This window comes from Bubalus bubalis, chromosome X (genome assembly GCF_019923935.1).
Source record: "Bubalus bubalis isolate 160015118507 breed Murrah chromosome X, NDDB_SH_1, whole genome shotgun sequence".
Classification (NCBI taxonomy): domain Eukaryota; kingdom Metazoa; phylum Chordata; class Mammalia; order Artiodactyla; family Bovidae; genus Bubalus; species Bubalus bubalis.
The window spans coordinates 20,456,055-20,600,233 of NC_059181.1; the positions used below are offsets into that span (position 1 = coordinate 20,456,055).

Genomic DNA, 144,179 nt, shown 5'->3' on the forward strand with positions numbered 1-144,179 from the left:
CTGCATAAAGACTTTTGGGATACCTGTACATGGAAAACTGTGACATCACAGGGTGCTTGAATATAAACTTTTATAATTATACCCAGCTTTGTTTGGCTCAGAGGTTAAATCCTCTGCCTGAAATGCGGGACACATGGGTTCGATCCCTAGGTCCGGAAGATCCCCTGGAGAAGGAAATGGCAACCCACTCCAGTATTCTTGCCTGGAGAATCCCATGGACGGAGGAGCCTGGTGGGCTACAGTTCACAGGGTCGCAAAGAGTTGGACACGACTGAGCGACTTCACTTGTTCAAAATAAATTGAAACATTTTATAACAACACATATACACACATATATGCAAGAAGATGTAAAACTGAATCATAAGGTTTCTTGAAGCTTGGAAGAAATGGTGCTAAATTATTAAAACTTTAGGAAAAGTATGAGAGAGTGAGGCAAATGAGTAGCAGTATCTCTCATACAGGTTTCTTGTATTCACTATATTTTTACTTTGCAAGGGGCTGAGGGGGCATTTTTATTTGGGATACTTATTATTCTTAAGATGGTATTCTCAATATTTCGGATTAGTATTACTATTGCTGCTGATGCTTTTCCAGAGAGCTAAAACAAGTTTAACTTTTAAAGGCTTGGGCATTAGGAGAATGCAAAAAAAAAAAAAAAAAAAACACACAACTCCATAAATATTAGTTTTCCTTCCCATTAGAAATCATCCAGTTGACTGGTTCTCAATCTTGCCTGCAAAGTAGAATGACCTGTTTAAAAAATACGGGGGCTTGGGTCCCATTCTGAGATTCTGATTCAATTGGTCTAAGCTACAGAACAGGCATCAGGAATTTTTAAAGTTCCCTGGTGATCCTAATGTTACAGCCAAGGTTGAGAACCACTGCTCCAGGCCAATATATAATCAAGTACATGTCAACATACAAAAATATGTAAACATGTTTAGAACTTTTTTTTTAAATGCAGCACCAATCTCAAATTTTATAATGGAAAAGGTTGGGAAATGAACCTAAAGCTCAAAAATATGTTGAACAGAATAAGCCAGACACAAAAGAGTACTTATTGTATGATTCTATTTACACAAAGTTTTTACAAAGAAAACGAGGGGTAGGAATGGGCAGAGGACAAGAGGATTAACTGAGAAGCGAGCGAAGAAAATTCCCGAGATGGAAACGTTCTCTATTTTGATTAGGGTACATGGATATATAGTTATCAAAACTCATCGAAACAGTTGAAATCTGTATTGTGTTTTCTCTATGTGTAAATAACGTTTTAATAAAAAGAACGATTGAACATAATTTAAATCTGGATACCTAAGATCGTCTGAGTGGCGGAGACGATTATTATTTCGGATGACCCCAAACTCTAACTAGATTAAAAGGAACTACACACCCCAGACCAGAACCAAAGAGAATGGAGACCAGACAGAATGGAGACCAGACAGCAGGGAGGGCCAAAGACTAAGAAATCGCTAGAGGGCTCGAAGCCGTAAGCTAGCTGATGCTGTGGCGCCTAAGTGTTCCGCGAAAATAAGCCCCCGCCCACTTTTCCGGTGCGAGCTGTGCGGGCCGAGTGTCCCACCAGAAGGATCCGGAAGGAAACGAGGCCACTACGAGAAAGGAACCCGTGGCAGCTTGGTCCCTGCTCAGATGCTGGGGCTGTAGGCGCCGCGCGGTCAGCTGGTTGCAGCTCGCAGGGAGGACGCCGGCGCTCGCCTTCCCTGCGCTGCCCCCGCCGCTGCCATGATTCCTGTATCGCTGGTGGTAGTGGTGGTGGGCGGCTGGACTGCCGTCTACCTGACCGACTTGGTGTTGAAGGTGAGGGCCTCGGGCCTAAGGCCCAAGCCCGTGGTGCTCAGGGTCAGGGCGCGGGATCCGAGGTCTTTTCCCCTGCCCTGTGCCTCCCGGAATGGAAGCCGTGCGGCCGGTGTCCACTTGCGGCCTTCCGCGTGGAGCGCGGTCCGGTGGAGTAAATAAAGTACGGCTGGCTGCGGGAAGGGAGTGGTGACCTGCGCATCAGCCGCAGTCGCATTGCGGGGCTCCTTAGGCCCCGCAGCCTTCGGGTCCTGCCCGGGAGGCGCCGGTAGTGGGCTCGGGAGGGCTCGCCGAACCCCACGACACTGCACCTGAGAGGAAAATAAAATGTCTGCCTGAGAAAGGCATTGTTTGCCCTCGTCTTTAAGGTCGCGACTCTCCAGAGAGTCTGGTATTGGAATGAATTTAAATCAAAGTGATTTAGATCAGTGGTTTCAGACTTTAAAGTGCGTACGATCGTCTGCAGTTCCGGTTAAAAAGCACATTCTGATTCTGCAGATCTAGGCCGGGGGCCTAAGATTCTGCATTTCTAACCCGTTCCTAACTGCTGCCAATGCCGCTAGTTAACTGACCTCACTTAAAAGTAGCGAGGATTTACGTAACTATTAAGTACTCGAATTCTACTTTGTATCTTATACGCTGTTCTTCACGCTAACCTCCCCCCCCCCCCACTTAATACCTGTCCCCCTGCACTGCCACAGACCGTTCGTACGCAGCCCATTCTTAAGTTACTTGGGTAGCGGATATTAACAATTGTCTGACCACAGGCTTCAAGCAGCCTTTTGAAGTTGCATATTGGGGGCGGGGGTATTGTATGCGAGGAATGAAATCATGTAACTTCTCTAATATTTAATGAAAGTTCCAATTATGACTAATTCAAACCTTCATGTTATGAATACTGTTTTAAATAGAATACTGTAGTGTGTGTGTTTTAAGTTTAATGTTAGAATGAAATGATACTTAATGTTACTTTGTTGTATTTAAACTTTCAAAGTGTGTTAGCCACTCAGTTATGTCTGACTTCTGTAGCCCCCCAGGCTCCTCTGTCCATGAAATTCCCCAGGCAAGAATACTGGAGTGAGTAGCCATTCCCTTCTCTAGGGGATCGTCCCCACCCAGAGATCAAACCTGAGTCTCCCGCATTGCAGGTAGATTCTTTACCATCTGAGCCACCAGGGAAACAAAACTTGCGAAGTGAAAAGATAATACAGTAGAATCCTTAGAGCACGGGGCTGGGCTTTGCCACTTCCTAACCATTGTGACCTTGGGCAAAAATTCTCTCTGTTCCTCTATTTCTTCATCTTTAAAATAGGTGTAATAGTTGTAAAGACCTCCTGATATTATAGAGAGGATTATGTTATTCATCCACGTAGAGCCCATTGCCACTCAAGCTGAGATTCAAGGACTGGCAGCATTTGCATCATCTGGGAATTTGTCAGAAATGTAGACTCTTAGGCCTCATTCCTGACCCACAGAATCAGAATCTGCATCCTCGTAAGATCCCCAGGTGCTTCCTCTGCACACACTTGGCATAGTGCTTAGCATGTCATAAGCAGTACATGCCAGTGCTTATTTACACAGTGATTTTGTTATTTGGAAAAAACAAACTCACATGATTTCGTGTTGCATATGTGACAGAAATCCAAAATAAAAGTAATTTTTTCAAACCTTTATAGTCTAGTCCAGTGTATGAGGTGATCAGGATGTCACTTTAAGTTCAGTAACAGCCCTTAACTCCCTAAGAGAGCACTGTTCCTTAGGCAGAAGACCTAACTCTCATTCAAAGTATCTGCCTGGGGAATGGAGAAATCTTGGGTTTTAGGAGCCTGCACCTTTGGTTTCTCTGCTCCCAGCTTGGTCTGCTGTTCTACCCATAGTTTGTCTAGGATTTCCTCAGTAGACACCTGAAAGGGTGTGTCACTCTCCTTTTCCAAGTCCTAGAAAATAAACAGGTTTAAAACTTCACCTGAAGATTGAGAGCAGAGAACATTATGGATCCAAAGGCAAACAGATACCTATATTCACACTCAGATCATATTTATGACTGATAAGACTGAAATATCCTTCTAGAGACAGAGAAATTTCTCAAATGGATGGGCATCTATATGACAAAATACTTATCATACTTACTGTAACAGATAAGAGGTCAGTAGCAGTGTATATAAAGCAGCCTTATATTGTCCAAAATCCTACATTACTCAAGGACTTCAAACTTTCCTAATGATAAAACTGTTTGTTGAGCTGCATATAAGCAGCTGTCTCCCCAACCCCAAAGAATGTTAAGGAGTCACTGAGATTAAGATGACTTTTGATAAATTTTGTATTTTTACATGGTCAAATCCAGGGTAAGTGCTTAGGGTTGTTGCTCAAAAGAGTATAGAAAGCACTGATTCCAAATAACCTGTCCCCTCTGTTGGATCGGCTGGGGGTCTTTTTTAATTATAACACAAGACCTCTTGCTGTGTAACAAGGCTTTTAGCCCTGTGCTGTCCTGTGTGGTAGCCACTAACTACATGTGGCCATCTAGCATTTGAAATGGGGCTAGTCCGAACTGAGATGTGCTCTTAAGTGTAAAGTTGACATTGAATTTCAAAGGCTTAGTGCATAAGTAAGTAAGAAAACAAATAGAATGTGAAATACTTCAATAATTATATTGATTGTATTTTGAATGATAATATCTTGGTTATTTTTAGTTAAAAATACTTTTAAATTAATCTGTTTCTATTTGCCTTTTAAATTTTCTTGGCTACTGGAAAATTTTAAATTACACATGTGACTTGCACTTGTATCTCACATATTTCTTTTGGACAATGCTGTTCTAAGCAAACATTTTTTGCCCATGGGCCGTAGTTTGCCGGACTCTGACCTCAGCAGACCAGCTAGTCCAAGACTTATACTTTAATATCCTGAAAAAATAGATAAATGTAAAGCTTTAAAAGTTATAAACATTTGATTAGTTGCTATCTTGCTTTCCTGTAGAAAACACTGCTTTTTCAAAATTTTCTTAAACATTATAAATTGTTCTTCAAATTGAGTGATGTGAAACTTTTCTTTCTCTCTCAGTCATCTGTATATTTTAAGCATTCTTATGAAGACTGGCTGGAAAACAATGGATTGAGCATCTCCCCTTTTCACATAAGATGGCAGACTGCTGTTTTCAATCGTGCCTTTTATAGTTGGGGACGGCGGAAAGCAAGGATGCTTTACCAGTGGTATTCTTCATTTTCTCTTTTTTGGTTTAGATTAGTAATTGTGATCCTGAGAAGTACGTGTTAAATGAACTGTTTCCATCGTTTTCAGTTTACTGAGTTTTAAAATGTTGACCATGTAAAAACTTTCTGGCTTTATATAAATGTATGGGATTGCATCATCGTGCTTTGCACACATTCACAGTCAAGATTCTCTGTCTTGATCTGGGTGGTGGACACATGGGTGTATGTACATACATAAAAATTCAGTGAGTAGTACGCTTCAGACTTACACATTTTACCATGGAAGTTATACATCAGTGGAAAAGCAAAACGCATGTGGAGCATTTTCCACCAGGAAAACAATCTTAGAAAATTCTCTCCTCCATCATCATACGTAGAAACAAGGGTTGTGGGAGTAGTAGGGCTTCCAAAAGTCTGCAGGCTTTCCTCTGTACTTCGTCTATGATACCCATCCAGAGGAAGGATATTTAAAATATTTATCCTCCTATAAAGCATATGCACAAACCAACGCCAGCCAGATCGCAGCAGCAGGGTCCTGGACTCCCTGGCTATGCTAGGCCTATCCCTTTAATTTAAAATATTTTAAAAATCATAGTTTATAGTGTTTATGGTTAGGGGATTTATAATGCTCTCCGGGACACCCTATAGACTGACAGTTTCTGTAGCTGAAGAATTTTTAGTATGAGAGTAGAGGGCCTTTGTCTAAATTCCTTTTTGTTAAAAATTTAGCTCCAGCTGGAGTAGAGCTAAATATCAATAATGAGGTCATCAAAAAGCAGAAAATGCAAGAGCAAATCAAAGCAGACAAAACAGAAATAATAAAGAGCAGAAATCAGTGAAATAGGAAATATACAGTAGAGAAAATCAACAAAGCCAAAAGCTGATTCTTTGAAAAGATTAGTAAAATTGATAAACCCGTACCATGACTGATCAACAAAAAAAGAAAACGACTAAAAATCAGAATTGGAGGAAGAAATATTACTATAGATTCTGAGACTCATTTATTTATTTTGACTGTTCTACACAACTTGTGGAATTTTATTAATACTTCCTCAAGCAGAGATTGAACCCAGGCCCTTAGCAGTGACAGCATGGAGTGAGACTCATTTTGAAAGATGAAGCTATTGTGAACAGTTCTATACATATAAATTTGACAATTTAAATGAAATTGACAAGTTCCTTGAAAAAACACAGCTTATCAAAAAGTTAGAAAATGTAATAGATTATTCCCAACTATAGAAGAATGACTTGTAATTATTAACAGTAGAAGAAACTGTTCTTAAGTTTTACCACATTACTATTTAAACCCATGACAAAATTCAACTAAAATAAAATCCAAACAGTAGAATCGGTAGATGAAAAAGAATGGATTTCTATAATGTCAAAGAGCTTTCATAACTGTGTGAGAATAAGATAAAAACATGCTATGTAAATGCGAAAAACAATATGAATGGAAACCAACTTTTTATTGGGAACAACATTCAGCCTCTTCAGTTATGTGCCATGCTGTGCCTGCTCAGTCGCATCCCCAACTCTTTGTGACCCCATGGACTGTAGGCCATCAGGCTTCTCTGTCCATGGGGATTCTCCAGACAAGAACACCGGAGTGGGTTGCCATGCCCTTCCCTACGGGATCTTCCTGACCCAGGGACTGACTCCACGTCTCCTGTATGACAGGTGGAATTTTTACCACTGAGCCACCAGGGAAGCCCCCTTCAGTTATGAGAGAATTGTAAATTAGAACTGCTTAAAGAGCCAAGTACCTGTGCTTCAGTCAAGTATCTGAAGTTCAGGTAGGAAAAAGAAGCAAGAGTTATTGACATTTTTAGACATTGTTTTGAAGCTATGAAATGTGGCTGGTTAACATATTTTTTAGTCCGTGGATTGTGAGGGATTGTACATTTATATATTTTTTTTTCCTCTTGACAGGTTCAATTTTGGAATGGTGTTTGGCGTAATTGCCATGTTCAGCTCTTTTTTTCTTCTGGGGAAAACGCTGATACAGACTTTAGGCCAAATGATGGCTGACTCTTCTTATTCCTCCTCCTCCTCCTCTTCCCATTCTTCCTCCTCTTCCTCTTCTTCCTCCTCTTCCTCCTCCTCTTCCTCACTTTACAATGAACAGGTGCTCCAAGTTGTGGTAAGTGCCTTATTACTGCTCTAAGTAGCTTTGTTGAAACATAGATATAATATATTTCTTCTGGATAGCATAATTCCTATCCATAATATAAATGTGAAAATATAGCAAAAGTCTTACAATCTCTCAAATTAGTTGCTTAAACAAAATCATTAGTAAGAATATAGCAAAGAATTGTTGCAATATGTAGTAGTAGGAGGAAGAGTAGGAATAGTAATAATAGAACAAATGAACTGCCAGCAAGACTGTGAACAATTACACAAGTGTTAGATTTAATTCATGTTTTTTTTCCAGTGCAGATTTGTTTTTTTTAATTGAAATATAGTTGCCATACAATACTATATAAGTTATAGGTGTGCAATACAGTGATTCACAATTTTTAAAAGTTGTAATCCATTTATGCTGCTGCTGCTAAGTCGCTTCAGTCATGTCTGACTCTGTGCGACCCCATAGACGGCAGCCCACCAGGCTCCCTCGTCCCTGGGATTCTCCAGGCAAGACCACTGGAGTGGGTTGCCATTTCCTTCTCCATTTATAGTTATTATAAAATATCAACTGTATTCCCTATGTTGTAAATTATATTCTTGTAGCTTATTTTATACCTAGTTAGTAATTCATGTTGTCTTCCTGAAGTGTTGAATAATTGTTACTGTCAAGGAATAAGCATACTGATTTAAAGTCTCTTTAATGTAGAAATAAATTGTGTCTTAATCCTATGCGAAGTGTTCCCCTTTATTCTTCATGGCTTTCAGACTGTAAGCAATAATATCCTTTTAATTAAAGGTAAAAGACCTTTTGAATGATCACTGTGATTTCTTGATGTGAAGAATAATATGCTGAGTTGTACTTCTTTGACTGTAAGCTACTTATTATAATTCCCACTTTAAAGAACATGTGTAGACCTATACCCTATCAATTCATGTTTCCAGAGTTTGAAAGGGTCCTTTACCACCAAATACCTTTTATTTAAAATTTGTTTCATTAACAGTTTCCATTTCCATGAATCATGGATGTTACATTTTTAATGAAGCAGAATGTTAGTGACTTAAAAATTGAAGTATAGTTGATTTACAATTGTGTTAGTTTCAGGTGTACAGCATAGTGATTCAGTATTTTATTCTTATAGCAATCTAGGAATAAGTATTGTTGTTATCCCTGATTCACAGATGAGAAAACCGAGGCACCGGGCTGTTAAGTCACTTGCCTGTGGTCACAGCTAGTAAATGATGGGTCCATCACTCACCCACCACTGACTTTAAGAAAGACCAATAATTTCTCAAGGAACTATAAAGTAACTTTGACTTGTATCTAAGAGATATATGGTGGAAGGTATAAGGTATAGGAGCTAAAATGGGATATAAAAGCAGGGTCTGGTTTATGAAAGGCCATTCTAAGAAGTTTTGATTTTATCTGTATATAACAAGTCTATGCAAAATGGACTGGAGTAAGGTTTCACTGAAGATGAGGAGGCCATTTGAGAGGGCATTTGGAATAATTCATGTCAGAAGTTATAAAGATCTAAACTAAATTAATGATAAGAAGAATGAAGGGCTGGATTGAAGGGATCTTCTGAAGTGGAGTTCACAGACCTCAGTGATTAAGTGAATGTGAGGCTGCAGGGAGAAGGAGGAGTTGAGGATGACTCTCAGGCTACATGATTGGCTATTGTTTGCCAAGGAAGAGGATAGTAGAGAAAGAAGCAAGCTTAGAGGAAATACGATCACTGGCCTGTGACTTCTAGGATTAGAATAGGAAAAGGTTTTTTGGTTTTTTTTTCTTTGGCTTTTTAGTTTTATTTTAGTTTAACGAGTTTTTTTTTGGGGGGGGGGTGTTTGTTTGTTTTAAAAGATATTTATTCAGCATCATAATCAGACTACTACATTTGGCAATCAATAGCATGGGCCAGGCCCCCAGGGATGGAGGAGCCTGATGGGCTGCCGTCTAGGGGTCGCACAGAGTCGGACACGACTGAAGTGACTTAGCAGCAGCAGCAGCAGCAGCATGGGTACAAAAAAACTACGTTAAAACTCTTTGTTGAAATGAAATGCTTTACACTTCCCACAGATTAGAAACTAAAGTAGTTTGTGCAATTAGTCACAAATATCATCCTCGAGGGTTTTTTTGCCCATACACATGAGCATTGTCTAAAACATGTCTTCTTCGAATCAGCAGGGTGCTGCCACCACTGTGCTTGACTAAGTTTACAAATCTGTTGTAACTTGTAGCTTCCTGGTCACTTCTCTGGCTCTCCTCTCCTGCTAAGCTTTGTTTCCTGGCAGTAATTAAAACCTCCCACTGCCATAGCTACTGCTGCTGCCGGAACCACCATAGCCACCTTGGTTTCATGGTTTGGCAAATTATTGGCCTCTACCACCATCGGGGCCAGAACTTCTGCCTCCAAAGTTTTCTCCTTTCGTGGGTCCAAACTTTGAAGATTGATTGCTGTAATTGCCAGAATCATCATAGCTTCTGCCACCTCCAAATTGCTTCCATCATTACCAAATCCATTATAGCCATTCTCACAGCCACCATATCTACCACCACCATGGCTGCCACTGAAGCCACCTCAACCACTGACATTTCCTCCATGACCAAAGTTGACATTCCCACCAAAACCACCTCCATGACTACCACTAAAGTTTCCAGAACCACTTCCACCTCTTTGGATGGGTGAAGCACTAACCATCTCTTGCTTAGATACGGTTTTCTTTATTTCACAGTTGTGGCCATTCACAGTGTGGTATTTCTGAATGACAATCTTGTCTATGGAGTCATGGTCATCAAAGATTACAGAAGGCATTCTTTTTGCCGTTGCCTCAGTCACTTTTTTCCCCACATACTGTTCAAAATAACATGTTAGGCACTGTTTTCATTATCTTCTTTAATGCCACCAACAAAAATCTTTTTCACAGTTAAGTGGGCACCAGGTCTTTGAGAATCTTCTCTTGAGACAGCCCTCTTTGGTTCCACAGCTCTTCCATCTACCTTGTGTGGTCTTACATTCATAATCGAATTCACCTCCTCCACTGTGGTGTATGTGACAAACCCAAAGCCTCTGGAGTGCTTGGTATTTGGATCCCTCCTTACCACACAGTCTGAGTGTACCCCAAAGCTCAGAATGGCTCCTCAGACTCACATTGGTTGTTTCAAAGCTCAGACCTCTGATGAAGAGCTTCCACAGGCTTTCTGGGCTCTTTGATAAACTCCAACTTAGACTTGACTGTAGTGGAGGAGACTTCAGTGATGCTTACATGGCGTCATCCACAGGCACAAAGAAGCTAACAGGCTTTTTAAATTAATTTTTTATTTGATGAATTTTACATATTACAATTTGTACATTTAAGGTATACAGCATGTTACTTTCATACATTTATTTATTGTAATATTGCCATTGGAGCAATATCTATCAGATTATATTATTGTAGTATAGTATTATTGATTTTAGTCTTTATACTGTGCATTAGATCTCTGTGGCTTATTTGCTACTCATTACAACTTTGTACCTTTAAACGCTCATTCTTATCAGCACCCCCTATCTTCTGGTAACCACCATTTTACCCTATTTTTTTTTTTTAACAGATTGGACGTTTTTAGATTCCATATATAAGTGATACCATTTAGTACTTGTTTTTCTCTGACTTATCTCACTTAGCATCATGTGGTCAAGGTCTATCCATGTTGTTGCAAATGGCAGGATAGCTTCCTTTCTCATACGTGAATAATATTCTATTGTGTATGTATATTGCTACATTGTTTTCATCCATTCATCTATTGGTGGTCATTTGGGTCATTTCCATAATCTTTGCTATTGTGATAAACATCAGTTCAGTTCAGTTGCTCGGTTGCGGCCCCATGGACTGCAGCACGCCAGGCCTCCCTGTCCATCAACAACTCCTGGAGTTTACTCAAACTTATGTCCATTGAGTCTGTGATGTCATCCAACCATCTCATCCTCTGTCGTCCCCTTCTCCTCCTGCCTTCAATCTTTCACACCATCAGGGTCTTTTCAAATGAGTCAGTTCTTCACATCAGGTGGCCAAAATGATAAACAAAGTGATAAACATAGATATGCATATACCTCATCAAAATATTTTCATTTCCTTTGGGTGTATACCCAGAAGTAGAATTGATTGATCATATGTTAGATCTATTTTAACTTTTTGAGGAGCCTCCATATTGTTTTCCATAGTGGTTGGACTAATTTATATTTCCACCAACAGTGCGTTAGGGTTCCTTTTTCACCACATCCTTGCCAACACATGTGTTGTCTCTTCTTTTTTGTAAAATTTATTTGGCTGTGCTAGTTCTTACCTGAGGCATGCAGGATCTTAGTTTCTGCTTGCGGGATCTAGTTTCCTGATCAGGCATCAAACCCAGAACCCCTGCACTGGGAGCACCAGGGAAATCCCTCTTCTCTGCTTGATGATAGCCATTCTAACAGGTGTGAGGTGTTATCTCACTGTGGTTTTAATTGGCATGTCCCTGATGATTAGTAATGTTGAACATTTTTTCATGTGTCTTTTGGCCATTTTGAGGTCTTCTTTGGAACTAGTACTTCTGCTCATTTTTAAATCAGATTGTTGAGGAAGGGGTTGTTTGTTTTTAAGTTTTGTTAGTTGTTTATATCTTTTGGATATTAACCCCTTATCCAGTACATGGTTTGCAGAAATATTCTCACATTCTGTAGGCTGCCATTGATTGTTTCTTTCACTATGCAGGAGCTTTTGAGTTTAACGTAATCTCATTTGTTGATTTTTACTTTTATTGTTTGTGCTTTTGGTGTCATGTCCAAAAAAGTCATTACCTGAATGGCAAAGTGATATTTAGAGAAGAAATTATTTCTTTTGTTTTCTTTTCCGCTTATTCATAGAGCTCACAAAATATTGACTCTCTTAGGAGAGCCATGCATTGGAGCCATTAAGAAGTCCACTGCCCTCTGTGTATCTACCTGGCATGTTTTTGTTTAGGTTTGTTATATCTCCTGACTTTGATATGAACACTTGTAGCTCAAAGAACTAACTTTCTGTTTATTCTGTAATTATCTATGGCCTCATTCAATATTAATTCCCAAAAACCTGACACTCTGTGTTATTGAGAGGTCAGTATTCTGGTACATCTAATGCCCTGTGTGATCATGGCTGAGACAGATGGGCAGTCAAGTACCATTGCCAGCAAATAAGACCTACCATCTGTTGATATAGTCACATACTCAAATCCTTACCTTATTTCATTATTAAACCCATTGATGTAAAAAGGAAAAGGAATCAATATCCTATTGGATCAAGCCTACTGATTTATTTGAAATAAAGGTAAGATAACCTGAATAATTTATGATATAGAGGAAATGTATGAGAATCTTAAGTACATCAATTTAGAGAGATATCAGAGATAAAGAAACTATAGGTCTGAATAGACAGATACCTGGCAACATGGGAAAGGAACAGATATGTAGAAAAAGGTACACTGATGTTGGCCTTGGAGTACACAATGAAGCAGGGCAAGGGCTAATAAAGTTTTGCCAAGAGAACGCATTGGTCATAGCAAACACCCTCTTCGAACAACACAAGAGAAGACTCTACACATGGACATCACCAAATGGTCAATACTGAAATCAGATTGATTATATTCTTTGCAGCCAAAGATGGAGAAGCTCTATACAGTCAGAAAAACAAGACCAGGAGCTGACTGTGGCTCAGATCATGAACTCTTTATTGCCAAATTCGGACTTAAATTGAAGAAAGTAGGGAAAACTACTAGACCATTCAGGTATGACCTAAATCAAATCCCTTACGATTATACAGTGGAAGTGACAAACAGATTCAAGGGATTAGATCTGATAGACAGAGTGCCCGAAGAACTATAGATGGAGGTTCATGACATTGCACAGGAGGCAGTGATCAAAACCATCCCCAAGAAAAAGAAATGCAAAAAGGCAAAATGGTTGTCTGAGGAGGCCTTACAAATAGCTGAGAAAAGAAGAGAAGTGAAAGGCAAAGAAAAAAAGGAAAGATATACTCATTTGAATGCAGAATTCCAAAGAATAGCAAAGAGAGATAAGAAAGCCTTCCTCAGTGATCAGTGCAAAGAAATAGAGGAAAACAATAGGATGGGAAAGACTAGTGATCGCTTCAAGAAACTTAGAGATACCAAGAGAACTTTTCATGCAAAAATGGGCACAATCAAGGACAGAAATGGTATAGACCGAACAGAAGCAGAAGATATTAAGAAGAGTTGGCAAGAATACACAGAAGAACTATTCAAAAAAGATCTTCACGACCCAGATAATCACGATAGTGTGATCACTCACCTAGAGCCAGACATTCTGGAATTCAGAGTCAAGTGGACCTTAGGAACCATCACTATGAACAAAGCTAGTGGAGGTGATGGAATTCTAGCTGAGCTATTTCACATCCTAAAAGATGATGCTGTGAAAGTGCTGCACTCAATATGCCAGCAAATTTGGAAAACTCAGCAGTGGCCACAGGACTGGAAAAGGTCAGTTTTCATTCCAATCCCAAAGAAAGGCAATGCCAAAGAATGCTCAAACTACTGCACAATTGCACTCATCTCACACGCTAGCAAAGTAATGCTCAAAATTCTCCAATCCAGGCTTCAACAGTATGTTAACTGAGAACTTCCAGATATTCAAGCTGGATTTAGAAAAGGGAGAGGAACCAGAGGTCAAATTGCCAACATCCGTTTGCTAGATAATAGAAAAAGCAAGAGAGTTCCAGATAAACGTCTACTTCTGCTTCATTGACTATGCCAAAGCCTTTACTGTGTGGATCCCAACAAACTGGAAAATTCTTAAAGAGATGGAAATACAAGACCAACTGACCTGCCTCCTGAGAAATACGTATGCAGGTCAAGAAGCAACAGTTAGAACTAGACATGGAACAACAGACTGGTTCCAAATTGGGAAAGGAATACGTCAGGGCTGTATATTGTCACCCTGCTTATTTAACTTATATGCAGAGTACATCATGAGCCATGCCAAGTTGGATGAAGCACAAGCTGGAATCAAGATTTCCGGGAAAAATATCAATAACCTCAGATATGCAGATGACATCACCCTTATGGCAGAAAGCGAAGAACTAAAGAGCCTCTTGATGAGAGTGAAAAACTGGCTTAAAACTCAACATTCAGAAAACTAAGATCATGGCATCTGGTTCCATCACTTCATGGCAAGTAGATGGGGAAACAATAGAAACAGTGAGAAACTTTCTTTCTTTGGGCTTCAAAATAACTGCAGATGGTGACTGCAGCCATGAAAGTAAAAGACACTTGCTCCTTGGAAGAAAAGTTTTGACCAACCTAGACAGCATACTAAAAAACAGAGACGTCACTTTGCCAACAAAGGTCCGTCTAGTCAAAGCTATAGTTTTTCCAGTGGTCATGTATGGATGTGAGAGTTGGAGTATAAAGAAAGATGAGTGCTGAAGAATGGATGCTTTTGAACTGTGGTGTTGGAGAAGACTCTTGAGAGTCCCTTGGACAGCAAGGAGATCCAACCAGTCCATCCTAAAGGAAATCAGTCCTGAATATTCATTGGAAGGACTCATGCTGAAGCTGAAATTCCAATACTTTGGCCACCTGATGCAAAGAACTGACTCATTTGAAAAGACCCTGATGCTGGGAAAGATTGAAGGTGGGAGGAGAAGGGGACAACAGAGGATGAGATGGTTGGATGGCATCACAGACTCAATGGACATGAGTTTGAGTAAACTCCAGGAGTTGGTGATGAACAGGGAGGCCTGGGGCGCCACAGTCCATGGGGTCGCAAAAACGACTGAGCGACTGAACTGAAGTGATGTTCTTGAAAAGAGTTGCTTAATAGGGTCTGAGTAGAGAGAACTTCAGATAATGAGCATCATAAAAATGTACATATCCTCTGACCATTTACTTCCACCTCTGGGACTCTAGGTTAAGGAAATACTTCCAAATTATAGAAAATGTAGTATTTATCAAGCTTTTTATCCTAACCTTTATGAAGAATTGGAAACAACCACAATACATAATTGAGGATTGCTTAAATTATGGGATTGTCATTCAGGGTAATTTTATGAGTACATTAAAAATGATGACTATGAAAGCTAGTTTCTTAACTAGAGAAAGGACTCTTAGAATCAATGAATTTAGAAAGCAGTCCAAGCAGCATGGTTTGAATCTCTTCTTCAGTTACTAAAAAAGGCTTCAAAGTGAAATCCCTTTGTTATACACAAAAAGAAACTGTAACTGAATTAAAATTAAACCGTGAAATTATAAAAGACCTTGAAAGGAGAAAAATCAGGTTTCTGTTTATAGGAACACAGAATGAGAAAGACATGCATAAAATTAATGGCAAAACCATATATTTGATCACATAAAAATTTTTGTGTATAAAAAACCAAAAGCAAAATAAAAAGACAAAAAACTTGGGACTACATCTGTGGCATGAATCACAGAAAACAGATGACTGATATTTTAAGTGATCTTACAATCAATAAGAAAACACAATACTCTAAGGAGAAAAAAAAATGGACAAGTCAGGAGTAGGCTACTCACAAAAGATCTCCCAGTGGTCAAAAAGTTGGGGAATGGGTGTTCAACTTAATAAGCATCAAAGAAATAGAAATCAAACAATGGAATGCTTTTTATTCCTCTGAAATTGCAGATTTGAATAAAATGAGTTTGCCAAAGGTTATGGAAGGGTCTGCTTTTGGAGAGCAGTTTGATCTGTGTCAAAATTTTTAAAGTATAATTGTTTTTATTACCTCTCTGTTAGGCATGATGTAAACAGTAGACAAGGATTATCTCTTGCAATCCTCAGAATCACCCTTTCAGGTAAATAACATGGTTATTTCCATATTAATGATGTAGAAAATGAGGTGTTGGAGGAATAATCCAAACTTCTTCAAGGTTCCTTATATAGTATAATGGAGCCAGAACATCAGACACACCTGATGTTGTCACCAGAGTGTGAACCAACCATGCTTGCCTAACAGTTTATCCCCTAGATATTTATGTATCTAAGACTGAATATGTTTATCACAGTATTTTGTAAGAGCAGAAACCTTTCAAAACAATTGAAATGCCCAACAGTCTACTCCATGGAATACAATGCAGGTATTAAAAATCATATTGAACCAGAAAATATTCATAGGAAAATGTTTGTAATATATTTGTGAAAGGGGCAGATTTCAAAACCATGTTTATAATAAAAATATAGTTTTTAAAAACGGAGAAGCTCTTTTGCTGATGGAGAAGTCAACAAAAACAAGACCAGGAACTGACTGTGGCTCAGATCATTTTCTCATTCAGCGCCAAAGAATTGATGCTTTTAAACTGTGGTGTTGGAGAAGACTCTTGAGAGTCCCTTGGACAGCAAGATCAAACCAGTCCATCCTAAAGGAAATCAGTCCTGAATATTCATTGGAAGGACTGATGCTGAAGCTGAAACTCCAATACTTTGGCCATCTGATGTGAAGAACTGACTCACTGGAAAAGACCCTGATGCTGGGAAAGATTGAAGGCGGGAAGAGAAGGGGACGACAGAGGATGAGATTGTTGGATGGCATCACCGACTCAGTGGACATGAGTTTGGGTAAACTTTGGGAGTTGGTGACAGACAGGGAAGCCTGGCATGCCATAGTCCATGGGGTCGCAAGGACTCAGACACGACTGAGTGACTGAACTGAACTGACTGATGTTCCATATGGCATTCTTTTTGCATTAAACTTCAATTTTAATATATTTATGTGTCATTTTGATAGTGCTTTTATCACCAATGTACTAGACAAACTGATGAAATAGAAAAAATGAAGGGCATGGTGCTCCTACACCAATAAGGCACTTTTATTATGCTGCCTTTCTGATCTGATTATGCTGCCTTTAATGATCAACTCGCATATAACTTGATAGTAGTAAAATGAAACTGACTGAAGAGGGGGTGGAGACTTCCTGTATCACTCACATAAGTACTTGAAACCTTGCAATAACACTTTGGCGGAAGGACTGGGAATTGTAACAAGAATTCCCACATCGGGCTTCCCGCCCTTAAGAATGAATCAGCTGCTGACTCCTTCACTGTCTCTCTGACTTTCCTGGCACTTTGCCAGGTTTCCTAATTCTTTCCCATGGTAAAGAGTTTGGGAAGCTAATATTTCAATTTTTTAATCTGGTGTTTCCTATTCTCTTTAGATTGATGTGCTTAGTTAAAAAATAAAAAAACGTGTTTTTATTTTTATTGTGATGGAAATGGAGAAGTGGACCATCAGTGTTTATATTACTTTTAGCTTACAGAACATTGGATTTGGAAGTTTAGATGTTAGTACAGAGTGAACATCCAGGTCTCTTGGTGCCCAAATGTGTATTTGTCATTGTTTCTTTGAACAGGTTCCTGGCATTAATTTACCCATCAACCAACTGACCTATTTCTTCGCTGCAGTCCTCATTAGCGGTGTTGTACATGAAATTGGACATGGAATAGCAGCTATTAGGTAATGATATTTCCCTCTTTCTCTCTCTATATATATACGGGATGTAAAAAAAGCATTTCATTTAAAAGGACTTATTACTAAAATCTGGGACTTCCCAGGTGGTGCTAATGGCAAAGAACCCACCTGCCAATGCAGGAGAAATAAGAGACACGGGTTTGATCCCTGGGTTGGGAAGATCCTCTGGAGTAGGAAAAGGCAACCCACGCCAGTATTCTTGCCTGGAGAATTCCATGGACAGAGGAGCCTGACGTACTACAGTCCATGGGATCGCAAAGAGTCGGGCATGACTGAAGCAACTTATCACGCACGCATTACTAAAATCTGCTACATTTGATACTTTTTCTTTCTGTGACTACTGCCCAGTGCATATCCACCATTATTACTTTAAGCTACCTTCTCCTTTGTAGACATTAATATATTGATGAATATGCTTAGTTAATTGTGCATATCTATAATCTGGGTCTTTCTATCCTTTGTCCTTTGCCAGCATGGTTATATCCTCATGGTGCATCACTATTTTCATCCAATCCCAAAACCTAATCTTTATATTCATCATTGGATCAGAATGATAACCACTGCAGTCAAATCCCATCCACCTGCCTTCTTAGTACTTACTTTGGCTCATCATCTGAAATACTTTCCTGCTTCTACTCATGGCCTCTGCTGCCTACAGCAAGAACACTGAAAGCTCTGGGTTTGTTAACAAATATCATAGCCTGTCTAGAAAACCAAGTGGGAAAAGATAAGGGAGGATGAGACCTGGGACTTGCTTCAAGTATCATGCCCTGTTCTTGTCTTGACTCTCCAAGTGTATCATTGTAATTATACCTGAGCATTTTAAAGTCTCCTAAATGTGTGAAATCGTGATAGGGGAGAGAGTGAATCACAACTCCCCTTTATTCCTGATAATGAACACACATACTGATGGGAATGTGTTTCATCCTTTGGGTGTGTGGACCACATAAAAAGTTTTAAAGGAGAAGATTTAATCATTTCTTATTACTTTCCAGTTGCTTATGAAAAGAGTCTGTTGACTCTCATCTTGACAGAGAGTCTTGACCCTCATCTTGACAGAGCATATACTGTTAAACAGCTGTGCCATGTAGTGGTTTAAATGGGCGGCTAGTTTTTTTTCTCTCTTTCATCTTTGCTTCCTCTTCTTTAGCTCTGTAGCTTTTAGGGTTTTACACAGAAAAGCATTGTTATTAACAGTTTAATAATTCATAATATGTTTGTGAAATCGTATGGGTAATTTTTTATAAAATCCCAGTTGCTGAGAAAAAGTGAATTTTACAGTCATCTTAGATATTTAATGCTAGGTGACAGCACAAAATATTTAGATGATGCTTTTTGTCAGAGTAGCTGAGTGGTCTTTTGAGGCTTTTAAATGTAATTCCATTTTTAGAGAATTAATTGATAAAAAAACAGTTATCTTGAGGACAATCTGAGCATTATGTATTTTAAAATGTACTTAACATTAATTCAGCAAGAATACATTTAGATAAAATGCCATCCTTATAATAGCTAAGACAAATATAAATATTTAAATTATTTATTAATACTTGAATTCTATTTTCTACCATCTCCTTCCCTGAAAATAATTCAGAGTAAACCATAAAAATGTTTTTTTTTAGTTTCTCATAGAAATACTATTGCTTTGTATTTGTGACTAATTTTAAGTTATTTGCTCAGCATATTGGTTTCTAAAAATTTTGAAGTTATAAGCTATTTCAGAATGCCCTGTTTTACAAAACATAATTTCACTGATAACTAAATCTGTATGCTATTATAAAATTATGATATACATGTATATCATATATAATTCTTTATCCAGAGAGACTTGAATTTTAAACAAGAATTTGAATTACATTGGGGAGTTTTATGATTACATGCATTATTAATTTGAAAAATGTGATACTAGTAGTAAATTCCTTTTTCTTATGTGATTTCTTAGGGAACAAGTTCGATTTAATGGCTTCGGGATTTTTCTCTTCATTATTTATCCTGGAGCATTTGTTGATCTGTTCACCACTCATTTGCAACTTATATCACCAGTCCAGCAGCTAAGGATATTTTGTGCAGGTAAAAGATTTAAATTTCTTTATATATCTGTGTGTTATTAGTGGTTTTATGGAAAGTACTCACATCACAAATGTGGTTGATAAACTCAGATTATAAGACTTTAAGTTCGAAGTAGTAGAGCAAAATAATTTACATTGCAGTTTTTCCCCCCATTTTTTAACATGAGTTATTTTTAAAAGATTGAAAGTAAAATGAGCAGAACATACCATGAAAATATGGATAAAGCATTGAAGTAGACATGTTCAGTTCAGTTCAGTCGCTCAGTCATGTCCCTGTCCATCACCAACTCCTGGAGTCCACCCAAACCGATGTCCATTGAGTCTGTGATGCCATCCAACCATCTCATCCGAAGCAGACATGGGAGGTCACTAAATAATCATAAGGAATATAATCCATGATGAAAATGTAATCATGCGTCTTACTGAATAAACATCATCAAAACAAAAATAGAAAAAAGTACCAGGAAAAAACACAAATGTAATAAAGGAGGCTTGTCTCTCAACAAATGGCAGTTATGTACAAAAAAGTCTTTATCATTGAAGCTCTGATTACAAAGATAAAAGTCAATAGTTACATCAAACCCTATACCATGACAGTTTATTTTCAAGTGCCCAGGAAACTAATAAAAATTGGCCAGTTAAATTCAAAATCATAATTGCAGTATTTTTTTAAATGGTAATGAAGTAATGTGTAAAGTTTTGCTAAAATGAAAAGTCACTACCTTAGGCAGTTATTATGAAATAAGAAATGAAAGTATATCAGTTAAGCAGTCAACTAAAGAAATGAGAAAAGAACTATGAAATAGGTAAGAACTGATGTAATTAGTATAGATAGATAGATACAGTTGGTCAGTCGTGTCTAACTCTTTGTGATCCCATGGACTGTAGCCTGCCAGGCTCCTCTGTCCGTGGAATTCTCCAGGCAAGAATACTGCATCAGTTCAGTTCAGTCATTCAATTGTGTCCGATTCTTTGCAACCCCGTGGACTGCAGCACACCAGGCTTTCCTGCCCATCACCAACTCCCAGAGCCTGCTCAAATTCATGTCCATCAAGTCAGTGATGCCATCCAACCATCTCATCCTCTGTCGTCCCCTTCTCCTCCTGCCTTCAGTCTTTCCCAGTATCAGGGTCTTTTCCAGTGAGTCAGTCTTCACATGAGGTGGCCAAAGTATTGGAGTTTCAGCTTCAGCATTAGTCCTTCCAATGAATATTCAGGACTGATTTTCTTTAGGATGAACTGGTTTAATCTCCTTGCAATCCAAGGAGCAAGCATCTTTTAATTTCATGGCTGCAGTCACCATCTTCAATGATTTTGGAGCCCAGGAAAATAAAGTCTGTCACTGTTTGAATTGTTTCCCCATCTTTTTGCCATGAAGTGATGGGACCAAGGGATTCTCAAGAGTCTTCTCCAACACCACAGTTCAAAAGCATCAATTCTTCGGCGCTCAACTTTATAGTCCAACTCTCACATCCATACATGACTACTGGAAAAACCATAGCTTTGACCAGACGGACCTTTATCTGCTAAGAATACTGCAGTGGGTAGCCATTCCCTTCTCCTGGGGATCTTCCCAACCCAGGGATCAAACCCCGGTCTCCTGCATTGCAGGCAGATTCTTTACCATCTGAGCCACTAGGGAAGCCCCATAATCAGTATGAAAATACACAAAAAGTGTAATAAATTAGAAAAAAAATTTTAATTCAAGAGTTCTTGGAAGAACAAAAGATTAAGCAATGGAGAAAACATTTATAGACAGAATTAGCAGTCAGATTGGGGAATGACAACTGATACAGAGAAATTTTAAACAATTATAAAAGTGTTCTTTCTTCATCTGCAAAAAATTTTCACAAACCTGGATAATTATTTTTTAAATAGCCTAAATTAACCCCAGCAGAAATAGGAAAAAAATTATAAATAGGATGATTACCACAGAAGAAATTAAGGAAGTTGAAGAATGGTCCTGAAAGTTCAATATGTAGAATTATTTCAAATCTTGAAGAAAAGATTTTTCTTTTCGATTCCAATTTAGCATAAACTTTCCAGATTACATATAGAAGGATACCAAGAATTTTTTTAAAGTTGGTGTACTAACACTGCTGTTTCCTGTAAAGCACACAAAAAAATTCTATAGACAGTTGGTGCATGTAAACAACACAAAGATGGCTTAACATTAGGAAATGTTATATGTGAATGTGGTAAACACTGATTACCCTTAAGGGAAAAATATCACCTCAGCAGATATTGAAATGGGTATTTAATAAAATTCAACATCCATTAATGCTTAAAAAACAAAAATCTTTAGTAAAAGTGGAAATAGTTGGATATTTACTAATGGTATAAAACTTAAAAGCATTTCTATTAAAGCACTGGCCCCTAACCTTTTGGGAACCTGGGACCAGTTTTGTGGAAGACAAAAACCAGGGGTTGAGGGATGGATATGGTTCAAATTGTAATGCAAGTGATGGACCAGTGCTAGTCTATGGCCCAGCACCTTGTATTAAAGGAAAAGACAGGCATTCCCACTATCACTGATATTGTTAAACAGTCTATAAATGTGGGTCGGTGCAATTAAAATTTTTTTTTAGTGCAATTAAATTAAAAAAGCATAAATATTAGAAAAGGATCGGTCTTCTCCTCCCTCCCCCCCCATCCCCGCCATACTCATACAGGTGGTGGGGTAGAAGGGGAGGGACAATTAAAATCAATGAAAATGAAACAAAAAATTGTGCAGAGCCTGCTTGCTATACTCAAAAGAAACACTTGCTTAGCACGCTAAGCAGCGCGGGTACGGCGGCGGGAGAGATGGCGCATGTGCGAGCGTACAACTATATGCACGTACTGGACTGTGGGTACGTACCACTGTGGGGCGCCTCAGCTTAGAAGCGCGTGTATAAGGTGCCCCAAAGCGCATGCGTGCTGCCAACCCAGGAGCACTTGCGCCTCGTTCGCGTAGTGCTCTGCAACCGCGCGCGCTTTCTGGCAAAGCACGGGGTTTTCTCCTTTCGGCGTTTTTTTCCGCGGCCTTTTGGTCACCAATCTGCTGATTAGTAGCCTCTGAAGAGCCCTCAGCCATGGATTCCCACGAGTCATTCTACCTCACAGACGACCTGGAGTTGTATCCAGAGATCGTGGGGCTGCAGCAGGTGCAAGTGGCGCCCATCACTGAGGAGAGCTTCTACGAGGAGACCGTCTGTGAGGAGACCGTCTGTGAGGAGACCGTCTGTGAGGAGGCCGTCTGTGAGGAGGCCGTCTGTGAGGAGGCCGTCTATGAGGAGACCGTCTGTCAGGAGACCGTCTGTGAGGAGACCGTCTGTGAGGAGACCATCGGGACGGAGGCAATCATGGAATACAAGGATGTCACCGGCAATTGGTTCCATGGTGGCCACCACTATCCACCTCTGATTGCGCTGCAGCCTCTTTTTACAAGCAGTCCAGCCCAAGGGGACCGCGACCAAGAAATCGTGGTGCAGACACAGGAAGAGGTCGTGACCTGCTGCCAAACCGAAAGCCTTCAGGCCAGTGACCAGACTGTCATCCCAGGCCTCGACGACAGCTACTTTGAGCAGACCTTGGCTCCTCTGTTAGGCTCCACGTCTTCCTCAGCCTGCAACCACAGCGGGAAGCCCAGCGGCCACGGCCAGAAACCCGACGGTAAGAAGGGTTACCCGGGCGGTGAGGCGACGGTGGGAAGCAGCTCCGAGGGAGGCCCCAAGAAGTGGGAGCAGAAGCCGGTCGAGATCCAAACCCTAGAGGGTCAGTTCTCTGTCGCCATGTGGTCCGCAACCAATAAGAAAGACCCTGAGGCTGGACAGACTGAGAACTCAGTTCCTGATTATTCAGAGTACTTGACGGGTAAAAAACTGCCTCCTGAGGGAATTCCTGGTATTGATCTCTCAGATCCCAAACAACTGGCCGAATTTGCTAAAATGAAACCTAAAAATACTAAAGATGATGTGCCGAGAACAGTAGCTTGCCCTCACGCAGGCTGCTTGAAGATGTTCAGGGATAGAGCTGCTTTGAAAAAACATATGCACACCCATGGTCCCAGAGTTCATGTCTGTGCAGAATGTGGCAAAGCTTTTGTTGAGGGCTCAAAATTGAAGCGTCATCAACTGGTGCATACCGGAGAGAAGCCGTTTCAGTGCACCTTTGAAGGCTGCGGAAAACGCTTTTCCCTAGATTTCAACCTGCGCACCCACGTGCGAATCCATACCGGAGATAAGCCCTACGTGTGCCCTTTCAGTTGCTGTACTAGAAGGTTTTCTCAGTCAACTAACCTGAAATCTCATATCTTAACACATACCAAGAATAAAAAGAGCCAGTAAAAAGAAGGGAAGACTCTTCTCAGCCTCAGAAAGCGTCTTCCAGTTGTGTAATTGAAAATGAATATGCCTCTGTTTCGTAGACTGTTTCTAGAAAAGAATTTTGTGACTGACTCCAATATATCTAAGGGTTAAGTTTTGATAGATTTAGTAAAAATAAAATTAAAAGATTAAAAAAAAAGGACAAAAAAAGAAAAAAAGGAAAAAAAAGTAATTCTTCATATAACATTGTTAAGAAGTTTTGTCTTGTTCTGTAATACCATTTGAAAAATAGGATTTTGTAATGCTTGCTCGTGGATCTCACATCAAAAGACTGTTCTTTAAAAAAAGAAAAGACTGTTCTTTATCCAACTGTGGTAAAAATGGGACTTTTCACATTACTTTAAAATGAAGTTTTGCCTATTGTTTCAATTTTTGAAGTTCTGTATTTTCTAAATGTTCATGTTTATACTTTTTAAGAATATGTTTAGTACTAAAAAAAAAAAGAATATGCTTAGTAGTTCTGTGTATAGTTTTTCTGGAAGTAGGTAACTTTGCTTGCAGGTTTTCTTTAAATGAGTGAACTGCTGCTGCTGCTAAGTCGCTTCAGTCGTGTCTGACTCTGTGCGACCCCATAGACGGCAGCCCATCAGGCTCCGCCATCCCTGGGATTCTCCAGGCAAGAACGCTGGAGTGGGTTGCCATTGCCTTCTCCAGTGCATGAAAGTGAAGAGTGAAAGCGAAGTCGCTCGGTCGTGTCTGACTCTTCGCGACCCCATGGACTGCAGCCTACCAGGCTCCTCCATCCATGGGATTTTCCAGGCAAGAGTACTGGAGTGGGGTGCCATTGCCTTCTCCGAAAAAAACTTATATAGGTTTTGTTTGCTATCTTAATTTTGGTTGTATTCTTTGACATTAATGAATGTTACATAACTGTTTTAACTGCATTGAATTAGTAGTTTTGAATATTAGATAAGTTGTAGTAGTCAGTTTAAACCTGTTTTAGTCTTTTTACTCCCCCCGCTCCCCAAATACTGCCAGGTGCTGTTGTTTAGTCCTTTCTTTGCCTGTTCAGTTAGGGAGTGGTGCTCAGCTGTGGAATACATTGTGTACGTAATGGCTTTTACCATTTGGTATGTAATCCTTTATAATAGACAAAGCAAAAAATAAAAATACCTGTTCTAAAGAAAAAAACTTGTCTTTATAAGTATTGTAGCTAGAAAATAGAGAAAATGGGGAGGGTACTAGTGGCATCTGGTGGGTGGGTAGAGGCCAGGGTTGCTGCTAAACATTTTACAATGCACAGGTCAGTCCCCTACAACAAAGAATTATCTGGCCCAAAGTGCCAGTAGTGCCACTGTTGAGAAACCTTGCTCCAGAGAAAGTAAAAACGGTAACAAAAATTCAGTTGGTGCACTGAAAAGCAAATCATTAATGAACAAGAGGTTGTTTAAACAAAGGAAATAAAGGTACCCACATTGCAACTTAGCCATCACTGGCAAATCTGAAATCTAGCAGGGTGGTCTGGTACCAGCTGCATCCCTGATAAGAGATAGGAGGCTCCCCAGAGGGTCAAAGAATCAGTGCTGCTATGTGCCACTCTGAGTGTTGCTTGGATGAGAAGAGCCAGGGTTGTATGGTGGGGTCATCCTGATAAAGAAGAGGTAGGGTACAACATTTAGGGAGTTCTGTTGTACTGCACCATCGTGAGGAGAAAGCTGAATATAGCCCATGGTAGTGGTGGCAAATCTAATCAGTGGGGATGGATTTTTGTGAAACTGTGGGACTAGCAACAGGGTGTGGGGTGGTGGGAGGGGTGGAATAGCTGTATTCCTAAATTAGTTTCACTAGGGTAAATTCCAGTGGGTCAAAGAATCAGAGGGGTTTTTGTTGTTGTTGTTGTTGTTGTTTTTTTGGTCTTAATTTTGTTTTTTAAGTGATCTATGAAAGCAATACAAGAGAACACAGATCTTCTACAGTCTTGAACTGGGAATAAAGGAGCCATTTTACCACACCAAAATTTAAAATATATGCATAGGCAAAACTATAAACCTAGCCAAACAAACTGGAGGAAATGATCAAAATACCTCATATAGAAGACCAAATTCCTCAATGTATGTATTACAAATAATAATACATATCAATTAGTTTTTTTAAAAATTCAAAAAATGCAAACTGACAATGGATAAAAGTAAGCAATTCTCAAACAACAATATAACCATTTAATAACCATGAAAAATGTACAAACTCATTCATATTTAAAGAAATAGAAATCAAGACAAAGATTTTACTTTTCACCTGGCAGATGACAGTCTAAAATTATGATAGCATCCAGTGTTGTTTAGAGGGTGGGGAAACATGACAATTATAAGAATATAATTCAGACTTGGAGGTTAACTTTAATGCATATATTTTTGACCCAACAATTCCATTTTTGTATAATTGTCCATACCTTCAGAGATGTGATCTTAATCAGATGCATAACATCATGAGCAAAGTTGTTGCAACACTGTGTGAAAAAGTTAAGACAGCCTAAGTGATCATTAGTAGGGAACCTTATTAATAAGTCAATATGTTTTTTAAAAAATAGATTACTCTGTAGTGGATATAAGGAATAGGTTAAATATGAATGTGCAGATAAGGGAAAAGTCAAAAGTACATAAATGAAAAAGCAAAACACAGTTTCAGATAAATAGCTTGATACCATTGGTGTTTTTAAAATATCTCTCTGTGTATAAAACAGAAAGGATTGTTTACCCAATTATGTCTTGGGCTAGAGGAACATCTTGCAGTGTACATGAAACATCTTGAAATGTACATCTTGAAATGTACATGAAACATATTATTAGCTAGAAATCTGGCTGCTGTAATACCTAAAAACAACAGTGACTTAAACACTCATAAAACATTAGAAATGTAAGTAGTTCAATGCTGATAATGGTAATTCCATATATGATCTGGAGGACTGAAGTGCTTTCTGTCTTAGCTTTACGATTTCCCGTGTGCAGCTTCTATGTCGTAGACTCAAGTTTAGCTCCATTATAGCTACATTCCAGCCAGTAAGACAGTTCCCATCACCTCTGCTCGCATCCTTTTGCTGAAGTACCGTCATATGGCCATAGTCCCCTTAGATCTGGGTGATGTCTTTAAGTGACATTTCTATCATTACAGGACACTGGTGCTGTCAGCCTCCTAGGGATGTTTGGAATGTGTGGGGTGGGGGACATTGGTTGGTTGTCTCGGTGACATATATATGATATATATCCTGTATTGTAAGGGGCAAAGACCTGCACACCCAAGAATCACACTGCCCAGAGAGCTGATATTTCCTCCACCCTGCCCCATAAGAAAAACTGTACTAGAGAGCAAGGATTGGTATGGGAGGGGCTGTTACCCGGTGGTATGCTAGTGAATGTTTAGCATATAGCCCAGAGGAAAGGGTGGAAAGTGAAGTCGCTCAGTCGTGTCCGACTCTTTGCAACCCCATGGACTGTATAGCCTGTCAGGCTCCTCCATCCATGGGACTTTCCAGGCAAGAGTACTGGAGTGGATCGCCATTTCCTTTGCCAGGGGATCTTCCCGACCCAGGAATCGAAACAGGGTCTCCCTCATTGCGGGCAGACGCTTTACCGTCTGAGCCACCAGGGAAGCCCCAGAGGGAAGGGTGGAAAGCTCTGATAAACCAGCATTTGCTCACGTCTGTGGTATAAATACTCCCACCATGGCCAATTCGAAGGCACCAAGTGGTGCCTCCTAGTGGAGGAATTGGTTAAAGAGGCCCAGTCAGCTCTGGCAAGCTGGTAGGAGCAGGCTCCAGCACAACCCTCAATTCTCCGCTCTCTATAGAGATGGTGGAGATAGTTTCTAGTCTTGATGTAAAATATATACCCCAGTTCAGCAAGAATGTTTTTTACTGCATCATAACTTTTATTTGATAGCTCTGAAGTTCCTTTCAAAGATCACAAGTATGTTTAAATGAATACATAACATTTTCTGAAAAAAAGCTATGGTAAGTAGAAGATACTCTATTCAGTATATGCACATACACACCCCTTTACATAGGTAATAAATGTATATATATTGAGAGAGAATGTAGACTCTAACAGTGTTAAATCATATTAGCATGTGGTCTTCCTAGTGTTGTATTAACATAGTCATTTTCGATTTCAGTATTTGAAATGAAAGAAGCTTATAACTGAACATGTCTTCTGTACTAACAAATTGATCTATCTGCCTCACAGCTTCTTCTGGTGACTTTCCTAATATATCAGAATGCCTAGGTGTAATGAAATACAACTACCCTGCCCCTGGTTGAACTTACTCTTTTTGTTCCCTCTTTTCAGGTATCTGGCATAATTTCATCCTTGCGCTCCTGGGTATTTTAGCTCTTATTCTCCTTCCTGTAATTCTCTTGCCGTTTTACTACACTGGAGTTGGGGTGCTTATCACTGAAGTTGCTGAGGTAAATGATAAGATTGTCTGGGGTATTCCACCAGATTTTGTGAAGTAACACTTAGCATTTTATGTCAGGAACTTTTCTTCAAATTCCTCTCGTGTACAGAATGTTCAGTTTTTCCTAAAGAAATTACGGTAATCCTTTCAAATGGAAGAAATAATTTTGTGAAATACACTGGCTCTTTTAAAATACTGAAAATTGTTTCTGTTCTGAGTTACAAGAATGATATCAAGATTTTCTACCTGTAATTTGTTGATAAAATGCATCATTTACCTTTACTGTTTGTTTCATAATTGTGCTTTTGAGTCAAATGTCTTTACTCCTAAAAAGTAAGAAAGATGAAACCTAAGCTAGCCAGCCAGAACATTTCATGGGAGTTTTAAGTTATTAATGTCTTCAACTCTGTCTTTCACTCCCTTAGACTACTATGATGGTATCAAGTCATCTCTTCACACTTTGGGAAGAGAAAAATTACCTTTGTGAGCAACTGACTCACATACTGATATACTCACTGTGCTGACAGTATTGTCTGCATATTTGGGACTGTGTTTAGATAAGGTCTTGTCTTATCATTTTCTCCCTTGGTGATATAGGAAAATGAAGGCATTCTGGCAACCGCTTTCACAAAAAATTTTAATTAGCAGCTTGGGAAAAACTGTCATTTTAATCTTAACTGTTGGTGAGTGAGGTTTGTTTGTTTTTTCAGTTGCAAAAAATTCAAAATCTTAGTGAAGTATGAAAAGTATAATTGTTGGGTTTTATTTTGTTATTTTTCTAGGACTATACATCATGGATTCAAAGCTGGATTGTTTTTGCATTATTCAAAACTTTCTACTTAATTCAGTGTCTTTATTATTTGCTCAGATTAATCATAGCTTGTCTTTACGCATTTTCTGATTTGATTCTGCCCTCTTACCAAGGACTCACCTGCAATTGGACCTAGAGGCCTTTTTGTGGGAGACCTTGTCACCCATCTGCAGGATTGTCCTGTTACCAATGTACAAGACTGGAATGAATGTCTGGATACCATCACCTATGAGCCCCAAATTGGTTACTGTATAAGTGCATCAACTTTGCAGCAGTTAAGCTTCCCAGTTAGAGGTATGTATATTTTCTCAGTATGATATAATTTAGGACTGCAAGCAGCAGTCCTTGCCATTCATTAATTCTTAGATTTTGTATAGATTTATTTTGTTCTAACTTCCTTAAAACAAATCAGTAAAGTAATAATAGGCCTAAACGAGTAAACATCCTTCTTGGTAAATTAGATAATAATATGTATGTTTTGTCTATTATATTTTGTTGTTGAACTTCTAACGAATTTCATCTTTGATTTTCAGAACTCTAGGATCTAATTCAGCATTTAGATAACACTTGTGTTTAGTCAGCATTCAAGCTCAAACATAACCAATTAACTAAATTCCAGTAATTAAATACCCTTGTGCTATGTGGATGGTGGCATGTCCAAAGCTATTTGGGATATGGTTTTTTCGTGTGGCAGGTGTCCAGAGAAAATCATCTTGATGTCCAAAAATACTTCCTGAAGTCAGATCTGTTGTTCTGTCTAATAGGCAACAGGGTGAAGCAAGTTTACTTTCAGAAGCTGCCAAATGTATTTTTAGCTCTTCCATCTCTGGAAAATCAGTCTCCCAACTCTTAATACAAAACCCTGGGGATCCAAATCATTGAAAGTGTTGGAAAGCGCAAATTATACTCACATTTTTAAATCAAGAAATGCTTGAATACTTTTACACATCTACTGGGGTTAAGAAATATGATTAATTATTAAAAATAATTTTATTAAAGTGCCATGTGCAAAGTGGCAAAGTAGTAAGAACTGGTTTAAATTTTTTTTCATATGTAATCTTCCATGTATAACCTATTATTTAAGATTAATTTTTATTTGTTTGGCACACTGGGTCTTAGTTGTGGCACACAATATCTTTAGTTGCTGCGTGCAAACTCAGTTGGAACATGTGGGATCTAGTTTCCCCACTAGAGATTGAACTCGGGACCCCTTCATTGGGAGCTTGGACTCTTAGCCACTGAAACACCAAGTCCCTCTAACCCATTTTTAAGAGTTCTTTTTATTGCAAAAACTTTTCACACATAAATAAATGTTAAGAAAGTAGTATGGGGAATTCCCTGGAGGTCCAGTGGTTAGGACTCCATGCTTTCACTGCCGAGGATGTGGGTTCAATCCCTGTTGGGGAAACTAAGATCCTGCATGTCATGCAGTGAGGCCAAAAAGAAAGAGGCAGAGTAATATAAATGAAACCTCATGCATCCTTCTCCCAGCTTCAGCAATTATCAACACTTTGCCAATTTTTTCATCCAGCCTGTCCACCTTTAAAGGAAATATTTGAAAGCACATTCCAGGTATCCTGTGATTTCATTCATAAACCTTAGCATATCTTTAATAGATGATGACCTTTTAGACATGACCACAGTACTATTATCACATCTAACAAAATTAACAATAATTCCTAATATCTAATTGGTATTCAGTCTTCCTTTTTTTTTGTTTGTTTTTTACAATTGGTTTCGGTTGGATGGTATATCTTTTAAGTTATAACAATTCCCTCTGACACTTAAAAAAAAATCATTTGTTAAAGAAACTGAGTCATTTGTTTTGTCAAATTTATCATTAACATGTTCAAGTATCCCCCACATTTCCTATAGGAGGTAGTTAGGTCTAGAGACTTGATTAGACTCAGCATCCATTTTTTTTTAATTTTATTTTATTTTTAAACTTTACATAATTGTATTAGTTTTGCCAAATATCAAAATGAATCCGCCACAGGTATACATGTGTTCCCCATCCTGAACCCTCCTCCCTCCTCCCTCCCCATTCCATCCCTCTGGGTCGTCCCAGTGCACCAGCCCCAAGCATCCAGTATCGTGCATCGAACCTGGACTGGCAACTCGTTTCATACATGATATTTTACATGTTTCAATGCCATTCTCCCAAATCTTCCCACCCTCTCCCTCTCTCACAGAGTCCATAAGACTGTTCTATACATCAGTGTCTCTTTTGCTGTCTCGTACACAGGGTTATTGTTACCATCTTTCTAAATTCCATATATATGCGTTAGTATACTGTATTGGTGTTTTTCTTTCTGGCTTACTTCACTCTGTATAATAGGCTCCAGTTTCATCCACCTCATTAGAACTGATTCAAATGTATTCTTTTTAATGGCTGAGTAATACTCCATTGTGTATATGTACCAGAGCTTTCTTATCCATTCATCTGCTGATGGACATCTAGGTTGCTTCCATGTCCTGGCTATTATAAACAGTGCTGCGATGAACATTGGGGTACACGTGTCTCTTTCCCTTCTGGTTTCCTCAGTGTGTATGCCCAGCAGTGGGATTGCTGGATCATAAGGCAGTTCTATTTCCAGTTTTTTAAGGAATCTCCACACTGTTCTCCATAGTGGCTGTACTATCAGCATCCATTTTTGACAAGGGCAAAAATACCTAGGTAGCACTCAGTACTTCAAATTGCATCTCATGTTTTTCCATGTATTGTATCTTTTCAAATGGGTATGTAATCCACAGTATCTTCTTCTGTAAGAGAAGAATCCATTATTTCATACTTAAGTCCTTTATCATTTTCCTCAAGTTTGTCTAAATTTGGTATAACTAGTATTGAATTACCAAAGCCAAAATGACATTGTTATCAAATAAAATTTCTCTCCAATAGAATCATTTTATTTAGGATATCTGTGTTTCAATGTTTATAGTTAGTCTTTTCCTGGCAGACAGAATGGAAGTGAAATTTTTCTTGAAATACTCCAGAATTCTTTCCTTATTAACTTTTTGAGTATTTCACTATTATGGATCCTATGCCACATTTTGGAGGTATTTACTTAAAAACCCAAAGCAGGTATTACTCTTAACACACTCCCACACTAATAAAAAAAAAAAATCAATCCCCAAATAATAGTTCTTCAGTATATATTTCCTCTCCTTAGAAGTGACTGTATTAGGATACTTGTTGATTTTATATTCTGACTGTATCTGATAAACCTGTACCTTCATTTAATCATTTTTTAATAGCATGCCTATACTTAGCCAGATTGCAGAAATCTTAATGACTGTAAATATAACTTAACTTAAAATAATATGCTAGATTAATTTAAATGACAGGTTTGACCACTGGAGCTATGGACATTTAAGAAAGCTATGGATTGATATTGTTTTACATGTACCTAGGTACATTTGTTACCGTACATTATAATTGAGAGCATAAATATAGCCAAATATGGTAATATAAGATAACCTATAATCCAAAAGTAATTGATACTCAATTTAGAGTAAAATTAGGTATGCACAATTAAAATTTTAAGAATTTATACCACTTCAAAACAGTAAAGCCACTTTGAAAAGATCTGACCCTGAAAGTGCCCATAAGCTGTCCCAGCCAATCATTTCTGGCCTTATTTCATACCCTGACTTTCCTAGGTGTATTATTAGATTTTTAAAGCTATTCCCTAAGATATTAAGCATACTAAATGTTCTCCTTTAAATGTTAACAGGTGGATTTCTGGCAAATTTTTTAAAATGTGGTTAATCTACATGAAATGACCATTCATTTTATGAAATTGTTGGGACCTTCTGTTTTTCTTCTGTCAATCCTTTCCTTTTTTATTTTTAAACATTAACCTGCTAACCTAGGAGTGGCATCAACAGAGCCAAGGCTGGTTTTATTCTATGTCTGCCCTTGGTGCATGGAGTAAGCCTAATGAGCTTGTCCCATACACTCCTTGGAGATTGAATGGCCTTTCCAGGAAGCCCCAGAAAGGACACTGGGTGAGGGCTTGGAGATCTTTGTACCTAGAATAGATCTCTTCTTTCATTCTGAGTCAGAACAGAACAAACTTTTCCCCTATTCATATTCAAAGTGAAAGTGAAGTCGCTCAGTTGTGTCCAACCCTCAGCAACCCCATGGACTCAGCCTACCAGGCTCCTCCATCCATGGGATTTTCCAGGCAATAGTACTGGAGTGGGTTGCCATTTCCTTCTCCAATGCATGAAAGTGAAAAGTGAAAGGGAAGTCGCTCAGTCACGTCCGACCCTCAGCGACCCCATGGACTGCAGCCTTCCAGGCTCTTCTGTCCATGGGATTTTCCAGGCAAGAGTACTGGAGTGGGGCGCCATTGCCTTCTCCGATTCATATTCAAACCTCTGCTTAATTTAGGATTGCCATGTATCCATACGCCATTAGTTCCATTTGAATGGAACTAAAAGTTACAGACAAGAACTAGTTTGGTTCTTTTGGGGGACATATTTTTGGCCTCACTGCATGGCATGTTAGTTCCACAAGCGGGAGTCGTACCCGCACCGTCTACAGTAGAAGCACAGAGTCTTAACCACTGGACCACCAGGGAAGTCCCTTTGGACTATTTTCTAACAAGTAGCTTACATTCTCTTTCTTTAGTTTGAGGGGACACTCTTCATATATGCCTAAAGCTAAGTTCCTTTTTTCTTTTTTGTAAGTGTTGTTTTGAGTAAGAAAGGCTACTAAGTCCAGCATTTGAGCTGCATTTTTAAAAAGCGTGAGATTGAATACTAAAGGCAACTACTACCTAAAATTAATCTATGAGCCCAGACTCCTGCAGCCTCTTTGAATAACCTATATTCCTGTTCAGAGGAGGTGAGGGCATATACGTATAACTGCCTGGCAAAGGGAGTGTTGTCCTGTATTATGCATCTTTAACTGAAGTGAGAAAAGACCATTCCTGACCTGGTTTAAGATAGTGTAAGGAAAACTCTGGAAATCTTTTCCATACAATTTGAGTACCCAGATTGTTTTTATGCCCAAATCTCTCATGTTCAGAGAAAAAGTATATGTTCTCCCATTGTGAGTATCAAGGTAGGGTCAAGGTTTCTTTGCTGTTATCCATTGAAAAGAGAGAGAGAGTATGTGTGTGTGTGTTTATAATTTTTTAAACTGTTTTTTACTAGGTGGTGCTGGTATAAATTCTACTATAAAACTAAGAATAAATAGGTTTGCCTGCCTATATTGGAACTCTAGTTACAGTTAAATATTTATTAAACCAGGGTAAGAAAATTGTTCAGTTCATTTTAGTGATATAGAAAGTAGTGAAGACTGTGAACTATAGACTGGAAAAGTTTCTTCCTTCCAACCTTATTCCAAAATAACCTGTGGTTTAGACCATCCTTTGAAGACTAGACTATATCTACAAGTATCTTAGGGTACATTCAAAATATACAGGTTCTCCCTGTAGTGGAATTGTGAAACTAATCTGGACTTAATTTTCCTAGTTGTTTCCCCATTTGGGGAGATTTAAGGGACAATTCTAATCTCCTAGAGTTAAATTGAAGCCAAGAAAGCTTCTGGGACTTCCCATTGCATTCTCTCTCTCTTTTTTTTTTTTTTTTTTTTTGCTGCATGGCTAATGGAATCTTAGTTCCCCAGTCAGGGATCGAACCTGAGCAGCCCACAACAGAAGCACGGAATCTTAACCACTGGACCACCAAGGAAGTCCCCCCACTGCAGTCTTGAATGTGCCTTCCAATGTAGAATTGAATAAGCCTCTCGTGTTGATGTGTGTGTGCATGCTCAGTGGTGTTTGACTCTTTGCAACCCCATGGAGTATAACCTGCCAGGCTCTTCTGTCCATGGGAGTTCCCAGACAAGAATACTGGAGTGGGTTGCCATTTCCTTCTCCAGGGGATCTTCCCAACCCAGGGATCGAACCCATGTCTCCTGCTTGGCAAGCAGATTCTTTACCACTAAGCCACCTGGGAGGCCCCTCATGTTGATAGCAGTATAGTAATGTGAAAATTACCTTTGGCATCCCTGTCGTATAGGTTAAGAATTGAGTCACTGAAATTAAGTGACTTGTCCTTTAACATGACCCAGTAGAAAAGATTGTAAAATAAAAAATATTTTTAAACATATATATATTTTTAATTAATAAACAGAAATGTCACAGTTTACTTCTCACATGATAACAAACTATTAAACTCTTTAAATGGAAAATTCCGTATTTCAGGAGGTACTTCATCTTGTCAGGGCAGCCACAGCCATTGATTTGTGTTTTGATTGGATTAATCACCATAAGAAGAAGCCTTAACCCAGAGGTCACATATTAGTGATACCGTAGAGGCCAAATCCAGCCTTGGCAAATGTGTATGACTTGACTTCCCTGGCAGTCCAGTGGTTAAGACTCCACACTACCACTTCAGGGGGCATGGGTTCAATCCCTGGTCAGGGAACTAAGATCTTACATGCCTTGAAGCCCAGCCAAAAAAAGAAAGAAGTTTCTCATGAGAGTCCAGACTTTGTATTTCTCTTGAAATAAAATGGATCATCTCTTGACCCTCAGTCCCAAGTGAAGTGGCCTTGCTGCTTACCCTACTTAGAACAGGGTATGTATTCTCTAATTCATCACAGTCCCCACTATTTCCAATTTTTTCCACATACTATCCACTTAATATATTTGATACTTGCTTGGCCCCTTTAAGCTTTTTATTAGACATGCCATATCAACAGTGATATCAAATTATTGACTTTCAATTCTCTATTGCTGACACTCCTCAATGAAAAGCTAAGTATCAAGCATCAGAGGTAAATTTTTAAAAATCATCACTGATATAAAGGCAAGTAGCATAGAACATCATCTATGTATTCAGTGCATATTGAGCTGTCCACCTTACATAAAATACTGAGAAACCTTTCCTTCATAGACCTTACAGTCTAACCGAAGAAATAGACCATGTCCACATTACAGTACAAGGTTAAATATAAAGCATGATGAGAGATATTGGGAGTTGTGAGAGTTGATGGCATTTGGTCTTGACTGAAAAGATGAGGACAGGTTTCATAGCGGCAACTCTTAAGCTGGTCCTCAACAGTGAGTTTAATTTCAAGAGACTGTTATAAATTAATCTTGGCACCACAGATCAGGGAACTGCTAATGATTTGGTTCAGCAAGAGAAGAGTATGAGATAAGGTGATCAAAAAAAAAAGTAGAAATCTTTGTTTTAGGCTATGAAGTTTAGACTTTATTTGGAAGCAATGCAGGGTCTTTGAAAATTTAAATTATTAAATAGAAGAGCTACATTCTCAGAGTTTTACATTGGAAGGTTAATCTGAAGCATTCAGTATCTAGGACAAGTTTATAAATGAAGTAGGTGGTAAAATAGTTGCATTAAAATTCTCTTCAAATGGGTCAAGTGAGAAAGAATTGAAGTCTACCCTTTAGTGGGAATAGATAAAGAGAAGAATAATGAGGTAAATATTGGTGTGACTTGGCAACTGATTAGAGAGCATACTGAGGACTTTTGCCTGGATTGATTTCTTTTTTAATTCTAAACACCTTTTTACCTTAGAGTTTACCATTAGGGCTGATGAGTGATTATAGGCGCGAGTTTGTGCCATTAGATGCTCATAGTTTGCTTTCATATTTTAAATATTACTCATCACCCAGAATTTAAATACCCATTCAGTTATGGTAAGAAAACAAAGCAAAACCACCCGCACAGCCAGCCATTGCAGAGGAGAAATTGGTGCATCTGTTAGTTTACTTCACCTGTGTTTTGCTCTTCGTGTTGGCAACAATTCATGTTTAAGGAGACCCAGTCTAATCAAATAATCTAGAAAAGAAAGATTTAAAAACAAGAAATCTTTGCCTGAAATAAAAAATCCTTATAAAGTCAAATTGCATATCAACAACCATTTTCATGCTAGTACTCCTGAAGACACTCTTGTTAATAGGAAAGCTTTTTGTAGTATTGGAAATCAGGGATAACATTACCCTCTCTTCTTCAGCATATCTGAGTATGGTCATATGTATATAAGAATCTGAGTTTAATTGGTCCTCGTGGTTGTTTAGTTGCTATGTCATTTCTGACTCTTTGTGACCCCATGGACTGTAGGCCACCAGGCTTCTCTGTCCATGGGATTCTCCAGCCAAGAATACTGAAGTGGGTTGCCATTTTCTTCTCCAGGGGATCATCCCAACCCCACGGAATCGAACCCACGTCTCCTGCATTGCAGGCAAATTCTTTACCACTGAGCCACCTGGGGAGCCCTTAATTGGTCCTTGCCACACATCAGTTTTGCTCTACAAGTTTGATGTGCTGAATGCAGGAAACCTTCCAGAATAAATGGATAGGAAAAAAAATTCTGTCCCAGCTGTATGAGTGATTTAACTTCCTTATTCTCCCCTAGATACAGTGAAGCAGTCTACCAAAGAACTTGAAAAAATAAATGATTAATGGGAATAGTTGCCCTTTTTCCATTGCCTTCCAAGAATAACTGGGTTACTAGTATGCAGGCAAATATGTGCACATCTGTGTGGTCACTTTGGACTGCCCCGGTTCTGTGGGGAAAACCTGAAGATAAGCCTGGAAGTGGAATAGATATTTGATACGATAGAGATGTCCTTCAGGATGAGAGTCTCTTAGGCATCCTCTTGCTCACTCTGCTAACACCACAGTGCAGGAGTTCTATAGTGATACTGGATCAACAGCATTAGGTCATCTAAAAGTAGCTCATTAAGTATTTGTGCTTGACCGGCTGGAGTTACTGCAAAACCTACTGAGACCCTGGAACTCCAGCTTTATGAGTGGGTAAGTTTATGTGAAGACAACTAAGCTGTGGTCATTGCTGCTTCTTGATTCAAATTGGATGTATCTCTTTTTGTAATGTAAAATCAAACTCTGCAGCAAGTAGCCAACAATCTGGACTGTCAGTTATACAGTTGTTTCTGAGTTCATATGCATTTTACTTAATTCTTTTTGTCTTGGAAGCAAATGTACTTCTGTGCATTGTGTACTTCTTTTAATAACAGATTTTAATAAACCATTTCTCTTTAAGCGTACAAACGGCTAGACGGTTCGACTGAATGCTGTAACAATCACAGCCTTACAGATGTTTGCTTTTCCTATAGAAATAATTTTAATAAGCGTTTGGTAAGTTGTCCTTGAAACAGTCTTGATTGCCTGATATAATTATATAATCATGTAGAACTAAAATGGAATCCTTGAAAACATTGCCCTTTTGGTTTATACCATTTTATTAAGATCTCTACATTTCACATGTCATATTTCATCTGAGAATCTTTAAAATATTTATAATAATAATATCTTACTTGGCCAGAGTAGAATAATTGAATCTAATTTATAGTAGATATACATGAATGGCATTTCCTTTATTGAACTTCATTCCTAATATGGTTGGTGACATGAAAGATATTGAAAGAATTTAACTTGGTGTTTTGCTTGTTAATGAATCATTTTTAATATTGACTAATTGATGTTCTGTCCCTAGCATACATGTCTACCTGCCCGGAAAGCAGTTGAAGCCACCCAAGTTTGTAGAACCAATAAAGACTGTAAGAAAAGCTCAAGTTCAAGTTTCTGTATAATACCTTCTTTGGAAACTCATACGCGCTTAATAAAAGTGAAACACCCACCTCAAATTGATATGTTATATGTAGGACATCCGCTGCACCTTCACTACACAGGTGGGTTTTATTGTGGTAGACCCTCAGAACATTGCTATGATGGCCTATATTCTCACTGGTAGAGACTCAGTACACACCTTGCATTAATTTCATTTGTTTGATCACTTTTTAAAATCTTGTTAACTTGTTCTTAAGCATTAAATGAAATTTAAGCAGTAGGAAAATAATCTGAATTTATAAAGCAAGATGGAGCTTAACCCCATGTCTACTTATGGAGAAAGACGTATTTTTTCTTCACTACCATTTATGTCCAAGTCACATAGATGACCTCTCAGATATTCTCTGAGTGTTTATTAAATTTCTCCAAGCTCCCAAATCAGTAGCAAGAGTAGCATATGCCAGAGAATGCCAGTAATCATAGTGATAATGATGATAAAGTAATTTGTGAATAACACATGAATTTTATATGAATATAATTTCAGAATCAGACCAGCGTAAATGCTTTAACAGTGACAACATGATTGGATTAAACATATAGCTTGTCCATATGGCTCAAGATCATACAGAAGAACTATGCAAAAAAGATCCTAATGGCCCAGATAACCACGACGCTGTGATCACTCATCTAGAGCCAGACATCCTGGAGTGCAAAGTCAAGTGGCGGTGATGGAATTCCAGCTGAGCTATTTCAAATCCTAAAAGATGATGCTATTAAAGTGCTGCACTCAATACACCAGCAAGTTTGGAAAACTCAGCAGTGGCCAGAGGACTAGAAGAGGTCCGTTTTCATTCCAATCGCAAAGAAAGGTAATGCCAAAGGATGCTCAAACTACATTTGCACTCATCTCACACACTAGCAAAGTAACGCTCAAAATTCTCCAAGCCAGGTTTCAACAGTACATGAACCAAGAACTTCCAGATGTTCAAGCTGGATTTAGAAAAGGCAGAGGAACCAGAGATCAAATTGCCAACATCTGCTGGATCAATGAAAAAGCAAGAGAGTTCCAGAAAAACATCTATTTCTGCTTTATTGACTATGCCAAAGCCTTTGACTGTGTGGATCACAACAAACTGTGGAAAATTCTTCAAGAGATAGTAATACCAGACCACCTTACCTGCCTCCTGAGAAACGTGTATGCAGATCAAGAAGCAACAGTTAGAACCAGGCATGGAAAAACGGACTGGTTCCAACTTGGGAAAGGAGCATGTCAGGGCTGTATATTGTCATCCTTCTATGCAGAGTACATCATATGAAATGCTGGGCTGGATGAAGCACAAGCTGGAATCACGATTGCAGGGAGAAATATCAATAACCTCAGATACACAAGATGATACCACCCTTATGACAGAAAGGGAAGAGGAACTGAAGAGCCTCTTGATGAGAGTGAATGAGGAGAGTGAAATAGCTGGCTTAAAATGCAACATTCCAAAAATGAAGATTATGGCATCCAGTCCCATCACTTCATGGCAAATAGATGGGGAAACAATGGAAGCAGTGACAAGACTTTATTTTGGGGGGCTCCAAAATCACTGCAGATAGTGACTGCAGCCATGAAATTAAAAGACGCTTGCTCCTTGGAAGAAAAGCTATGACAAGCCTAGACAGCATAGCAGAGACATCACTTTGCCAACAAAGATCCGTATAGTCAAGGCTGTGGTTTTTCCAGTAGTTATGTATGCATGTGAGAGTTGGACCATAAAGAAAGCTAAGCGCCAAAGAATTGATTGTTTTGAATAGTGGTGTTGGAGAAGACTCTTGAGAGTCCCTTGGACTGCAAGCGTGGAATACCAGTTGAGCTATTTCAAATCCTGAAAGATGATGCTGTGAAAGTGCTGCACTCAATATGCCAGCAAATTGGGAAAACTCAGTAGTGGCCACAGGACTGGAAAAGGTCAGTTTTCATTCCAGTCCCCAAAAAAGGCAATGCCAAAGAATGCTCAAACTACCGCACAATTGTACTCATTTCACACGCTAGTAAAGTAATGCTCAAAATTCTCCCAGCCAGGCTTCAGCAATACATGAACCATGAACTTCCAGATGTTCAAGCTGGTTTTAGAAAAGGCAGAGGAATCAGAGATCAAATTGCCAACATCCGCTGGATCATCGATAAAGCAAGAGAGTTCCAGAAAAAATCTATTTCTGCTTTATTGACTATGCCAAAGCCTTTGACTGTGTGGATCACAATAAACTGTGGAAAATTCTGAAAGAGATGGGAGTACCAGACCACCTGACCTCCCTCTTGAGAAACCTGTATGCAGGTCAGGAAGCAACAGTTAGAACTGGACATGGAACAACAGACTGGTTCCAGATAGGTAAAGGAGTACATCAAGGCTGTATATTATCACCCTGCTTATTTAACTTGTATGCAGAATACATCATGAGAAACACTGGGCTGGAAGAAGCACAAACTGGAATCAAGATTGCCGGGAGAAATATCAATAACCTCAGATATGCAGATGACACCACCCTTATGGCAGAAAGTGAAGAAGAACTAAAAAGCCTCTTGATGAAAGTGAAAGAGGAGAGTGAAAATGTTGGCTTAAAGCTCAACATTCAGAAAACTAAGATCATGGCATCCGGTCCCATCACTTCATGGCAAAATAGATGGGGAAACAGTGGCTGACTTTATTTTTCTTGGCTCCAAAATCACTGCAGATGGTGACTGCATCCATGAAATTAAAAGACGCTTACTCCTTGGAATTTGGAAAACTCAGCAGTGGCCACAGGACTGGAAAAGGTCAGTTTTCATTCCAAACCCAAAGAAAGGCAATGCCACAGAATGCTCAAACTACTGCACAGTTGCACTCATCTCACACGCTAGATGGTGATTGTAGCCATGAAATTAAAAGACACTTATTCCTTGGAAGGAAAGTTATGACCAACCTAGATAGCATATTAAAAAGCAGAGACATTACTTTGCCAACAAAGGTCCATCTAGTCAAGGCTATGGTTTTTCCGGTGGTCATGTATGAATGTCAGAGTTGGACTGTGAAGAAAGCTGAGCACCAAAGAATTGATGCTTTTGAACTGTGGTGTTGGAGAAGACTCTTGAGAGTCCCTTGGACTGCAAGGAGGTCCAACCAGTCCATCCTAAAGGAGATCAGTCCTGGGTGTTCATTGGAAGGACTGATGCTAAAGCTGAAACTCCAGTACTTTGACCACCTCATGCGAAGAGTTGACTCGTTGGAAAAGACTCTGATGCTGAGAGGGATTGGGGGCAGGAGGAGAAGGGGACGACAGAGGATGAGATGGCTGGATGGCATCCCCGACTCGATGGACATGTGTTTAAGTGAACTCCGGGAATTGGTGATGGACAGGGAGGCCTGGCACCTGAGATTCATGGGGTCACAAAGAGTCGGACACGACTGAGCACCTGAACTGAACTGAACTCCTTGGAAGGAAAGTTATGACCAACCTAGACAGCATATTAAAAAGCAGAGACATTACTTTGCCAACAAAGGTCCATCTAGTCAATGCTATGGTTTTTCCGGCGGTCATGTATGAATGTCAGAGTTGTACTGTGGAGAAAGCTGAGCACCAAAGAACTGATGCTTTTGAACTGTGGTGTTGGAGAAGACTCTTGAGAGTCCCTTGGACTGCAAGGAGATCCAACCAATCCATCTTAAAGGAGATCAGTCCTGGGTATTCATTGGAAGGACTGATGTTGAAGCTGAAACTCCAATACTTTGGCCACCTGATGCAAAGAGCTGACTTATTGGAAAAGACCCTGATGCTGAGAAAGATTGAGGGCAGGAGGAGAAGGGGACAACAGAGGACGAGATGGTTAGATGGCATCACCGACTCAATGGACATGGGTTTGGGTGAACCCAAAGTTCACAGGGAGTTGGTGATGGACAGAGAGGCCTGGCATGCTGTGGTTCATGGGGTTGCAAAGAGTCGGGCACGACTAAGTGACTGATCTGAACTAACTGAACTGGACTGCGAGGAGATCCAACCAGTCCATTCTGAGGGAAATCAGTCCAGAATATTCATTTGAAGGACTGATGCTGATGCTAAAGCTCTAATACTATGGCCACCTGATGCAAAGAAATGACTCATTTGAAAAGACCCTGATGCTGGGAAGGATTGAATGCAGGAGGAGAAGGGGATGACAGAGGATGAGAGGGTTGGGTGGCATCACCAACTTGATGGACATATGAGTTTGAGCAAGCTCTGAGAGTTGGTGATGGACAGGGAAGCCTGGCGTGCTGCAATCCATGGGGTTGCAAAGAGTCGGACATGACTGAGCAACTGAACTGAACAAGATCATATAGTCTAACTTATTTTGTTGTATAAGATTTTATATGTTCCCTTTTTAATAACTTTTACTGAAATATAATTAACATATCATATAATTTACCCTTTTAAAGTATACAGTTCAGTAGTGTTTAATATATTCAGAGTTGTGGAACCATCACCACAGTCTAGTTCCAGTATTTTTTCACCACTCCAAAAAGCCTAATACCCATTAGGAACCTATTCTACTTCTCAACACCCACCTACCCCATCCCTTGGCAACCACTTAATCTACTTTCTGTTTCTGCAAATTTGCCTGTTTCCACACATTTCCTATAAATAGAATATTTTGTGATTGGCTTCTTCCCCTTAGCATAATGTTTTCAAGGTTCATCCATGTTGTAGTTTGTGTTGGTGCATTATTCCTTTTTTATTGTGAAGTAATAGTCCGTATTGAAAAGCAGAGACATTATTTTGCCAACAAAGGTTCGTCTAGTCAAGGCTATGGTTTTTCCAGTGGTCATGTATGGATGTGAGAGTTGGACTGTGAAGAAGGCTGAGCGCCGAAGAATTGATGCTTTTGAACTGTGGTGTTGGAGAAGACTCTTGAGAGTCCCTTGGACTGCAAGTAAACCCAACCAGTCCATTCTGAAGGAGATCAGTCCTGAGTGTTCTTTGGAAGGACTGATGCTAAAGCTGAAACTCCAGTACTTTGGCTATGTCATGTGAAGAGTTGATTGATTTGAAAAGACTCTGATGCTGGGAGGGATTGGGGGCAGGAGGAAAAGGGGACGACAGAGGATGAGATGGATGGATGGCATCACTGACTCAATGGACATGAGTTTGAGTGAACTCCGGGAGTTGGTGGTGGACAGGGAGGCCTGGCGTGCAATTCATGGGGTCGCAAAGAGTCGGACATGACTGAGCGACTGAACTGAACTGAACTGAACTGAATATTCCATTGTATGGATATATTACTTTTTCTGTATTTATTCATCAATTGATGGACATGTGGGTTTTATGTTATTCTTTAAAAGGCTCTCTCATTGCTCTGTAGTCGTATCCTAAGATACAACTTGGGTCATTTCTCTCATTTATTGTTTTGACACTAGGTGTCTCTGGAGTACAGATATTATATACATCCTCAACAAATGTAGAAATAACCCTCTTCAAGGTAATTTTCAAGAAATGTGTGCTATGAGTTCTATTTAATTATAACAGAGTTTTTAAGTGTTTTAACAAAAACAGAGTAATGGAATCCACAAAGTGAAGGAAATCTTAAAAATCCCCTAGTATTAATCCTTGTTTTAGCAATGAAGAAAACACTGAGACCAAAAAAGATTAAGTCACATAATAGTTGGAGTGAACATGATTTTAAGGTTATACCTCTTTGAAAAGATAAGGACTCTTGATATAAATTCTAGTGTAAAGTCATTCTCTGTATTTGGTAGTCATAGTTGGTATATAATCAGTTTTTATTTTAGTCTCATCTCACAATATAAATGTACTTTGAGACATGAATTTCTGTATCCCACTCTTTTTATTAGATGTTCTAGAATTGTTGATTTACTTTTATAGTTGGGCCATCGAGCCTGTTTGCATATGTTTGGGTTGGGCTTTCTCAAATCAGTTTAATAGGCTAGTCCAGTCTATACCCACATAGTAAAATTCATTTTTCTGTTGCTTACCTGTATAAATAATGTTAATTATTTCTTATTTTTCTTTTTTAGTGAGCATCACCAGTTTTATCCCACGTTTCAAGTTTCTAAGCATAGATCTGCCTGTGGTTGTGGAGACATTTGTCAAGTATCCTTTCTGATGTGAAAGATTTTAAAAGTGTGCTATTTGGAACTTGATCAGTTTTACCTTGACTAGACAGCTTGAACAGACCTTACAAGTATCAATCTACTGCTAACACACACAAAAAATGGACTTTAAAGTTGAGAAAGATCAGATTGTACCTAGGAAGGAAGAAGTCAGAAAAGAGAGATTGATTGGGAAGAGAGAAAGGTTAAGGTGTGGAAGAGAAAGAACCTAGAAGACAAACTGAGAGTTGAAGTTTAGAGGTCTAAAACCTTTGAGTATGTTTATAAAGGATGAAGTCTTCAGCTACTAAATGAGGCGATGTGTTCCACCCCTCCTGAGCCTGTTGACTCTGACCAAATGGAGGAATACATAAGGGACATCAAACTGATTCCCACTACTGAAATAGCACTCCACAGAATCTCATGTGTTCTTTAGCATATTATGTTTGCATATAAAGAGATTTTTCATTGGTTATTATATAGAATTTGAATATATTTGAACAGTTTGAAAAGGTTCTTTATTTTTGTCACTTTTAAATCTTTAATTTCTTTCCTTAATGATTTGCAAAAAAACAGAGACAGAAAGTAAATGAGCAAATATTAGTTAACAAATGAGTTACTGTAAAAAGGATACAGTCAAAATTGTACCTTGTAGAATGCAGCTTTATCTCAGAGATATTTACACTATGACCTTACAGATGATAGTAAAATAGAGTTCAAGGGACTAAAATCTTTATAAATCAAGCAATACTTTGTAAGGATTGAAGAGGAATTTTCCCTCATTTCTTATTCTTTCCATATTCCTTTCTCTTGTATCATTAAAGAGAAAGTCTTTCAAGGAATTCGTTACAGACTGCCTTAGTTTACAGGTGGTTGGCTTTCATTTTTTGTCAAGTTTTTCTAACTTTGAAATAATACAAATCATTTGTTTTAAATAGAGATCTAAGAAGCAATAGCATTTACTGGTAGGCAGAGATTTTAAAAAAAAGGAGAGAAGTCCCCTGTAATCTCAAATCCACTCCTCGTAAAATACACACTTCTGACTCCCAGAAATGGCTTTGCATGCAGACCTCAGAGTAGGCTCCTTAACTGATTGCAACCAGGTACCTGATTTCCCTCTCGGGAGCTCTGGCAATTGTTAATGCAGTGCCCTGCTTTGCTTTGGACGGACAGTGGATTTTAAACTCTTTCCTAGATGCTACTCTTACCTCAGTGATTGGAGACAATGATGTCAAAGATCTGATAGGATTTTTCATCTTGCTTGGTGGCAGTATACTTTTGGCTGCCAATGTGGCCCTGGGCCTCTGGATGGTTACAGCACGGTAATATTTGGACTCATCTGATAGAATCTCTGAGTTACAATATATAATACTGAAAACCTTACTTGGTATGAAATAAAAAGTGATTCCTTAAAATTGCATTTTAGCCAACAACTTTAAGTTCTTTATTCAGCATATCCAAACTCTGGGATGGGGGAGAAACAGAAGAAATGAAAGACATACTCCATGATTACATTCTAGTTTTATAGACTGAACCTACAAACTTCAGATGCTTGTGGAACAATTGAAACAAGTGCAAATTCATGTTAAACCATTTTTGTGTGGCTATATACTGTATTGAAATACTGTAAAGGAAAACAGAATTGGGTAGAATTAATTGAGAAAAAACTTCCTGAAAAAGCATCATTAATCCAGATTTGAAGAAGACCAGACTTTGGCCAAGTGGGAAGGTGAGCATTTTCTTGGTCTATATTTCTTGTCTTTAATCTTGTTGGAAAAGTATTTTAAAATTCAGTGATTAAAAAAAAAAATTCAGTGGCTCAGATATTAAAGAATTCGCCTGCAATGCTGGAGACCTGGGTTCAATCCCCAGGTCGGGAAGATCTCTTGGAGAAGGGAAAGGCTACCCACTCCAGTATTCTTGCCTGGGAATTCCCATGGACAGAGGAGCCTGGCGGGATACAGTCCATGGGGTTGCAATGAGTCAGACACGACTGAGCAACTAACACACACGTTGTTTTGTACTCTTGACAACTGAGGTCTGATTACAATTAATAAAATTCTATAAAAGAAACTGCTGACGCAAAAGGGAACATCTTTGTTAAATGATCCCAGTAAATGAACACCTCGGAAGTAGACTCTATAATATGAGACATGTCTTGCCACCCAAGAGTTGCCTCTTTGATAATATTCCCCCATACCCTCATAAAGCAGCAGCAGCCTTGACATTCAGAATGAGCTGTAGGAGGTATTTCCTACCTGCAGCATGTGAGCTTGAAACAGTTAGGGGCAAACCTCAAAACTGAGCCAGCTGGCTCTTGCAGCAGATCACAACACAGATCACAGAACCTTCTGCAGTCCTGGTTACCTTTTTCTACGAGCTTCAAAGGTTGGAACCGCTCCAGAATAGACATTTTCTCTTGTGCTGCTGGGGCTACCTTGGACCTAGCTCCTAGGCCCCTGTCTTCAAGAAGCAATTACTCTAAGCCATGAAGCATACTCTGTCCTCACCAGTGTCTTCCATATTTCTCTGTTGGGGAATTAAATACGTAGTTCTTCCTTTCTGCCTTTCCCCTAAGCTACCTCTGTGGGTCCACAAGAGACTTGGTAGTAGAGTGAGAATGGCTACATGTGAGAACAAATGTGGATTTGCTGGAGCCTGGTGACTGACTCAAGCCCGAAAGAGCCCTGCCTAGTTTGAGATCTTTCAGACTGGTGATGCAGCCCTGGAGGATCTAGGAAGTCAATAGGCCAGTGTGAAGCTATTGGTATTAAAACTATATGAGCATGCTGTTTTTATGATGAAAAATCTGTGCTCTCATATGCTCAAAAACATCAATAGTCATGTATCCAACTTTTTCACTAAGTGAGATATTCATGGGGTTCACCTCTTTCAGATTTATTGCTCTTAGGCAATAAAACTTTTTAATCATTTTTAAAGAAACTTTAGATTGTGTTATAAATCTGCCTGCCTTCTTGAAGAGAAATTGTATATTGAATATAATTTTAATATTTTTAAAATGACCTCTATTACCACTACTTAAAAACTGTACAGATTATTGGTTTATCCTAGGGAAAAAGCATTTGTTCTATTCTCAGGCAGACAGTCTTTCAGGATTAAAGTATATTAGCAGAGTAATGCACAGACCTATTCAGGTAATAAAGCTTGGGGACTACCATGAAATACTTATATTATTGATTTGATTACATGAACTAAGCAGTTTACTAATGAAATTGCTATATACATGCAGATAATTAAAAAAAAAAACAGAAAAAAATTCAATAGATGAAATCTTACCCATAAACTCCTTTCTCTGGATGGAAAAAAAAAACAAGCACATCATTTTCTTATGGCTTTTAAACACCTTGGTCTTCTGCTCCATTGGGTCAGAATTTGGGAACAGTCTATTAGGATATTGAGCAGTTCAGTCCTGTTTTTACAGAAATAGCCTCATTGTGTAAGAAAGGAAATGTTATGTGTTGTCTCTTCAGCCTCATTGTGGGCACTTCTAGAGCAAGGACCATGTCATACTCATCTTTCTGTCCCTGCACAATGCATGAGACATCAAAACTACTTAATAAATGTGGTTGAATGAATGATGTTTAGTGTTATTTATGGATTAGAAAAGCATGTTTCTATTTAAGTAAGCTGTAAAAAGTGTTATTGAATATTCATGTAAATGTATGTTAACATAAAAAAATAGCTTGGAAGATCTTTGTGTCCCTGGTAGATTATCATCTTTATGAATATAGTTCATTTTGGTTTCTATAGAGCCATTTAAAAAATGAATTATTTTAAGGATTTGAAGAAAGTGTTGTGTTGTCACTTGTTCAACAGTAAAACTGTATTTTCAGTGTTCTACTCTGCATTGTCTACATTTTTGAGGGTTGTTTTTAATCACTTAAAACCTGTAAAGAATGTATATATCCTTTTCAGCATCTCTGTTTGAAAAGACATGCAGTGAAACTTGACCTTTTGATAATTGCTCTTACAGGTCATCTGTTCTAATGGTAAATTGTTTAAACAGGGGCTTCATGGGTATGTGGCTCTTAGTCATCAGTTTGTCCTGTGGTATTTATTGAATGTCCACATACTAATGGTACCCAGGTATTTTTTTCTATAAATCTTACAACTGAGTTTAACTTGAAGATACCATAGTTGCTGGCATTCAATGTTTAGCAATAAAAATAAATGTGTATCAGCATTCTATGTTTTAACATCTATGTGTTGTCTTTTTTTTAATTTGTATTCTTTTCTGTCAAAATTGTTCCTTTCACATACAGTACAATCTTAGATGCTTTAAAGTTCTTGATTCTAAACTCAGCCTCAGTTTTCACTTAAGCAATCATATATGAAAGTTGTTGACAGATCACAGAAAGAAGTCTTTTTAACGTGAAATCCCTGTGCTCTCACTACTGTTTTCGAAATGGCTTATTCATGGATGAGGAAAGAAGACTATCATGTTTCATTACTGTCTGACAGAAGTCTTCTCTAAGTTAGGCGATGTTTTTAGGAATTCATGAAAAGAAGTGTTTTAACTATGGTATTTGGTTCTTCTTCACTTTTTGCCCTGGTGCTTCCTACCATGTCCACAGAGACAACCTCCCAGACAAACACACACACACACACACACACACTCTCTCTCTCTCTCTCTCTCTCTCTCTCCCTCTCTCTCTCTCCCCCTCTCCCCCTCTCCCCTCTTCCCTCTCTTCCTCTCATTGTTTGATTGCTGCTGCTGCTAAGTCACTTCAGTCGTGTCTGACTCTGTGCGACCCCAGAGACAGCAGCCCACCAGGCTCCCCTGTCCCTGGGATTCTCCAGGCAAGACCACTGGAGTGGGTTGCCATTTCCTTCTCCAATGCATGAAAGTGAAAAGTGAAAGTGAAGTCGCTCAATTGTGTCATTGTGTCCGACTCCTAGCGACCCCATGGACTGTAGCCTACCAGGCTCCTCCATCCATGGGATTTTCCAGGCAAGAGTACTGGAGTGGGTTGCCATTGCCTTCTCCAATGGTTTGGTTACTAAGGGCCAAAAAATAGCCTGGGGATTTAACCCACTTCCTGATTGGTCAGCCCTCATTTCACTCCTCCTCTTTGCCTCTGATCCCATTAAGCTACAGTGAAGAGCCACAAGACTAGATGATTATCTATCAGCTTTACTGAGATATAATTAAACACTATAAAGTTCAGCTGTTTAAAGCATACAATTCAATGTAGACCAATTTTCTTTTAATAACTCATCAAATAATACTATACATATGCTTTAGTATAATCTAACTTTTTAAGTACTTGAACATGTAATAAAAGACAGGAAGAAAAAAAAAACCTTATTTCACAGCTATGTGAATTCTGGGAATGATTTTCACCATTGGAATAGAGTTGGGTAACAAATTTACTTTTAAGGTAAAGCATGTGGATATGCTTATTGAAACAGTAAACCTTTTAAAATCAGCACATATGCAAGCTACTTTTGCTGTTTAGGCCATACTAATTTGAATAATCCATTGTATATTTTATCAGACCGTGGCAAACGAATTCAATGAGGGGAAGGCCTCTTATTTCAGAATGTAATGCTACAATAGGTTATATTCAGGGTGGAGGTAGAAAAAGTAGCTAAAGGAAGTTACAGTTCTAATTACCAACCAGGTTATATTGTGTAGTTAGATTTCCCATTACAGAAAGAAAAAAAATACCCTCATATCTTAATTTTATTTAGCCAAAGGTCAATGAGTATTCAATAAATGTCCCTTCTTATTATCTGAGTGTTTCTCAGACTTTTGTACTTAAGTGCTCTTTACACTGTAGAGGCGGGAAAACCCTGAAGTATCTAAGAGTATAACCTTGTAATTGGCTCTCCATCCTATAAAATTGAATCTCACTTTATGTTACCTTTTTTTTTTATTTGACTTTGCTGATATGTGTGATCTAGTTCCCCAACCAGGGTTAGAACCTGGGCCCTGCTTTGGGAGCCTGGAGTCTTAGCCACTGGACCACCAGGGAAGTCCCTCAATTTATCTTAACTTCTTGTGAATTTTACATTCCATTAATCAGGCATCAGGAAGCCAGTCCCTCCTCTTAAAGATATGAAACTCTAAACTGTAAAAGAATTAGATGTTAAGGATATTAAGATTTTCTTCATGTCTAAAACACATTGATAGACAGATTCCTGGCAGTCCAGGGGTTAGAACTTGGCACTTTGACTTCCATGGCCTGGGTTCAATCCCTGGATCTGAGAACTAAGACCCTGCAAGCCATGCAGTGCAACTAAAAAAATAAATAAAACACATTGGTAGAAAGTAGTTTATAACAGCTGGTCTGTAAACTAGTGACAGTCTATGTTGGTGTCCTTGGATCCATAGTGAAATAAAGATAATGTGTGTGATTAAAATGTTACCTGCACTTTCACTTTTCACTTTCATGCACAGAAGAAGGAAATGGCAACCCACTCCATTGTTCTTGCCTGGAGAATCCCAGGGATGGGGGAGCCTGGTGGGCTGCCGTCTATGGGGTCGCACAGAGTTGGACACGACTGACGTAACTTAGCAGCAGCAGCAGCAGCAGCTGCCCTTTATCAAAGAGCTCTCCTTTATTTGGGGTATGGAAATACAATAATTTCACTTAGCATTTAATGACTCTCTGTAACTGACACACATTCATTGGCAAGGTGTGAGGCTTTCTTGTTTACCCAAATCTTCACCTCCTCCTGAATTATCTGACTTCCATGTTCTGTCAGATCCCTTGATGCAAAATGGTATTTCCTTTAAATTTGCATTTCTCATATTATTAATAATGTTGCACATCTATATTTGCTTAGCCATTTGGACTTTTCATTCTGCTAATTGCTTATTGTTATCCTTCATTCAGTTTTCCATCGAGCATCCTAAATTTTTCTTACTGATCCATAGGAATTTCTTATACAGTCTACATTATGGACTAAGAGACTACAGCTTGAAAGCCAAATCCTGCTCACCGGCTATTTTTATAAATAAGTTTCTATTGAAACACAACCATATTCTTTCAGTTTTGTATTGTCTATGGCTGCTTTCATGCTATAACAACAGAGTTGAACAGGTGCAATAGAGACCATATGGCCCATAAAACCTAAAATATTTTTTATTTACAGAATAACCCATGTTCTAGATATCAACTCTTGTCCATTTCAGATGTTGCAAATAATTTTTCCTAGTCTATCACCCATCTGTAAATTTTTATTTGTGAGATCCTTTGTTGAACAAGGATTTTTAGTTTGATGTAAAGTCTATTAATTTCTTGATTCATTGTTTGTATTTTGTGAGTCTTACTTACAAAGTTCTGTCCTGTCCCAAAGTCATAGCAATATCCTATACTTTCTTTTCTGTGCTTTAGAGTTGTAACTTTCACAATGTGATCTTTAATTTCTAGAATATATGGTTTGAGGTAGGAAATCCAGGTTTATTTTTCTGTATAAAATGAACTGTCTTTAAAATAAATGTAATAGTATTTTCTTTATAAGATGTTAAATAAAACAGTTTACATAAAGTTCTGCATATGGTGCCTAACATGCTCAAGTTACTGCTATGAATGTAAACTACTTTCAGAATGCAGAAGTATTACATAAATTTGCCCTCATATCTCAGTCCACACTGGCATTAGATCTTGCCTCCTTTTGACCTGTCATTTTTTCCAGTGCCTTCGAGCTAGCTCTGGTTGTCCAGAGTATATCCTCAGGACTTGACCCTTTTAAACATTTCTTCCCCCAATCAAAATGGAGATAATATATTGAAGATGTTAACTAAGGATTTTGTTCACTGAAACTATTTAAAATAACCTGTGTTCATGGGTATATTCATATGATGATAGTAACACGGACATTTAAATCTGGGCTTACCCAAACTGTCTTAACTCAAAAGAAGGCACTGTGATAGACCAATACAAGAGAGAATTCAGGATAGAATAGACTTTGAGGACTAAATCAGATAATATAAAGCTGTACAAAGTTTGGGATATTGCATTTCAAAATAAGCTTTATTTTTTAACAAGTTAATTTACACTTTTTTGGTTAGAAAAGATGCCAAACTACTTTTTTAAATTTATTTTTTAATTGGAGTATCATTCCTTTCACAGTGATTTGTAAACTTATTTTTCTTAATCTCTGTTTTTTTGTAGAAATTTTTATCCATATCCTTTGCCCATATTTCCCTGCAGTGATTATCACCTTCTTATTGCTTCTCATCATTCAAGACTCACATTTTCACAAAGGGTTTGCAAATATATTGGACTGTCTCTTGACTTCTTTTACAGGTCCTTGACTTTCATACTTTATTCCTAGCATTCTTTCTTCCCTTTCACCCACTTTGTTTCCATCCTCTAAGGCTTCTAGTTTTCTTCCTAGGCCTTATGTGTCACCAGAAATCTACAGTGGGAGGTAGCACTTAGCAAAATACAGAACATTCACTTCTCCAGTTCAGGCCATCCCGTTTTCTGTTATGGAAATACCTGGGCGAAAGAGGCTGGTAATTAGGAGTTTACTTTGGGAATAGAGAATTAGAACAGAAGGCGATAGATAAGTAACTTGGAGGCCTTTATAGACTATTTCTTACTAGAAAAGAAATGTAAGTCATTATAGAAAATGTTAAATGAAAGTAAATTTCTTGAAAAAAATAGCATGTATTGTAATTGGTAAACTGCTTTTTAACTTTACAATGTATTACAAGCATTTTTCAATATTATTAATATTCTGCTGCTGCTGCTGCTAAGTCACTTCAGTCGTGTCCGACCCTGTGTGACCCCATAGACGGCAGCCCACCAGGCTCCCCCGTGCTAGTGTTATTTTAATGGATATATAATATTCCAATGTTAAATGCCATAAATCAATCTGCGACCCCTATTATTTCCAATTTTGTGATATTATAAACAAAGCTGTGAGGAATATCCTTATAACTAAAACTCTCTGTATATCTATGATTTTGGATAATTCCAGAAATTTTCAAGATAATACTGAAAAGAAAAATTGCGATCTTGAAATTGAACAAAGTTTTATATGTACATATTGCCTTGTTGCATTTACATTCTTTTGTGTTAATTGAGTAAGGAAAAATGGCATCTCATTTTAATTCACATTTCTTTGATTGTAAAAGAAGTTAAACAGTTTTAAATGGCCATTGTATTCTTTTTATTTATCCCCATCCTTTGCCCATTTTGCATGGAGGTGATTATTGCCTTCTTACTGCTTTTCCTCATAAGCTCAGCTCCACCATTTGATTTGTTACATGTGAATATATTAAAACATCATTTAAATATAATGCTTATTGTTATGTTTTCACCTATTATAGTCTGTCGATCTTTGCCTTATGCTTTCCACTTTTGACGATGTGTTTTGAAAGTCTTCTCAAGATTTTATAAATATTCATAAATGTTTTCTTGAAATAATTTTATGATTTCACTTTTCAAGCATTCACATTGTTGATCTACATGCAGTGTATTTTGATGTTGGTGCAAAGTAGGCATATAACTTTGTGATTTGCTATCTCCAAATGATTAACCAGTCATCTCAAAAGAGATGGTTTAGTCTTAGATTTCTCATACCAGCCAAGAAAAAGCATAAACATATCTTTTAGAAAGAATAAATATAATACGTGAAATTATCTCTAATTTGATAAATAATTTCTATTTATATAGGAGGCAATTATTTATTTTTTTCTCAATTCAGTAATATAGAACTGAGTATATTTCATGTTTTAATTGATAAAGTACTTAAATAATTAGTTTTCCTTAAGATAAGTTTTTACTTTTATTGAAATAGTGTTTCTCATTTCTAAACAATATCTAGAGATTATTCTTATATATATCATTATCTAAAGGTACTGTTTTCATCACATTCTTAATTAATATTTTTTTTTATTTTTGCTTCTTAAATTTTCTAACTTTAATTCCTATTTCTGTGGAATTTTAAGTATTAAAGGTTAAAAACAAAATCTGTCTTTGAGATAAATGTCCTGATTTTAAAGTAGGTATCTTATCTTTAACTGTTTTAGTTATATGATTAAGTATGAAATACTGCATTTCTTGATTACTTGTTCATATATATGCATTAATTTTAATCATAATTTAAAATCAGGAAAATAAGAGGTTAGGATACTATGAATTTGTGTTTTATATCTTACAAAAATTGAACTTTTTCTATTCATAATAAACAATCGTTTTAAAAGACGTTGGTTAAGTGTGCTTTTTCCCCCATTTAAAATGCTTCTAAGATCATTGTAGTTGGTTTTTTAACTTGCCCGATTTTAGAGTGACTTTTGTAAAGATGCTACTCTAATAGATGCTTATTGGATTTAAAATGTTCCATTTTTCTTGTTCATCCTCATTCTGCACTCACTAGAACTGATGCATATGTTGTCTCCTTCATTTAAGAAATATTGCATACCTACTATGTTCTGGGCTCTGGGGATTCTACGGTAAGTAAGACAATTTTTCTCTTTTATAATACCATTTATTTTTAAAGCAGTAAGAATGTTCTGAATACTCCTGTGTTGTAGGCATGGGGTGGCAAGGCCAAGTCTTAGAAATATGATAAGGAGAGTGTGGACTTTCACCTAATCAAAAATGGAAAGCTATTGAAAATTTCAAGTAAGAGAGTACCATTAACAGAATTGCATTTTTGAATGAATCACCTTGGCTGAGGGTAAAATGTGGGTTGAAGGGAAGTGAGCCTGGAGGCAATAAAATTGGTTAGGAGACTATTTCACTAGTCTCAGCAGGAGATGATGGTGATATAGAATAGAATGGTGGCAGAAAAGATCAAAAGAAGAGGACCAACTCAAAAGTACATCCACTATATTTGATGGTTTCATATAGTTTAGGTTCAGGAAGGCGTCAAGAGGACTTCAGGTTTCTGGCTTGGATAATTAAATGATGGGAGTGCCATTTATAGAACTAGGACACATCAAGAAATGAGCAGTTCAATTTAGACCTCTTGAGTCTGAATACCTGAGAGGACTTCAAGTGGCCCATTGAGTATACAGATCTGGAACTCGAAAGATATTAGTTGGAGTTATCATGTGTAAACTGACACACACCAAATATGTAGTTGAACCCATGGGAGTGGATAGATAGTCTGGGGAGAATGTAGAAAAATGAAGAGGGAAGAGAAGGCATCCTAGATAAGAGCTCTCAGGATCACCAGCATTTAGATGAGAAGGGTACAAGGAAGAGGAAACAGAAGGAGCTTCAGAAAAATTATGGTAAGTAAATCGTAAGTAAAAGTTTGGTATTAGAGAAACAAAAGGAAGAGCATGTGTCCAGAAGGAGATACCAATAATATGAGGTGTGGTTGAGAGAGGCTGCATAATATCCATGCAATTAGCTTTAGTTCATAGATAATCTTAAGAGGGCAGCCTCAGTACGGCAGTACAGAAGATGAGCCAGGTTGTAGTGGATGGAGGAGTTGTGGGGACAGGGGGAGGGAGAGGTGTGCAGATAGAGATTGCAAGTGCAGAAAATGCCCTCAAGAAGTTACATTTGGAAAGGCTGGGGAGCAAGAGTGTGAAGGGGCTTGGTGAAGGACGTAGGGTTAGTTTAGGAAAGTTTTGTTGTCATTGTTTTAGCAGTGGGAGGATCATGAGGCATGTTTTTGGTGCTAATGGGAAGAACCTAGAGAAAGAAGGATCATCATGGGAGAAGATGGGATCCAGAGCACAAGTAAAACAGCAAGAGGGATGCCCTTTGTCAAAGGGGAGAAAGAAGAAATGTGGGTCTGTTAGGGGAACCACTGACTGAAACCGCCTGTGCTGGGCAGGCACCATAATAAACACTTGTGTGAGTTATCTTACAACAGGACGTCCTGGTAAGGAATGCAGAACTAATAAGCTACCACCAACCGGAAGAATTCAGGAAAGGTCAGAAGAAGAGAGGAGACTCCAGTCTATGTGTCCTACCAACCTCCAGAATCCTTCTCACTGGCATCCATCTTGGCTGAGTGATGCACTGGCCACCAAGAAGGACCCCGAGTCAGAGTGATTGGCCAGAGACAACCCAAAACTAACCCCATCACCATAAAACCCGAGACTACAAGCCATATGGCAGAGCAGTCGTCCTGGGTTCCCTCGCTCTGCTACTCTCTGCCCTGGCACCCCTTCCCAATAAAGTCTCTTGCATTGTCAGCTCGTGTGTCTCCTCAGACAGTTCATTTCCAAGTGTTAGACAAGAGCCCACTCTCGAGCTCTGGAATGGGTCCCCCTTCCTGCAACAAGTTCACTGTCATTCTCACTGTTTGTGAAGGCCGTTGGTAAGTTCCTCTCAGTTTGAACTTCATTGTCTTTACATTCAAGCTCTCAAACTAATTGGCCTTCATTTTAGGGGCAAGTCAGCTTGGGCTGGTAGATGATTCTGCCCAGAGCTCAATTGTGCTGGCAGATTGTTCTGCCCAGAGCCAAGCCCCTAGCCTTTCAGACCAGTTCCCAAGTTTTTGAATGAAAAACCCCAGCCCTTGATTCTGGTCCCAGTTGGCACATTTGGCACTGCTGGTGGCTGCTGCAGTTCTCCATTTTGTCTGGAATCAGTCCTCAGTCCCATTGCTTTGGGTTTGTCTGTCCAATCTTTCTCCAGTCCAAGGGTCCACGAGAGTTGGTGGTAGAGTGTACTGGGCCATCTTTCAGCCGGGACATAGTAACGTCACTTGCTTACTGTCAGTATCTTAGCATTTTCTTTGACTTATTTTTTGTAGATAAAGATTAATTACTAATGGGATCTTTTTCATCCAAAGAGCTGAACGTTCCAGTCTAAAATAAGCACACTTGCTTATTTTATGTCTGAGAACTGTGATTCTGGAAGCTGTAGAAAGTTACAAAAATGGTAATATCTTGCTAAGCTTGTTTTGTGGCCTAAGAGCTTAGCTTGGTCGCTGAAAGAATGGACACTTCAAAATATGGCTGGAATAGAAATGTAAGTTAAATTCCATTTGCAACCAGGAACCTACTAACCTGCTGCCAGTCTTCAGGGAAATTACAATGGCCATTATAAAGAATGTTCCAAATAGGTAAGATCATTTTTAAAGTGACTTAAAAGCAAGAATTCTCAAACAGATGAAATGGAATATGGATTTTGAGTAATATGCAGAAGGCTCTAAACGTTTTTGAAATTCCAAACTTGATATTCAGAGCCTGCTAGGGATGTTTTTAATGCCTTCTCTCTTTAGCTAAAGCAAAACCTTGTACTCAGAAGGAAAGATGCAAATTAGAGAAAAGGTAGTTAGAGCAGGTTAGCCTCTTTATCATTCAGGCTGCCTTCCCAAAGTTTAAAATTCACCTGCTGTTTATTCTTTGCCAATTCCCCAGGCCTCACCTATTCCTCTCAAAATACAGAAAAGAACCAGTACATTGGAAACAAAATTGACCTGCACTTAATCTATGCCTTTGTGATGTAGATTTTCTACCCCCATCTTCTTCAGCACCATTGTTTGAAAACTTTAGGAAGAAGTTTCTCATCGAAATGAAGAAAAAATAAAACAGGAGGTACTTGGTAATTGGGCTAAAGAGAAATTTTGCAAATCCTCAACAGATATTAGTAACTGTAACTTCTCTGTTTACATCTGTCTGTATATATCTACACATACACATATATAGCTATAGATATATAGTAAATTAATTTGTTAACCCATTCATCTGGAGCCCCTTCTCTGGGAGAAGCAATAAGCCGCTAGCTTAAAGATTTCACATTGCGGAAGCTTTATCCTCTAAAAAGACTTTCTTCCTAAGAAAAAGGACACATGAACTTATTGCCAAACTTAGAAGTATGTTTCACAATGGGCATTTTAAGACTACATAAATGTGTGATGTTTTTCTATCTCTCAATGGTATTATTGCCAAACTTAATTTGTAAGAGCTCTATTTAGTTGGTTTGAAGCCAAGAACTTGAAAGGATTGGGCAGTAACAAACTAACCCAAATGCTTTTCAAGTTCAAGTAATCTGGGATAATCTCTGGTAAATAAAAGTAGTTTAAGTTCATTGGTTTAGTTAACATATGTCTTTAAAGTTATCAACACTGAATATAATGCAGACAACCAACTTTTATTCTACCTGGTCTTATTAGTCAAATAACTTCATGTTATCTCTGTTATGGAATTCGTCAACAAAAATAACTTGGAATTATGGCTGATTTTTGTCTAATGTCCCATGAAGTTTTGTTAGGTAATGTAAACATAGTCGGGAGTGGTATCCGAAAAACTGGATTTGCTTCTTGGTTAGTGTCAAGCCAAAAGACATAACCAAGCCAAAGAGCAGAGAAAGGAAGGATTTATTACTTGCAGTAAGTAAGGGTACAGGCATATTCGTGAAGGGGCTTGAGTCAAGGAGAATTCAGCATAGAACTGGGACAGAAGACAGAGTCCAAGCTTTATAGGTGGTTGAAGTCATGAGGGTCAGTAAAGGTCAATTATCATCATCCCTTAGGTTTCATTTGATCTAGTGGTTGAGTGCTTCAGGGTAGTCTTTACCATTGAAGCAGAACTGGGAGTCTTCACAATCAATTTCTTATCTTTGCTATTTTCATTTCTATTCTCTGGTGACAGTTTGTTCTTCTATTCTCTTAAGATCATTGTTACTGAGACCTGTTCAAGAACAAGCATTGTGGATGACTTAAGCAAAAATGGCTTCTCTTTTGTCAAGAAAGCCATGCCTGGTTTTCTTTCTCTGTGGACTCCATACCCTATCTGCTTAGAGGAGTAAATGATTTAGATAAATGTAAGTAGGATAAGTTTATAGTTAAACTTTTTAGAAACAATTATATTTTCAGTTCAGTTCAGTTCAGTTGCTCAGTCGTGTCCGACTCTTTGCAACCCCATGAACTGCAGCACGCCAGGCCTCCCTGTCCATCGCCAACTCCCGGAGTCTACCCAAACCCATGTCCATTGAGTCAGTGATGCCATCCAACCATCTCATCCTCTGTTGTCCCCTTCTCCTCCTGCCCTCAATCTTTCCCAGCATCAGGGTCTTTTCAAATGAGTCAGCTCTTCTCATCAGGTGGCCAAAGCAATTATTGGAGTTTCAGCTTCAACATCAGTCCTACCAATGAATACCCAGGACTGATCTCCTTTAGGATGGACTGGTTGGATCTCCTTGCAGTCCAAGGGACTCTCAGGAGTCTTCTCCAACACCACAGTTCAAGAGCATCAATTCTTTGGCACTCAGCTTTCCTTATAGTCCCAACTCTCACATCCATCATGACCACTGGAAAAACCATAGCCTTGACTAGACAGAGCTTTGTTGAGAAAGTAATGTCTGCTTTTTAATATACTGTCTAGGTTGGTCATAACTTTCCTTCCAAGGAGTAAGCGTCTTTTAATTTCATGGCTACAATCACCATCTGCAGTGATTTTGGAGCCCAGAAAAATAAAGTCAGCCACTGTTTCCCCATCTATTTGCCATGAAGTGATGGGACTGGATGCCATGATCTTAGTTTTCTGAATGTTGAGCTTTAAGCCAACTTTTTCACTCTCCTCTTTCACTTTCATCAAGAGGCTCTTTAGTTCTTCTTCACTTTCTGCCATATCTGAGGTTATTGATATTTCTCCTGGCAATCTTGATTCCAGCTTGTGGTTCCTCCAGCCCAGCATTTCTCATGAGGTATTTAAAAATAACATCCAAAATCTTTTTGGTAACTTGAACCTTTTGCATTGTGTTAAATTAACTGATAGAAGTTTATTAATTATCTAGATTATTTCCAAATAAAATAATGAAATGTTAATTACTGAACATAGGTTTATCTACTTTTGGCTTTCTGTTGCTGAAACACTAAAGATGAAAATTGAATCTCTTTGTAAACATATTTGGTGCCAAGCTGAGAAATTTTCTATGAGAAAGCACATGTTTCAAGAAATTATAAAAAGTGTTTATGTAAGTTTGCCTATCTTCAGAATGCTAATATAAAGGATAGTTCATAATTGCTTACTTATTTTTTGGTAGAAATTAAGGTTTCTAAGGGTTAAGAATTCTAATTAATATACATAATGAAACTATTAGAAATAATAAAGGAAAGAACTCTTTATGCAAGGAAAGTACTGTGTGTTTTTGGTTATAAAAAAGTATGAAGGATAATTTTGTTAAGGGAAATGAGAATTTTGTTTAAACTAGAACTTCTGGTTATGAAGGACAAACTAAATGTGTGCAAAATGTTGAAGAGAGGAAAGGAGAAAATTGTGCCTTCTGTAATCAAGCTGGCTAAAACAATAAATATTGTAAGAATGCTAAAATAAGATTTAGCATCAATAGTATACTTATATAAAACTAAAACCAGGCTTTCTTTCATCTGCTAAAAGGACAAAGTGTTATTGGACCATTGGTGTGCTCTTGATAAGAAATTGTAAAAAAAAAGATTTTTGTTACCTTTTCAGTAATCTGCCTAGAAAACAAAAATTCTGTTTTATCAGAATGATTTGCTGTTTCCTGTGTTCATCAGCTTTTTGATTACTTATGAAAACCAAGTCCTAAGTTTTGCTAATAGATAATTAAGTATTATTTCATAATGATCTGTGATCCTATTAAGGCAAGTGTTCTAAAACTGTTTTTAAAATATTTTTTATAAACTTCCCCAAATCAAATTCCAAATGAAGTCTTTTGACCACAAACCAACTTTGAAAATTTCCAGAGGGCCCTTAGGACATTCCAAAATTTTGTTAAACTCCTAAGTTGGCTTCAGTCATGTCCAACTCTTTGCAACCCCATGGACCGTAGCCTGCCAGGCTCTTCTGTCCATGGGATTCTCTAGGCAAGAATACTGGAGTGGGCTGTCATCTCCTTCTCCAAGGGATCTTCCCAACCCAGGGATTGAACCCACATCTCTTATATCTCCTGCATTGGCAGGAGGGTTCTTTACCACTAGTGCCAACTAATTAGGCTTATTTGATATATTAAACTACATGGGAAGCATTGTCAAGTAAGTAGTACTGAGCTTTCTTTATGTTGTACAGGGATATCAGTGTTCTAGAAATTTTGTGAGATTCCTAGAAATCTGATATATCCTGGTATAAAGTAACTTTTAATCCTAGTCATTATCTTAAAATATTGTATGATGTCCTCTGCAACCCAATCAGAAATGGACAAGTAAATGATCTTATTGCTATTGTCTTACTTCCTGAAATTGCTGCTGTCAAAATTGAGGGTCACACTAAAAGGACTGAACCTCATTACCAGAGCATTGCAATAACTGACTTTCATTCAAGGTAGCAGCAACAGAATCTAAAAAGATTTTGGCACATGCAGATGCAGTCCAATCTCCTTCTGCAAAAAATGATCCCTCATTGCCATATTTTTGTCATTCTGGTGTCCTCGTAACGGCAGCAGTCTGCTCCTGAATCAGAGAAACTAATATGAGTAAACAATAGCTGTGAATTAAACAAACAGTCAGGGTTATGGGAAAATGAAGGCAGCCACTTGCTTCCTCCTGGCTCCCTGGCAAACCAGATTTTTTGGTTTTTGCATTCTCTCACCCACCATAGTGCATGTAAGAAAAACTATTTTTGTACCTACAAGCCTCAGACCTCCTCCCACTAGACCTTTTAAACACCTGCAAGGGGACTTTTTTCAACTGTCACTTACTGTGGGTTACCAATATGTTTTTGTTATTGTATGTATGTTTTCTGGATCGTTGAAGCTTCTCACTTGCTGTTAGGGTAATGCTCTGACAGTGGCAAAGAAACCATTAGAAAATGTGTTTACCACTTGGGGTATATCTTCCACAGTCTCCAGTGATAAAAGCACTGGGCAAATCATACAGGCCTTAACAAAACTTAGCAAGCTTCTTGGAATTATCCCTTTCCCTATCACTTGAAATTATCAGGCAAGGTTGACAGAACTAATGGAAAAGCTGGATTCAAGCAGAATAAGAATTAATAACATGAAACTTAACTGATGGGGATAGTTATAATTTTTATGACTGTGTTAAAATATTGCTACCCTGCAATGTTTTTTCCAGGTTTAAAGATATATTTTCTCTTAAGCTACTCAACAATTAGGTAAGATATACTTTTCTAAGCAAATATGAAATACTTATGTTTTCTCCCTACCCAGTCCCTCCAGAATTCAGAAACTCTCAAAGAGTATTCTTATTTTCATACAAGATGATACAATAGCACACAATTGGAAACACTACCTACACTTTGACTATAATGGTATTACAGGTAAAGCATGAGACTTCTAACAAAAAATTCCAGCAAAGACATTTTAAAAAGAACTTAAATATCAGTCACTTTTCTTGTCCACTTTACTTACATAAATAATCAGGCAAAGTTTATTACAAGCAGGTTAGTTTTACTGTGATGATCTTTGGGGAAAAAATGGGGGTAATTGTGGGAAGAAAAATCATGTTTATACCTATGTAGAAATTAGATTTCAGTCCTGTTAGTTGTCTTTGAGATTTTGTTATATATGTGAACTGAACTGGATCCTGAATTCTTTTGATTTCCTCAAATATCTGGCTACAACTCACCAAACTAGCTTTTCCAGTTTTCTCTTGCCCTTCTAATTTAGAATCACTAAGAACAAAGACTGCCCTTGAATCTGCTTGGAAGGGACTATATCATATCTGCTTCACTACTCAGATGGCAGTCAAACTTCAGGAACTTGAGCCTTGAACACATCTCACAGCTGAAGAAGACCCTACCTGATAGCCGGTCCTCTGCAAACGTTGGAGACCTCCAAGTGAGATCTATGAGATTGAGAAGTAGCTGATATTGATGTGGACTGCTTCTTCCCAAGATGCCAGATGAAGACTTCATGCTAAACACGAAAGTGTTCTTCTCTTTCTTCCCTTTACTCTGGCATTGGCCTGGAAAGATAATGCCCTCATCTGTATCTCCCAGGTCATTGTTAAGGGGAGAGTGAACCTCTGGAATTTGGAATGACTTTTTATTTCAGGCTAGGAGAATCTTTTCCCACATGAGTTAAAAACCTGAGTGACCTCTGAATCTAACAGCTAAATGCAGAAGTCCCTGTGAATGAATCCATTAAGGGTATTTTCTTAACAGGAATGGTTTGTGCCCACAAGTCTCATCTTGGTCTGTGATAGTTATCATCCTTGGGCCTATGAATACCTGAATGGTTATACACAGCTGGGCTATGCCTCTGGGTTATCTAACTGTGCCTTTGTCTTAGCTAAAAAGTATTAACTTAAAAGTATTGTAGAATTCACTGCTAAAACACTGGCTGCCCAACAAATTCCTTAGGTTCACTGTCCAAGATTGTTTTTGACAATAGAAAAACCCTTGATTATCTTTTAGCTAAGCAAGGCGGTGTCTGTGCTGTGGCCAGTATTGTTATTCCCAAACTGAGTTCACCTCTTGGTGGGTGTCGTCCAAAAAAAACAAAGATCCAGGAGAGGGAGGTGATGCTGAAAACTCAGCCTCTGTGCACCAAGGCCAAATCAAATCTTGGAGACAAGGTTTTGGGTGAAGTAGAAAAGAACAGCTTCATTGCTTTGCCAAGCAAAGGGGGTCACAGTGGGCTAATGCCCTCAAAACTATGTCCCAGGGAGTTCCCTGGCAGTCCAGTGGTTAGGACTTGGCGCTTTCACTGCTGTGGGCCCAGGTCCAGTCCTCTGTCAGGGGAACTGTAATCAAACAAGCTGTGCAGCATGACCAAATGGGAAAAAAATTAAAAACAAAACTGTGTCCTAACAAGGGAGGGTTTGGTGAGGAATTTTATAGCCATGGTTCAAGGGAAGGATTGCTGATAAGGAGCAGCGTGTGTGCAGAGCCTGCATTCCTTTACTCTGGCCGCAGGTAGTCTCCTGATGTGCATCTGCGTATCCTACTCTCTGGATGGGGAGTGCTTCATCACGTGATTTCTTACAGGTTTTCATTCTGTAGAAAAGCTCAACTATATTGTTATGTGTATCCCTTGAGGTGCAACCAGGACCCTGCCCCAAGGCTGCACTACAGTTTCTTGACTGCTCCTCCCTTGTCTCTGCATTCCCTCACTTACCTGATTAGCAACTGTTTCACCCTGCCCTTCGGCCTCAGGGAAGATCAAGGACGCTGAAGTCTATTCCGTTCAAATAAGAAATGGGGGACACAGAAAAGGCTTCCCTGGCCAGGAGCCCTACCAGGTCCTGCTCAGTTTTAGAAGGAGTTATTACTTGCACCAAATAAGCAGAACCCTGGGGATCTTTTCCAAAGCAGTGTCTCCACAAACACCAAAATAGGAGAAGTTTAAAGCTAAGGGTACATGCATACTCGTGAAGTGGTTTGAGCAGAGGAAAATTTAGCATAATATTAGAGCAAAGCTTGACAGTCAGAGCTTTAGTTGATTGACGTTCTGAGGGTCAAGAAATGTCACATCCTCATTCCATCCTTCACCTGGCTGGGGGCCTTTGTTCCCACAGACCTCAAAGATAAGTATCAGGTTGTTATGTATATCCCTTAAGGCAAAACTAGTACTCTGTTTTATCTCTGAACTATTTCTTTTTGGGGGGGGGCTGCACCAGGTCTGGGTCTTAGTTACAGCACTTGAGATTTTCTATCTTTGCTATGGCATGTAGGGTCTTTAGTTACGGCATGAGGGATCTTTAATTGCAGCTTGCAAGCTCTTATTTGAGGCATGTGGGATCTAGTTTCCTGACCAGAGACCGAACCCAGGCTTCCTGCATTGGGAGCTTGAATTCTTAGCCACTGGACCACCAGGGAAGTCCACGAACTATTGTTTCTTGACTATTTTTCCTTTGTTCCTGTGTTCCCTTACTTTCCCTTAAGATCATTAATTACTGAGGTCTGTTCAAGGGCAAGCTTTGTAGCCAGACTTAGATCACAAAATGGCTTAGGCCAAAAATGGCTTCTCTTATGTCAAGAAAGCCATGCCTGATTCTCTTTCTCTGAGGACCGCCTACCTTATCTACATGTACCTTGTCCACTTTAAAGAAATAAAATGCACAGTCTGTAAGTTGATAATTAAGTTTTATTCCATGGACTTTCTGAACTTAAGCCTGGAAAACAGCCCCTCAGCACTGAAGGACTGCTCTGAAGAGGTTAAGGGAGCAACCAGAATATAAAGGAGTTTTTGCAACAAAAAAACCAGGTAGTCAGAATATCAAAAGATTGCTGTTTATTAAAGAAAACTAGACATCCCAAGTTAACAAATTTAGCATTTTTCTATGTAGGGGAAGATGAATGAGCCTGGGCTCTTTGAAATCATTCCTTTGGTATACACCTTAACTATCTAGGGCCAGTATCTTGCTTTTCTCCCTCCTGAATCCCCTCAGGGTGCACAGTCCAAGTGGCTGTAGTGGCTGTTGTTGCCTGGGTGGCCTCAATATTCTTTTTTACTGATAAGGCAGGCAACATTCTTTTTTTGTTTTTTGTTTGTTTGTTTGTTTTTTGGAATGATAATAACTGTTTAATCCAGGAACTGGGTGTCTGGGTTCATTATATTTAGTTCATTCTTCTTTTCTGTGAGAATTTGAAATTTTTCACAATAAAAAGTTTGGGAAGTTCAAAAGCAATGTGATATCCTAAATTGGATCCTGGAATTTAAAAAAAGGTGCATAAGTGGAAAAACTGATGAACTCTGAGAAAAGTCTGAGATTTAGCTCATAGCAATGTACCAGTGTGGGGCTTCCCAGGTAGCTCAGTGGTAAAGAATCCACCTGCCAAGCAGAAGATGGGGGTTTGATCCCTGGGTTGAGAAGGTCCTCTGCAGAAGGAAATGGCAACCCACTCCAGTATTCTTTCCTAGAGAATCCCATGGACAGAAGAACCTGGTGGGCTACTGTACATGGGGTCGCAAAGAGTTCAGTTCAATTCAGTTGCTCAGTCGTGTCCAACTCTTTGCGATCCCATGAATTGCAGCACGCCAGGCCTCCCTGTCCATCACCAACTCCCAGAGTTCACCCAGACTCACGTCCATCGAGTCGGTGATGCCATCCAGCCACCTCATCCTCTGTCGTCCCCTTCTCCTCCTGCCCCCAATCCCTCCTGGCATCAGAGTCTTTTCCAATGAGTCAGACATGACTGAAGTGACTGAGCACACACCAGTGCTCATCTCCGAGCTTTAACAGATGTACCTTGGTTAGGAAATGTTCAGAGGAAACTGTGTAAAGGGTATATGGGCATTCTCTGTGCTAGATTTGCCACTACTCTGCAAACCTAAAATTATTCCAAAGTCAAAAGGTTAATTTTTTAAGTTAGATAAGAAACAACCAAGGAGGAAAAAAAGGCAAAAATTGCAAAGCACCCAAACATACTTACAAAAGTCTTCATAGAATCGCCCCTTGTGATCCTGCCTAATTGAAGCTCGGTTTATTTCAGGAAATTCATCAAGAGATTTTGCATCATAAAAAGTCCTAGAAAACAGGACTACTGTCACTTCATGATTGGAGTTCTCCTTCCAATTGGTAAAGAGATCAGCAAGGAAACCATTCACAGATTTCTCAAAATATAGATCCCCATAAATATCAAAATCTGAATAAATATGTAAACCATAGCCGATGTAGAAGGGAACACTACCCTCGTATCTTCGCTGATAAACCACACATGACCTTCTCATTCTTGACCCACAGCTCACCAGCCTGTGCCCTGATGCCAGCAAATTCCACTTTCTGAGTGATATAGGTACATGTGCTGACCAAACTTTTCTTTAGTTGCCACATATCCCCATGGCCAATATATTGATCCTTAAAGATTAATTCCACAAGGTCAAGGGTCACATCCTTAGGGTCTACAACATTCACATACACATCTTAATGAGGTCTTAGCCTGAACACCTAAGTCACTGTCTAGTCCACATTGACAGTTTCTTTCTGCAAATCCTCCTTAAGCGACTTGACCTGAAAAAGCAGAGGGCTGTACTCATCGTTGGGGTGGGCAATCTCCACTATGTCTCCAAGCTTGATGTGCGGAAATACTCTGTGGTTCACAACTAGCTCATTGTCACTTCCCCTGAAGCCCTTCTTCTGGATGACGAGTGTGTAGACCTTTGTTGTTCTCATCCTGTACTGTTTCTTTCAGCTGTTCCAAGTTTGGGGGAGAGAAGTCATCTTGCCTCCCTGAAGCTCCGGAGCCCCTTCCCGCTTGAGGCCGGGGGCTCTGGTGGCCGGACCCTGCCCGGGTCCCCGCGCCTCCTCTGGACGTCCCTCCTGCGCCCGCCGAGTCCGTGAGGATCCCGTGCCAGATTTCCAGGCGCTGGCCACGCCCCCCGCCCCCCCCGCCCCCCCCCCCCGCCCCCCCCCTCCCCCCGCTCCCGCCACAGAGCGCTCACCTGAGAACCTGCTCCGGTGGCCGCAGGCGACATTCTTTGTGCACAACCTGCATCACTATTTCCGGGAAAGTTGGAATTCAGTTATGTAAGATCACTGAAGAAGCCATGTGTCTTAAAACGGGGTCTTTCAATGGAGTCTTTCTTTGGTTTGGGCCTTGGGGATATCGGTGAAAAACGTTGCCTCAAGCCATCAGCCATTTCTGCTGCCCCTGAATATGAGTGAGCCTGAGGGAACTCAGGATGGAGAGGAATGGGTTGCCCACTGCCAAGCCGTCAGCCATTGCAGCTACCCCCAGTGGCGCACCCCGAAGGGACTCAGGTTGGAAAAGAACAGGGTACTGGCCCTAGAGAGCTGAGGGGCATATCAAAGGAAAAAATACAGAGCCCAGGCTCTTGCATCATCCCATATATAAAAGCACTAAAATAAAATGCATTAACTTAAAATTTCTGGATTTCTTTAACAGTAATCTTTTGATATCCTAACTACCTGGTTTTTATTGCAAAAACTCCCACACATCCTGGCTGCTCCCTTACCTCTTGGGAGCAGTCCCTTAGAGCTACCTGACAGGCTGCCTCTAGGGTTTGGGGCCCTCAGAAAAATCAGCCATATAAAACGAAATTCTCAGCTTTTAGGCTGTGCATTTTTTCCCTCCAGTCAACAGGGACTATGGCTCCAAAGCAAACTTCAAATATTGGAAATTATCCTGCTTATGGTTAACTTCCCTCATAGCTCTGTCAGTAAAGAATCTGCTTGCAATGCAGGAGACCCTGGTTCGATTCCTGGGTCAGGCAGATCCTCTGGAAAAGGAAATGGAAATCCACTCCAGTATTCTTGTCTGGAGAATTCCATGGACAGAGGAGCCTGTCCATGGGGTCAAAAGAGTTCGACAGGACTTAGCGACTAAACAACCAACAACCAATGTGTTATCGTAATGATTTTCTTGGCATTGTGTCCTCTCAAAAGCTTCAAATGCATGTTCACAGCCACAGACCACCAGGCAAATGATCCCCCTACGGTAGGACTGTCAAGGAGAGGATGAAGAGAATGACCAGTTTAAGAATTATGACCTGTGACTGTCACAGGTATTAAACAGAAAGTCATGACCTGTGGGTCATCAAGGATCAACAAAGCTGTGGGAACTACAGAGCGGAAGCTGAGAATGGTGGTGATGCCTTAAATTTTGATCACTGTTGGAGTGAGTTTGATGAAAAGGGAAATGTTAGAAAGAAATAATTAGACCCAAATGGAATCATTTGCCGCCAGGGACAACAGCAGACCACGTCTTACTTGCAGTTTCAACCTCTCCTAGGAATGTGACCAGATGATCTGAAATTTCTTGATCAATAGTAGTGAAGTAATCTTCATGATAAAGACCCCTGCTGTTTCCTACCCCCCTTCTCCAAAAGATGATGGCCTGGCCTGAAGCAATCCTTTCTTTTCTTTTGTTAATACCTTCTTGTCCCACCCTCCTTCTACCTATAAAAACCTTCCATTTTGTACAACCCTTCAGATTGCCCTTCTGTTTACTAGATGCGATGCTGCCAGATTCATGAATCATTGAGTACAGTCAATTAGATCTTCACATTTACTCAGTTGAATTTAGTTATTTAACAGAGCTTAAATGAAGCCTTCCTTCCTGGAACTCCCTCTTTAAAAATATTGTTGTTTATCTGGTTTTTCTGGATATGAACCTGAACTTTACTAGGATTGTAAAAATTTCTCCCCACAGTGTGGACTATAGATGTGCATTTGATATAAATTATGTGGCTATTAAAAAAAGCTACCCAACAACCAAAATAGTGGAATGGATAGATTAAATTATGTTCACATAAGGCTATTAAAATTGTTTTTATAGCACATGTGATAACATGGGGAAGTATTTCATTAAAAAAGAGAACAGGATATGTGGCCACCTAAAAAATCTTTGGTGCCTCAGTGTTTTCCTACGCATAGAGTGAGCACCTACTTTGCTTGTACAGATAATGTGAAAACATTTCACTTGGAAAGAAAGTTACTACCCAAATCTAAGATCTGATTTAAGAGAGAAGGTAAAGAACACCAAGTTCATGTTAACCTTCCTGGTGCTTATAATTTAAATGTCTTTTTTTTTTTTCAATTGAAAGTTAGCAACCCATTCTTATGTCTTTGAAAGTCTGATCTAGAACACGAGAAGGAAATTTGTTTTCTTTTTAAGAACTGACTCATTGGAAAAGACCCTGATGCTGGGAAAGATTGAAGGCAGGAAGAGAAGGGGACAACAGAGGCTGAGATGGTTGGATGGCATCACTGTCTTGATGGACATGAGTTTGAGCAAGCTCTGGGAATTGGTGATGGACAGGGAAGCCTGGCCTGCTGTAGTCCATGGGGTCACAAAGAGTCAGACACATGTGGTAATATGGGGAAGTATTCCATTAAAAAAGAGAACAGGATATGAAACTTTGTTCACTGCATGACTGTATTTAGCATAAGAAAAGAAATCAAGCAAATCCTATAAAAATGATATAATCAAAGCTGCTTACCCAGAAATTCTACACTACTTCTTTTTTAACATTTATTTATTTGATTGCACCCAGTCCTAGCTGTAGCACTTGTGATCTTTGATCTTCATTGCAGCATGTGGGATCTAGTTCCTGGAACAGGGATCAAACCCAGGCCCCCTGCGTTGGAAGCATGGAGGGGAACCATTGCAGGACCACTGGAAATCCTAGAAATTTTACTTCTAAGAGACAATCCTAGGGAAATGATTGGCTGTAACAAAATTAATCACCATGCAAAAAAAGAAACAACTTTAATGGTTGTTTAGTGAAAAAGTAGAAACAACACAGATGCCCAACAACTCAAACATAAAGGATTAGTGAAGTTAATTATGGTACAAATATATAATAGAAAAATGAGCAACCAATAAAATGATGTAGAATCATGTTTATTGACTTAACAGTATTTCACAATATATTAGGTGAAAAAAAATGCTGGTTAAAAGGACTGCATACATTAAAAGTCCCTTAAAAGAATAGGAAGAGATAAGAATGATTGTATGCATAAATACAAGTCTGTAAGAATATTTTCCCCAAAGATGGCTGGTTATCTTTGAATGGTGGGATTATAGTATGGTTTTCTGAAAACTGTGCTTATAGAGATTTTTCATATTCCTATAATTAATTTATAATCAGAGTGGTTGTACTTCTGGCACCTTCTACTGGAGTCTGTGGCCAACTTGGTCTTATTAAGATAGAAGCATTGAAGAAAGTACACAGATGTGTCAGGTGGAGGCCGGAAATTGCAAGAGACTAGGACAAGGTCTTTGTGAAATCAAAAAATAGCAATGCATTTGTTAATTGTGTATGGCAGAAAGAAGATAGAAAGCATACCATACATAGATAGGAGGCAACCTTTCGGATTTACTCAAGAGCAACTCAACTAGGTTAGAAATGTAGTGTGTTCCTGTAAGTCTGCTCTGATTTACCGTACAAGCTCCCCTCTTGTAGGTAGAAGTGGGGATGGAGGGACAAGATCAAGTCCAATTTATTAACCTCAGTTCAATCCTGTAATTTAAAATGTCGTTGTAGGTAAAAGCCTCTACTTGGATGACTTAGCTAAGTGCTCAGCCGGTAAGAGTTACGCCCCTCCCTCTGCTCCTCTCCTAGAAGGCATCTGGGTGTTTGAGGGAGGGACGTGGCTTCCTTGACCTTAATGTGGCAAAGGGTAGATGTTAATCCTGCCAAGGAAGAGCAGACTCCAGACCCCGCGCCTCTTCCTGTCCTCTGCTTGCCCAGCAACCTTGCTAACAGACCTCCCGCCCTAGTACTTCAACCTGGAACAAGGAGCTCAAGACAGTCGCGCCATGCCCTGTGATCTCTCTCCCAGACTGCCCTGCCCCTTTTTTTTTCCCTACAAGTAAGCCCAGAAGGATTGGGGGCGTACTTTTCCCCCTTCTCTTCTTTACAGCCTGGGAAGTCTTCCTTCTATTCTGCACAAAGAGCCTATACATCAAAAAGGAAGCTTTGTTATTTAGAAATCGCCTTCTCCAAAAAGCCTGGGCTTTCTGTACGTTGTCTTACTAAAAAGAGGTCAAGAAAACCAACTTTGAAATTCAAAGCTGATGAATGGCCACTCTGTTCTGGGCAGCACCTGTCTGTCCTGTCTTTCCTGGGACAATAAGCTTGATGACTTTGTCAGAAGGCTACTACGAAATAGGATTTAAAGAGGGGGATCAAAATGCATTGGTTTAATTCTTATAAAATGTGTCAACTGAAAAACTAGTCACAACCTGAAAGTAGAGAGTTATTTTATTTGGTGGGAATGTTAAGGACTCTGAGCCCAGGAGGCAGCATGTCAGTTGCCCTGACAAAGGGAGTCAGGCTATATACAAGTTTGCAACAAAGGGGGCAGGCAGTCTGAACATCTAAGATTATTGTTAAGTAGTAAGGAAAATCAAATATCAAGCTAAGGAATTTAAAGTTCTTCTATGTATGGGAAGATGCAAGCCTCTGGGCTTACTTTATAAGCACCTCAGCTATCTGAGGCCAAATCCTGGTTCTGTACCATCTGAGCCACCGGGGAGGCCCCTAAATCCTGTTTCTTGATTGCTTACCTCCTTAATTCCTTGTTCACCATAAGGAGTGGCAAGTGTGGCGGTTGGTTACTTCTTGCATCCCCCACTCCCCCAGCTCCTCAGTAATCACTTTGGGGGTGGGAGTGCCAGCATCTGCTGGATCGTAGGCGTTGTGTTCCCATTTTGGAGACCTCATTCACATTTGGAGGCCCGATATCGCTGATGGCTGTGACATTTCTTGCCCACCGATATGGCAGGAAATATTTCATTTCGGAAATGCAATCCCTTGAGAGGTGAAATTAGATGAGCTAAAGTAATGAGATTCATTTTCTTGGATGTCTTGTGAGATGCATCTCTTTTCACCATAGAGACAAAGTGTAATTTTAAAAGACCTGACCCTGATGAAAATATAGAGTGAATACTTGTCATGGGGTTATGCTTTAATGGAGAAACCAGCAGGATAGTAAATCTGGTACAAAAGAGAATTCAGAACAGAGAGATGTGTATGTTCAAAAACAAAAAGAATGCTAAAATAAGTTTCCTAAACTAGAAGCAAAACAGGACAATAGAATCATAATCTTTGGGACTGTCACTTCTGCACAGAAATCTTTTGCATCTCTACTGCACAAAAATCTACAAGTTAACTGTGTCTGAGCCTTAATCAAGCCACAGGGCATTCCCATGGAGAACTGAATCCTTGGGTGGGCCTGTTAGAGAAAGAACTGTAAATGAAGTTTCATTTAGTCCCATGTTGAAAGGACAAGCAGTCATCCTTTTGCCTTGTTTTCAAGTGTTAGGTAATTTTTTCTTAATACAGTCAAATACTACATACATCTCACCCTCCTTAACAGAACGAACCCAGTCTGGTGAGAGCTACTGGAACAAACAGCCAGGAATGAATTTATAAAGAGCCTACAAAAATAAAAGATAGGTGTTTAAGAACTCTGGGTTCTGCATTAGAAACACAAGCTTATCTTTAAGAACCTAGAATTGTGATGTTGCTCCAAACCTATAGTTTTACAGATATTTTATTACAAAGTACCCTTTCTGTTTTTAGATTCATATCTAGATTTAATTAGGCCTAAATGATTCCATTACCAAAGCAGATTAATCTGGTTAAATGAAACCACAAGGGCACGTGATACTTTTTTAGTCATCTTGCTTTATGTATCACAGCCCATGAAATGTACGCTGGTCTATTAGGTTACTGAACCGACAAACATTATTTCATGGATAAGGGATATTCAGAGTTGGTTTAACTTTAAGGAATTTAGCCCAGTTCACATTTAAACCACTCTCCAACTGATAATAGTTTCCAAAACATTTCTGATTTTTAAGAAGCTCATGACAGCTCGTGTGTAATACCATCCTCCATATCCAGATGGTTTTTGAAACATCCTATTAAAGAAAAATAAAAGAAAACAAATATTATAAGCAAACAAAGCCAGCTCTGAGTAGCAGTTTCCCCATGGAATTTCATTTTCTGAGAGTAAGATCATCTGATTAAAAAGCTCAAATTCTCTGAAACTTTCTACTGAAGTCTATGGCGTGTAATATGAGCACATTACCATAGCAAGGTTATTCAGCTGTGGAAAACACAGTAACTCATTTAAAGCTTTTCCTTTAAAAGTTGATGAAAGCTAAGACACCACATGTTGGTGCAGAAATGAGAAATATAAAGGTGTTTGTCACTGGCTGCTTGGCTCTTTTGTTTTTGGTTTTTTTTCCCCACTGCAAGAAAGCAAAAACAAACATTTGGGAAGGCATTGGAACTCAAAAGCATGACCAAAGCTAAGAAACTTAAGTAACTGTGTCACAGAAACATGGGAACACAGATTCTGTTGGCTAATCCAAATAGATAATTAATCGTGTTCTTGACAGTGTGGAATGCAGATTCGCCTGCTATTTGCAGAGACTAGCAATCAGAATACTGGTGCCTGGAGTGGTTGAGAAATTCCAAGTCAGCGATTCCAAAATCTGAAGATTCTGGGACCAGTAAACTTTGAAAACAACATTGAAAGCTAACATGGTGTTAACTTCTTATTTTGCCAAAAAAAATAATACTTGGGGGAGGGGAAACCTTTTTATTTACAATTGCTGTCATTTCATGGAAGATAGGCCTTCACAGGCTAGTTCATAGTTGGATTCATCAGTGAATTTGGTGTCCAGATATCTTTGGGTAACTTCTTTCTCAAACCTTTCATTAGCGACTAACAGGCACATTGGAGTACGTGTCATCCATGACCGATCAAAATGAATCCTACTCAAAATGATCAAAATGAGACAGGTAATTGTGACAGGATTAGACTTTTTCTCCAGATAAGGACTTGGTTCTTGAGAGTTTTTCTTTAGAATCCTCTTGTCTTAAGGAAGATTTTTTTAAAAGGTGAGGAGGTAGGAGATTTAAACATTGACCAAATTCTTCCCTGCCTAACATTTATATATTTATTTATTCATGAAAGAAATGGGAAATTTTATTCGAGCCAAATTTGTTTGAAGATTATAACCCAAGAAGAGCATATCAGAAAGTTCTGAGAACTGTTCCCCTTACCTGCCTTGGAAACAAGAATCAAATCAATTCCTTGAATGCCTGTTACTAAGAATGTTGGGCTAAGCTTTGGGGCAAAGTTTCTCAAACTTAAGTCTACATAATTACAGCCTGAGAACCTATCAAAACAGCAGATTTCTAGGTTTTAGTGTCATAGGCTGTGAATGATGTAGATATGGCAGCACCGGAATCTCAATTTTTAGCAAGCAGAGTGTAATTGTGATGCACATACTCCATGGACCCCCGCTTCTTGAGAAACATTGCTCTAGGAGCTATAGGGAAATAACACTTCCAGTTTCGGTAATGGCACACATATATAACTTATTAAACGTTATTTTAAAAGCATCAAAAAGCTAACAAAATACTAATCAATTAACTGGGGTGAGATCCAGAAGAGAATAGAAATTGAGGCATGAGCTTGGCTAATTTTGAACTTTTTTCCCTTAAGGTCATGAGCTGATTTTGAAGACAATTGAGAGGGTAAGCTGTCTTTGTAACAATCTCATGGGAATAGGGGGACCAAAGTTGGATCAGGGGCTGTCACGGTGGAGGTCAGTAATACGTTCCCCATCACACACACACACATCCCAGGAGTAAAGGTGAATTGGAAGTGGCTTGCTTAGAGAATCTCAAACCTTGAACTAAGCCCAACCTGGAAAAAGCAAATGAACGTCCTCTCTAGAGGAAGATAACATCAACCTGGGTATCAAATTATTTCTACAGATAATTTGTACACAATCAAAGATAACTAAAGCCTTAATAGACAGAAAACCATGAGCAGGAACCACTAGGAAAAAAGAACAACAAAACAGATACAAAGGGATTCCACTAGGTAAATCAAAATGATCATTGACAGTGTGAAATAATTATTATTTGTTCTGTGGGGATAGATAGATGGATATTTAAATGACAATAATACCATAAAGGTTTAGGAGGGCTTTAAGGGGTATTAAATGTTCTAAATTTCTCACATTTGGAGGAGAGGAAAGATACCAGTGAACATTAGATATTTCTGAATAAAGAATACATGCTGTAATTCTGGAATAACTACCAAAAGAATAGAAGAAGAGTACATGATTTGTAAGCTAAAAGAGATTTTTGTAAATGAATGATAAAGAGACTTCCCTGGCAGTCAGTGGCTAGGACTTCACCTTCCACTGCAGAGGATGCAAGTCCAATCCCTAGTTGGGGAACTAAGATCCTGCATGCCTCTCATCCAAAATAACAAAACAGAAACAATATTGTAACAAATTCAATAAAAGACTTTAAAAATGGTCCACATAAAAAAATCTTTTAAAAAGTGAGTGATAAAAATGATCAACCCAAGAGGAGGCATGGGAAAAAAATGAAAAAGGAACCCAGGACAGGCAGGAAAAGAGATATATATAATAAGATAGTAGATTTGAACAAAAATGTATCAGTAATTATGTTGAATGTAAGTGAACTCAATTCCCCCCCTTTTTTTGATCCATATATCTATTTGTTTTCAGATTCTTTTCCCGTATAGATTATAACAGAGTATTGAGTAGAGTTCCCGGTGCTATACAGTCGGTCCTTGTTGATTATCTATTTTATGTATACTAAAGTTTATATGTTGATCCCAACCTAATTTACTCCCCCATACCTTTCAGCTTTGGTAACCATATGTTTGTTTTCTAAGTCTGTAAGTCTGATTCTGTTTTGTAAATAAGTCAATTAGTATCATTCTTTTAGATTTCATACAGAAGTGGTATCATATGATATTTGTCTGATTTACTCAATTTTCCAGTGGAAAAAACAAAGGTTGTGAGATGGAAAATAAGCAAACAAAACCCAGTTATATGTTATTTAAGAGATACATTTAAAACATAAGAATAAAAACAGGTAGAAAGAAAAGAAATGACACGTACCCCACAATTGCTAACTAAAAGAAAGCTGATATAGGTATTAATCTCACCAAGGTACTCACTCTGTACATCCCACTTTAGGTATGATCGTGGAAAACATTGGACAGGGACAAGGCAAAGTTCAGAGAGGACCAGGTGCAGAGCCTTCTTCCAAGAGAACAGACTCAAGTCCTGACGCGAGAACTTCCTTCACTCAGAGGCAGGGAATGTATACTTCTTGTCCAACATGGTTCATTTTTTCTATGCACCAATGACTGCTAAGTGCTTTCCTTTCTTCTCTTTTCCAAATGGAAGTTTTCATTGTAGATAATTTGTTTTGTTCCACATTACATACTGAAAGTTGAGTAGTAGTGGGGGAGTCACGTCCTGTTATTAGACAGATAGCTGGAGTTAGACTCGATGGAGAAGGCTGCCCATCACCCAGAGATGTTAGACTTTATTTTGTACTCAGTGAGCGGATTGTACCTTGGATTATTTTCTGAGGGAAGGGACAAATGTATTTTATGCCTGGAAATAAGGGTGTGCATGGATTTAGATGGCCAGGGGTTTAGAAGTGTCACAGTTTGTAATTATTCTTGGTGATCATTTTCCCTTTCTGCGTTTCAGTAATAGAGCCTTTCTGAGTGTGAGCTTACCACACAACTGCCCAGCAACATGCTACATTTCCCATCTCCCTCAAAGGTAGGTGCGGTCATGTGATCAAGTTTGGGCAAAGGGATGTGAGCAGAAGTGATGTGTATTATCTCTATAAAGATGAAGCTGCTTGCCCTGATTATTTTTCCCCTACCAGTTGGGAAATGGCGATGATTGGAACAATCGCTTCAGTGGTAACAGAGATGCTGAAAGGGACAGAACTGCCCACCAGCTTAGGTTCCTGTATGTTGTGGAACAGAGCTGTCCTGTAGCCCTGGATTGTTATATAAGAAAGAATGAAACACCTATCATATGTAAGCTATTGTACTTTGGGGTTCCTTTGCTACAGCAACTTTACCTATACCCTAACTAATACAGAGTTGTGTTATGAAGAAAGGGGAGTTAGAAAGGTGGCAGTGAGGAGGAAGCAATTGTTTTGAGCCTTAAAAACAAGCCCGGGCATCATGATTGGAGAGACTTGGAAAGGTCTCTCTTCCTGAAGAGAGACCAGGCAGATGGTGGTGCCACAGTGTAGCTGCCTTAGCTACCTTGTGTGATGTTTATAATTCTGTATCTCTAGGCACACCTTTCCCAAGAATTCCATGACCATGTTTCCAAGGGCTGGCCAGAATTTATCCCTAGAGGTCAAATAGGCTCCTCAAACTCAGCCTTTCAAAGCTTCATTTTCTTCCTGTTTAAGTTGGGATGTATGTTAAGAAAGTTTTGTATATATATGTTAAAGATGTTATATATATATGTTAATGTTTTATTTATATATATATATATCTCCTGTGATAAACTATAATGGAAAAGAATATCAGAAAGAATTTATACATGTGTAACTGAATCACTTGCTGCACAGCAGAAATTACCACAACATTGTAAATCAACTATACTTCTATAAAATAAATTAAAAAAAACTTTTTTGTACTTTTCAACATCAGCCTTCACCAGGTTGTCCTCAATAGAAACTAGGGTTGCCCTTGATTCCTCCTTTGCCACCACACCCAGTTTGTCATAAAGATCTGCTACTTCCATTCTTTGCTTTCATTTTTATATTCCCATGGCCAGTGCCTTGATTCAGAGCTCCATGATCTCTTACCTCAAATGTTGCAGTAGCCTTGTTTATAACTTATCCCTCTGATTTTGATTTCTTCCACGCTTCACATTCCTCTCAGGACTGTTTTTCTAAAACACATACCTGACTATGTCATGTCACCTGTCCATACACTTTCCTTCCATTTCTTATAAGCGAAGGAGACCAGACTTGGTGCAAATCTGGTCTCATCTGAACTCCTATCAAGCCCCTCAGTGTGCTGTGGATCCTGAGCACACTGGGTGTTGGCCGAGTCCTCTCTGCCTGTAATGTCCTAGTCTTCTCTTCACAGACTCCTACTCAGCCTTTGAAGCTCAGCTTAAATATGACTCATGAGAAAATTTTCCCAGAATTCTCTTGCTTAGCTGCTTAGTTATCCTCCCCACAACATTTAATAAGTGAATGAATGAATTAAAGTTTGAATACTAAGAAGTAAATCCCAAAGAATACACCCTGAAGAAAGGCAGAAAATTTTAGAAGTATAGAATTTTACTGTATTTTATACACATAGTGAAAGGAACTTAAAGATTTTTTAAATTAATTTTTATTGGAGTATAGTTGACTTACAATGTTGTGTTACTTTCTGCTGTACAGCAAAGCGAGTCGGTTATACATATATCCACTCTTTTTTTTTTTTTTTCCTTTTGGCCACACTGTGTGGCATGCAGGATCTTAGTTCCCTAACCAGGGATCAAACTCATGCCCCCTGCAGTGGAAGCACAGAGTCTTAGCCTCTGAACTGCCAGGAAAGTCCTATCCACTTTTTTGTAGATTCTACTCCCATGTACATCAGTATAGAGTATTGAGTAGAGTTCCCTGTGCTGTACAGTAAGCCCTTATTAGTTATTTATTTTAATATAGTATTGTGTATATGTTAATTCCAATCTCCCAATTTATCCCTCCCCCTCACCCCTGTGAATCTATAGATTTTAAAGCTCATCTAAATGTGTTTATAGATGAGGTTCAGAGAACTTAAATGACTTTCCCAGGATCAGACAGCAGAACTGGGAATAAGACATGGATTTTCTGGTTCTGTTTCTGGTGTTGTTTTCCTACATTTTGCCATAATAGTCCTAGAGAATAATAGAAGGGTTTGTCTGGAAGGTTGAATTTAAAATGTAGAAGTTTTAGCCTGAGGTTGCACTTCAAATCACATATGGAATGATCAAAATGTCACTGTAATTTTGTCACAGCAATGATTATCTAAGTTGTGAGTCATTTTCCAAGAATCATTTTCAGTAGAGATCTTGCGCATGTACCAATGTGCATGTTGAAAGCCAGAGAACATTCAGTCCAGGGGCTCTACATGGTTTTTTTTTGACCCAGGGGCCCTTTCAGTCTGACTTCTCAGAATAATGTTTCTGAATGCATAAAACTTTGTATGCAGGAATACAAAGGAAAACTACATCAAAAATGTGATTATCAAATTATTAAATATCATACATGTGTGATAGAAGTACTTCTTTATTTAATCTATTAAATAACAAGATCTAGGAGCAGTCTAAGAACTACCCATGATTTTGAAGTGGCCATGAGTGTAAGTGATATTTCAAGGCATCTGTGACAACTGTCGTGTGATAGGAAAATACTTATGATATCTATTGGTGACAAGTCACAGGTCCTTCCAACACAACTGTGCTTTGGTACTTATGATCACAGTTGAAGGAAACCCTTAACTTTTGTTGGAGATCACTGAAAGTGAATCTTTTTCTCTTTCAAGTTTACTGATCTGCTAAACCCCAGGTTGAGAATGCCTGGGTTAATACACTCTCTTAATTTTAAAGGTGAGGAATCTTTTATGTGAAATATGTAAGATAAATTCAAATAAAATTAATTCAAAGAAAATCACTGATGGTGTCTATGCAGTTGGCCTCTCTCTACTTAGCTGATCTCCCTCAGGGAGCATGGGCTTAAAAGCAAACTTGGAAAAGGGAAGTTGCTTTCAAACCATTTCTGCCTTCTGCTTGGTGTTCCTAGTCCCTAAGGCTCTCTTGGTGCAAAGGCCCTTGGGGAGGGGAGATATGAGAACCACAGGCAAATTAATATCTCAGTAAATTATCCTGCCACTGTGTTAAGAACAAGAAGAAAGGTGACATAATTAATTTTTGAATAAATGCCAGCAATATGTATCCAAGTAGTATGTACAAATATGGGAATCGAGTTGTATACCTGAAATTCATCTAATGTTATATGTCAATTACACTTCAATATTTAAAAAAAGAAGAATGTGACTGTAGGTTTAGGATACAAATTCATCTGAATTATATTCTGTTTTGTTTTGTTTTGTTATTTGTTTGTTTCCCATTTGTTTTACTGACACATGGATGCTCAGGCCTTGACCCTGCTGGAAGTACTTGAACAGCCTTTGCTTCCGCTGCTGCTTCTTGGCCTTCAGGTCTTCTTCATGCTTGTTGAGCCGTCGGCACATGCCACGTGTTTTCTTGGGCTGAAGATCCAGGGGCTTGTTCCTCTTGCCCGTATAGAATTTCCTGAGGTTCATTTTCTGAGTCTGGTTAATGACGGTGAGTACAGGCAATGGATTTGCCAACAACTTGAATCTTAGAGAGTTTGGAAACTGTGCCACCTGTCACTTTAGCCGCACACATCTGGGACAGCTCTACTTTCAACTCCATCCTCAGCTGTTTCAGTAACTCCTTCTTTTTTTGCCAGGAAGGTCTCAGGCCTTAATCTTGGCCAGGGCTGTGTAATCTGCCTCCGCCACTTTCTCAGAGGGAAAGAGCTCTGTTTTTGTTTTTATTTATTTTTTAAATTTTGGCCATGCTGCCCAGCATGTGGGATCCTAGTTCCCCAATCAGGGAATCAAACCTGCACCCCCTGCATTGGCAGAGTGGAGTTGTAACCACTCGACTGCCAGAGAAGCCCCTATTCTGGTTGTTTTTAATTTGACTTTTAAAAAACATACATTTTGTAGGGTGTGGAGTAAGGCTCTAAAATATTTTGAAACCAAATAATTAACTAAAGATGTCAAAAATTTACTGAATTCATGTCACTACCATTGATTTATGGTGCCTCCTTTATCGTGTATTAGATTATTACATGTACTAGTGTCTACTTCTTGAGCATATGAATTTTTAATTCTTGTGCCACTCCACTCATGTACTATACTGGCTCATTTAATTACATCTCTGAAATTTGTGGTGTTTGAAAAATAGTAACAATAGCAAAAAAGCAATAATACAAAAAAGTATTCAAAAATGCCTGTTAAAGAACAGAATGCCCAACCTTGAATTGTCCAAACAGAACGCCCAACCTTGAATTGTCCAGAGGTCCCGAGCAGCTGAATCTTTCGAACCTTTCTGTGACCCATGGTAAGAAATAGTTTCTTTTTATTTGAATTCATCACAAGCATGCATGTATACACATATATGCAATTCAAACAAAACTTTCTCCAGACAGACATCTCTTAATAAGTGATGGGGCCCACTGATATTTCTTATTCTATGCCATTTAAGTCCATTCAAAGAGATGCTGTCCAGTGATCTGCTATTTATGACGAAGGAATGAGTTGAAACAGTTTGATAAACATTGGATTGGATGAATTCCAAGGACTCTTGAATTCTGAGATTCTATGATTTATTTGTGGATCATATAAATAAGTACAGTATTAGGGAGGGCAGATGTTTTCAGGACATACTCATTTTATTTTTATCTCCAACTCTTTATTTTGGAAAATTTCAGAACTACAGAAAAGTTGAAAAAATAGTTCAATAAATGCCCTTTACCATTTACCAAGATTGGCAGGTTTTTTTTTAAACCACATTTGCTCCTCTGTCCAAACACACACACACACACACACACACACACACATTTTAAGTCTGTTCTTTTTCCTTTTTCTCTGAACTCTGTATTTAGACATTCCTTTCTATTTGTTGATTTCTTTGTGGCCCCGTGGGTCCTCGTTGCTGCACACAGGCTTTCTCTAGTTGCAGGGAGTGAGGGCTACTCTCTAGTTGTGGAGCACGGGCCTAGGGCTCGTGGCATGTGGAATCCTCCTGGACCAGGGATTGAACCCATATCACCTCATTGGAATGTGGGTGCTTAACCACTCGACCACCTGGGAGGTCCTCTTCTTTTTTTAATTTGAATTATAGCTGATGTACTATATTGTGCTAGTTTCAGGTGTATAGCATAGTGATTTTTTTTTCAGATTATATCCCATTATAGGTTATTGCAAGATATTGAATATAATTCCCTATACTGTACAATAAATCTTTGTTGCTTATCTATTTTATATATAGCAGTTTTTAATCTGTTAATCCCATTTTCCTAATTTGTCCCACCCCCATAAGTTTATGGGCTTCCCGGGTGGCTTAATGGAGAAGGAAATGGCAACCTACTCCAGTATTCTTGCCTGGGAAATCCCATGGACAGAGGAGCCTGGCAGGCTACAGTCTATGGTGTCACAAAAGAATCAGACATGACTTAGCTGCTAAACAACAACATGAATGTATTCTTCTTACTTTTGCTGAACCATTTGAAAATAAGTTGCAGACATTCTTATACCATATCCTGAAATATAGTACTTCATTCAGCTTATATCTCTGAGAATAGGGATACTCTCCTCTAAAGTCACAATATTATCATATCCAGGAAATTTAACATTAATGCAACTAGTGTACAGACCACATTCACAATTCCCCAATTATCCCCATATGTCACTTTTTTCTGGCTGTGCTGAGTCTTCGTTGCTACGTGCAGGCTTTTTCTCTAGCTGTGGCGAGCGGGGGCTACTCTCTAGGTGCAGTGTGCAGACTTCTCATCACGATGGCTTCTCATACTGCAGAGCTCAGGCTCTAGAGTGTGGACTCAGAGGTTGTGCAGTACAGACTTAGTTGCGCATGTGGGATCTCCTGGACCAGGGCTTAAACCTGTGTCTCCTGCATTGGTAGGGGGATTCTTAACCACTGGACCACCAGGGAAGTCCCTCCCCAGATGTCACTTTTACAGCTATTTTTCTCCCAGGATCCAATCAAGGACCATGCAGTGACTCTTCCATATGAGACCCTAAGAAAAAACTACTCAGCTGAGCCCAGTCAACCTACAAGACAACTAAAGATAATAATGTACTTAAAAATTTTTATTGACCTAATTTCAGATTTACAGAAAAGTTTCAAGAATAGTACAAAGAATTCCCAGCTATCAAGTCCCCAAATGCTTTACTATATTTGCTGAATTCTTCTCTAAATTTCTATCATCTATCACTCTCTGTATTTCTCTCCCTAGTTTTTTTTCCTCAACTGTGTAAGAGTAAGTAGCAGTATGATTCTCCTTTACCCTTAAATATTTCAATGTTTCCTAAAAATGAATTATCTTATGTAATCATGTTGTTCGTTAAGTCGCTAAGTTGTGTCGGACTCTTTGCGACCCATGGACTGTAGCATGCCAGGCGCCTCTGTCCTTCACTATTTCCTAGAGTTTGCTCAAACTCATGTCCATTAAGTTGGTGATGCTAACTAAGCATCTCATCCACTGTAACCATATAAAACTGTAAAAAGCAGTTATGGAACATTGATGCAATACTACAGCCTGATCTGTATACCTGATTAAGATTTCACCAATTGTCTCCATGATGATTTTATAGCAAAAAGCAAACAGAAAAACCCCAGAAAATTCCAAGATAATGTGCTGTTTTCAGCTATCATGTATAGTTAGTCCCCTTTAACCTGGAAGACTTCCTGAGGTATTCTCTGTATTTTGTAACACTGACATTTTTCAAAGAACGCAGCCCAGTTATTTTGTAGATGCTCCCTCACTTGGAGTTTGTGCACTGTTCCTCATTATTAGATTCAGATCATGCATTTGGGGCCAGAATACTTCAGGAGTGATACTGAGTTCTTCTCAGGGCATCCTACCTGGAGGCACACCCTATCAACTAGACCTGTTACTGAGAATGTTAATTTTGATTGTTGGGTTAAGCTGGCACCTGCCAGTGACTATAAAGTTACTGCTTTCCTCTTTGTAATAAATATATTTCTTCTGAAGAGATGCTTTAAGACTCTGTAACTATCCTGTTACTACTTCAAATGTCACCTACTGGGTTTAGCACATATTGATAATTCTTATCGGAATCAGCTATTATTATGATAGTGGCCAAATGGTGATTTTTATATTTTCATCATTCCTTCTATATTTATCATCTGACTTTCTACTGTAAGAAAGATCTTTCTCTTATTTATTTACTTGTTTGTTCATTCAGTTAAGTGTGGACTCATGGATCCTTACTTTATTCAATAAATTATAACTCTTAATGTTATTATTTACGTTTATGCTCAAATTGTTCCAGAGTTAGCCAGGAGGATTTCTTCAAGCTGGCTTCTGTGAACTTTTAACATGTCCCCATCATTTTTTGAGCTCTCTTTTACTTTTTAGCACAGATAATCTGCATTCAGTTTGTATTCTCCTTACTCCAGTCATTTCTCCAAGGATTCCTCGTTCCTTTTAGTGGAGAATATTATTTGAAAGCTATGATCTAGGTCCTAGGTATGTTTATTGTTACTGGAATCATTACTTCTAGACCATCTCAGCAGACAGAGCTGAGAAATAGATGTATAAATGTAATGAACACATATACACAGTCACACACAACTATATGCATTTCTGTATCGATCTATCTGTTATCTCTACTTCCCATCCAACACAGCAATGTTCAGTCAACTTCTCCCTCTTTTCCCTAATTGTGGAAACAGAAAAACCTGGATCCCATTATGCAGAATATATTTATTTATTGGCTTAATCATAGAAAGTTTCAGAATTGTGAACTTTTGCCTACCTAAAAGAAAACTTTCTTACTAGAGAGTTCAGTATTTGTTTAGAGGTTTTTCTCTTTAGCCTGAGGGCATGTGGTGCAAATTCTGTCTCAAAGGTACTAGGATTAATACTCCCTCCCCAATGTTATCATGTTATTTACTTGAAAAATGCTTTAGTTCATTGGTTTCTGTTTGTATTCAATTTTAAGGTCCCCCTCAATTGTTATTTTAAGCCACTAACTTCTGAGGTGGTTTACCAGGCAGCAATGGATAACCCAGACACCCATGGCATCATATCATAGGCATATGATGTCAGTTTGCCCTATTAACAGTGATGAAAAGTTGTATCATTTGGCTAAAATCTTGTCTACCCAATTGCTTCATTATAATTAATAAGTAATCTGTGGGGTGTCTCAGCTTCTTTCTTCAATAACTCTTGCTACATGGATTTAAGACACCATAACAGTAATAATCAAGGGACTCTACTTCAGAGGTACATTTTTCTCTGTGGAAATACCTGCCTTAATGCCGTTGGAATACAGACAGAAAGTGAGCTCTGGTAACTGATTACCCAGCAAGTGGACTCCACAGCTGGCATAAAAAGGTAGATATCCAGCTGTGATGAAAACATTTGATTCTATTTGTAGTTCAACAGAGTCTGTGCTTAAAACAAACTCTGTGTAGCTTTGCCAACTGGTGATTCTGACCCCAAATCATGAGATTTGGAGAAAGAAGAAAAGCAAAGAGCAGTCTTTTTTATTTTAAGCCGTCTAAATGGAGTTAGGATCCGGTGCCCACTGAGAGAAAGTCTATTAAGGACCTCGCTTCTCTCTTTCACAGCAATGCAGTTGTTTCCTAGTCAGGATGAACATCCCACTGTATAAAACTAGTTGGGCCTACGTTGCCTTCTTGGTTCCATGTCTCTTAATTTCTGCTTTTGTACGCTAAGTTGCTTCAGTTGTCTCCAACTCTTTGTGACCCTCTGGGCCGTAGCCCACAGGGCTTCTCTGTCCATGGGATTCTCCAGGCAAGAATACTGGAGTGGATTGCCATGCCCTCCTCTGGAGGATCTTCCCGACCCAGGTGTTGAACCCATGTCTCTTAATTCTCCTGCATCGGCAGGTGGATTCTTTACCACCAGCACCACCTGGGGAGCCCCTGATGTAAATGTAAATGTGTTTGTAGTTGTATTTATTTTATAAGGCATTGTCAAAATATTCACAATTTAGGCACACTGAATAGGGATGGGCAAAAAAAGCACAGAATCTCAGTAAGCAGCCAAAAGAACCTAACATAGTTATAGAAAAGACAGAGAATTAATTGCACAGGCTCAGTGTCATCGCCATCATCATCATTTTTTTTTTTCATCATCATTTTTAAAAGTAGCCCTTGAATTGGGACTTCCCTGGTGGTCCAGTGCTTAAGAATCCACCTGCTAATGCAGGGAACATGGATTCAATTCCTAGTCCAGGAAGATTCCAAATGCCACAGGGCACCTGAGCTCATGTGCCACAGCTATTGAAACCCATGCTCTACAACAAGGGAAACCGCCACAATGAGAAGTACATGCACTGCAGCTAGGGAGTAACCCCTGCTTGCCACAATTAGAGAAGGCTGGAACCAAGTAATGAACACCAAGTGCAGCCAAAACTAAATAAATATATTTTTTTAAAAAGGTGGTACTTGGGACCTCCCTGGTGGTCCCGTGGCTAAGACTCTGCCCTCCTAATACAGGGGGCCCAGGTTTGTTCCTTGGTCAGGAAACTAGATCCCACATGCAACTAAGACCTGGTGCAGCCAAATAAATATATAAATATTTTTTTTTAAAGTGATACTTGAATCAACTGACAAGTACCTAGGATTACCAGTGTTGCTAAACTGCAGTAAGAAAAGGCCTCCTGCAGTGAACCTGTGTTAAAATTATAAAATATTTTGAAATTTATCTTTGTATAAACTGTAGTTTTAAAAAAGAAGACAAAGAAAAATATTTTATTTTCTATTATTACATGTTTTTTGGCCTTGCTGCATGTGGGATCCTAGTTCCTGGATCAGGGATCAAACCACACCCTCTGCAGTGAAAGCGTGGAGTCTCAACCACTGGACCACCAGGGAAGTCCAAGAAAAAACATTTTAAAATCAGGTATGAGTCCACCCATAGGTAATGGTAAACATCTTTGTTTATATCTTTACTCTTTTTCTAGAATGTATATACTTAAAAATATATGCTGCTAAGTCACTTCAGTCATGTCTGACTCTGTGCGACCCCATAGACGGCAGCCCACCAGGCTCCCCCGTCCCTGGGAATCTCCAGGCAAGAACACTGGAGTGGGTTGCCATTTCCTTCTCCAATGCGTGAAAGTGAAAAGGGAAAGGGAAGTCGCTCAGTCGTGTCCGACTCCTAGCGACCCCATGGACTGCAGCCTACCAGGCTCCTCCATCCATGGGATTTCCCAGGTAAGAGTACTGGAGTGGGGTGCCATTGCCTTCTCCGATCATATTGTTAAGTGAGAAAAAAATAGATTACAAAAGAAAATATAGATTAGTCGTATTTTCATATATTTTTATGGAGAAGGCAATGGCACCCCACTCCAGTACTCTTACCTGGGAAATCCCATGGATGGAGGAGCCTGGTAGGCTGCAGTCCATGGGGTCGCTAGGAGTCGGACACGACTGAGCGACTTCCCTTTCCCTTTTCACTTTCACGCATTGGAGAAGGAAATGGCAACCCACTCCAGTGTTCTTGCCTGGAGAACCCCAGGGACAGAGGAGCCTGGTGGGCTGCCGTCTATGGGGTTGCACAGAGTCGGACACAACTGAAGTGACTTAGCAGCAGCAGCAGCAGTAACAATATGATCATCTTTCTACATCATCACATGTTCTCCTAGGATATAAAATTAAAGGGTAGCACTATATGGAAAGAATGTTGGAATAAAATTGCTGACTAAACTACAAAGTTAGATATAAATGCAACTATTAGTGTTATTTTTATTGGGCAGAAATTCTTTGCAATTGTACTGGACCAAAATATATACAGTTTACTCACAAAGGTGGCACTAGTGGTAAAGAACCCACCTGCCAAAGCAGGGGATATAAGAGACGCAGGTTTGATCCCTGGGTCAGGAAGATCTCCTGGAGGAGGAAATGGCAACCTACTCTAGTATCCTTGCCTGAAGAATCCCATGGACAGAGGAGCCTGGCGGGCTACAGTCCATGGGGTCACAAAGAGTCAGACACGACTAAAGTGAGTTAACACGCACGCACTCACAATCTTACCAATCTTTTCTTCAAGTTAACATATAAATATGTAACTTCATAGAGTCTGGACCCTAATCAATAGTAATTAATAAAGTCACATTTTTCTTTGGCTACACTAACCAATACATAGCCACTACCCACCCATGGCTACTGAGCACCTGATGGGGTAGTGTGACTGACCAGGAAACTGAAGTTTTAGTTTTTTATAAACATTTTACTCAGCTTTAATTTAAATTTAACACTGAAGCAATGTAAAATATTTTCCCATTAAATTCAACTTGGTTTCAGTAGGACTACATTTCACTTTGTTACATCAGGTGAATATTACTGTACTGAATTCTGAGAATCGTCTCCAATATTGCATGTAAACGCATCATACAACTAGTTAGTGTCAATGAATGGAATCTATTTAAATTATTTTTTCTACATATTAAGTTTACACTGAAATGTGTTTATTTGAATATTTTATATAGAGAGCACCGTTTACAGTGACACCTTTGTGAAATACTTATACTTTAGACAATAATGTAATTAAGCTATTTTTAAATTAAAAAATAGTATGGACTAATTTTTAAATTTAAAACAAAAATATACTACTGAGGCAGAATTTAATGGGGATGTGGATACTAGCATTAATACCAGAAGAGGAAAGAAAAACAGATTAGAAGAGGGTATTTCATGTAAATTTCATGTAATTTGCAGCAGCAGACCAAGATTTAAAAGCTGTTTATTATGTAAAAATTGTTTAAAGATAGTAAAGTGGATAATATTAAGAGACATTTTCAGTAAGTACAGAGTGAGTTTGATGAGAGCAGTCCATAGTCCAAAAAGAGTCAATAAAATTAGTTGCCTGCATTCGAAATGACTGTTCAATAAAAACTGTTTAAAAAAATGATCACAGGCTCTGAACTTGTAACTTTGGCCAACTATCTTTTTTTAATGTTGGTTAGCTTTATAATGGGCTGGATTCTTACACGTGAAGGAAAACAGTTTTAGATAGTGATAGTAAAATAAATTATTTCTGTTATGGAAATTCTGTTTTAAAAATATAAAGGGAAGACTGAAAAAGATATTCTGAAAAAAAGAGAATGATCTTCAATTAAACTGTAAAATAATTGTCTGTAGAATACAAGAGCTTTCTAACAGTATCCAAGATTAATTGATTCAAAAATTGGAAATATTGCAAGTACTTTTCTTTAGTTTTCGATGATTCATGTGATACAGGACACTGTCTTATTAATACTTTGGGTGTGTTTTGTCTCACAGTACTGTTGTATTTGCAAAAAAAATACCAATTCGTAGCCTAAAAAATTGTGGCATAGATATTTTTGAATCTTTTACATCTGTCAAAGAAGAAATTCAGTTAAATATGAAAAAAATATATCAGTACTCCATCTGTTAGGTCAAAATTTTGGATCTCTTGGATTTTTAAAAACAAGAAACTGATGTTTTTCTGGTGACTTCATATCAGTGTATGACACATACCGAAAATATTTGTGCTCCATTCTCTGAAACAGACTTTATGAAAAGCGTCATGGATACAGTTGTTAAAATTGTTCAGCATATACATGCAAATGCTGTGACTCATCACCAGTTCATGGAAGTGTTGAAAGAAGTAGACAGTAAATTTAATGATCTTGTATTTATTACCAACGCTTCTTGCTTGAGCCACAAAGAGTTTTACAAAGTTTTACTGTGTTGTTAACTCCAATTCAAGATTTTCTTGAAACAAAAGTAGTTCTTGCCAAATATTCATTAACAATAATTAAGAACAGGCAATGTGTCTTACATGTATTCTCATGGATTTCACACTGCATATGAACAAGATAAATTTGAACGTCCAAGGAAAAGCTTATGATTTAGCTAGACAGGTATAAGAATTTATGTTAAAGTGGAAATTTTTTCATGGTTCAAAGCATTAACAGTAATTTTATACACTTTTCTAACATGAATCAATGTATAGAAGATTTTAATTGTAAGAGCATTCTGTAAATAGACTGTAAATACTGGAAGAAAATTTGAAGAATGCCTCATTTATGTTGACAAATGTAGAATTGCTTCTCAAAAAGCATAGTACCCCTTGGGTTTAATGTTAAGAATACTAAGTTAAAAAAAAAAAGAATACCAAGTAGACACAAATTAGTGCATTTGCTTAACTTGGACAGATGTGGTTTTGAAATTGACATGCTTTAACTTTAAAGTCAAATCAATTCTTAAAAAAAATAAACTAGTTTTATCAGGGCAGATGCAAATGTTGAAGGAAAATGATTTTTGGTACTCTTTTCTAATATATTGAAAGGATAATATTTTGGATATATTGGGTAAAGTGATATGCATTATTAACATCTATTTTTCTAGTTTCCTTTTATTTATTTTTTATTATGGCTACTAGCAAATTTTAAATTGCATGTGCGGCTCCTCTGGACAGCACTGCTGTGCATCGGGTAACACAATCGTATTATCTGACATCCTCCAGTATGACATTGAAAGAGCACAGGATAGTTATTTTATTATTTGATAAGTAATCTTATTCCCAAATTTTGGATAATTTTTCTTAACATTATTGGGTCATGAAAGACCTTGACATGTCTGAGACTTGCAGTAACTCACCAGGTTTTGAGCCTGTGTCTTTGGAAGAATGATAGCAGTTGAGTCAAAAAAGGAAGTCTACGGCCAGACTGTAAGAAGTCTTTTTTTTTTTTTCCTTTAAATTTATTTGGCTGTGTCAGCTGTGGCATGTGGGATCTAGTTCCACCGACCAGGAAGTGAACCCAAGCTTCCTGCATTCGGAGCACAGAGTCTTCTTAGCCACTGGACCACCAAGGAAGTCCCTGTGAGAAATCTTTAAGCATTTGATCTTTAGGCTGTCAGCAATTGGCAGCCATTGAAGAGTTTTAGCAAAGGGTTTTTTTTTCATCGTTAGATTTGTATTCCAGAAAGGGAACTGTTGAAGCCTGTGGGGCACAATTTGCAGGAAGCCAGTTATTACTATGCCAAATAGAAAAAAGACTCAAATGTAAGTAATTGGGAATAAGGGGTAGGGGAAATGATGAGATCGATTTAAGAAAAATTTGGAGATTTGTAGAGTGTGGGAAGTGAAGGTAAAGAGTCAAGAATGAGTCTGAAGTTTTTGATGTGCTCGGCTCAGTGAATGGTGATGGTACAGACCATCACTATTTTCTGACATGTAAATACCTCAAGATTGAGATTACTTGAGAAAGATCAAGTTGGGGAGGAAGGTCAGGAGTTCAGTTTGGTCATTTGACTTTGACTCTGTAAGGTGTCGGAGAAGGCGATGGCACCCCACTCCAGTACTCTTGCCTGGAGAATCCCAGGGACGGGGGAGCCTGGCGGGCTGCCATCTACGGGGTCGCACAGAGTCGGATGCAACTGAAGCGACTTAGCTTCAGCAGCTGTAAGGTGTGAGCATAACCAGTAGACATGTCCAAAGCTCGAGGGAAAAGGTGGGAGCTAGGAATGGAGATTTAGCAATTTTCTGCATCTAGGTGGCTAGAATTGTAGGAGTAGGTGAGATAACCTTGATAAAGAAGTTCTCCACCTTGGCTGCACCTTACAGTCACTCAGAGGGACTGAAAAATCCCAATGCCCAGGCCATATCACCAACCAATCAAATCAGGGATGAGACCCAGGCATGATAACTTTTTTTAATTTCCCAGGTGATTCTGTTCCCAGTGAAAAACTCTTGTCTCAGAAAAAATTCAGAAATGAGACAGGGAGTTCAGGTAAGTTAGTAAAGTGAGGATTTAAGTGATAGTATGCTCTGGAGATGAGAGTGGGCAGTTTCAGGAGAATAGCTGCCCTGAGTTTCTTTGGCAAGCTGGTTATGTGGGGTGTACAAATGAAGGGGTGGAATATTCATTGGGGAAGGTGAGTTTGGAGGGGGGTCATAGTCCCTGATTTTCATCCCGTTGCCACCTTCCCAAGGGGAGAAGGGATTTTTGTCCTTATTTTGCTTTGATTCGAAGTGTCATGGCCTCGGTGCATGATGGGTACTTCTTATCTGCAAGGCTAAGTATATTGTAATGACAACATAAGAGCAAAAGTCAACATTCAGATGCTGGAGATTCTCACCTTTGCCCACCTTTCTTTGTCTGCCTCCAGGACACTTTTCACCCCCTAAATGAGTGCTTTCCTGTAGTCTGGAGGTCCTGCTTTTCTTTTCTGCCCATGGACCCCTGCTGTTTACAAGCTGTGTAGTTTCCTGCCATCTGGCTCACACATCCCTTTCTCTGCTCATACCTAGCTACCTGCCTCCTGTAACAATTCTCATATGCAGCCAGGTTTGAGAATCAACTTCAGGATAAGGAAAGAAGACATGCCAAGGTAGAACCCTGAAGAAACTCAACATGTAGAGAGAGAACAGAGAGCAGGGCAAAGAAGCAGTGGAAACCCAAAGAGAGTAATGTCATGGAAACTATGGGAAAAGGAGGTTTCAACAATATGGAATAATTTCAAGGAATAAAAGAATCAAGAGGAACTTCCCTGGTGGTCCAGTGGCTAAGTCTCCATGCTCCCAATGCAGGGGGCCTGGAGTTTGATTCCTGGTCAGGGAACTAGATCCCATAAGCTGCAACTAAGAGCTGACGCAGCCAAATAAATAAATATTGGAAAAAAAAAACCAAAGATGAGAAAAGATTGTCAAATAAGGTGGGAGCCCAATCATGTTGGGGGAAATAGTCCCATAATCATATACATGTGTGTGCACGCACATACCAGTCAGCACCAACATGAGGTTTTCCCCATTATCCTGAGCAACAAGTGGGAAGGACCAGAAGAAGCAAAAGGCTAGATTGATCCAGGGTTGGGAGTTTGCAGGGACAAAGTACAAGGGCTTAAGAGGTTGAGGATGTGATGACTAACCATAGAGAGAATAAGGAAATAAGGTGAGTGATACAGTGAAGGGAAATTGGGTGGTTTGGGGACTGAAGGTCTTCATATGATCAAAGAATGCGTACAGCACATATACTCGGAGTGGCCAATGGCCTTTCCACCAAGCTGCTTCCTCCTCCTGCCCCGCCCCAAGTATCCGGAATTACTGGAGTTGAGATTAAGGAATTGAGGCAGGGCGGTGGCTGAATCTTCCCAGAGAAGCCAAAACTCCACCCAGGATGAAGCAGCACGGCATTGAGGTCACACAGGTGTCAAAGCTGTCAGTGAAGGTGAGCTGAGGCCTGGAGGCCTGGTAGAGAGTGACTGGGTTAGATAAGGCACGTATCTCTTGGGTGGTTGTTGTTTCTTCATTAACTCTGGGAACAGTGGGTTGCAAGTATCAAAAAGGCCCCCTTCCTGTTTTTCTCAACCCTGCACTTTAAAAGGCAGACTGTTTGTTTCCCTGAAGTCAAGCTTGTCTATTACTGAGATATTTAAACCTGTCTAAGATGCTGCTGTGTCATATACGATTCAGGAGCATTGCTTTTCTTTTTTCCTTCTTTTTATATTCTTACATTTTTTACACATTCAACGTTTTTGGTAACTTTTCATTTTGATATAATTTTAAATGCATGCACTAAAAAGCTGTAAAAAAGAGTACAAGGAATTCTTTTATACCCTTTATCCAGATTCAACCATTGTTGATATTTTGCTCCATTTATTTATCAGTCACTGTCTTTCTCTTTATTTTTACGTTCATGTTTTTGTTTTCCCACAAACCACTGGTTAGTTGGAGACCTTATGGCCCTTTACTCCAAATGGTTCAGTCTGTAATTCCTAAGAACAAGGACATTCTCTTATGCAACCACGGTACACTGATCAAAGTCAGGAAATTTACCACTGTGATAAGGCTGTTGTTCAATCCACAGTCCTTGTTTCACTTTTGTCAGTTGTTCCAACGACGTCTCCTATTTCTATTTTTCTTTCCTGGTCCAAGATCTAGTCCAGACTAACAAATTGTGATTTAGTGGTCTGGTCTTCTTAGTTTCTTTTCATGTGGAACTGTTCCTCAACTTGACTTTGTATTTCTTGACCTTGACATTTTTTGAAGAATATAAGTCATTCATTTTGTAGAAGGTCCCTTAGTTTTAGTTTATCTGATGTTTCTTCATGAGTAGATTAGATTCATTTTTGGCAAAAAAGACCACAGTAAGGATGTTGGGTTCTTCTCAGTACATCCCAGCGGGAAGCATATGATGTTGGTTTGGCCCGATTGGAGATCTTACCATTGTTTTATAACAGCAATGGAAGGTTTTTTGAGCTTTATTTTTCCCATTTGGCAGGCATCTTGCATTGCAGTATGATTTTCTATTTTGCACAAGCATGATACTGTGAAGTTTCTGAATTAGTTTTGATTAATTGCAAATAACCAAAGCGCAATAACCTGTTTTTTTCTTAAAGGAAGCAAGTTTAAAATAATACCCATTCATTTTTACTTGTGAAGTTTTAATGACAACTGGTATACTTAGATCAAAACAAAATATACTTAGACCCAGCAGGCAGGAGTGGGAGCAAAACACACACACACACATATATATACTATTTCAGACAATAATGAGAAAACTATATATTTGCAAATCTATTTTTAAAATATTAATTTATCCTTAAAGTCCAAGACCTTTATGATTAACATGGTGCTCTACTACGTAATATACTGTAAAAACAGAAGAAACCCCTATGGCATACTGGAGAGAAGTGAATTATTTTTGTAGCATGGATCTTAACAGTAACTGCTGCATAATGATTTTGGGCAGATTCTCAGAGCCTGACAGAGGGGAGTCATGGGACTGGTTGTGCCAAGGGGAAGAAGCTGAAAACTGAGCCAAAGAAGATTTTAAAATAAGAGCTGTGTCAACATGCATAAATTCACTTGCTTTGAAGAAGCTGTAATGGGATCCAGGAACAGGAAAAAAGAATATTTATTGTTTTGCCTTTGCATGCCAAAATGTAATCTCTCCTTTTCTTCTCTCCTTTCCTTAAAACAACAATTATCTGCATGTAGAATGAGTGAGTTTTAAATGAACCATTCAGTGCTCTTTTCTGTTCTCACTTCCAGGACTGGGAGGCAACACCATAGACTAGAAGTCTCCTGACTTTGGAGTCAGACTGACCCCTGCATGCACTTGGCCTCAGTGTCTGTCTTTATTTTTCATTTTTATGTTTTAATAACAAACCCTTTTATTTATTATGTATTGGCCATACCACAGGGAATGTGAAACTTTCCCGACCAAGGATCAAATCCATGCCCGTTGCAGTGGAAGCACAGAGTCTTAACCACTGGATCACCAGGGAAGTCCCCGTGTCTCTGTCTTTAAATAGGGGATAAACCTTGTTGGGTTGCAAGGATTAGAAATGACATATGCTTCCCTGGTAGCTCATTTGATAAAGAATCTGCCTGCAGTACAGGAGACCTGGGTTTGATCCCTGGGTTGGGAAGTTCCCCTGGAGAAGGGAATGGCAACCCGCTCCAGTATTCTTGCCTGGAGAATCCCATGGACAGAGGAGCCTGGCGGGCTACAGTCCATGGGGTCGCAAAGAGTCGGACACGACTGAGCGATCCAAACTTGAATGAGAAAGAACCTACAGTACTTTACAAATACTATGGTCCATAGTGGACATTCAATAATGGAAGCTGCACACAAGGACAATGGAGTTTAAAGAAAAGAACCCTGGCCTGGGAACTGGGGCACCAGAGTTCTGTTACCCAAAAACTGAGTTCATCTCTTGGTGGGTGTCAAGTCAAAAGACACAGCCAAGCCAGAGATCGATCAGGAGGAGGAAGGAGTCATTACTTGCCGCAAGTAAGGAGAACACCCACCGGGGATCTTTCCCAAAGCAGTGTCTCCCCAAAGACCAAACGGGAAGTTTTAAACTAAGGGTACATGCTTATTTGTGAATTGGGCAGAGAATAATTTAGCATAGCATTGGGGCAAGGGTTGACAGAGTTCAAGCTTTAGGTGACTGAAGTCTTAAGGATCAGAAAAGGTCAACATCTTCATTCCATCCTCCACCTGGCTGCGGGCCTTAGTTCCCACAGAACTCAAAGATAATGTATCAGATTGTTGTGTATATCGCTTAAAGAGAAACTGGGACTCTGTTTTATTGCTGAGCTATTGTTTCTTGACTGATTTTCCTTTGTTCCTGCATCCCCTCACTTCCCTTGCAATCATTAATTACTGAGGCCTGTTCAAGGGCAAGCATTGCGGCCAGGCTTAGATCACAAAATGGCTTAGGCCAAAAATGACTTCTCTCCTTTCAAGAAAGCCATGCCTGGTTCTCTTTCTCTGGGGACCCCTACCCTAACTGCTTACAGTCCTCTCCCTGAGCCTTCATTTCACTAACAAGCATCTAAACTTGGGCTGTGCTTTTTCTGGATTGTTGTCTCATTTGAGAAGTGATGGCTGGAGAGAAACACAGGTCTAGTTGGAGGAGCACCAGCATGCTGCCACTAATGCAAGACGGGAAGTTCTTCACTGGAGAGCTGACCAATGAGCTGTGGGACACAGGTGAACAAGCGAACGAGCAGTCAGCTCTGCCTGGATGACGGTGGCATTTGAGCTGGCCCTTGAATGCTCATGTGTGGCTTTTCCACGGGAGAAAGGAGGTGTTTCAGGTGAGGACAAAGACTCAAATGCCCAGCAGATGAAAGGGCATGGTGCTGCAAAATGGTGGCTTATGTCCAATCCCAGTGCAGTCAGCTTCTGGGACTATCTCTGACTGCTGAGTTGTAGCAAATACATTTAAGATAAGTGGACCCTCTGTGAGCTTTGCAAATCTTTTACCTCTCCCCTAGGGAAATGGTAACTGAAATGGGAGTTGCCCTCTAAACCCCCAGGTGCTCACCATTTGGACTGGGGCAAAGGAAACTACCAATTAAACATTAGTCTTAACTCACTAATAACTGATCATTGCATGGGGTGGTCTATGTGCCAGGCACTGTTGAAGTGCTATTATACTTCTACTAATTTATTTAATCCTCAGAACAATCATGGGAAAGAGATGCTGTTGCAATACCTCCTTCATAGTTGAAGAAACGTAGAAAGATTAGATCATTTGCCATAGGTCACCTGCAAGCAAATGGAAGAATCAAAATTAGGAACCAGGGTGGTTGACAAAGGCTGTGATCCTAACCATTCTGCAAGCTACCTCCCTAGAGACAGAGGAAGCAAGGAATCAATATGATAGAAAAGTATGTATCTATTGTTTATCACAATTTTTTTTATTGAAGTATAGTTGTTTGACGGAGAAGGCAATGGCACCCCACTCCAGTACTCTTGCCTGGAAAATCCCATGGATGGAGGAGCCTGGAGGGCTGCAGTCCATGGGGTTGCTGAGGGTCGGACATGACTGATTGACTTCACTTTCACTTTTCACTTTCATGCATTGGAGAAGGAAATGGCAGCCCACTCCAGTGTTCTTGCCTGGAGAATCCCAGGGACGGGGGAGCCTGGTGGGCTGCCGTCTATGGGGTTGCACAGAGTCGGATACGACTAAAGTGACTTAGCAGAGTAGCAGATAGTTGTTTGACAACAGAAATGTATTATATATATGTAACTAGTGCTAACCGGAGAAGGCAATGGCACCCCACTCCAGTACTCTTGCCTGGAAAATCCCATGGATGGAGGAGCCTGGTAGGCTGCAGTCCATGGGATCGTGAAGAGTCGGACACGACTGAGCGACTTCACTTTCACTTTTCACTTTGCTGCATTGGAGAAGGAAATGGCAACCCACTCCAGTGTTCTTGCCTGGAGAATCCCAGGGACAGGGGAGCCTGGTGGCTGCCGTCTATGAGGTCACACAGAGTCAGACACGACTGAAGCGACTTAGCAGCAGTAGCAGCAGCAGTGCTAACAGTTGAGAATTTAGTTACACCTTTGAATATAGCTGTGTGGAGTAGGAAATGGCAACCCCCTCCAGTATTCTTGCCTGGGAAATCCCATGGACAGAGGAGCCTGGTGGGCTACAGTCCATGGGGTTGCAAAGAGTCGGACATAACTGAGCAACTAAGCAGGCATTGAGTATAACTGTAGTGAATGCTGCATTCAGATGAGAAGCCAGGGCATTACTTTTGGGACCAAAACATGTTCTTTTATTTTCTTGGTAACAATTTTGATTGTGTCATTATTTGGGCATCGGCACTTAGGTAATGCCTTACAACAGTTTAGTCTCCCTTCCCCATAAGGCGTCATTCTTTGCTGGAAATGAGAAGAAAGGAGGAAATGGGATGGATTGGACAGCATTTCTTTTCTTTTTTTCTTTCCAGATGGCAATTTAAGTATTTATTTATTTATGGCTACACCAGCAAGGCATGCAGGATCTTAGTTCCCTGACCATGGGTTGAACCTGTGCCTCCTTCAGTGGAAATGCAGAGTCTTAACAGCTGGACCACCAGGGAAGTCCCTGGATAGCATTTCACTTGGAGCAATGAGCACTTTGTAAAGAGTCTCAAGGAGGTTCTCTTTAAAAAGTTTGGCCCTGTGTGTCTTCTCCGGGCTGAGCAATAGAGCCTCAGGCTTCCAATTTTCCCTCTAAGTCAGGCTTTCTCAAACTGGAGTAATGCTGTGGGGTGGTGGAGGGGAAGAGGAGGCACAGAGAGGTTGATGAACCTGTCCACTGTCACACAGCTAGTAGGAGGTTTGGTAGGAATTCACCCTAGAAATTGTTTTGTAGAGATAGGCGATGGCTCCAGAGAGGAGGGAGACAGGACACCTTCTCCAATCGCATACTCTGTAATGGAGAGGGAGCGTCTGCTGATGGGAGGTGGGCAGACTTATGCCCCTCAGCTTTGGGGAGTTGTAAGAAAAATGGGGATGCTTTGAGACAACCGGCAGGATGATCAGAGGCAGCACCATGAAAGGGTAGATAGCCAGACTCTGGAGCCACCTGCCCGGGTTCAAGTCTTGGCCCCAGCACTTATAGCTACATAACCTCTTTGTGCCTCAGTTAATCCATCAGTAAAATGGGGATAATTGTACCTACCTCTTAAGGCTGTTGTAAAGATTCAATAACTTAGCATTTGAGGCCGAAGGATGCTCTTCTCTGGGAAAACCACAACCGTGAGGCTGGTTTCACAGCAGCCTTCAATTCTGCTCCATTTTGCAAACATCTCACTTTCTCACTTCAAGTCCACTCCATCAGGCATTTACTTAAACTTTGCTATGGGTGATGTAGTTCACTTAATAAAAATTTCTACAGAGCTTTACCTTACAAATTTGGCTTAGTCTTCTTTTTTTTTAATTGAAGTAAAATGTACATAACATGGAATTAGCCATTTTACAGTGAAAAACTCACTGGCATTTAGTACATTTACAATTTGGGCACTTGTATGTAATTGCAAGACATTTTCATCCCCCGCCAAAGGAAACCCCACACCCATTAAACACGCACTTCACTTCCCTCCTTCCCCCAGCCCTTGGCAAGTGCTAGCCCTGTTTCTGTCTGTATGGACTTATCTGTTCTGGACATCTCAAGTGGAATCATACAGTGCTTGTCCTTTGGTGACTGGCATCTTCCACTTAGCATGATGTTTTCAAGGTTCATTTGTGTTGTGCCATTTATCAGTACTTCATTCCTTTTGTATGGCTGAATAGTATTTTGTTTATCCATTCATCTGTTGATGGAGATTTGGTCGTTTCCACTTTTTGGCTATAAATAGTGCTGCTGTAAACACTCGTGTACAAGCTTCTCTTTGAACTCCTGTTTTTCCATTCCCTTGGGTATATATACCAAGCGTGGAATTGCTGGGTTGCATGGTAAATGTATGTGCAGTGTTTTGAGAAATCGCCCAACTGTCTTCCACAATGACTCTGCCATTTTACACTCCCACCAGCAATTCTTCCACATCCTTGTCAACACTTGCTATTTTCTGGCTTTTGAATGTCTTTATTTACTTGTATCAGAGCCATCCTTGTGGTTTTATCTATGGGGTTTACAATGCTTTGGGATCTCTCAGTGTCACACTTCACTTTACATTGGAATCTCCTGGGTTTTTATATATTTATTTTAATAACCCAATGCCTAAGCTGCAGGCTCAGGGAGCAGCAAGAGCTTCTAAAGTCCCCTAGGTGATTCCAGTGTACAGCCAAGTTGAGAATCATTGTATCAAGGATTCCAGGCCCCTTTCGGACATATACTCTTTTTAAGCAGAAATTTAAATCATGTTTAACTAGCTAGGCGGGGCATCACATTCATCTGAGAAATGGTGGGGGAGTGATCCAGATTTCTGTCAGCCATTGTAACCCTAACAGCTAAGGCCAGTTCTTCTTTTTTATTTTTAAGAAAGGAAGTGATTTCACCACAGCTGTACACAGGAGGGAGGGAGGCAGAATGTCTCCAAGGGTCCCAAGTGAACTGGTGAAAAAGCGAAAAACAAAACAGTAAAACAAAGGGCTGCTGGATAGCACTCTCCGCTGGTCCCCTACCTCTCTGCACAAGGAAGGTTTGGACTGTAGCCCAATAGGTGGCCTCTGGGTTCTTCTAGCCTAAGGAGGTGTCCAGTTAGCACCCCCACTTCCCTGCCACCACCACTGCCTTCTCCTTTTTAACACAGTTTTTTTCTGTTTTCGATTTTCTTCTTCCCAGAAGGTAGTTACTGCTATTAACTGTGCAGGATAGTGTGGTTCTTCTGAGTTTTTACAAACTGTTGCGGACGTGCAAGTTGGCATGACTGCCAATAAGCAGATGGACCCCTGCAACATGAGTTTTGGATGAGAGAAGTGTCTCACAGTAAGTAGCATTTTGCAAAGAGGGTCACCTGCAGTTTTTCCCCTCTAAGTACTGACTTAATCTTATTGTCACCATCTTCCACCCACCACCACTGTGCCCCCTCCCCACCCCGCCCCGTAGCAACACCTGCAGTGGAATAGCCTTGCAGCGCGGGGATCCACGGGGCATCACAGAGAGAGAGGGCTCAGGAAGGACCATATGTAGCAGTGGGGCCTGGCTTGGGTTCTCTGGGGAACGCTGAAGGAAGCTGGGCGTTGCTCTGGATTGGGTGCTGTCAGGAAGCAGGGTTGAGTCCTGATGGGGTGTCTTAGTAACCTTACAGAGCAGGGGGAAGACCAGACTAAGGCTGGGATTGGTGAACAAGCCAAAGTCGCTCCTAGGAGCCAGGACCCAGGGACGTTGGGTGATTTTGGTGGTTTGGACAAGTTCCTGTTCCGTGTTCTCACAAGATTCCAGAGTGGTCCTGTTTTTGTTCAGTCCCATCTTGAACTCAGAGTGCCCTCGTCTGATGTTGGAGTTCTGGGGAATTGTTTGTGTTCAACAGGAGAGTGCCTGGCCAGCTTTTGTCACATACCAGGCGTTGCTTTTCTCTGTCTCAGGACTCCTTTGGGCCAAGAATAGATGAGGGCAGTCAAGAGGACATTAATCCATGATGTCTACATTTTCACCATTGCCAAGATTTTGTTGATGATGAGGAAGTTGCTTTGAAAATGCAGGCTGGAGTTGGGTAAGTCTCTTCTGTTTTTTAAAAATTTATTTATTTAAAATGGCTGTACTGGGTCAGATTGTTGCAGTATGTGGGCTCTTAAGTCATGGCATGTGGGATCTAGTTCCCCAACCAGGGAACCCAGGTCCCCTGCACTGGGGAACTAGATCCCACAGCCCAGCCACTGGACCACCAAAGAAGTCCCTCTTCTGCTTTTTTGTTGCAGGGTAAGTTGCTGAATTCTCTGATGTGACCACAGTTGCACAGAAGACACCAATCAACTCTAACACAAACAGTTTCCACAAACAAAGTGATTATTCGTCCTCTAACGGGCCTTGAAGCGAGGGGCCTAGATTATAAAACCCAGGCAAGGACAACACCTTCCAGAATCTAGATAGGTACTCACAGCCCAGTTGGAGGTATTTAAAAAGGCCTCAAGCCTTTGATTCCTGTCCATGTCCTACCTTTAACAATCTTGCCAGGATCCTATAGTTGGTAGTGATACAGGCATTGTAAACATGCTTAAAATTACCCCAACAATGCTGGCTCCATTTCAAGGCCCATTTATCTCTGATGCTATGCTAACATTATGAAGCATTTCTGTTAAACTCTGCTTTTGTTGTGGCTGTCTGATGAGTTAATGGCAGAGTGTCTTGATTTTCCTCTCTGTCTGTTTTGTACCTGCAGAGTCAAGGCCTGGCACTAGCTCTGGCCGCTGTCAGCTGCCCTGCCAAGACACCAGCTGCTAAGAAGGACTGGCTACATAATTTGCAGGCCCAGGGCAAAATGAAAACAAGGGGCCCCTCATTCAAGATTTATTAACAATTTCAAGACAGTGAGAGCAGAAAGTTAAACCAAGTACAGGACCCTTCTGAGCCTGAGGAGGCCTGTCAGAGCCCTGTTGCCCCTGCAACATGGCAGAAAAGGACAACTGGGTTCCCAGGGCCCTAACTCCAGAGGAATGGCCAGAACTGGAGAACATTCCAGGAAGCAAACAGGAGCTGCAGTCTGAAGATTAGAGACTGAAGGCCAAGATAGCAGAATAGCTACTGAAATTGAGGACCCTGGGATCCACAGATGAAAGGAAACCGTTCAGGGCAACCAACAGGTGGCCTGGGCAGGAGAAAATCAATGTAGGGGCTGAAAGCAGATCCAGTTCTTAACAGGATGGTCTATCGAAGGCCACTGATGAAGAAATTGGCCCAGTTCTTGAAGAAAGGTGAAGGACTTGGCAAAATTGCCAATAGGGAGCGTTTGCAGAAGAGAAAAGTTTAATATCTAGGTTCGCCCTGGGCTTGTAACAAGGAAGTAGAGTTCACTGATCTAGACTTTGTCCGGCCATTTCAGCAATTCCTGAGGAACTTGGGAACGCAGGGAGAGGCACAGAGGACTGATGTGATGATGGAGGCCTTTGCCCAGTGATAGTGTCATCAAGAAGGCTTTAGTGCCCAGATACTGATGTCCTCTCCTTTGCACATCTTGTTGAATACCAGCTAGAACCCCGAAGTCATAGAGAAGCCCGCAGCAGAAAGGTTCACTGCCATGAACAGAGCCAGCCATCAGTGATGGACGAGCAACTCTAGAAGCTGTAATTTTTCAAATTAACATTAACCAAGTTTGCCTCTCACTTGCTTCTTCCCGGTGCCCATTTTTCACAAAAAACGTAGGTAACTAACATGTAATACCCAAGAGCTTTCTATTCGGTGCTGAAACGCAGAGCTGGCCCTGGCTGATGATAATGGAAATCACAATTCTAATGGATTAAATTGTAGCATTTGAAGAGTTAAGAAAAAAGCGGCAGTGCTTTTAGACTCCAGGGTGGATCCAAGCATTTCATTTTCTTGGCTTGGCCAGGAAATCAGAGGGGCCTGGGCTTGGGGGCCGGTCTGGGGGAAGTGCGGGGGGTGGGCCCCCCGGAAGTCGTGCTGCGCGGTTTAAACCTAAGGTGACCTAACGGACGGCGGGAGCGCCCGCCCGATCCTCGGCGCGGGGCGCGGCCATTGGTGACGCACGCCGGGGAGCACGGCGCCCACGTTTCCACCATTGCCTTCGCGCGGCCTCACACCCGGCGCTCCGAGTCCCGGGCTGCGGTCGTCCTCTCTTCTTCCCTCCCAGAGGCGGGCTCGACCCCGCCCCCGGCGCCCCGGGTGGCTCCCGGCGGCCCCTCCCACCTCCTACCCTCGGCCTCCCCGGCGCGGCGCACTCCCCGCCGGCCGCAGCCTGACACGCCGCGCGGCCCCCCCAGTCTCCCCGGCCGTCTCCCCCAGGCATGGCCCAGGGCCTCGCCTCACTATGGCAGCAGCACGGCACAGCACCCTCGACTTCATGCTCGGCGCCAAAGGTGAGGGCGCGCGCCCGCCACCTGCCCTGTCGCTCCCGCCGCCGAGCGGGCTGGGGCCGGCGGGGCCGGGCGGGGCGCGCGCCGCGGGCCGAACAATGCGGACGGCCGCGCGGCCCCGGCTCCGGCGCGGGCGTCTCCCCGGCTGCCGCGTGCACCGGCGCCCGCGCGGAGGCCGCGCTCCTCCTCCCGCCGCGCTCGGTCCCGGCAGGAGCGCGGGGCCCTGAGGGGCCGCGCCGGCTCCCTCCTCGACCCGGACCGAGCCGGCCTCCGGGGCCCGGGTCGTCCACCCGCGTCCCACGAGGGATCGGTCGTCCCCATCGGGGTCCCCTCGCGTCCCCCGCGCGGGATGAAGACTCCGGGGTGGGGGCGCGCGCGGGGGCCGACCCGCAGGACCGTTCCCCGTTCCCAGTTCCCTGAGGCGGGTGAATTCCCCGGGGGCAGGGGCTCCCCTCGTGGGAGCCGGCCTGGGGCAGGACCGCGCCGCGCTCGCAGAATTCTCAGACAACTGCGTAGGAGACAGATTCCCCCGGAAAGGAACGGGGCAGGGGAAAAGGAAACGATGATTATATTATTATTGGGCGGGGGTGGGGGGGTTGAGGTCCGAGCGCGGGAACTGTTAAGTCTCGGGATCAGGGAGGCTTCGAAGACCGCGAGCCGGCCAGAACAGAGGGCTGGGAAAGTCCGGACCGACTGCAGGAATCGTGGAGACGAAGGGTATTCTCCACGCCTTTTTCTGGTGCTTCTAACACGGGGTGGGGGGGGGGGAGGGGTAGGACTGCTGGTCTTTTTTTCTGGTGGCTTTTAAACCTGTGAGTGCCGCAGACTTGAATCTGCGCTTCCCGTCCGTCCCACTTGGAGGTCTCACCCAGGTCTTGCTTTTTCACTGTCTTCTTCCTTATTGGCTAGAGCCATCTTTTCTGTTACTGTTGAAAACATTACTTTCACACTTTCTCTCCCCCAGCGCCCCCCCCCTTTTTTTTAACTTCTGAGTACTCACTCAGCATTCTCCCAATGTAAATGTTTTCCAAAGGCATAAGATGAGAAGGAAAAAATAAGACTTTAGGGACAGAAGGAAGACCTACGTTTGCGTCGTGTCCTAACTGGCTCTGGTTGTGACTTTCTCAACCTTTCTGAGCCTTATGGTAACAATGGAGGACAGTGTACACTTCGTAGGGCTCCCCCGCCCCGGACTTTTCAATGGAGTTTCTGTAAAACACTGCAAGGTTGTTAAGTAGTATCAGGCTATTTGGGTGGTGGGGAAGTGACAAGGAGAAAAAAGCATTTCTTAGTTCGCTCCTTTCTGGTGTGGGGCTGGAGATGGCTGGGGAGAATCAGGAGATGAAATGGTGATTGCAGATAGCTAAAAAGGTTTTGTTGAGTAATTAGCCTGCTAGCTTTAGGGCTTAGTGAAGCTTCTAGCATACACAACTTAGAGGTGAGGAGAGTGAGGCTTGGGGAAAAAATAGTGGTTCAAGGTCACTAAGCTGCTAAGTTGAGTTTTTGGTGACAAGCATGTGTGAACACTCACCTGTTCTCATTGAACGTGGGTTTTCTAGGCTGTCAGGAGGGTAACGATGAGGTTGGAAGATTTGGCACTTCCCTCAATCTAAGTGCCCTTGCTTGAAGCCTTAAACACTTTTCAGCTTAATTCAGGCCGTTCCCAATGGCCTTCTGTGTTCCTTTGTAGAAGCCAGGGGAAAAACTAGAGAACTTGTACATTTGGGGCAGTCACTGGCTAGAGAGGGAGAGAGAACTCTGGACCTGCAGTTTGGAAGGGAGGAGGAGAAAGAAGCTGGCAGGTTCGAAGTTGGTGAGGTGTGGAAGTAGCATCTAAATAATTTAGTTGTGTGCAGAGAAAATTAAAAAAAAAAAAAGATTGAGGAGAATTCCCAGCCAGTTACTCTTAATTCCCGGATTCTTAATCTTCAAGATGAAAAAGTTTTGATGGCAAGATGAAGAAAGAGATACTAAGGGGACATGTGAGTATGCATCTGTGTTAGATCTTGAGTCCCTGCTGAACTGTTTCTGGAGAAGGAGAACCCTGATTCTTACTGTATTCCCCCATCACTTGATTTTGGGGGGAGGCTGGCCTTAGGTATCCACCCTTGTAAAATAAAGGGATCTGGCTAAACTAGGATCCAAGTTTTTGGTTCTCATTAAGGGGCACTTGGTGAGAAGTCTACCACCTGTGAGGTCTCCAAAAACATTTATTTTAATTGATAATAATGAGTCAAAAGACATTACCCTTGGCATGTGAGTATTGGATGTGACTCAAGGGTGAGTCAAATGCCTGTGGAGCCTGGAATCATGTTCTTTTTCCCGTTTGTCAGTAATCCTTCCTAGTGCTCCAGTTCCATGATGTGATTTTATTGGAATTAAACTTGAACCACTTAGTTATTTTACTATGTTGTGATTCTGTATAATATAGTTACCACTGCAAGCCAGCTAGTACCCAGCAGCCACTGGGCCATTGCAGCCAATTATAGGTTGGGCCTGGCTGTGCCTGTTTAGTTCTGGTTGATGAGGTAACTCAGGAAATGTTAATTGCTGCTGAAAAGAAAAAATCTCATCTTTGATCTTGTAAGTGAAGTATTTGACTGTGAAGACCCTTGAGCCTAGAAAACACTGTGATTTCTCAGCCTGAGGCTAACAAGAATAAACATGTCCCACATTGGTATAGCTTAAGCATCTCCAGGCAGGTGGAGAACCCGTGGTTTGTTTACATGAGGCAGCCAGCAAGTGTGCATTATAGGTAGAGGAGAGTGAGGTGCGCGTGACCTCTGCCTGCCCTGGCAAGGTAGCACTCTTCTTTTTCATGTCCATTTCATCCCCGGGCTGGGAGTATCTTTGGAAGCTGACCTTCATGGTCTGGGATACAGACCTGTTGGTTCTGATGCATCATAGATGTTTGAGAAGTACTGGTTAAATACAGTACCTGATTGGTGTTACGTTGAAGGTGGAAAGCTAAAGTCCACTAGAGGCAAACCAGGCACACATTTACCTTTAGAACGTGGAGAATGGGTCCTGAGTGGGGAAACGTGGCCAGTGCTATTGGGTCCGCCTTTTGGACCACTGATCTATAGTTGAGGTAGGGAAACAAAGTGACTTGTGTCATTCAAATGAACAAATTAGTTTCATAACAAAAATCTTATTTAATACATTAAGAACATGGATGTTCGCTGATGGCTTCATGGTTAGGATTCTGGGCTTTCACTGCCATGGCTTGGGTTCAGTCCCTGGTTGGGGCCTGAGAGCCTGCAAGCGGGTGCCACTGCCAAAAACAAACACAAAAACAACATAAGTCTCCTTGGGAATTAAGGGCTTAGCCAAAAAAGGTGTAGGATAGGGGTTCTTAAATCATATCGCCTTTAACCCTCATTGGGAAAGCCTGTGGAACGCTTCTCAGCATAAGAATTTTAAATGCATAAAATAACCCTTTAAAAAAAAAAAAAAAGAACATCTTCAAAATAAACCCTCTAATATGTGGCATAGTAAATAGTAACATATGCTTCTTTAGTAATGCATTAAAACATAGTCTAGCTTCGGGCCTCATAATTTCCATAATTTTGAAGTAGAGCCATGAAAATCGGTATTTCAGCTGTTATTTGATAAATAAGCAAAAACTGCGTTTCTGTTGTGACAACGGCCAGGTAGTTGGTAATGTGCAGTTTTACAAGCAGCAATGAATAAAATGTTAAGTTTCAGTTAGTGAAAATAAGGATGTATATTTTTCTCATCTATGTTCACAGAGCCCCTGATTTGTGTCTAGTGGCTCTTTGGGAGTCCGTCAACCCGTAGATCCTAGGAGCTAGAGAGAGGACTGGGACTGTCATTTCTCTATATTGTTCCTTTTGGGAGGAGGTTAGGACTTCCCTGGTAGCTCAAATGGTAAAGCGTCTGCCTACAATGCGGGAGACCTGGGTTCAGTCCCTGGGTCCGGGAGATCCTCTGGAGAAGAAAATGGCGCCCCACTCCAGTACTCTTGGCTGGAAAATCCTGTAGACGGAGGAGCATGGTAGGCTACAGTTCATGGGGTCGCAAAGAGTCGGACACAGCTGAGCGACTTCACTGCACTTCACTTCCACCGAGGCCAAAGCTATAAGCAAATGTCCCTGCTTCTTCAAAACATCTTTCTGAAAACATGAAAGCCAATGTTTACTAGTTGTCTCCTGGGCTAGGCTCTGCCCTAAGCTCAGAAGACATTATTTTATGTAATCCTCACAACAGCCCTATATGGTGGGTTCTCTTATCCCCATTTTAAAGGTGAACACATAAGCACATTGAAGTTTTTCTCTTAAGTGGGGTATCTGTGATTCAAAGCCCTGTCTCTCTGACTCCAAGGCCTTTTTGTTCATTGCACAACTGTGAAGCGTCTGAGTTAAGGCAGTGCTTCTCAGTGGCCATGTCCCCTGCTTCACCCTCCACCAATTTATCGCTGTTTCCTCAGCTTGGTGAGGTGCTGTCGGCATCCAGTCAGCCAAGGATGCTGCTCAACATACTACAGTGCACAGCATTGACAAGCCATCATGTCTGGTGCTGAGGTAGAGAAATCCCCAGTGTAAGTTCTAACCGAGTTGTGATCTGGGTGGCCAATCATTAGCAAAATTTCCCTAGTTCTTTTTGGAAGTCTCCATGGTGCCGGCAGGGTGGAGGATGGGCCTTACCTTCCCCTGAGGTTTGCACTGAGGTCCGTTAGCGCTTCGTACCCAGCAAAGCCTGTGGCTTCAGGTGACCCTTCCCTGAGTTCCTGAACCATAGACCTCTCCACCAAGCTCCTGTTCTTGCATGCGTTTACTGAGCTGCTTTCTGGTGGAAACATCATCTTTGTGTATTTTCAGTAGCTATTACTATAAGCATAAAACTTAAGCCAGTTTTTATTGCATCTGGCTTTTTTTGTTCTTTTGTTCAAGAGTAGAAAAAGCTTTCTCCCTTCCCCTTCGGCATTATCATTATCTTTGTCCCATTACACTTTATCCACCACCATGACACCACCCACACCCACACCCCTGCTTTAACAATGAAGCTTGGGGCGGCTGCTGAGTGGGGAAAAGGCATTCACAGGCCCCACGCTAGACTGACATGAATCACAGTCTTTGAGGGCTGGGTAGTACCTGGAATTTACATTTTTAACCAGCTTTCCTCCCAGCACTTCTGATGCTGATTAAGTATGAAAACCACCACACAGTAATAGGATCCTCATTAAAAACAAAAACCCCCTTGTACCAGAAACCATGCCCATCCACGTCTTTAAGTCCTGTGGATTGTACCTGCTACCCTCTCAAATTCCTTGCTCACTTTTCCCCTGGCTACTGTTCTTGGCCACAATCTCTCAACTTGTCTCCCTTGTTGGGGAAGGGCTCAGTCAACAGATCCCTGCCCCTTTTCCCATTTCAAAGCCTTCCTGTGACTTCTCATCACGCTACAGAATGACTTGAGAGTCCTTATCAGCAGGGTCCATGAAGGTCCATTTCTACCCATTCTGTATCCTCACCCAACACACACTTGAGTCTCACACTCCTTGTGTTTCCACATAGCACCTGGACTTAGAATTAATTTTCTAACAGCCCCAGGGAAGGTATTTTTTTGTGTTACGTAGGTATTCTCTCATACCTTAATTGTCTTTGAAAATGTTTTCTAGTCTGCCTGGGGAGGTCCCTCCTTGGAGTCAGCCTACGTTTGGCATGCTCTTCGCTCCCAACTCTGCAAGCCTCTTAATAGCTCTGATCGTGCTCTATTTGACCCCAGGCTGAATAATTGCACATTGCTCGGAATTCATCTTGTGAGCTTGCCATTTAAAAATTGTGTAAACCTTAATGGTTTTTTCAAGTAGTTCTGAAACTATACCCGTATCTTTAAGCCTGTAGAGGTAGCATATGGTAAAATTGTTAATACTTTTGCTTTATATCAAAAATCCTCACCTAGTTCTTACTTGGTAGTTCTCTAGTTGTTTTAGATGCTTTGGAAAGGATGATAGCTGTTTAAGAAATTGACTCTATAATCCAGGTATTAGGAATAATCCCCACCCCAGCTAACAAGAGGTATTTTTTTCAAGTAATCTGAAGCTCTGCAGGTGATGGTTTCTTAAAAAGTGTTTTCCAGTTTAATAACCAACTGGTAGATGGTTTGTCTTGTGGGTTTTTTGTTTTATTTTTGTGGGGGAGAGCTGGTTTCATTTTGCAGTGGAGGAGTTAGCAGTTTGGAATGTTCTTTGTCTCCTATTTTTTTTTTTTTTTTGGTTGCCCTATGCAGCATGCGGGGTCTTAGTTTCCTGACCGGCGATCAAACCCCCACTCCCTGCAGGGTCTTAAGCATTGGCCCTGGAAGTGCAGGGTCTTAAGCATTGGCCTGCCGGGGAAGTCTCTCTTTGTATCCTCTTAATTGTATAATGTAAATGGTTTTATTTGAAGGCCTTCCCTACCTTCTTGGGAGGTAGACTGAAGTGCTGTGGTCTCTCAAAACTTTGAAAAGTTAGAGCGTTTGGTGTTGAACTTGGGACCATGGAAAGATTTGTAATTATGGACTTTGTAATTTGAATCGAGACCACCGTGGTTATAGTAACCCTTGGCAGGTAAGGATTAGTTTGCAAGTTACTGGATTGTGGTTGAGCATCTGTTTAGAAACGTGTTCAAGAAAGCTATTATTGAGTTTAGTTTTTGGAGTCACGCATATTCTGGGCATTTTAATCCACCATTTCTCTGCAGTTGTAACCTAAACCTGCTGGTGTGCGCTGTGGCTCCAACCACCATTTCATGGTAGTTTAATTACAGGCTCAGTTCTTTTGAAAAGTCGGGAAACCTCCTCAATTGAATTCTGCAAACCAAGTATGTAAACCATTGCACAAATGCTCTTTTAAACCCTTACAGCTAGGCACTTTTCCAGACCCCGGGAAAAGACAACTCTGCAGCCCTAAGTTGTGGTGGGCTTGCATTTCGTTAAACTGACGATGTCGCTTATGTTCTGGAAAGCGCCCCTGCACTAGTGGCTGTACTTGTGATGAAAGATATTTATGCACTAAGTTGCAGAGTCAAAAGGAGCTGGTGAGACCCAGTAGCAAATTCTGGGATCCTGAGCTGACTTGACCCTTTGGGTAGTTTCCCATGTACCTTAATTTCACCCTTTGCATAAAGGCACCAGTGATAACAGGATCCCACACATTGTGTTGTTGGGTGGGATGTCCAATAAAATATTTGGAAGAGTGTCAAGCGATACATAAAACACTTTACACTAATTGCAATACTTAGCGCTGAGCATTTTGAAATTCTGCCAGTGGGTAAAGATGATCAGTTATAAAGAGGTGTGAATTTCACTTACTGAAAGATAAGGAAAGTTTTGCTGCCAAAAAAAGAGGCAGAAAATAAAGGGTTGGCATGTGATTTGAAGGTTGCTCTGCTTAAAGGACCACTCTAACTTACTAAAGCAGAAGTTTAAGATGACATTTTGATTTTTAAGATAACACTTCCATGGGTTTCTGTTGCATGACTCTCTTTTCCCCTGGAGTGGAAATTTCTCCTGTGAGACTCCTGAGCAGTTTCTAGGCTACTGTTATTTTTAACACCGAATGCAGATTACAGTGGTCAAGCAGTACTGATAGGATAACGGGCATTCTGAATTTCTAGAAAATATTAGAAGAGATCTCAAACTGGGTTCAACATGGAGCCCTTTCTTTTTTTTTATTGAGGTGCATTGTATTCGTTGCAGGTGTACAGCATCATAATTCAATATGTGTATATATTGCAAAATGATCACTGCAGTAAGTCTAGTTAACATCTGGCACCATACATAATTTGAAAATTATTTTTTCCTCTGGTGAGAACTTTAACATCTCAGTAACTTGCAAATATGCAGTATGGTGTTAACTATAGTCACCGATGTGTAGTCACCGTGCCGTGTATTACATCCTGTGACTGACTTATGGGACCCCTTTTCTTAGAACCAGTGCTGTGGATCACACTTGGGAAAACAGTAGGGGTTTAACACTGAATTTTTGAACTGTTTAATGCTGTAGCTAAGTGGCCCTGTTAGTTCTGGGGTTGTAGGAAGTCGTGGGCCTGTCAGTCCAAGTGTTTGATGTTCCTAAATGGGATCTGTCTAGGTTGGAGAGGAAAAGAGCTTAACACCAGTTTTTCTCTTTGGAATATGATAGGTCATTTAAAAAGAAAGCATTTTGCGGATGTTAAATTGTTAATAGAGTTCGCATGCATATTTTTTTTCTTTGCATAGAGGGTGTGGCTTTCCTTGAAGAAATTGCAGAAGCTGTTCAAGTATTGGTTTATACATTTGTCTTTTTAGGTGTTTTCGTTTTAAGTTATGTGCTTATTTTAGACTACCTACAGGGTGTAGGGAAATGGGGAAAAACCCAGATCTCTCATCTTATGACAAGTAGATGACCACTGTTGATGTGTTGGTATGTGAGACAAATGGCTTATTCTTGGCCCATATATAACTAAAGGAGACAAAACTGTGCTGAGATTAAAAGCACTGGATCTTTGGAGCCCAGTTGCTTGACTTTGGAGCCTAGCTTTACCACTTATTAGCTTGGTCACCGTGAGTACATCTTGATGCCTTGGCCTTACTGAGCTGGCTGCACTTTCAGTACTTAGCAGACATTCTTGCCTCCTTACTGATAGCATTCTGTCCATTAACGTTAAGTACGATGCTGGTTGTAGGTTTTTTGTAGATATTATCAAGTTGTGGACATGCCCCTCTGTTCTTATTTCCTGGGAGCTTTTATTTTGAATGGGTGTTGAAGTATATCAAATACTTTTCCTCATCAATTAATACCATGTGTTTTTATTTTCTTCCCTAGTTTATTAATACGGTACATCAGATTGATTTTTTTTTTTTTAAGTATTGAACTTGTATACCTGGAGTAAATCACATTTGGTCATGGTACATAATAATTTTCCTGTATTGCTAAATTAATTAAGGATTTAAAGAATTTGTTAAAGATTTTTGTGTTTCTGTTCATGAGGGGTATTGGTCTGGTCTGTAGGTTTCTCTTTTGGGGCTAACTTTGTCTTGTTTTGCTGTTAGGATAATGGCTTCATAAAATGAATTTGGAAGTGTTCTCTCCTTTTTTATTTTCTGTAAGAGATTATGTAGAATTGGTGTTTAATTCTTTAAATGTGTGGTAGAATTCTCTAGTGAAACTATCTGGGCCTCAAGATTTCTTTTATTTGGAATTTTAAAATTTCAAGTTCAATTTCCTTAAGTTATAGGGCTGTTCAGATTACCTGTTACATATTGGCGGGTTGTGGTTTGTGTTTTTGAGGAACTAGTTCATTTCCTTAAATTGTCAAATTGATGTGTATACAGTTGTTTGTAGGATTCCCTTATTATCCTTCTGGTGTTTGCAGCATTTAGAATGCTAGTTCTTTGGTTCCTAATACTGGTAATCTGTATCTTTTTTTTTTTTCATCAGTCTTGCTAGAGTTTGTCACTTTTATTGACCTTTTCAAAGAAACAGTTTTTGGCTTCACTGATTTCTCTATAGTTTTTTGCTTTCAGTTTCATCGATTTCTGCTGTTATCCTGTTCCCTTCCTCTGCTTGCTTTGGGTTTTTTATTTATTTTTAACTGAAGGATAATCACAATATTGTGTTGGTTTCTGCCATACGTCAACATGGTTGCTTTGGGTTTATTTTTCGCATTTTCTAAGTTCTTGAAGTGGGAGCATAGCTTCGTGGGTTGAGACTTTAAAATGAAGGCTGGTACTTTAAAATACTCTTAACTCTCTAGTGTGAGGCTATTCCTATTAGTTACTAATGTAACTTTTATGTATTCCTTAAAATGCAGGGTTCTTAGTTATGTAGGTTATTAGCTGTTATTTTTTTCCATATTTAGTAAGTTGCTAAGTTAAATGTAGAAAATGTTCCTTGGATTATTCCAGTCTCGAACTCTAGAATGTCACTTCTGAAAATTCAGCTTGTTGAATTACAGCTGAGCATCTGTGCTTGTTGTTTAAGAATTTAGAGTTGGAAAAGATCTCAGACTTGGGGTCAGCAAACTGAGGCCCTTGGACCAAATCCTGCCCTTCTGGCATCTTTTTGTACCGTCCTCCAGCTAAGAATGATTTCTGCCTTTTTACATTTTTTTTTTTTTTTAATTTCCAGCAATGCTGCAGAGGCTTATGGGATCTTAGTTCCCAAACCAGGGATTGAACCCAGGCCTTTGGCAGTGAAAGTGCCTAGTCCTAACCACTGGACTACCAGGGAGTTCCCTCTGCCTTTTTAAAGGGCAGTAATTCAGTTGCATACAAACGATTGTGACAGGACCCGGCTCAGCCTGCGAAGCCTGTTGTCATTCCTGTGTGGCTCTTCACAAAGCAAGCCTGCTCACCGCTGCCTTTAGATATATAAGCCAGCTTCAGAGCCGTCTGGAAAATGTGCAGGTACAGGTCCCAGGTGCCTCGCCATCTGTCGTAGCACATGCCCCCTCCCTGTGCCCTCAGTCTTTGTTGCTGTGCCACTCTCCAGCCGCACTCACTTTGCAGGCACCTCCTGGGCCCTTCTGAGGTGGGCAGACTTGGGTGTCGACTTGGCTGAGTCTGGCCTAGCCAAAGCCAGAGCAAGGGAGGGTGCCTGGGCTGCCTCGGGGCATTTCTGACATGAATGTGATTTTTGACATCCAAGTTCACAAAGTCCAAACTGCTTTATCTCCGGAAATCGCATTTCATGGTTGATTTGCAGCCTAGCATAAAAACTCTGGCAGAAACCGTAGCATTTTTTATAGCAACATACATGTTTTTCATAATAGGTCTGAGCTGGGACAGAGCCTGCCCACCTAAAAATAGTGGGAGGAAAGCTGGATATTCATATTGTTTAAGTGATTGGAAAACTTATTTCATCCTTCCTGGACTTAAAAAAAAAAAGTCCTATCTTTTCTACTTTGGGAAAGAAATCTTGGTCTCCTTCAGAGTGGAGCCGAAGGCCGTGCCTCCTTGGGTCAGCCTGTCGTGTGCCCTCCCCCTGCCGCTCCGGGAGATAGGGGGAGGTGGCAGGTGGTGGCTGGAGCTCTCTCCATGCCCCGCGGCAGACAGCAGTGTTGAACTAAAGTATCATAGGAGCAGTCGGTCCTCCTGGGCCAGGCGCCTCAGGTCTTCTGTCCTCCAGCCCCAGACCCTGTCCTTCCCCTCTTGCTACCTGCTTGTCCTTTTGGGGATGCTGCTGGGCCTGCTTTAGCTCCCTTGAACGTCCCCTTCCTGTCTGTCAGGGTGAGCCTGACCCTCCGAGAGGGTTTACTGTGCCCGTGACCTCTTCTCCGTGTCCTCTGATCTGGTGATCTTCCCTTATTCTCCTCCACACCTCCAGGCCGGTTGCCTTCTTTCTCCCCTGAAAGCCAGGGCCATGGCATTTCTCCAGAGGCTCCCAGGAGAGGGCAAGCGGCTTGATGTTCAGCGCCTTGTGGCCACGAACGAAAAGTATCAGCTCCCCCACCACCAAAAGAAAGCCAGGCTTTTGCCTAGTCTCCCTTTTCTTTGCTTCATTTTATAAATCTTGGTTTTAGCCTCCCACGTGGGTAAGTCAGGATGTGAGGATGGGAGAGTCTGAGCCACATGCCACCTCTGGGGCAGGAGGTTCCCCCCTGCCTTTGCCCACTGAGGCTTGTGGGTGGTGGCTGTACTTTGAAAAGTCTCCTAGTCTTCAGGAAAATGGCCGTACCAGGAAGAAGAGCTACACTATGGTATTAATATTAGTGTTCTGGTTCCAGAGTGTAGAGGGATGACAGTTGTGTCTCATAGATTACTCTTTTTTAAATCCTCCTCTAGTTTCTTAAGGAGATTGTTTCTAAGTTGCTCTTATTTTAAAGTAGAGCCAGGCTCCTGCCACCTCCCCAGTAGGTGTTGGGGGCCCACATGACTGTGGGAAATGCCCTTTTCACTGCTCCTGCGGTGGGAAAGGGGAGGCCGGGTGGCGAAGCAATTAGCAATGTGTTGACAGTATCCTGAGTGCACCACAGTGTGACTTTTAAGAAATAGTCATTGTGGCTGGTACTGTAAACAGTCCCATATGGTTTTCCTTAACATACGTTTGCATGAAAAGAGCTAGGGTGTTATTTCTGTGTTGTATGGCTGTCAATTCAACTTCAATAGGTCCTTTGCTTTCTGTCTTGAGTAATTTTTTCCTGATTTAGTTTTTCTTCTCTGTGCATATCAGAAACTGTGCTCTGAAAATATGCCCAAAGTGTTGATGTCATTGTCCCTTTTAGAATTCTGCAGCCCCACCCTGATGCTGGGATTTATTTATTTATTTTTTTATTGAGGCAGTTGTAATTGACATAACATTTCAGGTAATGGTTCAATAAGTGGAAATATTGCAAAATGATGGCCCAGTGTCTGCTTAACATCCGTAAGCACACGTAATTACAAATTATTTCCCTTGTGATGAGAACTTTTCAGGTCCACTCTCCCAGCAGCTTTCAAATATACAATACAGTATTCATGACTAGCTGCAATGCTGTGATCGCACCCAAGGCACTGACATGGGCTGCAGACATGTGTTAGTGGCAGGAAACCGTCTCCAAGGCCTCAGACAGCATCTACATGAGGCAGCCCTTCAAACACATGCTAAATGATGAGGGTGGTGATTGGTGGGGATGGGTACAGAAGACCACCCCTTGCGACCCCTTTGAACTGGTACCTGTTTTTTTTTTTTTTTTCTTTGGCTGAGTGGCTTGCAGGATTTTCATTCCCTGACCAGGGATTGATCCGGCACCCCCTGTAGTGGAAGCTTGAAGTCTTAACCACTGGACCAGCGAAGTCTCTGGGGCCTGTCTTATGGTTGATTGAAGGGTAGAGACTGGCTTCTGGAAGTTTGTTGCCTTGATTACCCCCAGTAACTGAGAGTATAAAAGTGCCGTTTGTTTGTTTGAATGTTTTTGGACCACTTTGCTGAGAGATATGACTCATACAGTTGCTTAATTAAAGTTCAGTGGTTTTTATTATATTCCAAGTTGTGCGACCATAACCACAATTTTAGAACATGCTTGTCACTCCAGGAAGAAACCCTATGCCCCTTGGCCATCACTCCATTCATTCCTTCTAGATCCCTATATCCCAGGGCCTGGCAGCCACTAATTTGCTTTTTGTCTCTAGGGATTTGCTTTCACTGGCCATTTCATATAAATGGAATCATACAATGTGTGGTCCTTTGTGCCTGGCCTCTTCTGCTTAGCGTGTGTTGTAGCTTATGTCAATATCACATTCCTTCTGTGGCAAAATAATTGTCCATGGGGTAGATAGTATCACACTTTGCTTATTCATTTATAACTTGATGGGCTGTTGGGTGTTTTCACTTTTTGACTGTGAGTCATGCTGCTTTGAACATTCCTGTTGGCGTGGGTTTTGTGTGATGAGATTAATCATCCTGCAGCTGTTATAAACGGGGACTATATGACCAAGTTGTCGAACCTAAGACAGACTGAGGAAGCACCTGCTTGACCTTCACTTTAATCCCTGGAAATGAATTAGGCTTTTGAATGTCTGAGAAGTCTTCTGATACACAGACCTGTTGTTAAAATTAAATTTTTAAAAAATATAATTTTAAATTTAAGTGTGTTTTTGATAAACTATGAAGACATCTGTTTATCATTTAATTTTAGTAATGTGGCCTTGTTGCTTCTGCCTCACAATATTCTTTTTTAAAAAATCTAGCATATTCAGTGTGCGTTCAAAGGATGTTGTTCTTGAACCCTTAGGCTGTCAGCTGGGGTGGAACGGGGCCCATGAGGAATGCTTATGCTGTTTTGTTGTTCTCAGAGTGGTTATGCCAGTGGGGTTGGTAACTCTGGAAGATTTTTTTTAAACATGATATATTTTACATAGAGTACACTTTAGCGTACAGTTCTGAGTTGTGACCAGAGCATATGGTCCTGTAAACACACCACTGTGAAGATGAGGATACCTGAGAGGACTTTTAAAGCAGGTACTCGACTGCTTTCCAACTGTATTCGGAGTCCCTTTTCCTTTGCTTCCTCTTTTAAGGGTCTGTCAAGAAGACCAGAAAGTTGGTAAACTGCACAAGCCAAGCCTGGCTCTTAGGTTCTCTGACACATCAGAGTCTCGGGTTGGGGGGAAAGGATACCTGCCTTTATGCTTCCTCTTGTGGGGAGCTGCAAACAGATCTGCCAACAGCTTCAGGGCCATCCTCCCACAGAGGGAGTGCAGATGTCTGAAAAGAGGAGGCGGGAGTAGGGGTGGGCTCTCTGACCTGGATGTGTGTGGAGGAGGTTGATCAGAGGGCGCCTGGTACCAAGTATCAGGGAGGGCAGGGAGCTCTGGAAATTCCAGAGTCTGGGGAGTGGGAGGTGGAAAGGAAGGAGGCTGGGTTTGGGGCCTCACCTCTTGGGCATGGTGCAACCATGGAAATAATTAACAACCTCTTGGAGCTTAAATTACTCAAGCTTCGTGGGAGAGACCTAGGAGACAATAAAGTTGGGGGGTGGGATGGTCCTGATTTTTATAAGCCAGGTGCTGCTTAAATGTGGGCGAGCAGAAAGGAACGCAGCCTAATTATGCAGAGGGGACTAGTGGGATTGTGGCAGGGTGGTGGCCCCACAGAGGCAGAGACTGGGTGTTGTGTAGCTTAAAGCCCTCACACCTGAGGTCCAGAATTTTCTTAGTTGAAGTATTTGAAGTCAGAAAAGACTTAAAGGTGCAAGTCACGGTCATGGGGTAGAGTCCAGAGTTTTTCTGAACATGTGAGAATTGCTTATTTTCTGAGGCCAGCCTCTCTAATGGAATTCACTTAGTTAAGGAGGTTACTGTATCTCAGCCTCTTAAAGCTGAAGAAGTAGAAATCTAACCAGAGCATATTTCCCTGCCTTTTTGCCAGGGCACCAAGTGTCACAGGATTTCATTGGCAGGACCCTCTCTTCTATTTGGGCTAGTAAGCTTGGCTGATGTAAGTACATGGCTGATGTACTTAACTTACGTCCACAGGGCCGCCCACCTTATGGATCAATGATTAAATGGCAGTGCCTGATTTTGAGGGATCGAACATTGGTGCAGGCTCCTTATAGGGACCCTATAAACAGTCGTCTCCTTTTTTAACATTTGAAGAAATGAGGTGTGTAAGTGAGGGCTGTCCTGACCAGTGAGTTTGAGTGGTGCAGAGAGGCTCTGGTGGGGGATTCGGGGGAGAAGTTGGGGGGGGGGTCTCTTTAGGCAATCTTAAGTGGCACGGTTATTAACCATTGGTGGGAAGGAGTAGGGAAGTCTGAGCCGGGTTTTGATTCCAGACTTGAGATCAGGACAGTGTGGTGAGCATTAGGGCGGGAAGAAGGTTCCAGCTGTATATACAGATTTGGGATTCGGCCAGGGTAAGAGGAGTGAGGTTCATTCTCCTGAGAGAGGCCTATAAATGGGTCTCTGGGACAAAATGAGGCAGGGAGATGAAACCTTGTCTTCCCTGGCCTTCTTTTGATAGTGGTGTATTTAATTTGGACCAGACCTCCAAGTTGATTCCTCTTAAGTTCTTGTTGAATAGACACAGACAAAGTGGGCAGTGGTCTGGAAATGAGGACATTGAGTTGCCCGTTGGACAAAGGACACATTTTGCCCTGGGACAGGTCACTGTGTTGCTGAGCACTGTGGAAGGCTCAGTCTGAGTGCTTCGCTAGTTAAACGTCATTCTTGCTTGGGCAGAGTTTTCTAAGAACTTGTGCCAAACAACATTTTTATTAGCCTAGTTTGGATTACCATGTCGACTTGAATCCGGTGTGCTTATATTTCTTTTATCATTGAATCTATTTTCACATTTTCTGATTTGTAGGCATTTATTACATTGCTGTCTTGTATTCCCAAATTTGGGTAATCATTCACATCATATTTTCAACCCAAGTTGAGTAACTCTGTTACAGCAAGTACATTTTGTTTGGTCATGTTACATGTTCCTTACTAGACAGGCACAGAGGTTGAGATTGGATAATTAATCACAGAGCAGTGGCTCTAGCTATAACCTGTGGCTATAGCTAGCAGGGACTTTGGACTTTTTTCAGGCCCCCTGTTATATTTCTATCGATATAACCTTTTGGTGACTTGAGTGTGGTTAGTTTGGAGATAGTGGGGAGTTTGGTTTTCTTTCTTGTATTTAGTGGTTTAGATCAGTGGTTCTCAAACATGGCTGCACATTGGAACTTCCCAGGGAGCTTTAAAAATGTGATGCCTGGGTCCCACCCTCAAAGTTTTCTATAACTGGTGTAGGATGTGGTATCAGAAGTTTTATAATTCCCCAGGTGGTTATAATGTGCAGCTAGGATCATGAAAACGACTGGTCTGGGTGTTCCAACAAGATACAAAAATAGGATGATTAATTTAACCAGATGAATTTTTCATTTGACTCACAAAACATTTATTGAGCACTTGGGATCAAGATGACCAAGAAGGCCACCTCGTTAAGGCTTTTGGAACTCATTTCTTTGACTTCGCTCTGGAAAAGAGATCCTAGGTAGGTGTTTCAGCTCAAGTTCTGCTTTCTGGAGTCTTCTCCAAGGGCTGGGAGCAGATTGGCTGACAAGGGAGCCCCCAGGTCTGGAGGAAGGTGAATATGACATGAGGTGAACAGTGGACAAAATGGTGTGATCCCTGTGTCCCTGGCAAGGCTGGCACACTCGATGGCCACAGGAGCTAGGCGGCGGCGACCGCCAGAAAGGTCATTCAGACCTAGGATATTTCTACTGAATTGGGAAATAAGCCCACAGTATAGAAATACAAGAACACTAAATTGGATCTCTTTTGTAATGTGTTTTCTTCAATTTGCAACCTGGCTGGAGGTTAGCCCCCTCTGCCTTTCTGTTAGGATGGTCGCCACGCTGGGCTTGGCTAGCAGTCAAGGGCTTTGTGTGTACCAGACAAAGACACCCCCTTTTCCTACCCAAGGGATAGTGTATGCTCCAGCTCAGCCCCAGGGCTCTTGTTCAGCACACAGCCTGGCCAGTGACCTGCGGGGTGGCCCTGCCGGCGCGGCCCCCTCCACCATCATGGGGGGTTTGTGTTCAGTTGTGGAATGTGCCAACTGAACTTGGGCCCGAGGCCATTTACAGGGAGTGATGATTTGTTTTATACACTTTCAAAACAGAAAACATCTGTTCTGGCCAAGGAGGGATTGAATAATTGCATAGTGGCTTTCCTAGTCACAGTTCAAGTACTGCCGGGCGCACTTGTCTTCACCGCCCCACAGCTTGGTCACTTCCACGGTGGCCTGACCCCCACCCCTGGCTTCTCAAACCCAAAAAGAACAAGATCACATGTTTGCATCAAGATTGACATTGAAATTTTTTTTTCCCAGGGGCCAAATTCAGTCTTAAAACCATGGTTCTGGGGGATAAAATTCAAGCTTCCTCCTTTTAACTTCCTGAAACCACTTTCAGAATAGCAAAGCCAGCTAGATTATTTTTTGTCAAATGAGTTTCCCGAACACAGAGTTTTGCTGGGAATGAGGGAGCCTTACATGGAACAGGAGGTCGCCTCTCGCGTCGGGCAGTGCTTGTGCTCGGGTGGGGCAGTGGTGTGGACGCCCCTCCAGGGGTCCCTTCCTGATGTGGGACACAAGGCCCCTTCCTGAAGAGGCCTCAGGTCGTTTGGCTGAGCACAGGGCTCGGCTGCCCCCACACTCCCTGACCCGACCCTGGGCCCCATGGCCTGCCAGGCGGCACCATCTGAAAGCAGGGGGCCCCTCCCTTTGGGGTGAACTCCTGTTGGTATTTTTATGAGGGGTTTGAAGTCCCTTTGCTGTGCCCACTTGCTCCTCTCACACTTGGTGGTATCGTACAGGTTTGTGGGCGGGGAATGCTTGTCTCTACCCACACGCGGCGTGCTATCTAGGCATACACACAGCCTGTCGTTCAGTTTTGTTCTAAATGTTGTCTGTGAGGTTGGGCGGTGCTACCCTAATTGCTCTGTGTTTGGAAATGGAGAAGATGAACAAAATCACTCCTTCACTGCCATCTCTGCTACTGCATTTGCTTTTGTTTTTTTTAAGCAAAGTTAAAATCTATGTTTTGGTGGGTGTATTAGTCAGCCAGGGCTGTTGTAACAAAGTACTACAAACTGGTGCCTTCAAGCTAAAGAAGCCTATTCTCTCCCAGTTTTGGAGGCTGGAGTCTGAAAGCAGAGCATCAGCAGGGCCACGCTCCCCTAAGGGGTCTAGGGGCAAGTCCTCACTGGCCTCTTCCAACTTCTGGTGGCTCTGCATTCTTGGCTGGTGGCCATCACATGCCAGCCTCTCCCTGTCTTCACCTGCTCCTGCTCCTCCTTCCTGTGTCTTCCAGGCTTCAGTCTCTGATAACTTACTGGAATTAGGACCTACCTGGATACTCTAAGATCTTTAACTACTACATCTGCAAAAACCCTTTTCCAGATCAGGTTGCATTCCCAAGTTCTGAGGTTTAAAATGTGGCCATATATTTTGTGGGGGGGTCACTCTTCTACCCTCAACAGTGGGAATAGATGAAATCATCTGGTTTTCAAACGCCAGTTAACTTACATGTTAAAAAATGTCTGCATAGGCCAGAATAAGACATATCTGCTGCCCAGGGTGGGCTCTGAACCTAGTTTGTAGCCTTCATTCTTACTGTGCACTGGAAGGTTCCAGATGTCACTGGAGACCAACTCTGTGTAGATTGAAGGAATTCTTCCAGTCCATTTTGGCACTCCTTAGTTTATGGAAGGAATTCTAGTGTAATTTTCTTGTGAAACCACACTGCGGTCAACTGTGGATCTTCTGTTTTTTTTTTTTTTTTTTTTTTTCTTTTTCTTTTTGCCCTTGGTTTAAGTCACAGGGGTGCTTTGTTTTGACGCTTCTCAGCCTGCCCTCTTTTCCTTCATGTGGAAAAAGCATCAGCCTGTGGTGGGCTCATGGGACAGTACAGAGTAACTCCTTTTGTCTCATTGTGGTTCTTTATCTTAACCTTCTCAAGGAATGAGTGCTTTGGCAGATACAACTAGAGAATTAATTGCATTTTGCTTTTCATCTAAGTATCATACTGTTGGATGTTCTTGAAGATTCTGGATTCAAGTAAACCTGCAGAGGTTAATGCAGTTTCTATAACCTTGACCTCAGTCCTTGATCTGAGCTCAACTTTGGTGGGGGTTGGGGGGGTAGCCCGTGGGATGGGAGAGAGGGGCATCAGAATGCTTAGCAGGTTGTAGCATATTGAATTGTTCAGTTTCTATCAATTAAAAATAGGTTACTGAGTTGTGCTATTTCTTTTTTCCCAATAATAAAAAACAAGGCATCCTTATTGCAGAACACCTGGAATACAGAGTCAAAAGAAGTCATTTATGGTACCCATCAACAATGGATGGAAACCCTTTTCTAGTACTCTAGATCCTCATTAAGTTATTTCACCTAAAGTGGAATGTCTTTTATCGTGTTTTTATTTGATTTCTGGCTAGGCTGAATATTTTGTTATGCTATTTCTAGTTGGCTCAATTATCCGTCTGCATTTTTGGCACAGCTCTTCTGTGGTTGGTGTTGCTGTTCTTTCTGTGTTACCTGGTAATTTGCAGCCACTCCCTATAGGGTTGAGAAAGTTCTAGTTCATAACAAAGGGGATAAATGATGCCCATAGCTCTGTTCAGGGTTTCTCAAAAATTCATTCATCAAACTGTGCTTTGCTTTTCAGTGTTTCATCTGACCATCTTGCCTTCTCCCCCTATTCTCCAGCTGATGGTGAGACCATTCTGAAAGGCCTCCAGTCCATTTTCCAGGAGCAGGGGATGACGGAGTCAGTGCACACCTGGCAGGACCATGGCTATTTAGCGACGTACATAAACAAAAACGGCAGGTGAGGTGACCATGAGTGCTCCTATTCGGATCTGAGCACTTCAGCTGTGTGTATGGAAAGAGTGGTGGTGGGGGGCATCCAGGTTGAGCACTTCAGCTGTGTGTGTGTGTAAAGAGTGGTGGTGGGGGGCATCCAGGTTGAGCGCTTTAGCTGTGTGTGTGTGTGTGTGTGTTTAAAGAGTGGTGGTGGGGGGGCATCCAGATTTTTTTTCCTTTCCTCCTTTGGCGTCTTTGAGGAGGGGACTAGAATCCAGTGCTCCTAGCTGCGCAGTAGAATCATGTCACAGAATCCCACGTCCAGGCACTCCCCCCCGAGATTAAGGCCCCTGAGGGTTGCTGTTTCTCTAAAGACCCTCAGGTGATTGTGTGTGCCCAAGACTCAGAAGCCTTGGGCAGCATAAGCAGTGCGAACTGGCAGGCAGTGAGCCAGATGTACTGTGCTCTACTCTAATAGTTTCTGCCGCAGCAGGTCTGGGGCCGCACCCCAAATAGTATTTCTGGCAGCTCCTCTCGGAGGATGTTGATACTGTGGGTCAGTTGACCCCACTGTGAGTAGCACTGTAATAAGTGGTTATCAGTTAATGCAGACTGTAGTCAAATGCAGGGTGAAAAAGTCTGCAAAGAGCTTGATAAGAAGCTAGGGGCATCCAGGAGTTTAAGATTTTGGGTTTTGTTTTCTCCTTAAGACTTTATAGATGATCTATCTAGACTTTTTCTCTGATCAGTATGGAAACGAAAGTCAACCTGAGACTAGGGAAGGAAACCTAAATTAAGAAATGACTGAGAACAGGGGACTTGCCTGGTGGTCCAGTGGTTGGGACACTGCTCCCCATGTGGGGCTGCCTGGGTTCCATCCCTGGTCAGGAAACTGGATCCTGCATGCTGCACCTAAGAGCCTGTATGCTGCAGCTACAAAGATCCTGCTTGCCGTAACTAAGACCCGGTACAGCCAAGTTAAAAAGAAAAAAGAAATGACTGGTAACAGAAGATACTGGTGCACTGAGTTCTCTGTATTTTCCGAAGTCTATGTAGTATCTTCTAGAGTCTAAAACTAGAGTCTTAGTAATTTGCACTATTAATTTTAAAACGTGAACTCCTGTGTATTTTTGATGGCTTTCCTTCTTTTCTCCCAATGGAAACTAAGTTCTAGAATTCCACGAGGTTTCATTAATGTCCCACATTCTCCCCGTTGTTTTTCTAATTAAAAGAACACCCGCTCCCATCTTAGAGAGGCTCAAAAGACAATGTCGTAAGGTGAAGGAAACTTGTACTTTTGAGCTCACCTCCCCTTCTATTATTCTTTTTGTAAGTCCACGTAGTTCTTCCCTGTGAACATATCTTCACCTCTCAAAGAAACCCTAACCCCTGTACCCTCAAGCCCAAATCTATATTTCTGACTGCATACCAAACCCCCATATGTGCATGGAATAGATCCCTCCAATGTATCTAAAGTGATTTCCTCTCAAGGGTTACCCAGACCCTCCACTGCCTCCGTCCTCGCCCAGTTACTGGCAAGTCTCCTGGAAGCAGAGGTCTGCAGCTGGCCTTACACCCTCTGGCCTCTCTTCTTTCTCTCTGCCCCCCTCTCTCCCTGTCCTTGCTGTGGTCCATAACTTGGGGACCACAGCAAATCAGACCTTGCCTCTCTGCCACCTTGTAGGTTCCTCCTCTAATCCAGCTGAAGCCTTGAATCTCTTGTTGTTGTGTAGTCGCTCAGTTGTGTGCCTCTTTGCAACCCCCATGGACTGAAGTCCGCCAGGCTCCTCTGTCCATGAAATTTCCGAGGCAAGAATACTGGAGTGGGTTGCCATTTTCTTCTCCAGGGCATCTTCCCAACCCAGGGATGGAACCCGCATCTCCTACATTGGCAGGCAGATTCTTTGCTGCGAAGCCACCAGGGAAGTCCCTTGCATCTCCTACCACCTCCTAAGGACCTTTGGGGCTGGACAGGGCCAACCATTCTACTTCAGTTCTTGAATCTTCTACCCTAGACACCAATCCCAGTTTTCTAGAAGACTTAGAATTCTTCCTGGAAGGGAGTTTTTGAGTGATAAGAGCTGTTGGAAATTGCTTCTGAAAACAGAGAAAAGAAAAATTAACATGTTTAGTTTACTTTTTTTCTTGGCCTTGCCATGCAGCTTGCTGGCTCTTAGTTCCCTGACCAGGGATGGAACCCCGGCCCCCTGCAGTGGAAGCACAGAGTCCCAACCACTAGACCATCAGGGAAGTCACTAACGTGCTTAGAGACTTGTTTCCACATTGGTCTTCCTCTTCTCTCACTTGCTCAGCTGGGACCCATCTCCATGCTGCCTAATATCTTGGTCCTCAGTCACCTTGTTTTTTTGGTCTCCATTCCCCGCCCCCGCCCCCTTGCAACTTTTCCTCTTTCATTATTTTTGCTTTTAATCAGATGAGGTCAGTGCTTGTCCCCACCTTCTGGCATTCTCCGTGTTCCTGCAGTTCTCTGGTGGAAGATTCTTTGCTAGAACCACCTAGCTGGTTAAGAGGTGGCATTTCTCTATCATTCTTTCACCCCTAGCTCCTCTCCTTTGTGTGGCAGATTGGGGTGGGGGGGGTGATCAGCTAGTTCAGGAGTACATGAGTTAGTGGTATCCCTGGCCTGAACTTGATTTTGAGGCCATTTAAGGGCTGAAGGTGAAAATTAACTAGTTGTATTTATCTTTTTAAATCCAAGCACACGGCTTGTATTCTCTGAACAGAATTCTTCATCTTATTTAGTATTATTATTCAAATGTTTCTTTAACCACACCTTATAGTGAGATAAGTGATTTTAGAACTTTCCTGATGGTTCTATGGCTAAGACTCCTTGCTTCCAATGCAGGGAGCCCGATTTGATCACTAGTCAGGGAATTAGATCCCTCATGCCCCAACTAAGACTGGCATAGCCAAATATTTTAAAAAAGAAGTGATTTTATATCAGATGTGCACATAACATCTGCATATATACAAATATACATGTCTAATTGAAGGAAAAGTTTCTTCAGATAATTCTTATGCATGTGTGATACACTATTTTTATTTCATAAAAAAGCTGGCCAGACACACTGAATTAGAGGTTAAAGCTTTTCCTGTAAGGAGCTCCTTTTTTTTTCTTAAACAACTCTAAAAATGTAAGAACCATATTTAACCTGCATGCTTCACAAAACATGCCAAGGGCTGGATCTGACTTGCAGGCCGCTAACTCAATGAATGTAGCCACCCCTGCCTGCAGTCAGAAAAACACAGCTCTGTTTTGAACTCCGAGGGAAATTGGGAGAACCAAGTTTGCTTTGCCCCACCCTCCCATCCTTTTAAGGAGGGATCAGTCACTACTGAGGAACCTTCTTAAAAATCAGATTCACAGGACTTCCTGCTGAATCACTTTCTGGGCCAAATAACCTGTTTGAAAACCTTAGCACTTGATGATTCTGTCTAAAATCTTGCCTAAATGATTGGCATCCCTGCCCCCATGAAGAGGCTCTAATAAGAAAGCCACAGGGTTAATTATGTTATTTAGGGAAAAAAAAGAGCAGTGGTTTTGCCTTTTAACTGGGTTGGTGCCTTTTTTCTTTTGAGTGCCATGATACCATTCCTAACCTTACAATTATGCTCTCCTCTGTAGTTTTGCCAATTTGAGAATCTACCCGCATGGATTGGTGTTGCTGGATCTTCAGAGCTACGATGGAGACGCACAAGGCAAAGAAGTCGATAGTGTCAGTTTTCCACTTTTATTTACTCAAGTACTTAAGGATCACAAAAATAGCTCAGTTCAATAATAAAATCATTTTCACCTAATTGCTGACTTTCCAGTTAATTTTAAACTTGGCTGCCTTCAGATAAGTGATTTTAGAAGAAAAATAATTGCTCCTCAAGTGATTTAGTAACCTGGTTCTCATCTTTCCCTTGACCATTTGAATACTGAGTAAATGACTTGACTTTGCACTGGAGGGAATGTAAACCTTTAACCAGGATATCAATAACTGCAATATCCTTCAGCCTTCCTTTTGATACTGTTGATACCATAGGCTGAAGTGAGATCGGCACTGGGAGGGATAGATGACAGGGGAGTGTGGAATTGGGCCAGGCCCGCAGGCTGCTGGAGAGTTGGGGGAGGACAAGTGTATCTGGACACCTGCCAGAGTGACAGCTCTGTCAACATGACCTTGACCTCCTGGTCTGTAATTTAGCTCTTCTACTCAGCTTATTTGATAAGCCCATTGATTTCTTTTCTTGTAATTGCAGCTTTTGAACAAAGTAGAAGAAAGAATGAAAGAATTGAGTCAGGACAGTACTGAGCGGGTAAAGCGGTAAGTCCACGCCTGAATATTCTTTTATATTTGGTTAATTGATAAAATGGGCTTCCTTGGTGGCTCAGACGATAAAGAATCTGCCTGCCAATGCAGGAAATGTGGGTTTGATCTCTGGGTGGGGAAGATCACCTGGAGAAGGGCATGACAGCCTACTCCAGTATTCTTGCCTGGAGAATCCTGTAGACAGAGGAGCCTGGCAGGCTACAGTATATGAGGTCGCAGAGAGTTGGACACGACTGAGTGACTAAACAACAATAAAAACAATCAATAAAATAATTGCAATGGTGGTGTTATCCCTGAGCAGTGTATGTAAGATGTGGAAGAAATCAGTCAACTTCTGCTTCTGGCCACTTGATAGGCTAATGTAGATGGCCCTGATGGCAGAAGACTAACTGTGTGTGTGTGTGTGTGTGTGTGTGTGTGTGTGTGTGAGAGAGAGAGAGAGAGAGAGAGAGAGAGAGGCTAGATAAAATGGAACAGGGGCAGAAAGGAATGTACAGTGATCCCAAGGGGTGAAACTGTAATGCAGAGAATCAGATGGGGCTGGCACCTCAAAGAGGAGCTAGAAAACTCCTCAACCATGTCTAGTGAAGAGAAAAAAATCATCTATCTTTCCTCAGAGTTCTGGGCCCCACAGTATAATTAAGCAGTTTTAAGAGATTTTGACAGGATGGGATGATAGAAAATATGCCTCAGTGCTTTCAGGTAGGATGATATTGACATTGCAAGAATATCAGAGCCAACCCACCTTGAGCAGCCCCAGTGGGTTCTTTTCAGTTGATGACAAAGACCATTAAGCTTTTGTTGAGGAGTGCAGCTACTATGCCACCTGTGTCTGTTTAAAACTAAGTTAATAAAAAAACCAAAAACAGTTCATTTCCTTACTCCCCTCTTGTCACTAGCTAATGGCTAGTGACTGCCATATTGGACAACACAGAGAAATGTTCTGTTGGACAGCACAGACGTATGTGCTAGTGGTGTCAGATGTTAGGAGAGCTTTGATAGAAGTAAAGTTTTGGCATTCTTTGGGAGGGGTGGTGGCTCAGAGGTTAAAGTGTCTGCCTGCAATGCGGGAGACCTGGGTTCGATCCCTGGGTTGGGAAGATCCCCTGGAGAAGGACATGGCAACCCACTCCAGTATTCTTGCCTGGGAAATCCCATGGACAGAGGAGCCTGGTGGCCTACATTCCATGGGATCGCAAAGAGTCATACACGACTGAGCGACTTCACTTCACTTCACTTCAGAGTCTGGCAGGTCCTGGGAATTAAGAATGTGAATTAATCATGGCTGCACAATAAGTTATTCTGAGCGGTTTGGCCTTGCTCTCCCTGGGTGGTTCCTTATTGGACCCCCCAAAATGGGTCTGTCCCTGGACAGCAAGGAGTTCAAACCAGTCAGTCCTGGTAATCAGTCCTGAATATTCATTGGAAGGACTGATGCTGAAGTTCCAATACTTTGGCCACCTGATGTGAAGAGCCGGCTCATTGGAAAAGACCCTGATACTGGGAAAGATTGAAGGCAGGAGGAAAAGGGGACAACAGAGGATGAGATGGTTGGATGGCATCACTGACTTGATGTACATGAGTTTGAGCAAGCTCCGGGAGATGTTGATGGCAGGGAAGCCTGGTGTGCCGCAGTTCATGGAGTTGCAGAGTCAGACAGGACTTAGCAACTGAACGACAGTAACAGCTTGCTCATAAAGGCAAATACATAGATGCAGTAACACAGAGAGACTTGATTAAGGTCAGACCATCACTGTTAGAAGTGACCAGAATACAGACTTCTCCAGTTCAAGGCATTTTCCACAAGAGGGAATCCTTACTGGCTGTTTAAGGATGTTTAAGTACTTAATGGTTCATTCTGCTAAATTTGATCAGCCTGGAGGAAAGCCCCAGGACAGGTGTAAAATAATTAGAAGCTTGTTTAACCACCAACTTGAATACAAGGCAGGAAACTGCATGTGAAGAGAGCAGGACCACAGGACACAGTATAGAACTTGGCCGCTTGACTGAAATCTGTTAGAGCAGCCAGACTTATTTACCCCCCAAGTTCAGTTTACATATCCTCAAGCCCTTCCTGGTCCTCAAGTAACTTGTCCACACCCACACTCTTTTCTGAAATTTCCCTCTTTTCCTGTTTGCAAAGTTTACCTAATCTTTCCAGAGTTGATCCATCTGAATTGAACAGGTTCCCACTGTGTCTTTAGTTGGGTGATAATGAATTGGCCAACATCAAAATGCCAGATTTTTGTTTTTATTGGGGTTACTTCTAGGGGTGAATGAATAGATGAAATGCGTTTATGGGCCTCAGCACTCATGAAATCTGGTTCCTGTGTGGTTGTGGTGTGGGAATTTTTGAAGTGAGAGTGCAGTTACATTTCCGATTTCAGTTCAAAACACAGCACAGGCCTTGTTTTTCCTTGTCACTGTTTTTACATCTTTTTATAAAATCAGGGTGGAGGGCGCTGGAAGTTATTGGGAATACTTTGTTGTAGGCCCTTTGTTTTTGGCCTCAAAAGGACAAAAATGTTGCCGCTTGCTGTCTGAGGAATGACATTGTTAAAGACTGAATCATTAACATCTGAAATGATTACTCCCCTGTGGGCAGCATACCTTTAATTTCTCCTACCTGATGAGAATTTCAGTCTTTACAAACTTCTCAAAGATGTCCTTGTGTGCATCCCTTGATGGAAACCAGGACTCTACCCCAAGGCTGCCCTATTGTTTCTTCTGACTGTTCTTCCTTTGTGTCCATATCCCCTCACTTCTCTGATTAGCATGTGTTTGAACCTGCTCCCTGGAACTCATGGAAGATCCTGGAGGCTGAAGGAAGCCTATTTCCTGTAGTCAAGAAATGGAGGGACAAAGAAAGACTTTTGTGCTTAGGAGCCCCCAGGGTCCTGCTGGGTATCATAGAATGAGTAATTCATCAAGGTGAAGTCATCCTTAAAGATCCTTGCTTCTTTGGATCTCTTTAAAAACTGTGTTGCAATAAAGCGCTCTACCTGCACCTAAGGCACCATTGACACATGTGAGAATGGACATTGTTTACTTTGGTTTTGTGCAAGAGTTCAGTAGCTGCCAATAGCTGGCTGGCTGTCAACCCCGAGGGGTGGGTTTCCTCCCCTGAAAGCCCTTGAGTTGCTGTTGCTTTCATCCAGTGTCACCCGGGCTCGTGCTCCCACCACTCATCAGCCGGGGGTGGAAGAGGCTTCTCCCGAGTCCTGTTTGCCTGCTCTCGGGGGTTGTCCTGCCGGGGCAGCAACATTTTCCAAGAAAAACCACTTAGCTGTCTAATTCCAACAGCTGCATTTGTTCTAGAAGATGAAGAAGTGGTTAAATCAGGAGTTGGGATTAAATGATAGTTTATGGAAACTTGCTTTGTAGATTCAGTGCCTTTGACAGATATTAGTATTTCCTCATGGGGCTTCCCAGATGGTGCTAGTGGTAAAGAACTCGCTTGCCAATGCAGGAGATGTGAGAGATGGTGGGTTCGATCCGTGGGTCAGAAAGATCCCCTGGAGAAGGGAATGGCAACCCACTCCAGGATTCTATGCTGGAGAATTCCGTGGACAGAGGAGCCTGGTGGGCTACAGTCCATGGGGTTGCACAGAGTAGGACATGACTGATAAGACTTAGCACGCATGCAATATTTCTTCATTGAAAGCCTTGTTAACCTATAACAGGTTCAGACTGTATTCTTGGAAACAAGCGAGCAGGGAGAGCAAAGACTTTTGAGAGCAAGTCAGAGGTAGCCCAGCATTTTAGGTACCTGGGGTTTGCTTACTGTGAACCCTACTGTATTTGAGGACACAGAACTTGCACGTGGTTGTGTTGTGTGTGCAGTGAGCTCTCCGTTTGTGTTCCTCTTCATTTGCCAAGCCCCCTTTCTAAGTCTGGTTTTCCCTGTCATGTAGTGACCTCTGCTGGCAGTTTCTAGTATACTCACTCTGTGTAAGACACTCAGGATTTACAAAAAGGACTGAATGAGAAAATCAGCAGTTGGCAGACATTCTCATAATAATTGGTTCAGGCAAGAATCTTTTAGATGCCACTGCTGAAGGTGTGTCGAGATCAGGAACTTGACCCGGTTTTCTTGACTCGGATTTCATGGACTTGCCCCCAGCACCCGCCTCCACACACCCTGCTTCATAATTACAAAGGGACAGAAGGTACCTTTGCAAATGGAGGGATCTTGGGGGCACTGGCTTTAACCACATGGTCACACTTAACATTACCAATTAGGACAGGCATACATCTCAGTGTCCCTGATGTGACGGTTGCATAATGTGCCAACGTGACCCTACTGAAGAGATCTTCAGGCAAACCCACCTGAGGGATTTTCTGTAGAGCACCTGGTCTGGACTTTGCTGAGATGTGAAAGTCATGAAACACACGGGGAAGGGATGACAGTGACAACTATCTATTTTAGATGAAATGAGGGTAAAAAAGCAAAATACAGTATGTGATTCTTATTCAAAAGTAGAATAGTTATGAAGGAGATAGTTGGGGCAGTTGGGAACACTTAACATGGATTCCAAGCTAGGTGACGGTATTACTTGTGTGTGCACTTGGATGAATGTGCTAGTGGCAAAGTGGTGATGCAGACATTCTTGGGAGTCCTTCCTGCTGGAGGATTTGGGCGTGAAGCATGTCTCTAGTGGCCATTTTCTCCTTCAACTTTTCTTTTTTTATTTTTTAGGGGAAATTTATAGTATTATAGAAAGGTTTTTTAAAAAAGAAAATTCTTGGGACTTTGCTGGTGGTCCAGTGGCTGAGACTCCAAGCTCCCTATGCAGGGGGCCCAGGTTTGATGCCTGGTCAGGGAACTGGGTCGCACATGCTGCGATTAAGAGTTTGCATGCTGCAACTAACGATTATGCATGCCGCAACTAAGACCTGCCACAGCCAAATAAATACATTTTTTTGCAGAGGTGCTTTTTACATTATTTGTTTGTTCCTTTTGGGCATGCCTGGTCTTTGTTGCTGCCTGGGCTCTTCTCTAGTTGTGGCAAGCGGAGGCTACCTTCTAGTTGTGCTGTGAGGGCTTCCTCATTCTCTTCTTGTGGAGCATGGACTTCAGTAGTTGCTGCAAGTAGGTGGGCTCAGTAGTTACGGTTCCTGGGCTCTAAAGCTCAGGCTCCAGTATTCTTGCCTGGAAAATCCCATGGACAGGGGAGCCTGGTGGGCTGCAGCCCATGAAGTCACAGAGTTGGATGTGAGTTGGCAACTGAGCGCAGAAATGGAGCACAGGCTCAGCAGTTGTTGTGAATGGGCTTAGTTGCTCCGTGGCTTGTGGCATCTTCTGGACCAGGGATCGAACCTGTGTCTTCTCCATTGGCAGGTGGATTCTAACCAGGGAAGCCCCAAGTTAATTCTTAATATACAACAGTGTTGAAATTTGGTAGTGGCCATTCTTACATAGCCCTCAAAGTTGAAGTTTTAGGTTGGTTGTATACTATTTAGGAGTTTGTCTGAGGCTATGTGGCTCCATGTGGAACATTCTTGTTCCTAGGTCTTCTTTTAAGGCAGCCTCACCTAAGCAGTTTGTTATAAGGCTCATTCCTGTTTTCCTTCTTTCCCTTTTTTTTCCAGATTACCACCCATAGTTCGAGGAGGGGCCATTGACAGATACTGGCCCACTGCGGATGGTCGCCTGGTTGAGTACGACATAGATAAAGTGGTGTATGATGAAGACTCACCTTACCAGAACATTAAAATTTTACACTCAAAGCAATTTGGGAATATTCTCATCCTCAGTGGGGATGTTAGTAAGTATTCCATCTCTACCCCAATCACATAACAAAGTGACAATTTTAGATTGTGTTTTCCTGACATACCACCATTGTGGGTTTGTCCAGGTGTGTCGTTGGGCACTGCTGGTTATTTTTGTGTGTGTTTGGTTTTTGAGATGAATATTTACATTAGATTTACCTGTGGCTTGTCTGAGTTTTCATATTTTATAGTAGAGCCATGAAAACTTTGTCTTGATACTCTTTTTTATGTATACATAGATATACAATACATATTTATTAACATTCTCTTTTAGGTTATTGTTAAGATATTGAGTCTAGTTCCCTGTGCTTTACAGTAGATCCTTGTTGGTTATTTTATATTAATTGCTTGTTTATAAGGAAGTCTTTTTGTTGTGGAAAATTTCAAACCAAAGTAGACAGAACAGTAAGATGAACCCACATATACTCACCTTTGAGTGTCAGTAATGATCAACTCCTGGCCAGTCTTGTTTCCCTTAAACTCCAGCCACTTTTCTCCCTCTCATATTCTTTTGAAGCAACTCTGCTGTTATATTTCATCTGGAAATATGTAATTGCTTTTTAATTATCATATCAGAACAGGCTAAAGACTGAATTTTCTTCTAAACTAAACTATATATATGTATAATCTATGTAGGTAACATGTTGGGTGTTAGACAAGTAGGGATGAAGAAAAGTCCACAATCCAAAAGGAAAAAAAAAAACATCAAAACCCTCGATATTACTGAGTTTTTAAAGACTGAAAAGGAAAATGTCTGAATTTTCTAGATTCTAGCGGTTTCTGGAATGATAAGTCAGGTGCTCTGAGGCTTTGGTTAAGTCACCATTTTGGATGTTTCTCCTCCCTAGATTTGGCGGAAAGTGATTTGGCGTATACCCGGGCCATCATGGGCAGTGGCAAAGAAGATTACAGTGGCAAAGATGTACTGATTCTGGGAGGTGGAGATGGGGGCATATTATGTGAAATAGTCAAACTGAAACCAAAGATGGTGACTATGGTAGAGATATCCTTTGCTGTATAAGAGATTAAGTTTGGTGGACTTTGTTCTCTTCCTCCTTTTTTGTCTTAATACTACAGGCAATGTTATGATTACTTTGAACAAAGGTTTCAACTTAGTACCAGTAGCCTTTTTATATGGCTACCAACAGGCCACCAACAAAGCAGCAGAATTGAGAATGAAAGAGCAGGCAACCTTTGCACCGTGTCGATTGCCCAGCAGTTGCTGAGATGGCTTCTCCATTAGAAGGAAATTCAGTGCCTTTTGAGTGTCCTTGGTGCCCAAATGAAGTCATTGTCTCATTCATCATTTTTTTCAACTTTATGATACCCAAATTAGTGTGAAAAATGTTATGTTCATCTTTACCTTTTAAAAAAGTATTTCAGAATCCTTTGACATGTTCAAATACAGGGGAAATTTCTCCTTAACCTATTTTGAACATTGACCAAATGGTGATTGACGGATGTAAGAAATACATGCGAAAAACATGTGGTGATGTCTTAGACAATCTTAAAGGAGACTGCTATCAGGTAATTATTTTTACCAGATAAATGTTTTTTTATTAAGTCAGGTGATGATATGATGTTGTTGATCACAACTGTGCCTTCTTAAAACAGCTTTAAGTGTAATTGGTTAAGGAGACAAATAATTGGGACTTCCCTGGTGGTCCAGTGGCTAAAGATTCCAAACTCCCAATGCAGGGGGCCTGGGTGTGAGCCCTGGTCAGGGAACTAGATCCCACATGCCCCAATTAAGACCCATTGCAGCCAAATAAATTAATAAATAATATTTTTTTAAAAGAAGAAAATTAAGATGATGGATGATCTTGTAGGGGAGGAAAAAGTTTCCTTCTATCCTTCCAATGCTTGCCTGAGACCCCTTGTAATAGAAGACTAACAAGAGGAAAAACAAGTTCATTAATGTTTTACACTCATGTATACATGGAAGATACACAGGAAAATGAGCAACTCAGAGGTAGCTTTAGAATTTAGACTAAAATACGATCCTAACAGGGAAAGGGGGACGTAGGTGTCTTAGGTGAGAGTAGATAACTTAGGAAAAATAGACAGGGCCTTTAGAAGAGTAGAAAAAGAGGTGTGATACTTCATAACAAAGTTTGGGTGTGGTGTCAGCCTCTTCTGCTGTGATAAGAGGCCATCTTCCCTGGTTGAATCCCTAGGGGAGGGATCTATGATACTTTATTTCCTTTTAGGGGCTCTGTCTTTAGGTAGATAAAGGGGAGTTAAGAGGCCATCTTCCCTGGTTGAGTCCCTGGGGGAGGGGTCTAAGATACTTTAGTTCCTTTTGGGGGCTCTGTCTTTAGGTAGATAAAGGGGAGTTCAATTTGCTGTTTTGAGATAGCCTGTTCTGCTGCCCTTTATTCTCTCATGTGAGTTCTATATATATTTGTATCCAGGGAAAGTGTGTACATCTAATAAAGAAAAAGCCAATTCCAGATGCTTTGAATTAAATAGCATGAATACATTCTTATATAAAAGATGTCTTGTACCGTTTAAAAATTCTTTATTTTTGGCAGTGCTGGGTCTTTGTTGCTTTAAGCGGGCTTTCTCTCATTGCAGTGAGCAGGGCTACTCTCTAGTTGAGGAGCACAGGTTTCTCATTGCGGTGGCTTCTCTTGTTGTGGAGCACAGGTTCTAGGTGCACGGGCTCAGTAGTTGTGGCTTGTGCACAGGCTTATTTGCTCCATGGCATGTAGAATCTTCCCGGACCAGGGATCGAGCACGTATCCTCTGCATTGACAGGCAGATTCTTACCCACTGCACCACTAGGGAAGTCCTCATGTACCTTTTTATGACCTGGTAACCACCACCTTTTGTCTATCTTAGCATGAGTCTGTTTCTGAGTCTTTGAGAAGGGATTTACAAATTTAGAGAGTGTAGATGATTAAAATGTTTGGCGTAGGAATATTTGCTTCTTGCTAAGTAAAGTGAAAGTGAAAAATCACTCAGTTGTGTCCGACTCTTGTGACCCCATGGACTATACAGTCCATGGAATTCTCCAGGCCAGAATACTGGAGTGGGTAGCCTTTCCTTTCTCTAGGGGATCTTCCCAACCCAGGGATCGAACCCAAGCCTCCCTCATTGCAGGCGGATTCTTTACCAGCTGAGCCACCAGAGAAGCCAAGTTCCTAAATTCTACTGTGCTTGTAAGTTGACCAATCATTACAGTTTGTAGGATACATTTTGTATTGTATTTTGAGTATCCAAATATTAGTGCCCATACCCACATTATTTGGTAGAGCAAGATAGCTAAGCAAATGCATATTTTTATTTGACTAGAATCTTAAATACGTATCTCTAGTTTTATAGACAGTTTAGATGAGTGCTTTAATTTGTTACACAAATTACTTACTCCTACCCACGTTCTCTAAGGTGTGTGTGTCCAAATTTAATTTCATGGTACACTCATATTAATTTTTTTAAGCTGAGAGAGAAATTATATCTGTGTTAAAATGCAGTTGTGATAGTTTTATGGGCAAAAGGGAAAGATACATATTTCACTTAGACTATTGTAAAGTTTAAAAAGGGAGGGATGATGCAGCAGTTCTAATCCTGGGTGTTTATTTGAAGGAAAGGGAAACACTAATTCAAAAAGATATGTGCACCTCCATATTTATTGCAGCATTATTTATAATAGCCAAGATATGGAAGCAACCTAACTGTCCATTAACAGATGAACGGATAAAGAAGATGTGGTGTATATTACACGGTGGAATCCTACTCAACCATAAAAAAAAAGAAAAAAAATGAAATCTTGATATTTGTGACAATTTGGATGGACCTTGATGGTATTATTTTCAATTAGCATAAAGTCTGACAGAGAAAGAAAAATACCGTATGATTTCACTCATGTGGAATATAAAAATTTTTTTAATAAAGGAGCAAACCAAACCAAATAAAAATACATAGATCCAGGGAACAGAGGGGCCAAGGGTAGGGGAGGCTGAAATGTGTAAAGGGGACCAACTGTCTGGTAATGGATGGAAATGATACTTTCAGTGGTGAGCGTACTGTAGTACACACAAATTAAACTATAATGCTGTGCAACATGAAAAGGAAGAGGGAGGATTTAGGTTCTTCAGAGCATGACAGCCTTTTCATGATGACTAAAATATCTGCAAATTTTATAATTTGTTTACAAATATTTGCATTGTGAGCCAGACCCTCTGCTTAAGTGTTTTAAAATTTAATCCTCAAAGCCTTATGTGGCTGCTGCTTTCTGTTTTGTAGATGAAGACTGTAAGTCGAAGAGTTCAAAGGGCAATTTATTCAAGGTTATAGGGTAACTTTAGAGGAATGTTTCAAATTCATGTCTCCCTGACTCCTTAGGTTGACTTACTTATATGGATTAAGAAAAAAATACAAGGACAGCACATCTAAACCTGCAGTACTATAGAGTCATAGACTGTTGTGATTGGAGGCAGGATGTGGATGTAAGTGGGAAGATTTACTAATGGCCCCAGAAAACAACTTCTCGACTTTCGAGTCCAAGCTCTGAGGACAGAGCACCAAAGGCAGATGGTGACACAGACAGAGGGACCTTTTAGAGAAGGAAAAATATTTTAAATTGGTTGGCTCTTGAAGTTTAGTGCCCCAGTGCATCCCCCTCCCCATTTTGGGAACAGAATAGCTACCAAGGGGAGTCTGACAAACTCTTCTGATGCTAAGAGTTTTCCTGAAGCTCTAAAGGGCAGAGGGTTCCTGGTCTGTGGGACAGCAGTAGGCAAGCCCCTTAGGCATTAAAATACAACCAAAAAAAAAGACAAAACAGGGTCTTGGTTATACCTTAAATGACTATAATGTTGTATGTCAATTATATCTCAATAAAACTGAAAAAAAAAGCATTAAGAAACAAACCAGGTCCTTGCAACTGTTTGTCATTTGAAAACACAATTATTGTTAACCATTTTTAGAAAATGTTCCAGTGCACACCCCATTCCTTTTATGATGGAATAATTTTAATCTTAAAATTAAGGTAGTACAGAAAGAAAAATGAAAGATTTTTTTGTATATATGTATAAGATTTGCAAGCAGTGAATCTAGCAGTTTTAAGGAATTTTTGTGCCCTAAATCTTGTCCCCAGAAGATTTTTAGTTGAATGTAAAGATGTGAATCTTAAATCTATTATCAACACAATGCATTATATATATAAACTAACGTTAAAAAACTTACTTGTTTTTGGTTGTGCTGGCTCCTGGTTGCTGTGCACTAGCTTCCTCTGGTTGCAGGGAGCAGGGCTTACTCTCTAGTGGTGCCCGGGCTGCTCACTGCCGTGCTTCTCTGGTGGAGCACTGGCTCGAGGGCTGCAGGCTTCTGTAGCTGCAGCATGTGGGCTCAGTAGTTGTGGTGCACTGGGGCTTAGTTGACCGGAAGCATGCGGAATCTGCCCGAACTAGGGATTGAACCCATGTCCCCTGAATTGTCAGGCAGATTCTTATCCATAGTACCACTAAGGGAAGTCCTTAGTACTCTTTTTCTTGTTAACATTTTTTATGAAGCCACCAGGTTTTCCTTTTAGGATTCTTTACATGCTTACCCAGTTCATGGGTATGATTTGAAATTTATTAGAAACTAGGGCATGTCAAAAAGCCTTTCCTATGAATCTTCTTGAAGATGAAGCATTTTTGCAAAAGCAGTAAGACAGTAACTGAATGACAAGACTTAAAAGGTACAGTGAAACAACTGATCTCAATGTAACTGACAGAAGACTTGGTTGTAATAACTAGAATTAGGGGTAACATTTTGTTAGGATGCATCAGAATTATAGAAATTCCATGTTATTTTATTATTTATTATTTGGCCACACACTGTGGCATGTGGAGATCTTAGTTCCCTGAGCAGGGATCAAATGCATGCCCCATACAGTGGAAGCATGGAGACTTAACCACTGGACTGCTAGGGAAGTCACCATATAATTTTCTTTAAATTATTATTGGAATATAGTTGATTCACAATGTTGTATTCCGTATAATTTTAAGAATGTAAAAACATTTGCCCACACAATATAACCTGAGGAGGCTTATCACTCATTTGGCAATGTTGCCCATGTAATTTAACATACTGAATTGTCCTAATTAATTTAATCTCTGAGATGCCTCAAGGGTTCCTCTGAAGCACCCCAAAGTTAGCTGGAGGTCAAAAGAACTTCAGATCGAATTTGATATTTGTCAGAAATACTAGAAAGTCAAAGAAGATGATAAGTCACTGTGAAATAACAACCATTCACCCAACCAAAGTGACAATAAAAGATCTCAAAAGTAAATACATGAAGTTAAAATCAGATCTCTCAAAAAGGCAAAAGCAGCTTAGCACTCTAAGAAAACTTTATTTTCTGCTGGGAAAGCAAAGAGAGAAAACCAAAAATCCAAATTCTAGTCTTGCATTATCAGCCTATTCTTGATAATAAAATTTATTTACTTAAATTCAGTCTAATCATAGCCAATACTGACCAGGCACATACATGAACTTTTCTAAGTGTTCCTTTTTCACAAACTTTGTAAAACTTTTTATATATTATTTTGTCCCTGAGTTTCTTTACCATTCAGAAACAACCAACTCTAGGACAGAATTACCTTTTTTTCCATTTAACAAAATGGATTTCCATTCTTCATACCTGCTTTTACTGCAAACAGTAAAAGCTTTACTTGTGTGTTGAAATATTTCTCTTTTTTTAAAACATTTGAAAAAATGTTTTACCTAGAAATCCTCTTGAAAGTGAAAGTGTTACTTGCTTAGTCATGTCTGACTCTTTGTGACCCCATGGACTGTAGCCCACCAGGCTCCTCTGTCCATGGAATTCTCCAGGCAAGAATACTGGAGTGAGTTGCCATGCCCTCCTCCAAGGAGTCTTCCTGACCCAGGGATTGAACCTGGGTCTCCTGCATTGCAGGTGGATTCTTCATCATCTGAGCCACCAGGGGAGCTCTTACATTTAATTTACTCAAATGTTTCATCATAGTTTTTCTTGTGGACAGATTTTATAACAATATGAGCTTTATTGACTTTCTTAGATGCAATAAAAGTAATAAACTTAATACTGATGACTCTAGAAACATGTCTATATTAAACCAGCACACTTAAAGGCTAGATTTAATACCAAATATCAGTTTAATAGTGAATATTTCCTAGATTATATGAACCTGAAATTCATTCTGACTAGATTTTATATTTCTGAGAATTTACATAAGCACTTAAGTTCTTTTAAGTTAAACAGAGCTCATCTGCAAACCAAGCTTAGCAATGCAATTTGGAGATGGAGGCACATTGTATTTGTAGTGTATGCATAAATATGCATATGTCTGTACAGACACAGATCTAAAACTTTACCTGTTTGAGTTTAAAAAGCACCCCCCACCCCACCCCGGCATCACAGATGATTCAAGTTTCTGCCAGTCCAGGTAGATCATTTTCATCTTGAAGGCACAAAGATCTGCATGTTTCTCCTAGAAAGCTAGCTTAGTACTAATTGCACACACAAAAACCACTTTCAGAATGTCAAAAGAGTCCCATCTTGGCCGTTTTCAGGGTGAGATTTCCTTCAGTTTCTACATACCTGTCACTCACTCATATTCACATGCTTCTCTTACAAAAGAACTTGAATCAACATTCAAGTTCCCAAGACTCCCTTCAGATCAGATCAGATCAGATCAGATCAGTCGCTCAGTCGTGTCCGACTCTTTGTGACCCCATGAATCGCAGCATGCCAGGCCTCCATGTCCATCACCAACTCCCGGAGTTCACTCAGACTCATGTCCATTGAGTCAGTGATGCCATCCAGCCATCTCATCCTCTGTCGTCCCCTTCTCCTCTTGCCCCCAATCCCTCCCAGCATCAGTCTTTTCCAGTGAGTCAACTCTTCGCATGAGGTGGCCAAAGTACTGGAGTTTCAGCTTTAGCATCATTCCTTCCAAAGAAATCCCAGGGCTGATCTCCAGAATGGACTGGTTGGATCTCCTTGCAGTCCAAGGGACTCTCAAGAGTCTTCTCCAACACCACAGTTCAAAAGCATCAATTCTTCGGTGCTCAGCCTTCTTCACAGTCCAACTCTCACATCCATACATGACCACAGGAAAAATCATAGCCTTGACTAGACGAACCTTTGTTGGCAAAGTAATGTCTCTGCTTTTGAATATGCTATCTGCTGCTGCTGCTAAGTCGCTTCAGTCGTGTCCGACCCTGTGCGACCCCATAGACGGCAGCCCACCAGGCTCCCCCGTCCCTGGGATTCTCCAGGCAAGAACACTGGAGTGGGTTGCCATTTCCTTCTCCAATGCATGAAAGTGAAAAGGGAAAGTGAAGTCGCTCAGTCGTATCCGACTCTTCGCAACCCCATGGACTGCAGCCTACCAGGCTCCTCCGTCCATGGGATTTTCCAGGCAAGAGTACTGGAGTGGGGTGCCATTGCCTTCTCCGAACATGCTATCTAGGTTGGTCATAACTTTCCTTCCAAGGAGTAAGTGTCTTTTAATTTCATGGCTGCAGTCACCATCTGCAGTGATTTTGGAGCCCAGAAAAATAAAGTCTGACACTGTTTCCGCTGTTTCCCCATCTATTTCCCATGAAGTGATGGGACCGGATGCCGTGATCTTTGTTTTCTGAATGTTGAGCTTTAAGCCAACTTTTTCACTCTCCACTTTCACTTTCATCAAGAAGCTTTTGAGTTCCTCTTTACTTTCTGCCATAAGGGTGGTGTCATCTGCATATCTGAGGTTATTGATATTTCTCCCAGCAATCTTGATTCCAGCTTGTGTTTCTTCCAGTCCAGCGTTTCTCATGATGTACTCTGCATATAAGTTAAATAAACAGGGTGACAATATACAGCCTTGATGTACTCCTTTTCCTATTTGGAACCAGTCTGGTGTTCCATGTCCAGTTCTAACTGTTGCTTCCTGACCTGCATACAGATTTCTCAAGAGGCAGATCAGGTGGTCTGGTACTCCCATCTCTTTCAGAATTTTCCACAGTTTATTGTGATCCACACAGTCAAATGCTTTGGCATAGTCAGTAAAGCAGAAATAGATGTTTTTCTGGAACTCTCTTGCTTTTTCGATGATCCAGCGGATGTTGGCAATTTGATCTCTGGTTCCTCTGCCTTTTCTAAAACCAGCTTGAACATCAGGAAATTCACGGTTCACATATTGCTGAAGCCTGGCTTGGAGAATTTTAAGTATTACTTTACTAGTGTGTGAGATGAGTGCAATTGTGAGGTAGTTTGAGCATTCTTTGGCATTGCCTTTCTTTGGGATTGAATGAAAACTGACCTTTTCCAGTCCTGTGGCCACTGCTGAGTTTTCCCAATTTGCTGGCATATTGAGTGCAGCACTTTCACAGCATCATCTTTCAGGATTTGGAATAGCTCAACTGGAATTCTATCACCTCCACTAGCTTTGTTCGTAGTGATGCTTTCTAAGGCCCACTTGACTTCACATTCCAGGATGTCTGGCTCTAGGTCAGTGATCACACCATCGTGATTATCTGGGCCATGAAGATCTTTTTTTGTACAGTTCTTTTGTGTATTCTTGCCATCTCTTCTTAATATCTTCTGCTTAAGAAGAGATGGCAAGACCCCCTTAATGAGGGTCAAAACCAGAAGAGAGAACAGTATTAGGATTCATGTACCCAGACACTTGGACACACACGCCAAATAAAAG

General features: G+C 40.7%; 2 protein-coding genes, 1 long non-coding RNA gene and 1 pseudogene across 5 annotated transcripts in view; 3 read left to right on the top strand and 1 right to left on the bottom strand.

Annotated features, from left to right (window-relative positions):
- The first annotated feature begins 1,566 nt into the window (after nucleotides 1–1,566).
- MBTPS2 (membrane bound transcription factor peptidase, site 2) lies at nucleotides 1,567–49,185 on the top strand. Of its 2 annotated transcripts, XM_025277131.3 has the most exons (11): nucleotides 1,581–1,815; nucleotides 4,876–5,024; nucleotides 6,954–7,164; nucleotides 17,536–17,639; nucleotides 19,594–19,721; nucleotides 28,368–28,486; nucleotides 29,401–29,581; nucleotides 38,334–38,428; nucleotides 38,787–38,982; nucleotides 44,890–44,965; nucleotides 46,068–49,185. In XM_025277131.3, exons 1-11 carry the CDS (start codon nucleotides 1,741–1,743, stop codon nucleotides 46,288–46,290), a joined length of 1,557 nt encoding a protein of 518 aa, XP_025132916.1. In that variant the 5' UTR covers nucleotides 1,581–1,740; the 3' UTR covers nucleotides 46,291–49,185. The 2 variants fall into 2 exon arrangements, with proteins under 2 accessions (XP_044793398.2, XP_025132916.1); XM_044937463.2 differs by lacking the exons at nucleotides 28,368–28,486; nucleotides 29,401–29,581; nucleotides 38,334–38,428; ... (1 more) ...; nucleotides 44,890–44,965; nucleotides 46,068–49,185 and adding an exon at nucleotides 22,772–24,329 and having other exon boundaries at nucleotides 1,567–1,815.
- LOC112582102 lies at nucleotides 9,444–11,481 on the bottom strand (annotated as a pseudogene).
- Nucleotides 49,186–91,705: 42,520 nt separating the features above from the next.
- Nucleotides 91,706–104,406, top strand: LOC123332009. Of its 2 annotated transcripts, none has more exons than XR_006548832.2 (4): nucleotides 91,706–97,484; nucleotides 101,453–101,596; nucleotides 102,196–102,323; nucleotides 102,990–104,406. It is a non-coding gene; the product is annotated as an uncharacterized LOC123332009 (long non-coding RNA). The 2 variants fall into 2 exon arrangements; XR_006548833.2 differs by lacking the exon at nucleotides 102,990–104,406 and adding an exon at nucleotides 102,529–102,970.
- Nucleotides 104,407–104,458: 52 nt separating this feature from the next.
- The window catches only part of SMS (spermine synthase), a 50,425-nt gene continuing 10,704 nt past the window's right edge, over nucleotides 104,459–144,179 (top strand). Inside the window, exons 1-7 of the mRNA XM_025277152.2 lie at nucleotides 104,459–104,643; nucleotides 124,307–124,427; nucleotides 128,049–128,139; nucleotides 128,669–128,733; nucleotides 134,332–134,507; nucleotides 135,360–135,514; nucleotides 135,949–136,038. Of these exons, the coding sequence (XP_025132937.1) occupies nucleotides 104,595–104,643; nucleotides 124,307–124,427; nucleotides 128,049–128,139; nucleotides 128,669–128,733; nucleotides 134,332–134,507; nucleotides 135,360–135,514; nucleotides 135,949–136,038 (747 nt within the window). The 5' untranslated portion in view covers nucleotides 104,459–104,594. The remainder of the gene's footprint in view (nucleotides 104,644–124,306; nucleotides 124,428–128,048; nucleotides 128,140–128,668; nucleotides 128,734–134,331; nucleotides 134,508–135,359; nucleotides 135,515–135,948; nucleotides 136,039–144,179) is intronic.

Bases quoted from the DNA above. Each gene is read 5' to 3' on its own strand.
- MBTPS2 (XM_044937463.2), top strand. From the start codon at position 1,741: ATGATTCCTGTATCGCTGGTGGTAGTGGTGGTGGGCGGCTGGACTGCC. The intron at 17,640-19,593 runs GTAATGATATTT...GTGATTTCTTAG, and splicing joins CATGGAATAGCAGCTATTAG to GGAACAAGTTCGATTTAATG. The intron at 19,722-22,771 runs GTAAAAGATTTA...TCTGCTGATTAG, and splicing joins GCTAAGGATATTTTGTGCAG to TAGCCTCTGAAGAGCCCTCA.